This window comes from Scleropages formosus, chromosome 3 (assembly GCF_900964775.1).
Source record: "Scleropages formosus chromosome 3, fSclFor1.1, whole genome shotgun sequence".
Classification (NCBI taxonomy): domain Eukaryota; kingdom Metazoa; phylum Chordata; class Actinopteri; order Osteoglossiformes; family Osteoglossidae; genus Scleropages; species Scleropages formosus.
In genome coordinates, this window is record NC_041808.1 from 23,640,487 (window position 1) to 23,744,152 (window position 103,666).

Sequence of the window (103,666 nt, forward strand, 5' to 3'; positions counted from 1 at the left end):
TTGCAGTGTTTTCTTTTGGGGGTTCGGATAGAGAGGCTTTTATGAATAACAGTAAATGCCGACGCACAGCCTGTTGCCATGCGGAACCGAGGACGCCGGAACGCCTGGACCCAAGCGCGGGATCGTTCGTCGGGAACCAAGGGGTCAGGCGACTTCTCGTTGTCGGGCACGGGTGAAGTCGGTCGATCGGCGGTCAGGGTGAGAGCGAGAATCCACGGACGCGGTCGGGGGACGACGCGAAGGGTCGAAAGCCGGAGAACGAATACAGGAAGCAAGGGATGAGGAAGAGCAGGAGGACGGTTGTCTCAAATGAGATTCCGCGAGTGTACGGGAGCTGAGGAGGGTCTTTTAAAGGCGAGCGCTCAGTCGGGTTCTGTTGATTGTAGTGCGGGCGTGGACATGATGCCTGTAATACGTTTACTAAATCATAAAGACAGCTTATTCATATGTCCTGGTTAAGTATTAAGTTCCTTTTACTGTCACGGCACACTGGAACAGTTTGTTTTTCCATAACCTGTAAGCCCTGTAGATGCCGGGCTCGTTAACAATCTATCACTGTAACATTCAATGACTTAGTAACATTCTCATTACTCATTGTTACTGTGTAATGATACAAGGTCCTGCAGGGTCCAGATCATGTACTCTTATAGTTATAAGTCATTAGTTGAAAGAAAAAGCTTGTGTACCCATCAGAATTACCTGGATTTCTGCATTGCTCATAAAATGTGCTCTGATCTTCAACTAAGCTACAATAATAGACTGCTTAAACTAATAACATTCAAATAATTGTACAGTACTTCTTGAAAATACGAAATTCATCATGTAATATTAATTAAATCATTTAATTATTTTTCAGGCTGGAAAAAGGATGCGAGCCTTGTATTTAGTAACTGGTACAACCTCCTTTAGCAGCAATGACTTCCAAAGAATGTTTCCTGTAGCTCATGATCAGATTTTCAGTTTGGAGGAATGTTAGATCTTTCCTCCCTACAAAACTGTTTCAGTTCATTGATATTTCTGGGATACGTCGTGTGAGCAGCTGTTTTCAGGCCAAGGGGGGCGCGGTGGTGCAGTGGGTTTGGCCGGGTCCTGCTCTCCGGCGGGTCTGGGGTTTGAGTCCTGCTTGAGGTGCCTTGCGATGGACTGGCGTCCTGTCCTGCGTGCGTCCCCTTCTCTTCCAGCCCTGTGTTGCCAGATTAGGCTCCGGTTCACCGCAACCCCACTCGGAACAAGCGGTTTCAGGCCATTTGTGTCATGCCGCATCATGTCAATTGGATTGAGGTGTAGACTCTAACTTGGCCATTCCAGAACAGAAATTTTCTTAGTTTTTAAGCCAGTCTGTTGTTTATTTATTCCTGCATTTTGGTCACTGTCCTATAGGCTCACCCAGCTTTTCTGAAGCTTCAGGTGACAGACCGCTACTCTGACATTCTCCCGAAAAATCACTTGACACAATTTTGAACTAATTGTTCCCTGTACGATAGCAAGCTGTCCGATGCCCGAGGCAGCAAAGCAGCCCCAAATCATGACGCTCCCTCCACCATGTTTCACAGCTGGGATGAGGTTTTTTTTTTGTTGGTCTGCAGTGCTTTCTTCCTCCAAACACAGTGTTGTGTCTCTGCGAAAGACTTCAACATCTATCTCGTCTGCCCACAGAACCTCGTCTCAGAAGCATTATGGAACCGCCAGATGATATTTTGTAAACTTCAAACATGCTGCAATGTTTTTTTTGAAAACATTGGTTTCCTCACTGGTGAACACACAACACTTTGGAAAGTTCAAGAGATTTCTACAGGTCCTCTGCTCTTAGCTTAGGGTTCTTTTTCTCCTTCAGGTTTGCATACTCTACTCTTACTGTGATTTTTTTCAGGGCATCCACTGCTCAGGAGAACACCAATGGTTCTGAATTTCCTCCATTTCAAGACAGTTTGTCTTACTGAATTGATGAACACCCAGGCCTTTAGAAATGCTTTATAGCCTTTTCTAGCTTTACGTATCTCTACAGTTCTTCTAAGGTTCTCTGAAATGTCTTTTGATCAGTGCGTGGCGCCTTTTTTTTTCATTTATATGACAGGGTACTTCCAACCCACACCTCCTTTCTCACTGACTCCAAAGAGCTTTTGAAGAAGTAATAAGTATAGAGGTTCACATACTTTTTCCAACCTGAACTGTGAATGTTTAAATGATTTATTCAATATTGGTAAATACAATTTTGACTTAGCTGAAAATCAGACCACATCTTACAAGTAATTGATGCAGAAATCCAAGTAAATCTGAAGGGTTAGCAAACTTTTTCCTGAAACTGACTGATTAATGACATACAAGTATAACAGAGTCCAGCTGGAGCAGTGCGGGACCTTGTGTGGCTCTCTGCTCTAATGAGACTCACCTACACAGTTTGCCCATCTACGCACTTATTTAATAAAGACTGGTAGATGAAAAGAGAGGCAGACATACAGATAGCAAATACATAAACAAATTTAAAAATCTACGCAAGATGGTATAAAAATAGCTGATGCTGTTCCTCGGCCAACACCTTCTTGTCCGCAGAGCTGAGAATTTGGAGCAGCCGTTCGATCCGCTTACTGAAGTGAGAATTAACGGCGTCCTCGTTTTTTGCGGAATATTAGCCGCGGAAAAGGTGTCGACCAGCTCAGACTGCAAATTTAGGCCTAGTTATAAAACTGTCTTTATAACAGTCTGGGGTAAATTTTGATTAGTCTAATAGGCTTTGAAATGTTGGGATTGTGCACCTTGTTTTGTGTTGCTTTTCAGGAAACATTTAGAAGGATCTGAAGAACAGAAAAAAAAAACAGGAACACATCCTGAGATTAATAATGGACTTCCGTGGACCAAGCGTGTCAATTATTTCTGTTGTTTCAGATAAAATGAACTAAGCTGCCAGGATTTATAAAGCATTAAGATAATTTGCTATGATGATTTGCTCACATTTTTTCCTGATTTCCTGTTTTGCTGTGTTTGGTGCCCTTTGTGTGAGATCATGACCCAGTAACCCCCAGAGTCAGACCAGTTAACATGCCGGTGCGCTGTGTGTGGATGGCTGTGTCTCAGACCAGCTTAGTCTTCTTCTCAATGTTTTACGCAATGTGACTTTTTTGCTAAGGTGTTATGAGCCGCATGGGGGCTGCGGTGGCCCGGCGTGTTTGACTGGGTTCTGCTCTTCAGCGGGTCTGGGGTTTGAGCCCCGCCTGGGGTGCCTTGCAATGGACTGGCGTTCGGTCCTGGGTGCGTCCCCTCCCCCCTCCAGCGTTATGCCCTGTGTTGCCAGGTTAGGCTCTGGCTCCCTGTGACCCTGTATGGGACGAGCGGTTCAGACCGTGTGTGTGTGTGTGTGTGTGTGTGTGTGTGTGTCGTGAGCCACATTTATTATTATAAAATGTTAAGATTTTCTGTGATAAAGACGTCATTTAAAATGCAAAAGTGTTCCGCACGCGTTCGCGGCGTTCACCGCATCTAACCCGTGTATCCAGTTCGTACGCGTGATCCGCTCGTCGGCGTGCCGCGTTTAGGCCGCAGTAGTCGGCGATCTCAGAGGTATGCCCGACAAAGCGTGTTGCACTTTGGCGCGCGGTTTTGTATTACGGCGGCCCAGTCAAGAGACAAGATTTCAGCTTTTTATATTTAAAAGAAAAGAAGCTGCGCTGTTCCCATGTTTCACTTCTGCAGTGATGAATAAATTATCCTGTTCTATAGATGCCGTCGGTGTTCTCTCGCTGGGGATGCTGTGTATGCTGTTTTTTTTTTGGAAGTAGCCCAGCGCTAAAGGGAATTCTACATGCACACTTGTTTGTGTCTCCTTTTGTAGGTCAAATCAGGCCATCACCGAAGACGTTCGCTGTGGCAACAGCGAGCTGTACGGCCCCGAGCCTCTGAAGGAGCTACTGAAACTGTTACCGGAGTCTGATGAGGTGAGAGTCCCCGCTGTCGGGTCACATGGCCTTCACCGGTGCGTGGAAAACACTGACCTTTTCTGCAGCTGAACACGATCATCTCTAGCAGTCCAACATTCATCTGTAAAATAGCAGAGTCACACTGCATGGCAGCCCCGAGACGCAGGGCCACTTCGTATCGCGCTGAATAAATAGACCGGCAGCACATAGCACCAGTAGGCTGCTTGTTTAAATTGCAGGTGGGTCCCAGTAGCACCATGGCCGGTGCCAGTGCATCACGGATCCGGGGCTTTGCAGCTGCACGAGCGCTTGAATCCTTCTCGGTCTGTGTGCGCTTTGCATGTGCTCTGGAGCACCAGGTGTTGATGGTGAAGGCTGTATCGGTACTACCGACAAATTATCGAGCTGCGATCAGTCGGTTAGCGTTCCCTCTGGTTCAAGGGACTCGGTTCCACTCCGGCTCTGCCGCCCCACAGGTGAAGAAGCTAAGAGCGTTCAAGGGAGACGCCGGCAAGCTCGCCTTAGCCGACTCCTTCATGTACCTGTTAATTCAAGTGCCAAGGTAGGACCGCAGTCCCTCCGCAGTGTCCTCTTTGATGAACTGTTGATCTCATGCTGACCGCATGCTGGCGTCCCTTCAGCTTTGATGTGCGCATCGAGGCCATGGTGCTCAAGGAGGAGTTCTCCCCGCTGTGCTCTGGGCTCAGCCATGACGTCGGCATCGTTCGTACTGCTACGAAAGGTAACTTGGCCCCTGTCCCGGAGTCGGCGGTCACCCCCGGGTCCCAGACCTGCCTGGAACAGTGTTGTTGTAATCTCTCCGAATGATTGTGTATCATATGCATGATAAGCAGCAAAACATCGTAATTTATTCGGAAATATAATGCGGTCTGGAATAAAAGAAAAACTGGATTTTCTACCAGGTACTTTTCTTTCTTATGGCTGAATTACAGAAAAAGCTGAAGCCTTGTTGTCTTGATTGGACTGTATTTCGTGACTTGAAGGGCACATAGAAGTTTTGCACCGATGCGCTAAAATTTGATATGATTATATTTGCCAGACAGGCCTTTGCACTCACTGGTCAACGTTACGTGCAGAAAGCGCTTCTCCGGCTGCTGCTGTAAAACTGAATTTCTGCGATGCACCGTAGAGTCGCGAGCATGTACTTTTTTAGGATATTCTCTGGAGCGCAGGTCCCCGATCACCTCACCGAGCCTCGTGTTTCCCTGAGCAAGAACGTGTGTCTCACGCTGGAGATGTCTTTAGCGCTCCTGAGTCTTCGCACCCGGCTTCGTGCTTCTCAGTTCACACGTTGTCAGTGCCTCTATATTTACATTTATTCATGTAACAAATTCTTCTCCAAAGCGACACGCAACTCGGTGAACAAAAGTGCATCAGAAAGCGAAGACGAGTTTTGTATGCAGGCGCTTTAACACCTGTTGAAGGACAGACGGTTTGTCCGGTACAACTGTTTTACATTATTACCTGCCTAGAGAGTGGTAAGAAATACAAAGGTGACTGTGACAGAGGGTGTGCTGCAGGCAGTTCACAAAGCAGTTAGCAGATCAGGAGAGAAGTGGCTCTGAAAGAGATGGGTTTGAGACCAAGCTCGAACGTTAAAAAGGATTCAGCAGTTCCGAAGAACAGTGGCACCGTCTTCCAACACCTTGGGCCAAAACTGAGAACCTGCAAGCTTTTGACTTTGCATCAACAAATAATTAAACGACTTCCTGAATTCCAAAGACTCCTAAAGCAGTGCCAATGTCCCGAATGATCCCCGTGCCATAATTGCGAGGTGATGATGAGGATGGTACCGCTCCACGCAGCGGAGGCAGAATACACCGATTTCCTGCTCCTGTGAACAACTCTGTCTGCTTGCAGAGCTGATGTCCTGTGAGGAGCTGCATGCGGTCCTGCACCTTGTTCTGCAGGCAGGGAACATTATGAACGCGGTAAGTTCCCCTTCCGTCGTCAGATGCGTTCATGGTGCGGGATGGAGAGAATGATAGTGTTCTCCTGTATTCCACATCGCCCCAGGGTGGCTACGCCGGCAATGCCGTGGGCTTCAAGCTGTCCTCTCTGCTGTCGATGGCCGACACCAGAGCCAACAGGCCGGGCATGAATCTGCTACACTTCGTGGCTCTGGTGAGGCCGTGAAGCTGTCACGGGGGTGATGAGTGGACGCGTGTGAAAATGCAAGGATGCGCGGTGCATAAATGTGACCGAATGAACAAAGCTGTCCGAATTTCTCGAAGCCCCGTTATGGAGCGTTCGCTGCAAATTTCTATACGTTGCAAGCAATTTTTGAAAAATCTGAATATGAAGCGTGCGTGTGCGGTTCAACGCCGGATGACAGCTGTAAGCTGTCGCAGAATTTCACTAAATGGCGTAGGAGTACTGATCGATTCATCCGAGGAGCAGCCGGCTGGATCCAGCCGATCTCTCACAGATAGGCAGCTTGTGGAGGAGGGAAGGCAGGCGGTTAAAGAGCCTTTCTCACCGGCACGGTATTGCGCTGTGTTCACGCAGGAAGCCCAGAAGAAGGACGCCAGCCTGCTGAAGTTCCCTGAGAGGCTGCAGCACGTGCGCAGCGCCGTCCGGTACGCACCCTATGGCGGATCGGCGCCGGCTTTGCGCCGTTCACCTGTCACACCCCATAAGCAAACACTACCCGACCCTGCCGCGCGGCACCGTGTCGCTGCGGTTTCACCTGCTTCCGATACCTTGGCCGGGCGGGAGTCCCCGTAAGTCCTCCCTGATCGCAGAGTGTTGACCCTGAGGTCACCTCCGCTCCGTGAGGTTTTAATTATGAGATAATTATGGTCCCTCCGAATATATAGCACACCTACCTGTCGACGGGTTTCTTACGACATCTCGACTCACGACAACACCTTCGTTTATTTGCAGGGGTTCTGTAACAGTCTTGGATAACGCTATAATAAATCTCACTGACGACAGACCCTCAGAGACAGCACACACGGGAATGACTTGCACCGTGGGCGGTCCCGCACCTTCGGCTGCTAACTAACGGCTGGATGTGGAAATGCGGCGCCCGCTCAGCAACGGATAGAAATGATACAAAATGCATGAGCGAAGAAAATGCAATCAAAAAATAACGTGGAGAAATGTTCATACTTGGGAAAAAATTTGTATCGAACGTTCACGGCATGGGGAGTCTGCGCACTTGCTTTTGCGAGGGCCCCTTTCCCTCCTTCAGGGTGACTTGCGCAGGGCCAGACTTTCCATCTTGCCTATTCACCCACGTGGTGCAGATGGCGTTTCAACGAGCGTTTTTCCAGCCTTCGGTCCGGCGGCTCCTTAAGTGCCGCACCGCCTGCTGTTTCTCAACAGGATATCTGTGGAGAATATTGAAGCGGAACTGAACTCGTTGCGAAGCAGGATGACATCTGTTGAGGAGAAGGTCCAGAAGGACGCGGAGCTGCTCCAACAGTTGGACCGCTTCCTGGAGGTGAGGTGGTGCACACGGGTTGCTGACGCGCTCCTTGCGCCGTTGCCGCACCTCTCGCTGCAGTTCAGAGTCCCGTGGACCAGTGAGTGTTAGGACTGAGTACCTGCCCTGAATGCATTTTTAAATTCTTTCAACCAGTCTAATTATTTTCGTTTTGTTCTCAGTTAATAGTGGATGTGCGGTTTCGAGGCCCAGAGAGTGTCCTCGAAGTCTGACTGTGGAAGTTTACGTGTGTGTGTGTGTGTCTGTGTGTGTGTGTGGCCCTGTGTCACGTGTCCACCCCCATGTCCCCAGCGCTCGAAGGAAGCGCTGCGGGACGTGAACAGGCGTTGGCTCGAATTGCGGAAGGAGGGGAACGTGCTCATCGACTTCTTCTGCGAAGACAAGGACACGTTCCGGCTCGATGAGTGCTTCAGGATTTTCCAGGATTTCTGCCTCAAATTCGAACATGCCGTTAAGGTAAATGAACTCAATCCAGCAGCACTGCTTCAGTCAAGTACTCGGTACCTATAAATTGCGGGAAAAAGAAAGTTAGAAAAAGTGTTGTTTGCTTTGTGTGTTTTTTATTTGTTATTCATTATGTATATAAAACATCAAGCTGTAGTCTAACGTTCGTTTTCGGAGCATGTTTTACCGTGCTCAAACAGTACCACGTTTGGGGTAATATTGAGGTACAGATGCTGTAGAAGGTATAGGCAGATGGCTGACAGCGCAGATGCCCTCTACAGGACAACGTGGAGCGCAAGCAGAAAGATGCTGTCCGGCGGCTGCGGGAGCTCGAGGAGAAACGCCGCTCGTGGGGAGGCGCTGAGCCGGATGCGCAGAGCTTCGGCCGCAGCAGCAGCGAGACGGACGTGGAGACGCTGAGCCGTGAGGGACGGACGGACCTTCTGCGGGAGCGTGAGGGGTCGCGGGGGCCTCTGAGCGCCAAGCGCTCGTCCAGTGCCAGACGGTCCCGCCGCTCCACGGATCCGGTATCGACTGCCGCGGACCGGGACCTTCACAGCTATTTGGAGCGCACGGGGTTCGGCAGCCTGCCCCGGCCTGGACGCTCTCCCCGCAGGACCAGCCCTGCCTGGCTCGGAGGCCCCAGCCCACTTCCTCGCACCGACAGGGACGATGACGACGACAACAACAACGGCGGCAGCGGTCCACCACCAGGGAGTCTTGATAGCAACAGAGAAGACCACAACGAAAACATCAACCCAAAGATCGAGGTGGGAAACTTAGGGCAAATGAAAATTAGCGTGGAGAGACACGCTCTGGTCCCAGGTTTGCAAGGGTTTGACTTCGTCATGCACGGCAACACGCGGCCGATAAGCCGAGGACATCTCGTCCTCAACGGTCCGGAGACAGACGGAGGATCGCCCGCGGGGCTGGTTTTGGAAACCCCTCCATCCAGTAAGAGTTGGGAGGGGAAAGAGGGACCCAGGAGCGACTGGGACAGGAGCATTGCTGCAAGGGATGAGGAAGACGAGAGCAGCACCTTGTCCTCCACAACCTGCGACACACCTCTGCCTACGGACGACACGACAACACCCCCGAAAGACCCCATTCGAAGCGTCAACGACACGGATGACCTTAAACCCGAGGGCGAAAACAGCCGACCGGCAGGGGACCCCGATAAGGACCAGCAGGCACAGCAGAGCGCAGTGTCTCCCAGCGCCATGTCAGTCTGTAGCAATGCACCATCAGCGTCTCCATCCAGCAGGAAGCACCAAGGAGACAAACCGGCCAACAACCTGTCAGGTTTGAGACCTGCCGGTGAGTCCCCGGGACCCTCCGGCGGCCCCACGTCGAGTCCGAGCCGCCGCACGGTCCAAGGCAAGCGTGCAAACGGGAAGGCGGGACTGATTTCTGACTCTAAGAGTCCGAGTTCAAAACCCAAGTCCACGTCTAGAGGTACTACCCCCCCAAGCACGGGTTCGAACCGGCCGGTGCGAACACTGCACCCTTCGGAGAATCGGAGTCTACGCACGGCAGTCACCGTCTCCAACTTAAGCCGCTCTGCAAGCAGTGCTAGCAGGTCTGAGGAGGGCAATAGTTCAAGGCGGTCACCGCAGGACCGCAGCGCTGCGGGCAGGCGGAGCGAGACAGGAGCCCGGACCTCCTGGCGCTCCGGCCATCCTGCCGAGGACCCCAAGCCCGTTTCACGGTGGGCCCGAGATCAGGTCCCGCGAACGCCTTCCCTCAGGAAGCAGCCGGCCAAAGCCACCAAGGTGGTCCCGCGACCGCCACCTGAGGAAAAGATGTGCCGCTCCACCATGCGTGCTTTGGCACAAGCCCAGGCTGCCGCGGGGGGCGCCGCCGCCCAGGCCGCTCCCTCCAAAGCCGCTCTTCCCGGCTTTGCCCGCAGCACAGTAGCCTCATCATCGCGGCTGATAAAGGACTCGGCGCCTGCTTCCGCTCCCGCCACCCCGTCCAAGAGCGGTCCCCTTGCCCGCAGTACCTCCCAAAGGCAGGCGGGGAAGTCAGGGGCCCACGGTGCTCCAGATGACAGGGCCCAGGGACCCCTGAGGAGGGTGCAGAGCATGAGGGCCACAAGAAGGAGCCCACGGAGCAGCGAGATGCCTCCTAACCCCAGCCCGCACAACGGCAGCGGCAGCTTCTCGGACAAGTCCGTCCCCTCGAAAGAGTCCAGCGCGAGCAGAGCGGCCAGGCCGTCGTGGAAGTAAAACACGCCGGATTCTTCCGCTCATCAAAGTTCACCACTTATTTACAGCATCTTTCATTTCGGCCTGTGCAGTTATAATGTACAAATGAATTCAGAACTCTGCGAAAATAACGGTAATTAGTGCTTCCCCGGGCAATATCCTAAGTGAATTTCTGCAAAATCTCCTACACGGCTCTACAAGTTTTGTATAAGGTTTGTTTTTTTTTTGGACCGTGGTGACTGCAAATTTTTCACGCTGTATTGAATTTGAAATATTTGTCCATATATCTGTTTGTTCGGAGACTGTATTGCTCTGATGCCTTTGCGTACATGTCACGTAATATTCCATACGTGGAACGCACACAAACAACAGCTCCTTCCCCAGGAATTCTTTACCTATTTATGCTGTATGGAGCAGAAGGTGGTGCCGCACTTAAGGACATGGACTTACTGGATGGTTCCGGGTTTCGTCCATCCCGTGAGCGCTCCTTCTGTTGAACCGTTGCGAAGGAGCCGAAAACAGGACGTTCCGCTGTATACACGCGTACAGATTTCAGTGATATCGGAGATGTGCCCAGTACGCACCGGAATCACCTCTGGGAGCATGTGTTCCTGTCGGGACTTTATTGCTGTACCGTGGTATATGTAACTCGCACCCAGCGGTGATGTGACTGATAGTGTTTCTCCACAGCTGCCACTAGTGTTCATTGTTTTTGTCAAGTTGAGCAGTTTCTGACAACTTAAAGAACACGTGCTTTTTTATATGAGATTTGTACAGATATTCGAGGATTATTTGAAGATGCTCGCATCCGAAGGCTGAAAGTCCGTAAGTAAAGTGTTGATGTGAACGAAGGCCGCGTTTTCGCGTGTTTTGCCTACGGGTTGTTTCTCTGTCCGTCTTTCTTCTGTACCGTCTTCCGTTGTCCGTTTTTAAACATTGTCCTGTTTTAAAGATACGAAAGGTAAAAAAAAAAAAAAAGTTGCACGCATACATGAGCTGCATCCATTTAGCTTAATTTTAGAGTGAAAATAGACATCCGAAATATGCATATGTGTATGATGTGTATTTTAGAGTGAAAACATACATCATACAAATATATAATATGGAAAAAAATACACAGATTTGCTCACAACCCTCAGCAATGGGAGGAGCGGTGGTTTGAAGACTTAAAGTTGTTTAAGCAACTGGAGGCTTATCTGCTGCTGTCATACCTATCTGACCGATGACCAATTCATTAAATAAATGGCACATTTGCATGCCACGTACCAATTTTACAAGAAGGCTGCTTTCAGCGGTTCCGCTTCGACTTCATCTCCTTGTGCTTTTCGCACACTTCCACGGAGACGGACGTTATTTTTCGCGAGGGTTTCTCCTCAATCTCTCGTGCGCGTTTGCTGCAGAAGCACGCGCAAATAGTTGCTTCGATCCACGGAAGTACATTGAAAATTTATATTCATTTAGCAGACGCTCAAAAGTGCCATACGTTTTGGGGTTCACGGTTTTTCACAGCTGAGAAAAGTAAGAAGGGCACTTGAGCTACAAGGGTAAGGAGGGTTAGGGTGACATAGTGGTTACAGCTGCTGCCTTTCACCTGAAAGACCTCCTGCTGTAGTAATTCTCCTGAACTGATGCAGTAAAAATTACACTGCTGTATAAATAAGTAAATCGCTGGAAGTGGCTAGGAGGGCGTGGCGGCGCAGCGGGTTTGGCTGGGTCCTGCTCTCCGGTGGGTCTAGGGTTCGAGTCCCGCTTGGGGTACCTTGCGATGGACTGGCGTCCCGTCCTGGGTGCGTCCCCTCCCCCTCCAGCCTTGCGCCCTGCGTTGCCGGGTTAGGCTCCGGCTCGCCACGACCCCGTTCGGGACAAGCGGCTTCAGCCCGTGCGTGTGGAAGTGGCTAAATACTAAGCTACTTTGAAGAAAAGTAAAGGATAAACAATTTAAATGAAAAAAAAGTTCAATGTAAGCTCTGTATTTGACGCCTCCGAAGCAGCCGTCATTCCGAGCAGCGTGTGTGTTGCATTGGTGTCTTAAGGCTCCTGAAAAGGGAGTCTTATCGCAGTGCAGATGTTGTGTGCACCGTGGCGGAATTCTCTGGGGGCTTTTTTACCTGTGAGGTTTGTCCGCTATTCCTCGCCGTCTATGAAGAGTCGTACCGTGTCTGTGATGGAAGAAAGCCGAGCTGCTCTTGTGACCCTCGATATTCAGCTATTTCTCGTGACCTCGCCAGATTTCATGCGGCCGAAATGCGAGTTCTGCTCCCCTTGGGGGGGGTCCTGTCTCCGTGACAACACGCACGCTGCGGCACCAAGAGGATCCATCCGATCAGGCCCCTCCCAGCCCAGGCCTTCACAGCGGAACCCGTGCTCAGCCGTAGTCTTATTCCTCTTCATAATTTATAGCAACGAGGCCAAGAAAGGGCCCTGTTTTTTCTTTCACCGGATTCTTCTCAAGCTGACTTTTATAAATAAATTAAACAATTTAAAAAAACCGAAAACACCAAGAGTTCATTTCTAACTTAAAATGAGTTCGAAGCATTAAAAATGAAACGGCGACTTCTTAAAGTTAATCTGACAATATTAACACTTGGTACAAGTCCGCAAACTGCGGCGTCTTTTTCGTTGTCAGCGAAATGTACTGAAAAGCACCAGACCGATGTATACTTATTTATCTGACTCTTTCCTCCAAAGCGACTCGCACAGCTGGGTATTTTTACTTTATACAGGCTTTGTAGAACTGGGTATTTTACTGTATCAATTTAGAGTAAATACCTTGATCGAGGGAAGTACAGCAGGAGGTGCGATTCAAATCTGAGTCCTTGGGGGGGCAAGACGGCAGCTTTTACCACCATGCCGCCTGCCGCAGCTTTTAGACGAATTGCAAAATGTGTGCTTAAGAGAAAATAATCAGCGTGTACTGAGACTCCACATGGAACTGGAGTATAAATTATTTAACACAATGTCTGGAAGTGCTGATCCCGAGTACTCCGAGCTGTCGGTGGCAGGCACAGTTAAAGCAATATTAATATTAATAATATTATTACACCGCAGGTGCGCTTCCCATTAAGACAAGAGTGTCTCCACAGACAGCCGCTGAATCTGCCCCATAATCAACAGTGATGCTGCTGGGAGTATATTTTAATCAGGGGACCAGGAAGCTTGGGCTTGGACAAAGATTACAGCTTCCATAGACTATATCTTAATCTTCTCTGTTTTACTGCTATTTTTTTTGTATTACACGTATCTAGACGGGTACTCTGTCTCCACGGTACTTAGATCCCCCGTGGATTATTCTTCGCCCTTTGGCTGTGATTTGGATTTTTTTTTTTGGTCTCTCTCCACTGCTGCAGGCTGCTTTACTCCATTATTTATTATATGTGTTCTAACTGTAATTGCGGATTATTTTCAGTATCCTTGTTTGCGTCAGTTTGGGGTGAAGAGCACGTGGTGTTTTACACCAAGAGCAAATCATTGAGAGTTCGGTAAAAGAAAGGTTCCTGGCAGCCTGCAGGGGGTAAGTTGGCACACGTCGTTTAATTGTCATTGGTTAATTCTTAATTGAAGCGGGAATTTGTTACAGGATGCTCCGGGTCAAACGCGGGCTTTTCGCACGGGAGCAAAAAGTTCCACGGAGAAAATGTGACACGAGCTCCTCTTCGTAATGAACTCGTTTATTTGTGCGCTCGAAGCGTTCCGGTGCCGTGTTTCCGTAAGACCTCCGAAGAACCGTGTACCTTCCTTTCGGACACCAGAGAGCACTCTGTAAAAACCAGCCGAATTGAACTAAATTGTATCTGTGACGTCTTCTAGCGTCGGCAATAATTCCTTTAGAGACGGTTCGGCTCTGGTATGATCTACGGCACGGTCAGAGGCTGCACGGGGGCCCTGCTGGCCAAGGAGACGCTGCATTTTTTTCTAATACTTGCTTTAGCACTTTAAGTGCAAAACCAGTGTCCCTTAACAGTTTAACGTTAAAGGCAAAACACATTTCTCTGTAAGGTTTTATCTAGAGATAATAAGATTTTCAAACACCGGCCATTTTTTAGAGCTGAATGTGATGTTTTTTTGGAACAACTGAAGAACACTCGCAGCACCTGGAAGCTGAACCAACAAACCGCGGTTAAAAGCCCAGGTGCCATTTACCTTCCCGACTGTGTGTGGGGAAGCCATTCACAGAACGACTGCGCCCCCAACGGGCGAAAATACAGCATTACGGAAACACACACACTGCCTGAAACCGCTTGTCCTAAGAGGGGTCGTGGCAAACCAGAGCCTAATCTTGCAACACAGGGTGCAAGGCTGGAGCGGGAGGGGACACACCCAGGACGGGACGCCAGTCCATCACAAGGCACCCCAAAGGGGACTCGAACCCCAGACCCACCGGAGAGCAGGCACAGGCAAAACCTGCCGCACCACCGCACCCCCCACCTCAAAGGCAGACCCATTCAAATCAAACCGCTCAGATTTCATAGCTTTAGCCTTTATAATGTGCGATTACCATGATGAGAATGGTTCATCCATGTCTTCATTATTCTTATTTCAAAAGTACATGAGCCAGCACTCAGAACAAGCAGAAGCATTTTGAGGGGCAAAGACCAAAATGAACCTGTAAACACGGTGTTGTGATACTAAATATATCCAGAACTTTTGTTCAGTGATTTCTAGGGGCTGCTGGGATGCAGAGGTCACAGAGGGCAGCAGGGGGCAGCAGGGGGCATAGTGCTTGGAGCTTCTGCCTTACAATCCTACGTTCCATTCCCCCTTTTTGCTGTAGCACTTTTGAACAAGGTACTTACCCTGAATTGATACAATAAAAATCACCCTACTTTATAAATGGTAACTTAGTACAGCACATCTAACACTGTAAGAAACTTTGGACAAATAAATGAATGAGTGTGAATGTAGCTGACTGACAGCGGTCTACGTGTGGAAGAGCCTGAGCCATCGGTTCCGGTCACAGCAGGGCTGTGAGCACCTAAAGGACTGAGTCGTATGGCGGCAAGGGGAGGTGGGTTCCTAGTGCAGTGAAACATGGTGAAATGGGATTCTAGACATTAGAGGCTGTATTACTCCAGTTGGAATAACATACTGCATACTGGAATAAACAGTTTCAGCCAGTCGGTGAAAAAAAAAGCCTGTACGTTGCATTTCCATTTTGCTGATTTGCATTTAGTTAATACCACTCAGGATGATGAGTCTATGCATCTTTAAGTATAGATTTTTACGAATCAATAGCAAAACCAGTTCGGCACAGTTAAATAGACTGCGTCAATAAATCAGAGCAGCCAGTTCAGTTTGAACGTTTGACGACAAACTTCCAGTCTATTCGTGGCATTTTTTCCTTTCCATGAGGGTGGAAAATCCCTGTATTACTGCGCCATTAGGTATTATTACACAAATGAATGTTGAATTTTCAACATTATGAGATGATGGAAAAGAAGCAAAAGTTATTACGCAGAAGTGGTATTCTCCTTGGCAACAGCATGCCATTAACGGTTTTGAGACAACGTGGCAGCTGTACCAGGTGGCAACACACAGAGAACTACAATGTTCTACGCTCGCATACAGACGGTGCACTTAACCTAGAGGGCCTCTAGGTGGCGCAGTGTTTGAGATACTGCCCTTGAAAGTTAGCTCGCGAGTCACTTCTTAATTTCTCAAGCGCACATAAGGCGTAATAATTTCGAGGTTTGTGCGTTGGCAAAACAGTTCGCGCTGAATTTATACAGCGTATACCTTAATTACTAACCAATTTTCTATTGTGTTCATAACTTGGAATAGTCCATAAATCCACCCGCTATGTCACAATGTATACACACACACACAGAAACCACCTGTCCCAAGTGGGGTCGCAGCAACACAGAGCATAGGGCTGGAGGGGGAGGGGATACACTCAGGACAGGACGCCAGTCCCTCGCAGGGCACCCCAATCAGGACTCGAACCCCAGACCCCCCAGAGAGCAGGCACAGGCCAAACCCCCCACACCACCGCATCCCACACTTTCTCGCAATGTGTAACGTTTTAAAAATTCAGCTTACCCCATCGATTCATTCATGGGTTACATTCTGTTGAAAACATCAGATAAAGCCATAATGAATTAAACATTTGCTCTAAGACTTTTATTTATTCTATTTGCACCAAAGGTTCCTGCAGCGCTGGGTCTCTGTTCCTCTGTACTGGTAACACGGGGCTTGAGACGGGGACTCCGTGGATGTGGCGTCATCTTTTTATTTTTACCTTTCATTAAGGTTAAAGTTGAGTCTATTTTAAAATGACTGAAAAAATGCCTGCTGTGCCCTATTCATCGTGGTGTTCTGTTTCACACGCGTGTTATTTCGCCATGGGAAAACGGAGCAGAGGAACAGTTGGAGAAAATGTCGACACGTTAAAGGTAAAAGGGGTTTCGCCTTAAACACTCGATGGGATTTTAGTGGCCGCGAGGACAGGACCGATTCTTCTCAAAAACATGACTGGACACTTTAAGAAGCATCATAATAGACATTTACTGCTCTTTATTGGTACGGTGGCTTGTGTACAAGTTTTGGATGTAACTAATGTCTTTCAGAATAAGAAGACAATTCGCAGGAGGCTGGAAATGACCATAACCTCGCACCCCTGCCCGGTTTGCTCCAAGACTCCCTCTGCGCTGGAAACACGGGGCCTCCGGGACTCCGTGCATGCGACTCCAGCTTCTTAATTTTTAATGCTGTTAAAAATAAATAAATAAATAAACTCTGTAATGTCCGCATCTTTGAAAACTCGCAACTGACTCGGCCGTTTGCAGCTCTGTGTCCAGCTGTACCCGTTTTTGACAACGCAATAAATCCTGCGTATAATATTTAACATACAGCTTCCTTGCTACTCTTACGCTGAATTGTTTCGCATCAGTATTTCGCAAATAAAAGTCCGTTCAGTTTTCATAGTCACTTCTCCTCGGTGTACTTCTGCTCAGCAGAGCTGCTCTACTATATGTCTTATATATTGTGAAATGTTTTGATGCTGACTGCAGGGGTTGGACAGTATGGATGTGGCACCAGGCCATGGGAAGACCTGCTGCAGGTTCTGTGCATTTCGCACACGCTCACGATTACACTCCGGGGCACTTTTTCCACTGCCGTAATGTCCATCTCCCGCGGGGGGCGTTCTGGGGTGAAGTGCTGCGTGTGAAAAGATAATTGCAATTGATGTGAGCAGATGAGGAGAGCAGGGTTTCCGTGACACATGACTGAAAGCTTTGGGGTGACGCTTCCTCGCACTTCTGAGTTCCGCAGTGCCGCCCGCACCCGGGCGCAGCATCGACCTCCGAGGATGCCGGAGTGCTCGCGTTCGCTGCGTTTTACTGTGCTTTGTGAGTCGTGTAGGGCAAAATATGTCAGGAGTTCAACACGGTACACTGTGAAAAATGTGGGGATGTCCTGCAAAGATGTTTTTCTTTGTTAAAGTGTTATGCATTTTGCTATTTAAAAAATAAATAGGAGGTCCTGCGGTTTTACAAATATATCACATTCTGTTTTCAAACACCACCATCGCGGCCGAGTTGTTTCTCTTCCATTTACGCTGTACGTTTGTATGTATTTGTTTAGCAGACATACGTCACAGAGACTGAGATTTGTAGAGCCCAGGAGCACCAACAGCAGCCCAGAGATTCAAATGTGACAATAAATAGGAATTTGAAATGGGAGCAGAGCAGAACAAGTGGGGGGAATTTGATTTATGCCCAAGGTAGAAACGCAGAATTTCATAATGAACTGTAATCTGAAGTATGGATATTGGAACATATTTTCTAGTCAAATGGTGTGTTGTTCTCAGGCACACAGCTCATTGTGTGTAAGCGACAGATTGAAATCATTAGACTATGACTTCTGAGATGGGTGAAGATTAGCGTGGATGTGTGGAGAGCCCCAGCGAACGTGTATAGCTGAACGAGAGCGGGAGCATCACAGGGGCCCAACTCCCTCGCTGCTCGCCCCTGGTTTCAATATCACCACGGTAATGGGAACCGCAGATATAGCTTGTCTCACGCAGCTCTTCGACTGTGATCGGGATGGTCAGCACAAACCTGGTCACACAGGACAGCTACCCTGAACCCCAGTCCCGATTGCTGTTTCTTATATCCTCGCTGTTGCTTACCAGTAATTCACATGGACATGGCTTCTCCCCCAAAGGGGATTATTTCATGGAGAGGTTTTGCATTTTGAGAAGACTTGAAAAGAAGCGAATTGAGGCCAGGTGGCCTGCGTTCCTGTGGACTGCCCCTGCCCGTCTCATTAGCAGATTTCCATAGTAGAGCAGCTGCTGAGTTGGAGAACCCCTGTGCTGGATGCTGCTGTCATTGAGGATCGAGAAACCGCTAACCCCCGTCACCTGGATGGCCGCCACAGGGTCCTCGCTCCTATGGCTGACCGCGGAGTCTCTGGACTGGGCCCCAGGTGCCTGACCGCGGTGTTTTCACATCATAGCCCCTGCAGCCCGTTATTCCTGCGTATTTCCCACAGCACCAAGAGCCGGACTCCACAGAACCAAAGGCTTCTTCGTGTCCTTCGCCATCCGTCTCTGTGTAACCGCTGCTTCCAGCATCAGATTCAAAGTGAGCGGCACCGCTCTTTCCCTCAACCACAACCCACCTGTCGCAAGGCCTCCGTGTGTCCGTAGGATCATCAGAGATGAACATCAGGTATGAACTTTTTTTGCTTTCAATTTGGATGGTCATAACTCACTGTAGCTACAGCTGTAGTTTTAACACTCAGAAGAGAAGGACGCTCCATCTGTCACGCCCTCCTCGGCGCAACGAGGATCACCTGCGGCGGATCGGGGGGACGACCGCATAAAAGGGCGGTCCGGAGCACACTCACGCGGAACCGTGTTCAGCCCTGATCATCGCTCTAGTGTGCTCCTTGAATCCTTACCTTTCCTGTTTCCACCCTTGCTCAACCCCGTTCTCCCGTCTCCTTTCCCTTCCTTCTCTCGACCCCACGGCTTCCGCGATCTCCTGCTTGTCTCACGGATTACGGCTTTCGGATCGTCCCTCTGGTTACGTTTGTACATCGGCGATCCTTGGATTGTTTAGTGACTTATGGCTTTTGGATTCCCCTTTTGATCCCCGACCCTCCGCACTTGAGTCCGACGGCTTCCTTCCGGTGCGACAGCGTGACGCCAGTCGACTTTCGACAGTGCGGGAAAAACAAACAGAACTCCAAAAGTGAGGTCCAGGGCAAACCCTGGTCCTAAAGAAGACACATAGCGAACTAGCACAAAATGCTGAAGCGAAAAAATATGTAATGAATTTAAGCTCCAAGCAAAGTCGCCACGCACGTTTGCGCTGCTTGTCAAGGCTCAGATTGCACAGCATGTAGCTACTGCGAACCAGGCCAGAAACACACACACACTTTCCGAACCGCTTGTCCCATACGCGGTTGCGGGGAACCGGAGCCTAACCCGGCAACTCGGGGCGTAAGGCTGGAGGGGACACACCGGGGACGGGATGCCAGTCCGTCGCAAGGCACCCCCAGCCACCGCGCCCCCCTAGGCCAGAAACAAAGCCTCATTTTTCTATTACTTACAACAAAGTATTAATACTTTTAAAAGTGTCGGAGCTGATCACGAAGCAAAGAAGAATCCGTTTGTGAGTATTCTGACACGTAGGCTGCTCTGCTCAGCCCTCGCTCACGAACAGCTCGAACACTGGTTATGGGGTTTCTGTTACGAAACAAAACACATTGTCATTCATCTTTGTATTTGCTTTTCCCCACATTTTCCCCTTGGTTCTGCTGACTTTATGGCACGTGTTTTTGTATCTGCCGTGTTTCCCTGCTGCTTTTTGACAAGGACGGGGGACGGCTGCAGCGTCGGGGGCTCCGAATCGCGGCCCTCCCGCGCTCGGGCCGTTCGCCGAGGTCGCACACAGGAGTCCTCTCTTCTCCTCAAGCAGACAAAGGCGACATTTGCTAGACCGTTCGCCGCGGTTACAGGAGCCCATTGTGTGATCACAGAGGACGCTGCTAAGGAGACGAGGTGCCGGTCTCCAGCAGGGCCCGGACCCCAGCGGCACAGGACCAAGGGCCATCTGCTCTGACTACAGAGTGCGCTTATGCGACACCGTGTGCGTGACACCGTGTGCTTGTTTTCGACACCTTTTTGAAGAAATAAAACGTTCCCACAAGGGAAAAACAGACACTTTGCAGATGCCTTCATAAAACAACATGGTTCCTTTGTAGTTTGGCCATCTTTCAAGAAAAAACAAAATGGCAGAAGTTTCACGTAGAATTTAAGGACAAGTAAACATTACACGCGCTAGAGTGTCGATTATGCGGACCGCCTGGGATCGAGGTTGGTTCGGTCGATCGAATGGTTCGGATAAACAGACACGCACGAGAAGAGCGACCGACGACACGTGGCCGTACGCGCCGTTGCTAACAAAATAGTGCCTTTGTTCACTTGGGTATTTCTGCCGCAGGAGCGAATTTCCTTGCTCTAGGGTAAAGCAGGCCTCCGCATCACTGAGGAATCCCTTGGTTTCTTCCGCCTCAACTCCGATACGGTTGCTGAATCTCATAAGCTCATGTTAATGCACTTTCATTTACACGAGTCAAAGTGACACCTTTAGAGGAAAAAGCAGCAGTTTTAGGGTGATGTGTTACTTGGCACCGTGATGGCCCTAGAGTTGAGCCCAGGGCGCAGTGTGTGTGCGCGTGCGTGTGTGTGTGTGTCTAAGTAAACTGAATGTGTTCTCCTGCCGTCATCTTCCACAGCCTGTTGTGCGTTATGCTTCCAAACAAATAGAAAGCCCCATCATCATTTTTACTGCACTCTTTTCTGCCGCCGTGTCTGCCTTTGTGTCACTGTGCCTCAACCCTTCCGCCTGGCCTCGAACCCCGGTTCATTCTGTCTCCATGCCTCGCCTCCCCTCCCCTCCCCTCCCCTCCCCTCCCTCTCTTTTCTTCTCTTCCTGCTGCTTTCTGCCAGGCCTCATTGACAGGCATATTAGGCAGCCAATGAGCTGTGAGCTGCTCCCCGATTGGCTGCTGCCCTCCCTGACACCGGAGCTCCTCCCCTGGAGCCTGCACTGGTGCTGGTGCGTGCGTGTTGTTGTGACACGGCTCGTGAGCCTCGCACGCTCGGCGGGCCTCGGAGAGACATGGGATTGATCGTCTAACGCTGCAGCCTGACTGCCGGCACGATCCGCCATGGAGACCATGTAAGACACGCCTGTAATTTGCAGGGGAGGCCGGGTGGGAGTGGGAGACGCGCACACGGAGGGGCGTGTGGCCGTGCAGTTGCGGGATGCTCCCTCATGGGGGGGGATGTCAGGGTTGGTTGGGGGCGGGGGGCACAGTGATGCTGGCACACGCTGTTGTCTATGCGACAACAGTGCTCGGCCCTGCATCCCCCCAGAGTACGGAGCGTGTTAAGCGTGTAGGGTGTTTGGAGTGTGTGTTGAGGGCACATGCTGATGCTCAACGCCGCGTGACACGTGTGATGCACATCTGATCGCCGGGGCCCTCCGTGATGTGGCGCACGAAGCGGAAGCCTCGTAGGCGGCGTGTCGTCGCTCTCATGAACGCCGAACTTTTTAATTCGCTCCGTATTGCTGCAGGCCGCTTCATGCAAAACAGTTTGTGGACGAATCTGTATCGTTTTTTTATAAGGTGCTCCATAAAATCTCTGCCAAGAAAGTGGCTGAGAAGGGCAACAGATACACAGTGAGCTTGGAGGTTCTGAAAAGGAGACGACGCTTGAAATGTTTCCTTGTAGGAAAGCCGAAAAGTGAAGAAGGTTCCTGTGCTGACATTGTCAATAAGCACACAGGACCAGGTGTGGACGGCGCCACCTGTGCCAGAACTCATTGATAAACGGACCGATAGTTTACTGTGGGCCGCGTAGCATCGTTTCCGAAATTTCCCAAATCTCCGGCTTTATGTATTATACTATTCTGAGGGGGGTAGCGCTCTCAAACTTAGCAAAATTACTAATTTAATTTGCACACAATTAATTACTTCCGAGGGGGGGCGCGGTGGCGCAGTGGGTTGGATCACGGTCCTGCTCTCCGGTGGGTCTGGGGTTCGAGTCCCGCTTGGGGTGCCTTGCAATGGACTGGCATCCCGTCCTGGGTGTGTCCCCTCCCCCTCCGGCCTTACGCCCTGTGTTGCCGGGTAGGCTCCGGCTCCCCGCGACCCCGTTTGGGACAAGCGGTTCTGAAAATGTGTGTGTGTGTTTAGCACAAATTAATTTTTGCCCTTTCTAAACAGATAAATTACAATTGGGGCTCCAGCAGCCAGGCCCCCTTGTTCTTCAACGCTCATTGAGTTTAGCGGATCTTTCATATCCTTGCTACCGAACTCTCGTTGTAGCAGCTCATTGCGTTTCTGCGCGGAAACATTTCACGCAAAGTGAATTTCTGCTTTACTTTCCCTAGTTTAAACATCTGCGTCACGTATCCGGCCTTTGTGACGCGCCTCCGCGCGGCTGCCGAGATACAGATGAGGGTTTTTCTCAAGCAGCGCTATTGTACTTTATTTTCGTTAATCCTGGAAAAAACAAAGTGCAGCGAGCCTCAAAATGAGCTTATAAATAATTTTTCTTGTTTTTTTTACTCTTTTCGAATCTTGCTAAGGCTCAGAACATCCCGCTGGGCCCGCGTGTGAAATGCGATCACGGTGGAGGAAGAGCCCTAACTGTCACAGGGAAAGAATTTGGTATTGATCCCGGGCGCACGACGCCCACGTTGCTGGGAGACTCCCGTCGTCTTTGCGCCATTCCCGTATTAAGAGCAGCGCCACCGCAGGGCATTTCTTCCCGCTTTTCCGCAAGTACGCAGCCAGCAGGTGTTGCCGCGGCGGGCCTCGGCCGAGTCCCCTCTCCTCTCTCCCCTCCCACGTGATGCGTGCGTGAGGGTGGACCCTACCGAGCGGCGGTGGCCGATCTTCATCGTGAGGCTCCCGTCTGCAAATTTGTGTAATTACTCAGCCAAGGAGAAGCGTAAGCCAGAGCGACCGGATCAGGTAACAGGATGCGTTGACCGCGATCCAGTGTAATGTGATATTGTATAACAATTTTTCTATAACTGGCTGCTCTGCCTTTATGAAACGTGCCGTTTTGCATAGCATGAAGTTACCATGAACCGCGTCTTGCTGATCTGTGGAAGCCCCTTGCATATGTATGTGTCCGAGAGGTTGTTTTTACACAATCACCCGCCGCTTCGTCGCGTTCACCTTTACTTTTACTCGGGTAGCACCGAGTTTATTGCGCAACAGATGAAGAGTTATAAACAGCGACGCGAGACTGTCAGCATAGTCAGCCAACGGATGTTTACAGGAAACTGAACGCAGGTGTATGATGTGCGAAGAGGAAGGAGGTCGGTTGCCGAGGCGTTGAATTTTTTTTCCAAAGATGATGATATCTTGAAAAATTGTACTCAATTAAACCAGCAACTAGAATCATGCATAGCAGAAAATGATGAAACTTAATGGAAAATTGGTAATTTTTGATTTTTTTGTCTTCTAGTGCTAAAAATGATGACAGTTCTTCCCTTGTAGGACCTTCCCGGGCTTCCTCACAGCCGTGTGCCGCTTCGTCCTTTCAGTCAAGGGCCGAGTGTCCCGCTCACTCGATTTAGCGGATACATTTCTAGAAGAGCAGCGTGTTTTGCGGAGCGGTTCTGCTGGAAAGAGTCTCCTCTGTGATTCAGCTGCTCCGTGCTCTTCTCCAGCTGTTCACAGGCTCCCGAACAAGTGAGATTTATTGTGGTGCTCGGAGACGCTGCGTCTGGTCTCACCTCTGGGAGCACGCGAGCATCACGATGAGCGGAGGAGCCGCTGTCATCGCGGTTGTCCTGGGGCCTTTCCCGTCCCTTTGTCGCCGCTCTCACCTGGCCTTCGTTTGCATCGCTCACTCGCTAATTTGCATAGAATCAAGGAGCCATAGAGAAGCACTTTAGCGCTCTGGTGGCTCCTCGGTGGACTTTTGGGCGACTGACTACAAGCGTTGCCGAGCACTTTTTCTCAAGCGGCTGTTCATCAGCTCCACTGCTTCTGAAAACCAGGGCACCAAAAATACAAATAAAACTCATGAGTCCCGCAAGCCTCATCAAAAGGCCTCAACCTGCTGCTCCCGTGGTGTGGGAATCTGAGGCCGGACCTTCGCCGCAAGCTCAGCTTAGAACAAACCACTTAGATTCATTTGCTTAGAACAAATATACAGTGATTTTTATGAAGAGGGGGGCGTGGTGGTGCAGCAGGTTTGGCGGGTCCCGCTCTCTGGCGGGTCTGGGGTTCGAGTCCTGCTTGGGGTGTCTTGCGATGGACTGGCGCCGTGTCCTGGGTGCGTCCCTTGCATCCCGTGTTGCCGGGTTTGGCTCGTCCTGTGTTGCCGGTTTGCCGTGACCCCGCCTGGGACAAGTGCTTTCTGACTCTGTGTGTGTGTGTATTTATGAAGAATGAGCACCAGTGCTCTATTTATTGTCGATGGCTTCACTCTGTGCTGATTCTGCCAGGTTACAAACTGACAGTGGCAGCGGGTTACATAATGGTTAGAACTGTTGCCATGTCCCTGAAAGACCTGGCTTTGAATTTGCCTCCTACTGTAGCCCCCTTGAGCAAAGTCTTTACTCACAAGTGATGAAATGCAATGCACCCTGCCTTATAAATGGGTAAATCACTGTAAGTTCCTCCGGAGGAAAGGGTGCGATGAAAAAACAAATATAAATAATACAAGTCCAAGCTGAGGTATCGGCTGGATTTCTGACAACCTTTACCCCTCAGGTCCTGCATTATTACCCCGCTGAAATGGTCCCAGCTGGGCCATCCGCACTTGAACGCACCGAGGAATACAAACACTAACTAAGGCACAGCGTGCAAAGAGCTTTTCGTTCGGGATTAATTGTTGAACTATTAGGCAGTTGCTTTGGTCATTTTTCGCACAAATATGTTACAGTTGTGAACTGCAGGCTCAGTGGTAGCACACCTCAAAAACCTCTAACAGGGTAAATGATGATGTAAACTGCCCAGCGGATGCTTTTCTCCAGAGCAGCGCAGGGAGCGTGACCCATTTAGACAGCTGGCTCTTCCGCTCGCTCCGGGCTGCGACGGCCGGAGCGCGGGGCCGGAGAGCGGGGCTTTCGGCAGCAACCTCGAGCTCGTCGGTGCGGGTCTTCGAGCGCCCAAAGTGACCCGACGCACCAGGACCTCAGCGTGAAGCTGCGGAGAAGCTAACTGCTACCTTAGCTACGAGCTAGAGGCTACCGCGTGCTAAGACCGGCTAAATGCTGTTTATTTCACGGAGACCCCTGCGCTGTATCAGCAGCCAGAGGTTCGGCTACAAACACCCCGATGACCCACCGCACTCGAGTCATTTTATGCCACGTCTCTTGTCTGCTCTGCTGTTGAACGGACTGCCATCGATGAAGAGTTAAAGATCCGTTGTTCCGAGTAACGGGGCTCCCGTGGATCACGTAGTGGTTCCGCGTCCGAGCCGCTCCGCCGTGACTCCCAGCCCGACCTCAACTGGCATCTTTCACGGTTGCTTTGTCTCTAGTAGCATATTAGCTTTCATATCGTACGTTTCGTTTCAGAGGCCTTCTCCAAGCTGTTACGGAGACGGTCTTAGCATTTTGGCTTTGATATGGAAGACCGGCTCGGGTGCGCGTTGCTCTCGGAACGGGCTGCGCTCCGACGAACACGCCGGACACGCGAAGAAAGCGGAAGGTCGGACCGAAAGGGCCGTCGGACGGAAGAGCAGAACGCGAACCTGAACCGGTTGTGCTCGACGCAAAGTGTAACGGGTGTCTCCGGGCCAAAGCCGCTGTATTACGTCCGTTTTTTTTCCTCTGACCGCGCCAGTCAGGCCCAGAGCCGTTTGCTTTTTCGGCCCAATTCCCATGGTTGCGCGCTGCTGAAATACGCTCTGACCTGGCCCTCCCACTTTCACTATGCAGTCATGATCGCTTTTTCTTTTTCATGCTGGTGCGTTACCGCACTGGGCCGCTCAGGGTTGCAGGTGGCGTGGTGGTCCTAGGCTTGAATCCCACCTGCTGCTCTAGTACCCTTGATCAAGGTATTTATTATGAAGTGACACTCTATAAAATTAGCCTGCGGTATAAATGGCTAGATCGGTGTAAATAAGTTAACGCTGGAAGATGCTTTGGAGAAAAGTGCCAGATAAATGTAGATCTTGGCTATTTTTCTTTCTAAATATAACTGTAGCGTTCTGGAAAAATTAATAGCAAGTAATATTTGGGTATGGATAGGCCGCTCTAATAAACTCGACGGACACGTGCGGATTTGTTGGAGGCGGCCGTGATGCTCTGGCGACCGGTGCGGCCGCAGCGGGGGTCTCCCTGCTGTCGTGCACCCCCCGCCCCCGATCCCACTCGGCAGCAGTGGAACTGCAGCTTTCTGTAAGCAAGCAAACGGAGCTCGTGGCCAAACACCAGGCTGTCTCTCGGCGCTCCGGGCCGCACCTTACATTTAGGATGACTTCTGGATCTCGGACGTGACGTGGTAACAGCTCCTCGGGGCATTTGATTACTGGCGAATTTTGATTTAATTTTGGTCGGGAGAGCTAGGTGTGCTCGTCTGGAGAGATGTGTCTCCGGTCAGAGCTGGTCATCGGCCCATGACTCACACGGTGTAAAGTACACGCAGTTTGCGTCCTCTACGAACCAAAAGTTAATGTGTCACTCTTAAGCCAGAAGTATGTGTGAGCTGTGGTTCAGCTGCTGAAGCGCTGTAGCTGTAAGCATTATTGTAAAACAGGGTTTGGAAGCAGCTTTCACCGTACGCTGAGCCGGCCACCCTGACACATCCCAAAAGGCACATATCGTATTTTCACTGCTGCAATAATAATGCAAAACTCAAGTCAGTGATGATTATGCTTTTTTTTTGTCTCATAAAATCCTACCTCTTCACCAGGATCACACTTCCATTTGTGTCTAAGTCAAGCTCATTTCCACATATATTCCTCCTAGAAGTATGCCTTTATCTTCTCTAACTTGGACTTCACTGCTTGAAGGTGTTCTTATTCTTTATTTCGTAAACCGAGAACCTCATCGATTAATACGGTATGTCGATAACCAAGCTATTATAAACATTTCTATTATAAACATTTAATGAGTTATGTTACTCCTGGTATTTAAATTGTCAAGTGGTACTTTATTTTATTGCTTAGAACTGCAGAAAGTGAGAAATGAGATTTACGGGTATTTAAATTAATAAGACTTTGGTACCACATGACCGCAATCTGAACGCGTGATCCATATATACAGTGTGATTGTGTTGCCATGCGTCCTGTGTTATGTGCACGGTGCACACAGGCATGAGATGCGGGACTCGATCCCCGCTGTGCCGTAGGATTGATATTCTCACGTTAACACTTACACGCACACACACAAACACGGATGCTCCGGACATGACTCCGCGGGATGCTCATCGGGTCAGTGACCCCCAGTGGCGGTTTGTCTGAGCTGCACGAGCTACCGCCGGCCCTTTTGCCGAAACACAGGACTATTCACGGTCGCCTCTTTGCTCGCTGCTGCATCCCAATCCCAGAATGCCTTGCAGAGTTTGCTGCAATGAGCCAGCAGAGGCATGGAGAGCTGAGGGGGAGAGGCATTGAGCTGGGGTGTAACAAATATCACGGCACAGAGGATCTCTTCTTCTGTAAAATCTAATATTTTCCACAGCACTTTGTTGCATTTTTGCTTTCATTCTGAAATCGATGATGACATATTTTCTCAGCGGAGTATCGCTGCGTGACGGTTTGTGTAAGGCAGGGAGCGGAACACAGAGGATTTGCTCGCTCTGCACACGTGACCAGGGATGCGTAAATGCACAATGCTCCTGTTTTCGCTATAATCCTGTTTTCCTGCCGTCAGACTCACGTCGTGTCATTTCGTTTGTCTCGGTGCTGAAAATCATTTTACGGCACCATTTTTTTTGGTGGCTTTTCATATTAAAAGAATAAATTGCACTTTTGCGTTACGTTGCTCGTCTAAAATCTCTGAAGTACTCTGACTGGCCACGTTAGGCAGAAGGGGGCAGAGTGGTTAGGGTGCTGCCTTCCTCTTAAAAGACCCAGGTTTGAATCCCACTTTCTCCTGTAGTTCCCTTGATAAAAATAGTTAGATTTAGGTACTTAAATTGATACTGTTATCCAGCTGTATAAATGGGTAAATCACCGTAAGTATCTTAACATTATAAGTTGGTTTGGCGGAAAGCATCAGATAAAAAACAATTTATTCCAATGCATTAGCATAATATTAGCTGTGTTACAGTGCTGAAAGGGCAGCACACATTCAGGTTCTTGCTGTGACATTTGAACCGTTGGCCCCCTTAGTGTTTTGGTTCACCTGAAAGTGGCCGCTGGAGCAGTTCGGGGCCTGCGTCCATTCGCGGGGTCCGCAACGCAGCCGTTGTGCTGCCGCTTCAGGATGTGCGTCCGTTTCAGTGCGTGCCTATGTATGTGTTTTACCCCTCTCTCTAACACTGGTCTGACCGCGTCTGGCAGGGTGAATGGCGACCACATGCCGGACCCCCACGTCGCAACTGTAGGACGGCCTGCGGAGACCCTGGTGTTGGCAGCACTGGAGCGCACCAAACTGACTGACGGTTCCTGATCTGATCTGTAGCCTGTGTGCGGACAGACACAGGTTCGACGACTCGAAATCCCTCCCATTTCTGCCTGCTGTTGGTGAAAGGTGACAGCTGTTCTTCCTTAGTAGCCGCACATTTACATGTAAGCAGAGAAAATCATTTCATGTCCAGGAGGGGTGGGCGGCCACTGGTACTTGGCCCTTCGGACGTTTATTCTTCTACTCTTCTTTGGGGTGGGAATATTTTGTTTTCCTCTCCTCAGCTGGCAGTTGGGTTACTTTTGTACTGTTTGCAAAGCTTTGTGTTCATCTTTTGGCTTCATCACTTCTGTGTCACTGATGCTCAACTGTTCAGCAGCATTGTTGAGAAAAGCACTTTGTATACATAAATCATGGAGCAGGTAGCATAATCACCACCTTCCACTGAAAGGGTCTGGGAGACATTTTTAAAATGTGGCTAAAAGTCACCAACGATGTAAAGGAATTTCTCAAGATCACCGCTCATGTCTTCCATTCTAAAAGCACACTGTCGGATCCCACATCCTGCTATAGTACCCTCGATCGAGGTACTTACCCGGAATTGATCTAGTGAAAGATTACCCAACCGTAAAAATGGGTAAATCACAATAAATAGTTTAACACTGAGTCAATTTGAAGAAAAGTGATAGATAAATGAAAGAAAGTTGCTTTGGAGAAAAGTATCAGCTAAATGAATAAACATAAAAGATGAACAGAAATGAACTCAGTTCATGAATATATTCTCTGCTTAATAGTTTAAGGGGTTTACAATGGAGTTTTCAAATATGAATTTCTTTTTAGCTCACAATTTCCATAATAACTCGCTTTAGGCGAATGCATAGCATGAAACTGGTCTCCATCAGTTAGGATTTGTCTTCATGGCACATGTTAATGAGGCCATGTTAAAATCCTCCTATTTTCCAGATTGTTTTTGCTATTTTACTCAAAGAGTGAAAAAGGGATATAAAGTAACCACATAATGGCAGATGTCTGTCAGAGGCGGTGCCAAGACACAACACCTCAAACCCCCCCCCAGTGGTGATGTGAGACTACATTCTAAAATTCTGCCGCTGGGATGTTGTACTGTGCAGTTATTATCTCCAGATCAACATGTAACCAAAGAGTCACTCATTCCAATTACCTTTTACATTTATTTATTTAGCTGCTTTATCTGCTTTCTCCAAAGCGATTTAAACTGATTCATAAATTTATGCAGCGGGATAATTTTTATCATTTTTGGGTAAACGCCCCCTCAAGGGTACAACAGCAGGAGGTGGAATTTGAACCTGGATCCTTTCAGATCAAGTTCACAACTCCAACCACTAAGCAACCTATTGCCCATTAACCCTTCGCCAAAAGTCTCTAGATAGTTGTCTTTAAACTGATGACAATTAAGTAGTTTGTCACCAGGTGGCTTCAGAACCGCACCGCCATCCCCAGCCCAAGCACCCGACGTTGCGTGTTGAGTGACGGCAGCCCTGTACTGCCACGCCACGCCACGCCTTGCCCTGTCCTGCGGCTGAGCCTCAGCTCTGCAGAAGAGCATCCCTGTGACTCACCTGATGGAAGAGCAGCAGAGGTCGCCGGACAGCAGCAGCGAGGACTGCACTGTGCTGGAAAACGTTGCTGCAGGGGCTGCCAGACAGGCCCTGTCCTGCCCCAGCCATGGGGATAATGTGAGAAACCCTCTGCCGCAAACAGACGCACACATCTGCCTTATTGCGTGTACACTGTACAGAAATTTCAGTTTTTTTGAAGCTAAATGCATCTGAATTGCCAATCCTTTAATCCTAGAATTACAGTTGAGTTCAGCATGTAAACACAGTGATTGTGTAGAGCAAATAACCAAATAAGTATACGTAAAAATGTATCTTCTGTTAAAATTAGAGCCATAAACAATATTATCACACCGTGTATTTAGGTTTCCTAGAACTTTACCAGAACATTTGGTGATGAGGGCAGGGGGGTTAATTTTTTTTTTTTTTCCTATGGATCACCCACCCACCAGGGGGGTTAATAAAGGTTTTTTTTGTTTTTTTTTTTCACTGATCAGAGTGGATTATAAGACAAACTTGATCCATTAGAAGTGCCTACCTTCCTGTTAATGGTTGGCAAAACTATAAATATCTAAAATTAAATATATAACATAAGACACTCCCAGCACAAAAATACTAAACAATAAACAGTGCAACTACACAAAGAACACTTCCATAAACAATCCATTATTAAAATAATCCCCTCGTAAACCGAAAAGATGTAACCCCCTCCCCATTATGCAAATTAACAGTCCAACTACATACACTTTAGCCCTTAGCAGGGTTGCTAGGTGGGAGGTGCGGTGGCGCAGTGGGTTTGGCTGAGTCCTGCTCTCTGGTGGGTCAGGAGTTCGAGTCCTGCTTGGGGTACCTTGCAACGGGCTGGCGTCCTGTCCTGGGTGTGTCCCCTCCAACCTTGTTCCCTGTGTTGCTGGGTTAGGCTCCGGTTTGCTGTGACCCCACTCGGGAAAAACGGGTTCAGACAGTGTGTGTGTTCCACTAATGTATGGATGAGTGACTCATTGTAAGTAGTGTATTTAGCAGTGTAAGTCACCACGGTGAATAAGGTGTGTGGGCTTGTACCATAGTATCCATTGTAAGTGGCTTTGAAGAAAAGTGTCTGCTAGATAAATAAATGCAAAAATACAGTGACTAATACCACACACACACATACACTTTCAGAACCGCTTGTCCCATACAGGGTCACAGGGAACCGGAGCCTAACCTGGCAACACAGGGCGTAAGGCCAGAGGGGGAGGGGACACACCCAGGACGGGACGCCAGTCCGCCGCAAGGCACCCCAAGCGGGATTCGAACCCCAGACCCACTGGAGAGTAGGACTGTGGTCCAACCCAGTGCGCCACCGCACCCCCCCCTCTCTGACTAATACCAATGTGTATAAAATTTGTGTGCAATGCAGCGCACAGATATTCTTGTGTTCCAAAACATCCAAATATATTAGAAAAATCACGAATAGACAATGCATTAGCTTTGAAACTGCAATTACACTCTGTCCTGATGTGTACGTGCCTGTATGTGTCAGTACAGTAGCTGAAGGTGGGTGCTTTGCGTAGGTGCACACCTTATGTGACATGTGCCCCGAAGGAACCCAGCTCCCAGAGTGACTGTTCTTATGTTGCTAGGCGATGGAGCTGTACTGCTCTCCGTGTGACACGGCTGTGTGTAAGGAGTGCACCAAAGGAGAGCACGCAGAGCACGCTGCAGTTCCACTCAGAGATGCCGTGGAGCAGCACAGGGTCCGTCTACAGGACCAGCTGGAGACCACCAAGAAGAGGTGATCCACCACGTCAGCTTTCACGTGTCCTTCCTCTCCTGTCAATCATTTCAATTGTATCCTTCAACATGGACGTAATTTGGCACTTTCGACTGGTCAGTAATCTTTAGCTGTTGCCAAGACAACAAGCCACTCTGTAAATGATGAAAACCAAGGCAGGAAGCCCTGATCCATAGGAGAGTTCATGATTAAAGGCCGCATGTTGAGGTTCAGTATGTGTATGTGTATTTCCCCAGGTTGCCGGAAATCAACTCTGCAATGCGAAGCCTCACTGAGTTCCAGCAGCAGCTCAGCAGCCAGAAAGCCTCCATTGAGGAAGACATCCACAGCACCTTCGAGGACCTCCAGAAGACGCTCAACGTGCGCAAGAGTGTTCTGCTCATGGAGCTGGAGGTCACATACGGGCTCAAGCAGAAGGTGAGAGAGGGAGAAGGCACAATTGTACTGTGTCTGATGTCCTATGCTTCCAGGGACAGGCTCCAGACCTCCATGACCCTACGGTGGACAAGAAGTTGTATTTTTTTCGTTTCTGCATTATCAATAACATCGAAAGACAAGGTAGAAACAATTTTTGTTACGTACGTAAAATATGTCGGTGTTATTTTATGTATTATCATGCGTAAAAATACTCTTATTTTGATGGTTTAGTTTTAGGTCTCATATTTTTTGTGCAGGATAACCAATGCATGCAAACATTTAAAAGCTCACCCTGGGTCGGAGGTGAGATGCTATGTTGCAGCAGGCTGTGCGGTGTCTCTAGACACTGGGCTGTAGGCTGAGCGCGTGTGGAAGTGCAGGAGCTGATCCTGGGTGTGACGTTCTGACCCTGTGTGTGCGTCAGGTGCTGCAGTCCCAGCTGGACACCCTGCTGCAGGGCCAGGAGGAAATCCACGACTGCTGCAGTGTGACAGAGCAAGGACTGAGCTGCAGCTCGGAGGCGGAGGTGCTGTTGCTCAAGAAGCAGATGAGTGAGCGCCTAGCTGAGCTGGCCAGCCACCAGTATCCACTGCAGCCTCAGGAGAATGACCAGCTAGACTTCCTGGTGGAGACTGAGGGTCTGAAGAAGTCAGTCCACAACCTGGGCACTATTGTTACCACCAGCGCCGTAGCCTATGAGACGGAAGCGAGTGGAGAGGGCCTGCGGCAGTGTGTCGTGGGCCACCCCACCTCTGTGATCATCACGACCAAGGACAAAGACGGGGAGCCGTGCAAGACGGGAAGCGCCAGCGTGACAGCAGAGATCTTTACCCCAGATGGCAGCGTGGCTGATGGCGAGATCCTAGACAACAAAAATGGAACTTATGAGTTCCTGTACACGGTGCCCAAGGAGGGCAGCTTCACGCTCTCCCTGCGGCTCTACGACCAACACATAAAGGGCAGCCCCTTCAAGCTGAAAGTGACTAAGTCCGCGGACGTGTCCCCATCGACCGATGGCGCAAAGAAGCGGGTAAAGTCCCCCGGCAGTGGCCACGTCAAACAAAGGCTGGCCAAGCGGCCGGCCAGCATGTTCAGCACCAGCAAGAGGAAGGAGAATCCCATCGAAGACGACATGATCTTCAGAGTGGGTCGGTGCTGGGCATCGCTGCTAAGTTATTTCGCGTCATAGTTTTATCCTGAATGTGTAAATGTAAAAATATTTTAATAAATTATCTTTGATTACATGGGAATGGGAGACAATTTGCTCCTTTAAAGGGAAGCTAAGCGATAACGGTTCGGTGCACGTGTGTTTCAGGTACGAAGGGCAGAAACAAAGGGGAGTTTACCAATCTGCAAGGTGTGGCTGCATCTTCGGACGGCAATATTTTGATAGCAGACAGTAATAATCAGTGTGTCCAGGTAAGAAGACTTTACATTCAGTGTCATAATGGGGATCCTTCACCTTTACTGTATTTGACAGGGCACAGTAGTCAGTTTCATGCTAAATGATGCAGTTTGTAGCTCAGTGACCGTGTCTCTTCACTAAAGGTCTGTGGAAGATAAAGATAAATTAGATAAAAAGATCCTATGGAACTATTTGCTCCGTTTCATTCATTTCTGAAACCAGATAAATCAAAGGACCCTTTTAGCCTAAGGGAATCAATAGTAATAGAACGATCGCTGTGAGGATGTGTCCTCGGGTTCACGTGCAGATTTTCTCCAATGACGGCCAATTCATAAACCGATTTGGGGTTCGAGGACGGTCACCAGGGCAGCTACAGCGACCCACGGGCGTGGCTGTCCACCCCAACGGAGATATCATCATTGCCGACTACGACAACAAATGGGTCAGCATCTTCTCCAACGACGGCAAGTTCAAGGTGAGAAGGGAAATACTGCAGAGTGTTTCTTCATGTGATCACATGTATTTCCTTTCCAAAATTAAATTCCTTTCATACAGATTTCTTTTCATAAATAATTACAAAACATGTACACAGTCCGATGTAATATGCAAACATTATCTACAAATGCATCATTTTAATTTCACTGGTTTGCCGACCCCTTTTTGTCATGGCGACCACAAGGAATTGGGGAGTCAGACCCAAGTGCTGGAGCCGTTCATTTAGTGCAGGTGATACAGGGGCAGGCAGAGTCGTGGTCCAAGACAAGCGATGGGGTCGGCGAGGTGCATACGTCGATAACCAGGAAGATCCAAAGACAGGGTCTGAGAAGCGAGGCAGAAGGTCAGAAGCCGGGAGAGCGAAACAAGGGGTGGACAGGGTAAGCACGGGAAAGGGAAGCAGGAAGGCAAGGAGGCACGGTTGTGGTTCTCGAGGCTGTTGCGGTTGCTCAACGAGTTTCCTCGGAGCAGTCCTGGTGTAGCCCTTCCCTTGATCGGCAGCAGGCGCGGTCTTCTGGTGTGGACTTGACACTTTTGAACCAAAGCAACCTCATATAGGTTTATCCTTTTATACAGATTAATTATAATGCAACTCAGGCTATTAAAGCTGTTCTTAGCCACCTTGCACAATGCTGTTTTTAACATCAACAGAGCAAAATCGGTGCAGGGAAGCTGATGGGGCCCAAGGGTGTATCGGTGGACAAGAACGGCAACCTCATTGTAGTGGACAACAAGGCCTGCTCTGTCCTCATCTTCCAGCTCAGTGGCAAGCTGCTCACCAGGTTTGGAAGTCGTGGAAACGGGGACAAGCAGTTTGCAGGTACGCGTTGTGCGTGCGCCATCTGTTTTTACCTAACTGAAGGGTCACATGGTGCTCCATGGGGCATGTGGGGTCGCGTGAACAGAGTTCACGGTGTTCTCCAGGTCTGCTTAAAGTGTTCTTCCTTTTTGGACGGGCTGGACATGAAGTTTTAAGGCAGGTCAGAAGAGGATTTCTTTAAAAGCTGCGTCAAAAAGCTCATGTCACGTCACGAAGACTAAATGGAGTGACATTATGCAAGATAAAGATTTAACTGTTTTATGTCCAGTGAACTGAGGGCTGATTCAGCTGACAATATTCAAGAGAAATCCTATTTAACTTGCATATCTATTTATTTTTATGTGAGAGACGTAGACATTACTGAAAGAATTTATAAAACACAGTTAACTGTCCCAAATGTAAGCAACCCGGTCAACAAAGGATCCCTTCAGAATCAAAGAATTTTGTATGTTCTACGTATTGACATGTCCTTTCTCACAGGTCCTCACTTTGCTGCAGTGAACAACGATAATGAAATAATCATTACAGATTTTCATAATCACTCAGTAAAGGTAAGGCTCCTTCCCTTTAATGCTGGGAAGTATTTCTTACAGTCGACACTTTAAAATACTCATGGGTAGTACTTGTTACAAACAACAGGCGTACAATTTAATCTATGCAACTTAATTTGCATATATTTTCATAAATGAACTGTGTCATTTAGAAAATAATATGATTTTGCTTTGTACTCTATGAACATAGGTCTTCAATTCAGAAGGAGAATTCCTTCTGAAATTCGGCTCGAATGGGGAAGGGAACGGGCAGTTCAATGCCCCAACAGGAGTTGCCGTTGATGCCAGCGGCAATATCATCGTGGCAGACTGGGGTAACAGCCGGATTCAGGTGAGGAATGATAATATTCAAAACAGAATGCAAACGAATGGCAAACGATTAGTTGAAATGGCTGTTGTATGTGATCATGGTTTACCCTGATTTATTATTATATCAAAACCATGATTTAGTAATGTTTCATTGTGATTTGCTCAGTAGGGCTCCTTCTTCACATGCAGGTGTTTGACGGCAGCGGCTCTTTCTTGTCCTACATCAACACATCTGTGGAACCCCTGTATGGACCCCAGGGCCTCGCGCTCACTTCTGACGGCCACGTCGTGGTGGCCGATTCCGGAAACCACTGCTTCAAAGTGTATCGCTACCTGCAGTGACCACAGTCTCTTTCCCCGCTGCCACCCGTCCTTCGCCTTGAGGGACGTACACGTTTGCACTTGTGCTTAGTCACCATTGCCATTGTGACCCTCCAGAGGAGACTCCTAACTGCGGCCTTGCCTCTGTTCCCTGACCTCTGCCCTCGAAGAGTTTCTCCTCACTGCTGTTCACCTTCTCCTCTCTGTTGTCAGTGTTGGTCTTCTCCACTTTGGACATGAGTCACATTCAAACAGCGTGCCGAGAACCGGATGTGATCTTCTGAGGGGAATCGGCACCATCAGCTTGTTGTCCGAACTTGTCTTCTGCGGTTTGATGGAAATCCATTACGTCTGCAGCTGGTCCTATCTGCCTCCGAATGCCTGTTTGCCTGGGAGATTTTTTTTTTTTAATTACTCTTCTTAGTCAATAAAATAATCCTTGACATCGAATTAAAATCAGCTTAATTTCATCGCTCTCTGTGCTTTCTGTTTGTAGCCCAGGCAGGTAACAGCACTGAAGTGTGTAAGTGGAACGTGAAATCACAGCGCAGCAGTTAGACGCACGGCTGTGACACTATGTCAGGAACCACGAACTTTAATGGCAGAATGGCAGCTTTTAACACTTTGGTTAAAAAAAAACTGTTTATTTTCATCACAAAATTACTACGAAGAAATGTGAAACGTTTATATTTGTGAAACTGTATTTGTCAACTAAAAACTGACTGAAGAAAACACTTCTCCCTGGAGCGTCGCTAACGGCAGTTTTGTTTTTGCTGCTAACGGTGACGTCGTTTTCCTTTCCCTACTGCTTAAAGATGCATAGAAATAACAATCGAACGTGCAAATTTCTCACACCTTGTGAAAACACCCTACTGTATCAAGGAGCGTTTCAGGGCATTCGCCAGGGTACTGCATGACACTGCACTGGCGTGACAAGTACACTCAATGACGGTCATGTACACTGTAGGAAAGTTAACACCGCTGTGGAGCGGCTCAGCGCAGGGAACGCTGCTGCCCTTGTCCCAGTGGTTTTGCCAAGGAAATAAACCATACGACAATGTTGATGGCTCCAGAACAGTTTGCTGTACAGTACAAATCACCGCACAGCACAATACAGTAGATAAAAGCTCTTTTTAAGTTGGTAATATCATTTTGCATAACAATGCAGCATCTGCTCAAAACGTAAGAAAAAATCACGTACTTGATACTGACATTGCTTGACATAGATATGATTTCTTTTATATATTTCCTGTCACTGGAAAACAAAGTTGTGGTACATACTTAAATATTATTTAGCAGAACTAAGATGTGTGAACTGATCTCGGTTTTAACCAGAGCTATCAATCATTATAATGCTTTTCAGTATTTACTTATTGGTTTAGTGCTGAGCAAAGTATTTTCTTGTTCTTGCAGCTGTCAGGAATACATCACATATAGGGAAATAAATTTGTATAATGTAATTCTTAAAATATTTGGTTAATATATTATATTATTGGTTGCTAATTCACATTTTACACGTGAGAATATGGGTTCTGTGCCTCTGTATGTGGTTGATTTCACTGGTCGAATATAATGTGAATTAGCATTGTTTTTTTTTCTTTTTTGTTTTTAACCTTCATTATTACCAAAATGAACTGTTGTGTCTTTTTTATTATTTATTTAATTTATTATTTAAATCCTGTATATGATGCCAAAAGAATTAGTGTGCCCTTGTAATTATATTTTTATTTGGTTTTTGAATTTTGTGTTTTTATTCTTCTTTTGACAACGTTGAAAGCAATGTAAACTGATGTGGGAATGTACTGTACAGGTGCTTATTTGGAATTATTTTTCTGAGCTGCGTTTCATTTGAAATATCTGCATAAAATTAAGAGTTAGAAATAGCCTCGTGAATCATATTTGTATTTCCTCGCCTATCATTTCCCCCCAAACATCTTCTTTGCTTTCTGTTGCAATCTTATGTGAAACTTAATTTTATGCAATCCGCTACTGTTGATAAAATAATACCCATTCCAGAAATAAAGTAATGTGTTTTTTCACAATGCTTATTTTAAGCAAGTTAAAAAGAACTAAATGTTCCATGTTTTAATTCTTGAGCTGCGTGGGCACTCTTTTTGAGTTTCACTGGCCGTGCTTTAAAAACAGTATATATGTATGTATTCTTATCTTTCTTACGCTCATCACTGACACACTGACACTACTGCCAGGAGTTGCTATCATATACTGCTGGACCTGTCCACCACAACGTATTGGAGATGTTAAATTTGAAAACAGCTAATGTTTGTCTGAATTGTCAGAGCAGCATAAATGGAATATTATGGAACATAACAAAGCATATACTTGATATTTTGGCACTGATTTATGTATTACTGTATTTTCAGGTCACTGGGCAGTACATTGTGCGGTAAGACAGGCTGCCTGCTGCTTACACACACACACACACACACACACACACACAAACACACACACACTTCTTGGTGTGAAGTCCATTTGAGGGATCGCGATGGGAATACAGCTGCTGGGAATAGAGTGGGTGTTGTGAATAGAGGCTCATGAGTGGGTGCTGGAGACTCTCAGCTGCAGCACAGAACTAAAAGGCTTCTAGGATATTTATAATTTTTCCATATGTTATTTCAGTCAGGCTTCATTAGATGCACAATGATGATCTAATAAATTATGTGTAAAAGCTTTGCTTGTTTAAAAAGCCTTTCTGCACAGGACTCAGGCTCTACTGATCTCTCTTCTGCACTGCATTTCATGCATTATAACTGATTTAATTGTGACTAATTGTTTTGCTAAAGATTAAATAACCTGACTTTGTGTTCCATAGTCATTGGTCAGCAAACCCACATGCCCCCCCAGATTTTCTCCTGGTTGAAGCAATTTTTAAAACTTATTTCTTGATATAAAAAAATGAACACAGCATCAGTCATACAGAACAGATTCTGCATCTTTGCCTTGATGATCTCACACCAGAGTGGAGGATTTCATATTTCATAATGAAACGGATTAGTTAATCATTAATTTTTTTCTTGATTCAGCTTTGATCTTTTATATCCACCGAAGTCCCCCCAAAATAATGCTTAATGAGAAATACCGTGTTTCTGGAGTCATTTTACTCCGTAAGAATAAAATATCTGAACAGAAATGAGCTTGAAATAAACTGTCATAAATTTAACATTTACCCTATAAAGCAAGCAGCGCCTGTGTTGCAGTGTAACTGTTCAAGCGCTATTTTTGCAAGATCTTCTATACCAATAAGGGACGTCTGATGGCATCTCCTTCTAACAGCAATTTTCACATCTTGTTCTAAGTGACTTCTGTTAAAAAAAAAACAAAAGACATGAAACAGACATGTTTATTTCTGTTAAAAGTGATGCCAACAAAGGCATGATTAGATCCTGGTACATGAGCCTGCAGCTATTTTTTCTTCAGTCCGGTCACAAGGTCTTTCACATGCTGTGAATTCATACTCAGCGGCTCGGTTTAGGTCCCGCTTTCTCCCACTTTGACCAAAATTTTGCCACTTTGCAGTTACAGCTGTTTCCCGTTGTGATTTCACACCTAGTGCCTATTTCTACCAATGTCTTCAACAATATTTTGACATATCTAATAAATGTAAAATAATATTTTCTTTACAAAATAGCTTCATCTCATTGTGCCAAGTAAACTATGTGTTTAGTGTATATACTGTATATGGGAGGGGGGCGGTGGTGCAGTGGTGCAGTGGGTTGGACTGGGTCCTGCTCTCCAGTGGGTCTGGGGTTCGAGGCCCACTTGGGGTACCTCGCAACAGAATGGCATCCTGTCCTGGGTGTGTCCCTTCCTCCTCCAGCCTTTTACCCTGTGTTGCCGGGTTAGGCTCCGGCTCTCTGCGACCCCGAATGGGACAAGTGGTTCTGAAAATGTGTGTGTGTATATGTATACAGTATATGTATATAAATGTGCTGAATAAGTCATGATAAAATATTGTATTAGTTAATGAACTTTCTGACAACTAATGCCATTATAAAATATACCATAATAGCTCTGAAAATACGTAATGACATGTTACATTTGATTTAAACTGGTGAGATGCAGAAACACAAGTGAAGTTCTCTCCACAAAAAAATTAAAATATAAATGTCTCAAAGTGTCTGCTAAACAGTACATAGTCATCACTGTGCGTTGCTTTGGAGAAGAGCATCTGATAAATGGGCACACTTGTACCTCAACTTAGAAATGCATTCGGGACCAGAAGTCAGTTTCTAGTTTCTAACTCAGAATTGTTCATAACTCCAACTGCTACACCAAAATCAAAAAAAGCTTTAAAATCAAGAAAAATAATACTGCTTAATCCCCATTTTTATTTCTGGGTTAGGTTCTATTAAAGATGTGCAAAAAGGATAAAAATGAATTGATGTCACAACCACGCCCGCACTTCAGTCAGAAGCACCAGGCCGCAATCACAGCATCCAGGTATAAGGAGCATCACTCCACCACTTCCCAGCAGCAGAATCTCACTAGAGACAACTGGCCCCTCTGTGCATATCAGCATTCTGAACCTTGTTGTTCCCGCGTTCCCCCCCCCCCAGCTCCAGGACTCCCAAGGTTTCCGACCCATCACTTTGTCCTTGTAGGCCACGTCTCTGGATTCAAGTCTCGGAACAATGTATGCCAATCACACTGACCCTTGGCCCATCCTGGACCACGATACTTGTCTCCTCTCTTTGGCTCGCAACAAAGACCCTGCGCTTAGGTCCGCCATCCTGTGTGTCGGCGCTCTGACTGTAACAATTGAAAAACTGCTAATAATACTTTGATTTCTTTGTTGCGTTATTGTTCTGTGATAGAAGATCACAAAGGGAGAATAATGTAAGAAGTGTCTTATGTTAAACTAACAAAAGTGGCCAGAAGGAAGGGACCAATGCATTAAATAAACATCTGGCTATGTTTGCAGTCAAATAAGCATAAAAAGAGAAATGTACCTCTAATCATTTGCTGGGAAGTTTCTGTAAAGGTCTAGGATGTAGCTGTGATAAATAAAAAATGCACTGAGTGACTCATATCCAGGTAGCCGCCCGCTCTAACTCCATTTGAGTCTCCGTTTCCATCTAGTGGTGGAAAATGCAGAATTAAACTGTCGAAAATGTGTAGCTTGAATGTTTGCAGCACAAATGTAAACAGGAAAAAATGTTTGCATCTTTCAAATCCTGACCTTTGTAACATGAGGAACTGTACTTGCAGGGACTACTTGCAGCGCCGTGATTGCTGTAGAGCGTCTCGACATCACCATCGAAGCACCGCACCAACACCACTATCTCACCCCCATCAACAAAACAACATCATCTCATCACCACTAACCCAACACCACCATTAAAACGCTGTCGTGGCACTACGTCTGTCTCAGTTGCAGGGCAGAAGTAAGCTCTCTGAGTGTCGCCTTTGCAGAACGCGGGCGTTTGGCGGAAAGCTTGGATAAGGCAGCATCCTGGAGGGAGATGCAAGCTCCAGTAGAGGGCATTGCTGCTCCATGGCAGCCTGGGAAAGTGGCTCTTCGCACTGTTTTTAATAGGTTAATGAGTTAAGGAGCAACGTACTGTATTGTATGAAATTGGTGGCAGAGGGTTTAGAGCCGCCTATATGCACTCAAAGGACCTGAGTTTGAATCCCACCTCCTGCTGTGATGCCCTTGATCAAGGCACTTACCCTGAACTGATACAGTAAAAACTAACATGCAGTATAAATGGGTAAATCAGTGTATCTTAAAACTGTAAGTCACTCTGGAGAAAGCTGTCACAGAAATGAATAAAAACATACATATAAAACTCACCCAAAGGAAGATAAAAAAAAAGATTATAAGATGAGACGCCTTTTCTTTAGGTGTACATCAGCGACATGCTCACTTAACGAGTTTATTGTGGCCTTTTATTACCGACCAGGAGGGACAACGGGCCCATTTGTTGCTGTTAGAAAGCAGATGTGTAGGGTTTCACCGCACAGGGCTCCACACTAACACTAGTGTTCGTACTGCAGACAGGACATTGACAGCAGATTAATGAGGTGCTAAAATTAGAGAACAGACGTCTGGGGACGTTCCAGTGGGACGACACACGCTGAGAGCAGGAGGCGCTGAGAGAAGCTGCAGAGGCCGGGGGACCGACCGGAGTGGCCGTAGGGTTAGTGTAGCACAGCAGGGTCCTGCAGCGGATGGCCAGGTGAGCACCAAACCCACACTGACACACTCTTTACGGCTGTGCGTCTCTCCTGTGTAACTATGCAATTTTATTACTGCGTTATGAAATTAAAGAAATTTTGTAAAATGTTCTATATAATAAATGTTTTGTGCCTTAGTGTGATGTGTTGCGATGTGTTATGAATTATACTGCGGTTTACTTTAAGCTGTTTCTGTTCGTCCAAAGAGTGTTTACATCAGCAGTGATGTTTTTCTACATAGAAAAACACAAACAGTACAGTAGGATTTTTTTTTTTTTTTAATAAAACTCTCCTTCTGGCAATTCTGTGATGCGGCTCATCTAAATGAGATGTCAGACTTCGTGCCTCAAGTCTGTAACACAGATCTTTAATAACCCATGAAGTTAATGTTGTTATTAAAGATGGAAGAGTTTTTTATCCCCAGAGAAAATTCTGAAAATAGAAGGAACAGTGGAGCCTGGTAACAAAAAAAAAAAAAACATTGTCTTCAATGTGAAAAAGAAAAAAAAAAAAAAAAAGCACACACACACAATACAAAAAGGTCAAAGGTTATTTTACAGCACAAAAATTCGGAATGTTCATGGTAGCAGATTAAGTCAAATGGAATGCAGTAAAACAAAGTATTTGAAAATGACAAAATCTATGAAAATATTACTGAAATGAAGTAGAACTTGAAATTCTAGCACTGATCTACACTGTAAAACATCTGGAATTAAATAACAGCATAACACTTTAATACTGAACAATTCATGTATTCACCCCTTTTCAGTATGAAACCAAAAAAAAAAAAATCTGGAATGAAGAATCTCCATTCTAATGTGAATAATATACAGTGTGGACTTAAAAATCCCAACAAGTATGTCTTAATAAATAAAGGGCCTCCAAAATGAATGATGGATTATAAAAGCAATTTCATGTTTTACAAAAAGTAAATAGATTACTTAAATTTTATTCTACACATTATAAATGAATGAAAAATATGTGCAAATGTGAAACGGAGCAAACGGGAGCCACCGTAAAATGTTATTCAAGGCCTAATGTGAAATTGATACCATGGACAATGCCTATTATAATAGGCTGCCAGGCAACAAGGTAGCGCAGCCAGTCCAGCAGCCGACCATACAACACGTGGGTCCTCTCCCAGCTGGCCAGACAAGTCAAAGAGCAGTACAAAAGCCACACTTTTCAAGAAAAGTAGTAATAATATTTGGGGGGGGGGGGGGGGGGGGGAGAAAAGCAAAAAAAAAAAAAAAAAAAAGCCAAAAAGAGAGAAAAAACAGGAATCCCATGGTAACGTGTTCCTTATTTTCACTCTAACTGTAATAAAAGAACTGCCCTATTGACACAGCAGTGATACTATTGACACAAAAGCAACCATAAGAGATCAAGGTATTTGAAAATTTTGCCACCACGACTATAAAATCTTTTATTTGGTACCCACTTTTAAACCAGTGTTCCTCTATGCCAAAGTGAATTCTGTTGCCAACTGAGCTCCAGAAAATCATTTAAAAAAAAGGGGGGGCAGTTTTTCATAGAAGTTCCTCTTTTGAACTTTATACTACAAAGGTGTTTAATTTTTAAGATTTCACAAGAAAAAAAAGGATACGGGTTCTTCATCATTCTCTTGAGGTCAACCTTCTCGTTGCAGTAAGGACACGTCTGCTTCTTTCCCACAATGCACCACCCTCGAATACAGAATTCGTGGAATCTGTTGATAACAATGGCTAAGGAACATCTGCGTAACATGAGAAAATTTAATAATGACAGAAGTACATTCAGTTGAGTGAACATTTCTTAGTTTGTTTACAACCTAGATGTCACACGTACTATAATTTTCATTATTCTTACCAGCCCTTTCCAGCTTTGCGGTAACTGGGTGACACTTTCATGTTGCCAAATACACACACACACACACACACACACACACACACACACACTTTCAGAACCGCTTGTCCCATACGGGGTCACGGGGAACCGGAGCCTACCCGGCAACACAGGGCGTAAGGCCGGAGGGGGAAGGGGACACACCCAGGACGGGACGCCAGTCCGCCGCAAGGCACCCCAAGCGGGACTCGAACCCCAGACCCACCGGAGAGCAGGACTGTGGTCCAACCCACTGCGCCACCGCACCCCCTGTTGCCAAATAATTTAGGTCATTTGTTCCATGGGATTGAAAAATGCACAAGCAGTTATGGATGAGGGATAGATGAATTCACACAGACACACACTTGCTGAAACCGCTTGTCCCAAGCGGGGTCGCGGCGAACCGGAGCCTAACCCGGCAACACAGAACTCAGGTTTGGAGGGGGAGGGGACACACCCAGGATGGGGTCAGAAGGCAACCCAAGTGGGACTCGAACCCCAGACCCACCGGAGAGCAGGACCTGGCCAAACCCGCTGCGCTACCGTGCCCCCGAGATAGATGAATTGCTTTTAAAAATTCTTCCAACCAGCAAACCAGTTTGGCTTTCCACCGAAGAAGATTTTTTTTGAAGCAAAGCAAAGACGTCCACAGAAACTGTCAAACCGGTGCTATCAAATGACACAACCGGCCAGGGTGGCTGTGCTGAAAGGATACATATGACTGCACGACAGCTGAAATGTGTCTTCAATGATTCCTTCTTCATCTACATCCACAAAGATCTTCTGGCCGCAAACTGCGCAGATGTTATCGCGGAGGCTCTTTGACGGCATACCTCCGACATTGTAGTACTGTTGTGGAAAAAAAAGCACGATCACCACTTTGCAACACGTGAAACGTCTTGCAATGGCGGAGGTTCAAACAGGGAATGGTACACTCACTCCTATGGTCGAAGCCATGTAGTCGGAACAGATTTCGGCGAAGTCGCGACCCATGACCCCATAGTACAAGCCGTAAAACAACATAATCACGCCCACATCCATTGAGTCTTCCGCTTTAATCCTGTGGATAAACAAACTGCTCTGTGTAAAATATCTAAACGTTATATTGCTTGCGGATTTAACTGAATATGTGAGTGTGCAAGTCACATATGTGTTCAGTAACACAGATGACTGTCCATGTAGCACTGTGTGAACTGCTCAGAAGAAGGGAGAAGCGCTCCCGAGCGGCAAGACGACACGCACCTTAAAAACACGTTAAACCCGAACATGGTGAACATAATAGCGAGGTACCCGACCGCACCAACAGCATAGCTCAGCTTGTATATGAGAAGAAACCACTTGTACACCAGCCTGTAATGAGACAAAAGCAGAAACATGGCATACAGAGAATATGGATGTTCTCAAAAGGACCCTTAATGGTTCCACTCAAACAAATCACAGTTCTGCAGAGAGCTGGATATTGTACTGATTACTCCTGTCTCATATCTCTGGAAGACCCAGTACTGCAACAATAATAACTGATGACATCAACAACTACAATAATAATAATTAACCACAGATAGCCTTGCGTAAAATAGTTTCTTCCTGTGGAGGATACCAACCGAGGAGTCCGGCAGGAGAGCGGCTTCCGAGTGGCCCTGAAGGTGACGTAACTCGTGATGACAGAGAACATGCCCCACGTGGACAGGAAGCGCCACCAGTACAGCTTTACGGTGAAGTAGAGAGGAACGACCCACATCTGGAGCAGGGTCACCAGCTGTCAAAGACAATTTACCACACAGAACGGGTACTGTAAGAGGGGGAAGCCACACTGGGAACGCGCAACCCAGCGTCAACTTACATTGTAGGACCTGCAGTGCCGCTGCTTCCACTGCACCAGCAAGAGCTGAGCGACCAGCAGGGTGGCGATGAGGATGAGCACCATCTCGGCATGCATCGCTTCATGACCCCGGTGCTTCACATGCAGCTTCTCGTGCTGCACCCTGTGAAGAGCGGAGACAGACGCACACCGAGTGACCCAGGGACTCTTATACTACTGAGCTCGAATTTAGGGACCACATGCGAGTGGCCCAACTCCTGTAGATGAGGACCACTGTAAAAGTGCATTTTAGCCTGGTAAATTCTGCTTTCTGGTCTCTGTGTCTGTAACCTGTCATGTAGAATGCACTGATAGCTCAGGGAGGGAAGACTAAAACCTAAAAATTACATAACTCTTACATGCCTGACTTAAAACTGGTTATTGATTAATGTAACAGTGCTATGTAAAGAGGACAGAGGATAAAACAAACACCGTGGGTTATATCAGTATTAGTGAAATATAGTGAAACTTACTTCCAGTTTTCTCTGTGTATCATTTTCAAAATTTCACCCTGCGATGAAAGCAAAATTTTACATTATCATTAGTAGTATTATCAGTATCAAATTATGCTCATGCACCTCAGTGCTGTCAGTGTTACTATTATGATTATTATACGCAGATGCATCACAGTATAAAAGCACTACAGCAATCAATGCACCTCCTTAGTGAAGGATACTGGTTAATAATTACACTGATTTCACCAGTGTTACTACTACTAGTACCAAATGTTTCACACATCATGCACTACAGCACATATATATATATATATATATATATATATATATATACACATACATACATATATATATGTGTGTATGTGTGTGCGTGTATCTATTATGACCAGTAACACTGCTGCTATGAAATCATGCGGATACATTAGCACGTGGGCATTACTATAATCACAGACATTAAATTAATGATTAATTATCAGCAAAACCTGCTGGTATGAAATGCGAAGAAGAAACACTCTGTAGCACATACATGATGATAATATTATTTTAAAATCAGGTACATCACCACATCATGAATGATCATGTACAACACACAAAAAAAAAAAATCTGCATCTCGCATCATCATATAATGATCACACGATGAACGTACACTGCTACTATTAGCGAGCAGTAGTGACAAATGATGTAATTTGGGAGTGTCAGTTACCTCGATTTGCCCAAAACGCTGGAAGAAAACCTCGCACTAGTTCCCCAAGTTTCGACTCCGAGTCCGAGTGACGACGATGATGATGACGAGAGCAGCGCGCGCGCACACACACCTGTCCTGTCAGCGTCAGTGTCAGTGTCAGAGCGTGGCGACCCGCGGAACACACGGGGCGAAGGGGGACACGCACACACGCGCAGTTCACGGAGGCAACGCTGCTGCTCTACAAGCGCGGCACCGCGTTTTACCGCATCCACGCCGCCAGTACCTGTGCCGGAGCCGCGGCCATCCCTACGCACCGGGTCCCGCACGGCGGAGCGCTCCGTCCATTCTCCAATCGGCGTCGCGCACTCTGCGTACAGCTCCGACCATCCGGGCACCGCAACGGATACGTCAACTGCGTCATATACGTAATATGCGTAAACAGGCGGGGGGAGGGGGGGAGTGAAATGCAGGTGAAAAGACGGGGGCCAGTAATTGGCGGTTAAATGGTTCTCGCTTGTGTTTCACTCATGTCTTCTGAAAACTTAGCATTGTGTGACAGACGCGGGCAACAAATTCAAACCGTTGTGCTCATCAGGCTGTTTTATTGTCAGAAAAGAAGCATTTGGTATAAAAAGCAGAAAACAGCGAGCAGAAGAAGAATGTTAGGAAGTGAAAGAAGCTGAAGTGAATTAATGATGGAAGGAAGGGAGCGATGAGAGTAGTCTGTCTTTTCAGTCCATCGATTAATGGGGTCCTCAAAACAGCCATACACATTTATACAGGTTACAGCAGTTATGTACAGCAAGTATATGTCTGTAAAATATATACAAAGTGATACTTTACAAGGCATGTTGTGGTATAAACGGATAGGCCGATCCCAAACGTGTTAAACCTTCCAGGAGCTTAAAAAAGGTTTTTATGTATAACTGATATTTTCCTATTTTCATGACATAATCCGTGCTATAAAATGACCCGAGAAAGCATAACATCTTCCTCTTCGTGTTTTATTAAAACATTTCCGAATAAAAGAAAAAGCAGTCGACATGAATAAAACACAGTTGATAATCTATCATTTGTACAAGTTAAATGGAAAGGCTGGAAATTGATGACAAGGACACGGCTCCAGAAAACTGTCGGGACTCTAATTTGTTGTTTTGTTGTAGCGGTACAAATGCAGGCACATATTTCTCTCTAAGTATTGCTGACTTGGGGTTTTTATGTATTTATTTCTTTATTTTTGCAGATGTGAACGGAACGTGAAGCTCTTGTGCAGGCTGAACGCAGGATGGTTCACCGCTTCTCCCGCAAGCAGAGTTCAGAGGTTGGCTGGCAGCTACATGCCCTGAGGGCCAAACACACACTAAGCCAAACACAGTCAGCACTGCAGCTTGCGCATGCTCCGCGAGATCCTCTTAAACTCCCTGTGGCCGCGCTGCCACCTCTTGACGGACGTGATGACGAGGTGTCCGTCCAGATTCTGGCCCATCACCAGGTAGGCGGCGTTGATGTTGTTCATCTCGTCGCAGGTGCACTGCAGGCCGTCCCTCAGCCAGAGCGCTGTCTTCCGCAGGTCCCGCTCGGTGAGCCCCTTCAGCTTGTAGATGGTCCTGCTCTTGCTCTCAGGGATGATTCTGGTGTCGCCATTCATGTAGGAGATCTCTTTCACTCTGATCTTCAGCGCTGTTTTGCACACAGTGTGATGAAGCATGGAGATGTCAGACATAGAACTTGAGGTGTGGCAGTTCACTAAAAGGTCTCTTACTGAAGATGGAGCCAAAGACTAGAAACCAAAGCACTAGCAGCAGCAGAAAGACACCATTTCCCAGGTACAGTAAATCTTAGCAGTAAGAAGCTTCAATGCATCCTATACTGTAAGCTGACTTCATACCAATGAGTATGAGTTAGGGCGAATCAGGAGATATCCTGCATTTTTCTTTTCAAAATAAATCATTCATCAAATAGGGCATAAACTAGGAATACAATTCACAATATTCAAAAATAAATAAGCCCATCTTACCAAAGTCATTCTTGCAAAGGCTGTGAACAATTTCATTTTCATTCTCCACTTTTTCTTTGCAAGCATCACACACTTTAGGAACTGAAATGAGAAGATACAATAATAGATTCATTAACAATTTTTCTGCATAAAAGTTGTGATCCCGAAATTGTGTTATAGTTTTACCGGCGGTGTGACTGAGTTCAGCCAACACAGCTTTCTGAATCAGTTGCATGTTTTCTTTTGTTTAATTCAGTTGATACATTGTCAAATATTTTATAAAACATATTTCAAAATAAATAATTTTAAGAATGTATCCTGCAATAAAAAAAGAGAAAAGCTACTAAATCTATTTAATATTTTAAAGGCACACTTTTTAACCTAAACCTCTTAGAATCATTAATAAAGGTTATACACATATTATCTCTATTTTTTAATAAAACATGTAAATGCAAGAAAAAAGGCAAAGAAAAGTAACTGTGTTGACATATTGAATAAATTGTGTGCGTGCTGAGTTCATTTAAATAAAGTCATTGTAAATCAATAATAGGGGTTACAGTTAGGCTGCGCTACAAGATGTCAAGCATAGATGAACACAATAAAATGGTGCATATGCAGTGAGCACACAAAAAGGTGTTGTTTCACCCTCTCTGGCAGCTGGTACAAGGTGTGGCCCACTGGCCGGAGGGATGCACAGCTCGGTGTCCGCAGGGAAGCGGCTGCAGTCCAGCATATCCGGCCAGGGGAAGCCAAAGGCAGACATGAGAGGAGCACAGCCCTTCTTCACACCCTCACACAGGGATCTGCATGGTTCAATCGGCTCGTCTAGCTCATCCAAGCACACGGGCGCAAACAGCGAGCACAGCAGCTTCCTGGTGTCTGGGTGGCACTGCTTGTGCACCAGTGGGAGCCAGGAGGCTGCCTGCTGCAGCACCTCGTCCATGGTTTCGTGACCCAGCAGGTTGGGTAGTCTCATGGCCGAGTATTCCATGTGGCTGCAGAGCTGCATTGAGGCCGGGATGGCCTTGCACTTGCTCTTCTTGTACAGCAACTCCTGCTGACCGAGAGGGTACATCCCATGGAAGGCTTCCACACAAGTAGCCGAAGCCAGGATCCAGAGCATGACGAGCTTGAAGGGCATCATGAGCCTCCAGGTGGACCACATGTGGAGATAAGTTGTATATCTATCTGATCGTTTGCATTTGCATGAGGTATTTCAGCAATATTTATGAATTTAATAAATAGCTCCTTGGAGAGACCAGCTGGATTCAGAGGAGAGATGACATGTGAAGACAGTTTGAGCCCTGATCTTGGTTGTTATTGTGGTGGGAATGGAGCAGGGAGGAGTGAAACTGGAGAAGCTGGCTAGTGATTGGCCACTTCTGCTGTGCTCAAGTTCACTCACGACATTCAGAGTTCTATCTATCTATCTATCTATCTATCTATCTAGCTATCTATCTATCTATCTATCTCTGTCTGTCTGTCTGTCTGTCTGTCTTTAAATAGACTGTCATCATACCTCTTATTATAAATAATAGCATACGTTCAACATATTTTACACCTGACAAAGCTGTTCAGCAGCTGTAATCTTTGTGGTCTGTTTTTGCTGCTAGATAAACCCAGAGATGAACATATGCCATGCAGATACTAAATATAGATCTATGAATGTGTGTATGTATGTCTCTGTATGGTAATCTACATCTGTATTACTGTGACTTGTGTTTTCTCACTTTCCAACTTTGCTACAGCATATGAAAACCAAGAAACATAAGTATGATCACATTTTCTGCTATACATTGCAGGGATGTTGTTGTGTTAATATATCGGATGTGAACATTTCCTCGAAATAGTTAACATTTAAAAGTCAGTTTTCCAAACCTCAAACACTGTGGTTTTGCACAAATCCACATAGTAAAGTGCTACCCAGGGTAACTTGAGAAATTAAATATTATTGTAATAATCTCATATGTATCTGGTATTTTTCTTTGCCCTGATGTTAGTTTGTAATATAGTCAGAGATAATTCTTAAACATATACACATATGAACCTTTGTGCTTGTAACAAAAACAGCAGAGCACATAAACCTGACTCCTGACACTGAAAAGCCTTTGTTTTGTTTGGTAAAAAGTTGTTGAGGTTCTGGAATATGAATCCCCAGGAGGTATTTTATCAGCCACAGCCTTTTGCTTTGGCCTTGGTCAACATTTCTAAATTGTAAATTAATTTTCTCCATTTCTGCCTTTCACACTGGTGAGTAATTCTTTTTCCATAGAGTGGTATTTCCCTGGAAAGCTGTCCCATTTATTAATCAATTCCATCTTTAACAGGTGACAACTCGGTCTTTGCGTATTGCTAAGTTTAACTTGCTGTACCTCTGTATTATCACACATTTTATTGGTTACTGGACACTTAATGGCTTGCGAGCCTGCGGGCCCCCTGGGTTTCCTGAGTTTAAATTTCCAAACATAAACAACAGTAATGCACCGTTAATGTACAAGGAATGTCTCGTACCTCCTGTCGACGGTGCACAAGGAGCTGCTGGGTAAGCACTGGCGACTGGCAGGCTGAAGTTTTCACTCATGTGTCCATTAATCAACATTAGTGCCGTCTGTCTTTCAGCGAGAGCCGTTCCTCGAGGAACTGCCCAAAGCACGGCCCCGCTGGACGAGTCAAGGAAATAAACAGCTGTGCCGCCGTCCACAAACCCTTTCGCTCCTCTGGCTTGGGCCCAGGGACTCAGAGCAGACCCGCGGCTCTTGTCACACTTGTTGATTTGTCCCTTTCTCCTGTGAATAGAATGTTTAAAGTATCATTTATTCAGAGTATTTGGTTTTACACAGATGTTTTTCTTTCTTGCAAAACTGATAAAGAGACCGTTGACGCAGATTTGACCTTGACATCGACAGGGGTGGAGGTGCGTGCTCACGTTGACAGACGATCTGCAGCTCACGGTCGAGACTCGTCTTACTGGTCTTTGATGCCACAAGATCGGAATTCTTCCTCCACACTACACACTTTATTAGAGCCTTGGCTAACCAAGAAGATATCTCTACTTCCAAACATCATGATTTGAGGTCACAGGGTTCATGGACTCATGTGAAACAATCTAGTCCTGTGTTACATGTGAAGACAGAACTGGACAGCATATCCAGCCCATCAGCATGGCAGTTACACACATATACACTGAAAAACACATAAATATATATGAAGCCGTCTGGCTCTCGGCGCTCTAACTGAGGGCAATGGGGTCACGTTGTAGATGGTGGAGGAGAATGAAAGTGAATGCCACCACGTATGGTTTCTCTCACTCTTACAAAGTGAGCTCAGAAAAGACAATCGTAAGACTCAAGACACGAGTTTCTGTAACACGGTGTGACAGGAAGCTTGACACCTTACATACATACTATTGGGTCCATATGTTCAGGGCGCTCTGTTGCCATATGTGCACGTATGTATGTATTCTCTGCCGAGCTGTTCCTGTCCAGTACTGCACTTCCCGCAATGCCATGCAAGTGATTTAGCAATGACTGGAAGAGTGCCCAGCTGCTCACTGCCAGCAAATATGACAACATTCTGGACATTTTATTCTGTAGCAAATTATGAAAGAACGTTGACTGACAAACACTGACATGAATTTTGACAAGAAGTAAAAAAAGCATTGTTGAATAACATAATAAAGTGATACATACTTGCAGCTGGTTTTTATTAGCATTGTCTGTGAAATGGGATGCAGCTTGTGGAAAATGCTTGAATCTCTGGGCAGAAACTTTCTGTTTTTACCTCCTTCCCGCAATTTCATTGAAATTTTGAGGCTGAGCATTTCCGGAACCAGCCGGAAAAGATATGTTAACTCAAAATTGAGGACAAGATGGTAACTGGTTGTGAACAATAAATAAAGTGAATACTTCTGAAGGCCTCTAAATGTGAGGAATAGTGGCATGCTGTCTCACAGCGCCTGCGTGGTGCGAAGGGCATGGGTTCGATCGTTGCTCAGTCTGTGTGAAGTTTGCATGTTCTCCCTGTGTCTGTGTGGGCTTCCTCTGGGTGCTCTGGTTTCCTCCCACAGTTCAAAGACATGCTGTTCAGGTTCCCCATTGTATGTGAGTGACAGAGAGAGTGTGTATGTTCCACTGATGTATGGATGAGTGACCCAGTGTAAGTAGTGTATCTAGCAGTGTAAGTCACCACGGTGAATAAGGTGTGTGGACTGGTAAGACTACATGGAGTTCATTGGGAGTTGCTTTGGAGAAAAGCATCTGCTAAATAAATAAATGTAATGTAGGAATAAACACATTTACTCATCTACGAGATGCTCATAACTCAGAGTAAACAAAAGGGCATCAACAGCAGATGAAGAGCTTTAGACAAGCTATTCCTAGAGACCTATGTTGCTATTCTTAAGCGGTGTTAGCTGCAGGATACTATGAATACAGAGACTCAACAGGCACATCACTTGTAAACGAATGTAATTTCTGGCTTTCAGCCTGGAGGAAAAAGCCCTTGCAGATGGACACAGCAGATCCTGAGAGGAGCAGTGATACTCAACTTGAGAAGAAGCAGAAACAACAGCCCTAATGAACTTGTCTTAAATTGGTCTACACTTTGGCATTTTTATGGAAACTCATACCATCTAGAAGTCATTAATATAATTACGATTCAGACCAAGTCAGATTTTGCTTAGTCGGTTGTATGTATGAAAGACCCTAATGGTTATGGTGTAATGCCCTCTGTGTGGGGTACGAGACAGCAGTGCCACCAGTGTCTCTGCCCCACAGAGCACCATGAGCAGCACTTCCCACTTTTTTGTCATCTGGTTGACCAGCTTACCGACCCACCCTTCTGTTACATCGCAGCATGAAGGATTTAAAAACTGGTTTAAAATGAAGGGGACAAAGAGTAAAAGTGAATTATCAGTCTTTAATCATCTAGTACAATTAAAGAAAAAACTTCATGTGTTGACTCAACACCGATGGGACATTTCAGAAAGCAAACGATCCCCAAACTCTAGAATTTGCACTGCTAATTTGAAATTCCACAACTGCTTTTTAAACAAACTCATTGGCTTAGCTGGCTTTGGGGTCATTCAGGAATGAGCAAGTGTAAGCACTTCTTGACATATTTTCACTGTATAGTCACAATGAAGGTCATAAATACAGTATAAGTATAATAAGTATAAATACAATATAATGGCAGGCAGCATTTTATAGTAACAATATACTAGATCATATTGTATTCTGTAGATTTTATATTCTATTCTGAATACAATTTTTTTTTTACAAATTGTTACAGTTACCAGATAAAATCCACTATGCTGCCCACTATAAAAGTATATACTGTATATTTTCCCATAGTTGCACCACAGCAAAATGGCACAAAACACCTAACGCATAAAAGTGCCAGATTAAGGAGAAGTGGTCTTGTTTTGAATTAATGCATGTTTAACAAGAAACCACTACAGGCGAAGGGCTCTTTTCCCCTGATGAAAAGGGGGGTAGAAAATGATTCATGATAGGCCCATGCACCCTAATGTGGTTACAGTGCTGCTCCTGGCAAAAAGTATTACAGGATATTAACATGAAGAAGGTCATAACTTTACTATACAGCATCAGTATAAGCACAGAAAAAAAAAAAAAAACAATATCATTATTTAATTTTGCAAAACCAAAAGCTATAAACAACGACAAAACAAAAATCACATGAGCGACCACTGTTAAGCGGAACCAACTCTCTAGTTTCACCTCGACCCCTGCAGTCGTCTGCTAAATTGATTTCCATAACCCACCTGATCTGTGGACAGGGTTGTTACGGAATCCCACCTCCACTCTGCATGCTGCAGAAATGGGGACACAGTTCACATGAGAGTCTTCAGTCAGTCTTAGCTCAATGGGAGCTGCTTAATGACCCAGGATGACTAGGATGTATATGTAATGTATATTCAGATGACTACACATACATACATACATGCATACAAACATATAGATAGATAGATAGATAGATAGATAGATAGATAGATTGATTGGTATCTAGTATATAGATAGATAGATAGATAGATAGATAGATAGATAGATAGATAGGTTGGTATCTAGTAGGTTGGTATCTAGTAGATAGATAGATAGATTAATTGATTGGTATCTAGTAGATAGATAGATAGATAGATAGATAGATAGATAGATTCATTGATTGGTATCTAGTAGATAGATAGATAGATAGATAGATAGATAGATTGGTATCTAGTATATAGATAGATAGATAGATAGATAGATAGATAGATAGATAGATAGATAGATAGATAGATAGATAGATTCATTGATTGGTATCTAGTAGATAGATAGATAGATAGATAGATAGATCCTTTAACTGTGGTAGATGTATGTTCACTATTTCACTTTTAAAAGCCCAGATACAGAATTCTGTGCCCGTAGCCAAGTTCCACAGTGCTGTAATAGACATGGATATGAGGAACATTTAACGGCCTCCTAAAATTGTCCGAAGCCGTCTAACAGGACGGGGGGCGTAGAGTAATTTACAACTGCTAAAGAAAATTTTTTACAGCCTAGTGTACACTGCGGTGAGTGTGTGCCATGTAACCGAATACTACAATCCTCTGGAAGCAGCACTGTAAATCTCTGGGATTTTATTTGTTTCAGTTCAACATGCTGAAGCTTTCCCAGAAATCTCAATGTATGTGTCATAAATTTATAGGGGGAAATTAGTGTTAGAGGAATTCCAAATGGTTTTGCACACTCATATTTCAAAGGAGCGCACTGAAAGTATCTAATTTTTTGACGCCAGCAGAAATCCACTCTTTATCCTGTGTAAGCATGTACTGTAAATGTACTCCACATTCACAAATCACTGTTATGTTGCTCATTTTAATGTTTTTAACTGGAAAGTTTTTTCAGCGTGGCATTCACATTCTCTAATTCCAACTGCTGCGATGAACGCGAGAAATACAGGTAGTTACAGTTCTTATTTAAAATTACTGAATTGCAAATAAAACTATTGATGTAGTGTATCATTTTTGCAAAGCAGCATATTCATTTTTTTGTGTGTGGTAATTACACCACAGCAAATTACCCCACATATCTGAGGATAATAAGTCATATCACATCATATTATGGTATGACAAAAAAGGTTAAATATGCAAATGAGGTATATATCCTCTCTTATATGTGCAATATACTACAAAGACCTGGGAACTACTACAGTGTACACTACTGCATACTATATAATAAACATCTAATCAACATCTCTTATTGAGCTCTCCTAAAATTAAAATGAATTTGTAGATCTTAGCTACAATGAATGTCACGATATCTATAGTTTTAACTGATTTTTCCCCAAAGCAATGCACAATGACTATTAACTAGTATTTATCTGATACCTGTATCCATGGCGACAGTAAACTCCCTACAGTGTTTCACCCACTTATACAGCAAAGCAATATAACACACACACAATCTGGAGTCACTAATCCACTTGAACCACTTGCCTTGGGACTGTGGGAGGAAACACAGGGAGAACATGCAGCATGCAGAACGCCACGCACACTGGACCAGATTCGAACCCAACATCTGAACTCACAGCCCACGAGCTGTGATGTACCAGGGCTGCCTGCTGCGCCGTTGTGTCTCCGCAAATACATCAAGCAAAAAAAATCTTGCCCACGAGGGATACAGTTTTATTCTGACCATTGCAAAAACAAATGCTGCCGCCCTGGATAATGTTTTCTCACGTGAAGAGTGTGAGCGCACGCTGGCAGGAGCTGTAGGCATTCCACGCGAGTCTGACTCGGACGGCTTCCGCACGGCAGCACCAGCTGCTTCGCCGTCGACGGCCCCCTTACTAAAGGGAGGAGGTGTTTGTGAGTTCGAGGTCCGCTGAGAAAGAACTCTGCTGCCCTGCGCTTTTTCCGCCTCCCAGCACAGGGTTCAGGGATGCGGGGGAAATGTGCTGTGTTCCCCCGTTGTTTCTGCACTCAGCCAGGCGCCGACGCGTTCCCATCGGGTGCTGGGGGCGACTCTCTCGGTCACGTCCAGGTCACCCCGGCCCCAACGGGAGGGGGGCTTTCTAGGGAGCCCAGCCTCTCGGCCCCTGCCGTCCCTCTCCGTGTGCCAGCGTTCCGCCAGGTCTATAGGGCCTCCTACGGTGTGGTGCTGGCTGCCAAGCCCACATTGCCTTCCAGCCACGACATGATCTTCCATCTGGTCTCAGACTTCATAAACAAGGACTGCGAAAGTTCCGTCCGGTCCTGCGTTCCACACGTTCGCTTCTCTCACATAGAGTTTCACGGTCCATATCCTACGGACGCGCTAACTGTTGCATATACGTTACAGAGGCACAACACGCCTATTGTGTCACCCAGTAATTTACTGTCATGTATGTCCACAACGCACAAAATGTGCGTCCCAGTAGGATACGTCTTTACGTTACGTTTACTCATTTAGCAGACACTTTTCTCCAAGGCGACTGCCAATGAACACTTTTCAGGAGTATCAGCCCACTCATTTTCACCCAAGGTGACTTACACTGCTAGATACACTACAGTACGCTACTTACAGGGAGTCGCTCATCTATACACCAGTGAAACACACTCACTACGGCCAGTGTAGAGTCGCCGATTCACTTGGAAGCATGTCTTTGAACTGCAGGAGGAAACCCATGGAAACACGGGGAGATCATGCAAACTCCACATAGGTTGAATGGGGATGGAACCCATGTCCTCTGGAACCACTCAGACCCTGTGAGGAAACCGCTATTTGTTTTATTTCACTAGTTAGACCGACGGTACCCAAAAGCACAATTTTTCGTACATCATCACAAGCTTTTGTATTTACTATTCATTTGGAAGCACACACACACACACATTTTCAGAACCGCTTGTCCCTTACGGGGTCACGGGGAACCAGAGCCTACCCGGCAACACAGGGCATAAGGCCAGAGGGGGAAGGGGACACACCCAGGACGGGACGCCAGTCCGTCACAAGGCACCCCAAGCGGGACTCGAACCCCAGACCCACGGGAGAGTAGGACTGCGGTCCAACCCACTGCGCCACCGCACCCCCTTCATTTGGAAGCAATTTAATTAAAATTAATTCTTAAAATCTTATTTGTAAGACCAATTAGACGTTGTGTTGAAGCAACATTTAAAGCACATGGATCTCCTCTGGTTGGAAGTCCACGACTGTATGACGGAACATGCTGACTCGGACTTATAACAATACACCTCAAAAATAAACCCGTCTTAGCTCTCACAGTTTTATCCGATGGGGCGCTGGTGGCCTCAAAGGACAGGATATGCCATATTCACATTAATAATTAATGCAGGCCATATGCACTAGCTGCCTGTTGATACAGAGAGGGTTGAAATGAAGTCCACATGGAGACTGGGCCCATTAGACCCATTAACTGGGACCAACATCTGGGCTGGAAGCCTAATTGTTTGATACCTCCCTCTCAAACCTCCCTGAGAAGCAAGAACTAATGGGGCCATCAAAGGCTCGAGGCTCCTGAACCCGATTAGCCTCAATGAGCCAAATAAACCTCACGGGTCACATACTGGGGGTGGAAACTGTCCCCGGCATTCAATGGAGATACTTGTGTGACTTTCCCAAGGTTGGCTCATGGTGGGCAGCTGCTCCAATGTGATCAGGTGCTGCGTGAGGAACCAGGTCCTGCTTCCCTCTGTCTGACACACACACACACACACAAAGTCTGAAACTGCTTGGGGCGGGGGGGAACACCCAGGACGGGACACCAGTCCGTTGCGAGGCACCCCAAGCGGGACTCAAACCCCAGACCCACCAGAGAGCAGGACCCGGCCAAACCCCCTGCACCACCCCACCACCCCACTCCCCTCTGTCTGATACCTTAAGAGAAAACTATTCTTCACGTCACTTGTCCAGTGCAGCATCGCAGGGGTGCAGAGTCTATCCCGGAAGCACAGGTGGGAGAGTGGGTTCTTCAGTGGGCGTCTTAACTGTGCTGAACAGAGGCAGAGCTCTGGGGTCACTATGGTGGAATAACAAATGAGTGGTGGACCGGAGGGGGTGCGGTGGCGCAGTGGGTTGGACCACAGTCCTCCTCTCCGGTGGGTCTGGGGTTCGTGTCCCGCTTGGGGTGCCTTGCGACGGACTGGCGTCCTGTCCTGGGTGTGTCCCCTTCCCCCTCCGGCCTTACGCCCTGTGTTACCGGGTAGGCTCCGGTTCCCCGTGACCCCGTATGGGACAAGCGGTTCTGAAAATGTGTGTGTGTGTGTGTGTGTGTGTGTGGTGGACCGGAGTGACCTCTGTGTGTAAATCACGGTGCGCCACACTGCCCGTGACAGCGCTTTGATCCTGGGAGCTGCGTTTTACACACACACACAGACAGGGACCGTCAGTCATTGGAGCAGCCCCCGGGCTCTCAGCCGACTCCCAGAGGGTCCGGTGCTAGGGAGCAGCCTCAAGGAGAAGCGTATCGCTAAGGACGCAATCTGCTGTCATAAATTATGATTGCAGATTCCTGTGGAGATGAAGAAAACAGGAGCGCAGATGCGTGTCCCGGGGCCCGTTCCACCGCTCTGGCCCTTTGCCTGGATACACCACACAGCTGTGATGGATGCCATTATGTGCGACGGGAGAGCGCCAATGAAGAGCCGAGCGGGTTCTTCGGTCGAGACGATGAGCGTGTGATTGAGCGGGAACGTGATGACCGTTCCCAAGGGCACATGGGGGACTTGGTGCAGTACCCCCCACGAAGCCAGCCTCAGGACCCCACCAGGCGCACGGTAACAATTGGACACGTTTTATTAGCACAAGAAGGAAATGTCATCATCTATCTGCACACGTACAAACACACACACACAAGTAAAATGCCCATTTGGACTCAACGATCCTTTGCCATAAAGGCACTGGTAATAGCAGGAAGGGAAGCTTGAGCACAGAACCCCTTTAACTTCATTAACGTGTTATTTAGACGTTTCCTAAGCAACTAACAGTTTGGACTCGTTTCACCAGTTTCATATTTCCCTGGAGAGGCTCAGATGGAGGGAAAACGACGGCCGGACAGGACGGCGACGAGCCGGAGCGGTTTGGCGTGAGTAACGCGACATCGCGGATGAAGACAAACGGCTGAAGACACAGCACGTGAGGTCAGGCCCGGAGGCGGGCAGCTCGCTCGCAGACTTGACTCCCAACTGTCCGACCAAGAGGAAAAGGCTCATTTCCTTGAGGTCATACACAGAGCTACCAGGGATCCTTGAGCGTAGATCCATCCTCAGCTCAGAACCCCTCGCAGTGTTTACTTTCTGAGCGCTTTCTGTGCTGCCACGAGCCCATCTGACTGCAGCGACAAGTGCATCCCACCCCACGCGCCACACGGGCCCGTATAAACCTCCGAACTAAAGCTCCAGAACGAAACATAAATGGAAAAGAACCAGTTTGGCTTAATGCCGCGTAAGAGGTAGCGCGATCTTCTTCGATGCAGCCTGCCGAGCCACCGAAATACCTCAACAATACTATAATATTTACATAGCCGCTCATTTCTCAGGCGTTTTTTGCCGAGTGTTATTTTCCGAAGGCACACATAATATGCGAGCACACGCTCAGTGAAACGGTTGACTCCTGTCCAATAAATACACCACGAGATGTGGAGCAGCGGGGAACTGCTGCGAACGGAGACGTCAAATAAACGATGGACTGTAGTTCATGGAAATGGAACGTAATTAAAATAAAGTCCGTCTACTTTGCAGGGCATCTGAGCTGGCGATCTTCCAGAAATTCGAGTTCGTCGAGCGCGCTTTTTCGGTTGTGTACGTTGACCGAACACAGGGGTCGCATGCGGAAGGTGACGGCGGCATGGCGAGCGCTGCCCTCGTGGCTCACCTCTCTAGAACCTTCTATGAGCATTACCCCAACGGAGCGTAAGGGAAACTGCTTCGTATAGGACGGAGCACGCACTTCCTTCTCAAAGGGTACGTACCATTATGGATGACTAAAGTGTCCAAAGACATGTTTTGGTTTAATTGTGACTCAAAATTACACTTACTCATTTAGCTGACACTTTTCTCTAAAGTGACTTACAATGTTGAGGTTACAATTATTTACCTATTTATACAGCTGGGTGATTTTAGTGGAGCAATTTAGGGTAAGTACCTTGCTCAAGGGTACTACAGCCAGAGGTGAGGCTCAAACCTGCAACCTTTGGGTCTAAAGGCAGTAGCTTGAAGCACTATGCTACCAGCTGTTTCACTACCCATTGTATGTGTGTTACATTGCTTTGGTGTACAGCCGGGTCAACGTGAGTTCAGCATAGCGTTCGTAACACTGTTAGACTCACCTTGGACGAAGGCGTCAGCTAAATATTAGCTAATAATCATTGTATGTCGCTTTGGAGAAAAGTGTGCAAATGCGAAACCAGAGCACATTCAACATGATTCAAGGCCTCCGCATTCGTTTTTCATAGAGGGCAAAACCATCGCAGCCCTCCGTAAAAGTTTATCAGGATGGTATTACTTAGGACTTAAAGGCTGTAATAAAATCAATATTAATATTTTTCTTTCTCTGAGCGCACACGGCTAAGCTTTGGCACATTTATCTGAAGTAATGGGGCTTATTGTGTCCTATAAGAGACAGGCTATGAATCATCCCACTCTTTTAAAATACTCTTGATATAGCAAACATATCTGCAGTATAAGTGCAGAGAAAAAGAAACTAGCAAACACCACCCAAATGTCCTCCGTCCCCCTTATTCAACTCCATAACTACACTGTCCTCAATTCTTAACGCTGGACTAGGAGATCGTGCCCCCTTGTACCAGCACTGCACTCCTCGTTACGGCTGAAGGTGAAAAGGGCAGTAAATCCCATGACGGCCCAGCTCCGAGCTGGGAGGCACACACGTATACAAAGACGGCCATCTACTCGTACCTCAACCCCCGCGGAGGTCACGCGCACTATAAACCAAATCATCAAAAATAACAACCTGAACCCTCCAGCGGACACACACATGTGGTTCACATCATCGCCTGCCTTTCCATTCATCGCTGAACCCGCGGTTTTTCACTGACACCAGCTGTCAGGTACAAACCGATCCTGACCTATATAGTGCGGTTGGCGGGGGTTCGATTCCTTTAGCGCTGGATGGATGAATGCAATGCCTGCAATAATTACGTGGAACACGGCAACGTGCCAAAAAGACCTCCGCACGTAAACAAAGAGCCGTTTACCTGGCCGGCGACTCACCCCCACGCGTTCCTCTCATTTGAACATCACTACGAGTGATGCGGTGACACATGTAATATGAATTCACTGTCACCTGAGAATTTGCAGTGATGGAGGTTTGAGGGCCATGATATATCTCAGTGTGGACATTTCTCATACATCATTCATCCAGGCACTTCATTCATTTTACTTCTATTCATTGTTTCTGTGTTCACTGTCATTTGGAAAGTGACGTTTAAAATTGCCACGCTGACAACACACAGCCCACGAGAAGAACCGTGCGGAAGATGGAATGCCCTCCTCGGACCGTGTACGAGAACCGATGAAAGCAAAAAAAGTGAGCACAGATGGTCTGAATTAGTCATTACTGAAGAACTCACAAAAGCTGAACAGGCAATTTCTGTCTGAAAATTTTAAATTGAAGGATGTTGCTTGCTCTAAAGATGTGTTAAAAATGCTCCTAATATCTTGAGGGTGTAAGCAGAAACTAAGCTGTAAGTACAGCTTATTTTAGACAACCACAGTTTTTGATGAAAATGTATTGAATGAAAAAATTTAAATTATATACGATATTAAAGATTGTGGGGGTGCAGTGGGTTGGACCAGGTCCTGCTCTCCTGTGGATCTGGGGTTCGAGTCCCTCTCAGGGTACCTTGCAATGAACTAACGTCCCGTCCTTGGTGTGTCCCCTCCCCCTCCAGCCTTAGGCCCTGTGCTGCCGGCTTGGGATCCGGTTCCCCGCATGGGACAAGCGGTTTCAGATGATGTGTGTGATGCGTGTATGGGCAAAATTAAAGAATTTTACTAAGAAACCCAGTATCAACAGAAGTTACCAAATTAGCATAGTCTAATTGTTGAACTGTGTATTGCAGTTTAGAGTACATAATATTTAATGACAAAACCCAACTTTTCCAGCTGTTTCTCTGAACTGCACTCCACACAACACTGGCGAAAGTGTTATAGGTAACATCAGGTATATGTTAGTGCTGCCACCTGGAGGTTGGAGTGTTCAATATACCCTTGTTTCCCAGTTGAACTCACCTTCAAAAAGCGGGCCATGTTGGTCCAAATATGCATTTCCCAGCAATTACATCACTGGTTGAGGACTCATGCCTTCTTTGCTGCACGGCTGAAGAGATTCACTGGAATGACCATCTCTCTTCAAGAACGACTTCTTTCCACAGAAAATGTTTGTATAGACTAATTCATATCTATATGACATTGTTAGTTTTGACATTCATTATGAGGAAACACTACCAGTAGGGGAACCAGTTTTATTAAAAATGCCTCACATGAACAGCAGTCAAAAATACTAAGCGCGCTTGATAACGAAACCCAAAAACAAAGATTTACTGCTGTGCAAAATGGGAAAACGGCTGTACAGATGCAGTGAAAACAGAGCACAATCTGTGAAACAGATGGTGAAAAAGCCACTCTGTATACAGGGAAATTATAAACAGATATTTACACAGTTTTAAAACTGTTTGGTGAAACTGAAAAGAACAGGTAATTAGAATTTCTTTTACTCAGAGTAATGCACCACTGGCAGTCTTCAATTAATCTTTTAAAAAAATTTTAAAAAAAAAAGGGGGGGGGGGCAACAACTACCAGCCTATTTTAATTTTTTACATTTTAATAAAAAGGGAAAGCTCTTAAAACCTCTTCCTCTTGAGGATCTCAGGCTTCCAGCTGATCGGGTGAGTTTCTTCAGTCTACAAGAAAAAAAAAAAAAAAAAGCAATTAAAATGCCACCAAAATCAACCTTTGCCAGAAGGTACCAAATCCTATGAGCCTCAGAGACATGTAAGCACAAAATATTTGAGCTTGACTTTTCTAAAACGTTACAGAAATTGCTTGACGCAACACAACGTGACCATGAAACAAAGACAAATCAAAGAATGAGAATACAAGTATTACCGCGGTGTCATCCTCTCTGTAGACTTTGATGGTCTTGTCAGCCTCAGCGGTGATCAGCCTGCTCTCAGAGTGGTCAAAAACGCAGGCGAAGATGCCAGACTCACTATCCAGGGAACCTGGCTGCACAGCAGCGTGAATCCTCTGGAAGTTGTAACCAGTTCTCCAGTCCCACATGTGGATGGTTCCGTTGTCAGCTGTAAGGAATTTTAGTGCAAAGTTCAAAAGTCTGAATCCAAAACATCTAATATATTGAGTTAATCTCATCTCCGTGGCCGAAGGACACTTTCTCAGCTTTTGGCAATTATAACAACTCCATCAATCCACTAAAACTTTGTCAAAATTAGCTCTAAAGTTGCTCTTTTTTGCACTTAACATATATTGATATTTCTAGCTTTACATACTTGCTCCTAGTAAATAAAAAATGCATTGCCGATACCTCCTGACACAAGCACCCCATCGGAGTTCACTGCCAAAGTGTTGATGATAGCATTGTGACCAGAGAGGTTCTGAATGAAGCTCCCATCTGGGAACTTCCACTGTTTGATGTTGTCAGGAGAACCAGAGGCGAAAGTGTATCTGAAAAAGGAGAGATAATGGTCATTTTACTAAACTTGCAACAATAAATAAAACAACCATACTTCATCTACGTTAGTTAGTAAGTACAACTATCAGATTATCAAACTAACAACTACTTACTGTCGTGGATGTAATACCAAAGCTCGGACAGACTTCTTGTGATTGGTCAGTGTTGCTCTGGTCTTTCCAGCAATAAGATCCCACAGCCTGATTGTGGTATCATGGCTACCTGTTATGCAAAAAAAGAAAAAAAAACATATGCACTAAAGCACAGATGTAAATGAATGCTATTACTTTCCAACAAAGTCAGATGCAATGAATACACTTAAAGGTACTACGGCGCATCATGCTAGTAGCAATAAGGATCCCTTGCCTGTGATGATCTGGGGCTCTGCGGCCTGGCATTTGACCGTGGCTACAGTGTTTGTGTGTCCAGACAGGGTATGTACGTTTGCCTTGGTCCGGATATCCCACACCTGCAAAACAAGATATTTTAACTAACTGAAATAAGAGTAACGAGTAAACTAAGCCATCCATGGTGCAAAACAACGACCCAAATAGAAGACACCACCAAGATGGATTCCACTGAGTTGGCATGAGAAAACAGCTTAATTTTCAACAGTGGGGGAGGGGGGGGGGGGAGAGAAAAAACTATTAAACAGACAAAGTACCCTGGCAGTGGAGTCTCTGCTGCAGGTGACCAGCACATCAATAGTCGGGTGCAGGTCCAGATCATAGACAGCACTGAGATGGCCGTGGTAGTGCCTGATCACCTGTGAGATGTCCAAAGTAGAAATCAGCAAGAAAATTCTGATGTTGACACCAGCGGAAATATGGTGGTTGGACAACTGTAAACAAACCTTGTTATACTCAAGGTCCCAGCACTTGACTTGCTTGTCTTCTCCGCAGGAGAAGAGATATGGGCTACGACCGCTCACAGCCACGCCACGCACCGTGCTGATGTGGCCTGTGAGGGACAGCTTCAGCTTCCCGCTGGCCAGGTCCCAGATCTGTCAGCAAACCACACAGAGTACTCTCAAACTCTCACAGGATCTAATCACCCATGACTCAGAAAATTTTAACTAATAGGCAGTATCATATATTGACATCCTTACCTTTATGGTTCTGTCAGCTGACCCTGTAACAAACCATTCGTTTCCAGGTTCTACTGCAATGCACCTCACCCAGCCCAGGTGCCCACTGATAACCTTTGGAGGGAAAACTCAGCAAATTAGCTCAGGATTGAATATGACAGACATACTGAAAGACTTTGCTTCAGAACACTTCCTTCCACTGTGACGCAGCTCTAAGTTTCTCACCCGGTACAGCTTCCAAGGAGGGTGCCACTGAGGTTTGGGCATAGTGGGGGCCTTCCTTGGTATTAATGCAGAGTTCTTTGTTCCCCCTGCTTCCATTACAGACTGGAAAACATAACAATGACATCCACTGGAGGCCTTGTACAACTTCACATTTCATAGAGACAAGTTCCTTTGATTTGAAGAAAGAGTGTTGTCATATAAAAGGATGATAATGCAAACGCCCAAATCGTTTCATCTAAGGATAACAACAGCATTGCATTTATATGAGAATGCAGTAAAACAGTGTTTGTACCATGGCGTGCAGTGGAGGCTGCGATCGCTCTGCGTTCCCAGCATGCCTGTGAATGTCTGCTACACCAGCTGCAGTGCGAGTGGCATCTTGCCTGCAGAAACAAAAAAGAAAAGGAAAATGTGAGAGAATGACAACACCATTCCTCCAAAACAAAGGAACTTCATTTTTATTTCACATTTGTGTGACATCAGATCCCAGCATTATCTCCAAACATTTACTCTGGAAAACTTAAGTGCAACTATGAAGCATATATGATAATTATTGTCTGTAACTGGACGCGGGCACCGAGATGATTCTACGAAGCAGAATGGAACAAAATCACAGCATTACTACGGAAGGGCAATAAAGTACCTTGCTTGTGACGGTGGAAGGGCGAGAGCAAGCGACTGGACACCACCCTGAGTGGGCATCTTCTGAATCTGTGTATCAGCAGTCAGCGCTACTCCTGTATGACAGAGAGGGAATGACAGTGTGAATAGTCAAAAAACCTTAAAGGCTTTTTATTATTAGCAAAATTCACAGCCTTAACACAACAACCTTTGCAGAACAAATATTTTGAAGAATAATTACCAGGCCCTGAGGGGTATGGATGAGTGCCAGTAATCAGGTACTCTGGATCTAAACCTAAAAGTTAGAGGAAAGTGTTTAGTACATTAACGAAAAATGCTTAAAAGAACAATTAAAATTTTTCTTCACAGCTAGACATAAATATGATCACTAACATTTGCTTTTACCCAAAACCACTTACAGTACAAATCATTTACTAAGAAGAGCATGTTTACTGGCTCAATTTAGAGTGGACGACTGTATGGGCGTATCTACAGCGATAACCGCAAGACCCGAACCTGCCACCTCCACGAGTTCTCCGCCTTACCCGCTATGCCACCTGCAACAGATTAATGCTAGAGGTCCAGCTTACCAGGAGTTTCTGTGTAACTCTGCTGAGCGTAGGCACTGTCCACATGCTGTGCCACCTTGTCCCTCTCCTCCTTCAGCAGGGGCATGTGCAGCACGGCGCTGTACTCGGCGCGCAGCTTTGCAGTCATCTTCACCTTGTGGCTGGTGGGAGAGAGGCAGAGTCCCAGGGATAGACTAGAGCAACACGAGCTTAACACACCCAGCCAACCCAACCAAGTGACACTGAACACACACGGCCTGGACGGCGACACATCGGCCTCCCGCAGCGTACCGCTTCCTCCATGACCACGCATGCTTGCACACAATCATGATTCCGTCAGAAATACAAGCGCCACTAAGTTAATGTATACAGTAAGTACAGTAACTGCGATCACTCCGTCTGCACACAGTAAGGGCTGAGGCCCACCTCTCCTCGTCCACCGACACAGGCTTGGCGTGATCCGATACGAACATATCGTGCGTCCTCTTCAGGGACCTGAACACCAGGGTGTGCACAGAGTGTTTCTGCACCTCCTGCAGCAGCACAAAACACAGCAATTCCATCAGCAAACATCACATCATCATGCAGTAACAACTACTTGGTGCTGCAGTGCTGGCGCTAGCCTTAGCAGCTAAGTTAGCTGCAGCTACAGCTAGGCTATCTTATGCGCTCAGTCTGAGCCTCGTTCATAAAGCTTACAAGCAACCAAAAATGACACTCATGTAAGCCGCAATACGTCTTACATTCGTCAAAGTCTGATGTGATTAATAATCACGCTACCTCGACCATCGCTGAGTCCCTCTGTTCAAACGCGGCAAAAAGACACCACAGCCGTCGAAGAGCCGACTAGAATAAAACCGGAAACTCAACATGTGACAGTATTGCTTCCGGTTTAGGAATAGTTCCGGGTTATACGTTGCTGTATATCGCCCTCTGACGACTGAACTCTTTGACAAGGAGTACATGTATCATGAAAATCTTCCTGAATGCTTCTCCACAGACTGTGGACAAAGAAAATAGAAATACTGCACAAACAAAACAATGACAATGACAGAATAGTGCAATAGCAATAAATAATGGTAAGAGTAGTAACAATAATGATAACAGTCAGAGAACTCGGAACGAGAGAATGAGAATGAGAATGCTTAAAGTGACTGTGTAATTTACCAATGTGCTTGGGTGGAGCAGGCCAACTCTAGTTACTAAAGGTGGCACATTGGTTAGTGTTGTATCCTCTTACAGCAGTGGGGTAAAAGCTGTTCCTGTACCTAGCAGTGCGGGTTCGAATAGACCTGAGCCATTTTGCAGACGGCAGGGAAGAGAAAAGTGCCTGTGCGGGGTGACTATGATCTTTCATGATGCGCATCGCCTTTCTGAGGCAGCGTGTGGTGTAAGTGTCCTCGACTGCTGGTAGCTGTGTGCCCATGATTTCCTGAGCCGTTTTGACCACCCTCTGTAGGGTTTTTTTGTTCTGTATGGAGCAGCTGCCACCCCAGGATGGGATACACCCCGTGAGGACGGACTCCACAGCACACCTGTAGAAAGTGGCGAGGACTGTAGTGGACATCCGGGCTTTCTTCAGACGCCCGAGGAAGTGAAGATGTTGCCTTTTTGATGGTTGATGCTGTTTGCTCAGTCCATGTGAGTTTGGCAGTGAGGGTGACCCTGAGGAATTTGAAGCTGTTGACCCTCTCTACCATGTCCCCTCCTACGTAGATGGGTGCCTGAACTGTATCCTGTTTCCTGAAGTCAATCACCAACTCCTTAGTTTTACTGACATTGAGAGACAGGTTGCTGTCCTGGTACCACTCTGCCAGGAGCCTCACCTCCTCTCTGTAGGCCATCTCATCTTTGCTGGTGATCAGACCCACAATGCTGGTATCGTCAGCAAATTTTATGATGGTGTTGGAGCTGTGACTGGCCACACAGTCATGTGTGAACAGGGAGTATAGCACTGGGCTCAGGATGCTTCCCTGTGGAGTGCCATTGTTGAGGGTCAGTGTGGAGGAGATATTTCTGCCAATCCTCACAAACTGGGGTCTGTTGGTGAGGAACTCCAGTATCCAATTGCACAATGTGGCACTCAGTCGCAGCCCGAGTAGTTTCTGTAGTTTCTGGGTCAGCTTGGTTGGGATGACAGTGTTAAATGCTGAGCTATAGTCTACAAACAATAGCCTTGCATAGCAGTTTTCATTATCCAGGTGAGACAGAATGGTGCGAAGTGTGTGTGATATTGCGTCTTCAGTGGATCTGTTGTGGCAGCAGGCAAACTGCAGTGGGTCCAAAGTGTCTGGGATGGTTTCCTTAATATGTCCGAGCACCAGCCTCTCAAAGCATTTCATTGCAATGGGGGTCAGTGCCACTGGGCGATAGTCATTAAGGCAGCTCACTTTGTTTTTCTTAGGAATGGGGATAATGGTGGTATTTTTTAAACAGGTGGGTACAGTTGAGCTTTTTAAGGAGGTGTTAAATATGTCCGTAAATACAGCAGCCAGTTGCTCACTACATGTTTTTTAAACTCGCCCTGAAATTCCGTCGGGTCCAGCAGCTTTGCGGATGTTGACTCGGCTAAAAGTTCTTCTCACCTGTGCCACAGAGACAGTGAAACCGGCATTATCATGTACTGTGGGGATGCGCAGTGGGGGGGTCTTTGTTCTCGAACTCGACGCGGCCATAAAACGCATTCAGTTCGTCAGGGAGAGACGCAGTAGCAACTGTCAATGACCGCCTCTGTGGTTTATAATTAATGTTTGGATTCCCTGCCACAGCCTACGTGCATCTTGAGTGCAGTGAGTGATATTTCATCAATCTGATTAAAATATTAACCACATTTCAGTTTCACAAATGCAAATTCTCTAATAAAAACCTGACTTCGTAGTGCTCTCGAATGAAGTCAAACCATACAGTACTGCTGTCCTCTCCAGAACCACACAGCGCCTTCTGGTGGCCACAATCACACTCCATCTGTGAGTTTGGCAATTGTTTGTCTATAAGGCTCTAGGCCATACTGAAAGCGCATAGCGCCCTCTGGCAAACAGAAACACATATCTGTTAGTGACAGTCCCACGTTGTACAGGACTCCACACCACCTCCTGGAGGATTCTGGGTCTGTGCGTGCTGAACTGCACAGCGGCCCCTGGCGACCAGGAGGACTGTCTACACGTTGCATGAGCGGCGGTGATCTGAACTTAATATGCCCGTCACACACACAACCGACAGGTTCCAGTACATCTACATTTATTTATTTAGCAGATTTCCAATGAACACTATGTAGTGTTATGAGCCCACACACCTTATTCACCGTGGTGACTTACACTACTAGATACACTACTTACACTGGCTCACCCATCCATACATCAGTGGAACACACTCTCTCTGTCACTCACACACTATGGGGGAACCTGAACAGCATGTCTTTGGAGTGTGGGAGGAGACCAGAGCACCTGGAGGAAACCCACATAGAGAACATGCAAACTCCACACAGACTGAGCAGGGATTGAACCCACGTCCTCTCACACCACTCACTACTACTAGCTGTGCCACCAAGCCGCCGGTAAATGTTGATAAACAAAACGATGCGAGTGGTAATAATGACTAGATAGAAGCCTTCTAAGAAGGAGAAGCCCGTAAAGTGCAGAAACTACAATGTATTTTGTTGGCAAATGTTATATTTTTTATAAATTCAAATCACAGTTTAAACAGCAGAAGCCACATGTGACATATTATGTACGGACAATTTCGCAGCTAACGTTTCACATGTTTAAGAAAATGCATCCGTTTTGTCTTGGACTGGTAACATCGACGAACTTAATACAATGTAAGCATGGACTACTGGTTTCCATACAGTTATGTGCACTAATGCTGTGTCTGTGTACATTTGGTATTATTTCATCTCTTCACATTTTAAGTTGAATTACTCAGTTGATGCTCTATACCATATAATAATGAATGAAATTTTATTGTGGCGCACAGCTCTCTGGGTCCAGATGCAGCGGACAAGGACGCACGGATAGCGCTCACCATGAAGATCTAGCAAGACAACAACACAGAGCGAAATAATACGTTGGGTCTAAGGTCCCATTTCCTCCAGGACCAGCACCTCAAACCACACTGCTTACTGTTCCCCCAGGTTTTCTCCTTGTCTAACTCCCAGTCACCCCCTTATTTTCCCCTTAATCCCCCCAGCAGTTGGGCACTTTATTCGCATCGTACCCACAATCCAACTACTTACAATAGACCAATTTTCCCGCCAAAATTCTCTGTTGTAATACCGGTCGTTACAATATTATGACATAAACTGACCCCAAAGAACAAGGTGCTAAATGGTTGTACAGCAATCATACAGCGAGGGACACGTTTCCGCTGAGTGACAAGTGGCCGACAGATGGTGCTGTTGTTCACCACTTGACAGCCCTTAGCTAGCTAGCTAGCTAGATAGATAGATAGATAGATAGATAGATAGATAGATTGATTGATTGATTGATTGATTGATTTACACTGTCAACATCTGACCATCATCAGACCATTAAATCTTATTCTGAATTTTTTCCTTGTTTGCAGCAACTTTTTTGTGTTTGAGTAGTTTCTTTTGAGGAATGGATGTAGAACTCTCTGTCGAGATCTATCTCTGGCTTCCGTCTCAGTCTGAAAGTCGAAGTCCCTCTCCTGTATCGTCGTGCAAAGTATTTGTGCTGAATAACTCGATGTTAGGTTAACCTTCTGTATGAATGGATATATCAGTGTAAAGTGGATAATAAAACAGTAAATTACCTTGGAAAAAGCCAACAGCTATATGAAGGCCATTACTAATTTCAGAAGCCCTTCTAGAGACCCCTTAATGACTGTGCGAGTTTTCTTCCGAAAAAGTGGTTATTGAGAGTTACAAAATCTAGCGATTCCCTGTGATGGACAGGTGTTCTGTATGGTGTGTACTCTGCCCTGTATGCCGATTGTGAAAATGTGTTTATGAACACTAATTAAGGAAACTGCTCTCTCCAAGCAAAACTTAACCTAGTAAACTCTGAGCCTAGTAAAGTCATCTAACTTAGATGTACTATTACTTAACTGGTCCACTTTCGGGTGAAATAATTACTGAAATTATCTCACCAAAAAAGCCTAAAATATATATGCCTCAAGACAGTCATATGTTCATACTTTTGATATTTTGCTTTGTCTGCAGAACCAACAGATGGAATACCAAAGCACAAAGGTTTTCCCCTTATTTTTGTGTAAGAATGTATTTGTTTGGGCGCGGTGGCGCAGTGGGTTGGACTGGGTCCTGTTCTTCAGTGGGTCTGCGGTTCAAGTCCTGCTTGGGGTGCCTTGCGACGGACTGGCGTCCTGTCCTGGGTGTGTCCCCTCCCCCTCTGGCCTTACGCCCTGTGTTACCGGGTTGGCTCCGGTTCCCCGTGACCCCGTATGGGACGAGCGGTTCTGAAAATGTGTGTGTGTGTGTATTTGTTTGATAAATTGTTGCTTCAGAACATTTATCACAAGTTGTCACAAGTTGGTCAAACAGTACAAAGTGTCTGTTTGCCTTTCAACATGTTGGACCAGTTGAAGAGCACGATGCAGGAACGGAAATAAAATATGCTTAAGTGAAGGACACTGGGTCATGCTTTTCCCATTTAGAAAGACCTTCAGTACTGAAGAATACTATTATTTAAAAAAAAGAAACTATGTAATTAGCACAGCCTTTCTGCTTGGGAAATTAATCACATTTCTCATAATGTAATGCACCGCACATACGGGTCCACAGAGCAGCAGCAGCATGTATACGTATGCATATTCATACGTATACATATATATGTATACATTAAAAATTATCTGTAGGAATAGAAATGTGCAGCACATTTCTATTCCTACAGATCATTTTTAAATGGACTAACCCCAAAAGAAGTCTGCAGAGTTCACTTGCCTGAGAAATGACTGCAGATTACAAAGCTTTATATAATAGAAGCGCTAGAGAGATAAAGATCTGATTTCTCTACAGGAAAATTGTTCTTCTCTTGTGCATTTCTTTATTAGAAACACTTAGTTTTACAGTGATAAATAATTGTCTTTCTTTCTGTAAAGCACCATGTCTGAGTGACTGCAGAGTTTTCGTACATTGAATAGATTATTCATAAATTGAATCTGGATGCTTGTGATGATCATTATGATATTTTGATTTGAAAGCACAGACAAATTGACTTAGCGTGGCTGCAGGGTTTGAAAGGTGACTGTTTACTCTGCAGCTTGGTCAACAGACATGGGCCACCGATCGTCGTTGCTTCCCAGAAGTCGCACTTATTCGTTGTTTTTTTTCCAGTTATGGATGTCTGAGCAATGCAAGTTAAATATTATCTGCTGTGTCATGCTGCCCATCCAGGTTCAGAGGCAGGTGATATGAGGAGAGGATGCTGTATAAATACAGAGCAGCTCTCGGCCGAGGAGACATTTCTCCGGACATTTTGCTGCAGAAGCGTCACCTTTTCCCCGTCCAGCATGAAGCGGCTGCTTCTCCTCTGTCTCTGCCTTCATGCTGTGCTCTGTGACATCGAATATGATGATTATGAGGTAATTTTGGTCACTTTATCACAAGCTTTATCTTGTCTTTCTGTACGTTATACTGCATACTCCTGCTATGTTTTATTTATGCCGTGTGCCATGACAACTTGCGGTAACTGCTGTTTTTCTTTTCATTTCCACCTCTTGTAGAACGAGAAAGCAGAGGTATGTTTTAAGTTTTTCTAATTTCAGTAAAATTATTCGCAACTTGTCAATTTGGAAAAAAAAAAAAAAAAACTGAAATAATCTAATTTCATTTCTATCAACATTTGATGGTTGCATGAGTTTACTGTCCGTCCAGGCAATGGGATTTAAATAATGCCTAGTTACAGTTATCTAGGTAAACGATGCGGTGTTCCTCTGTTTCAGAGCAAGAAGGTGTTGGACCCGAGGGGCCACAGGCCATTGACAGGAGGTAATGAGCGTTACATCGCACCCGTTGTTGTCCCGCCTCCCATCAGTGGGAGCGGGTCCTACCGAGGCCGGCCCACCATCGCGCCATTACGTATCCCACAGCGACAGGAGAAGGAGGAGCAGCCTGATGCAGGGGGCTGCACCCATGCCTCCGAGCAGATGGTCAGTAACCGTTCCCACCTCAGTTAATAAGGCTGAGCGCCCCTCCCTCTTTAAAGGCCTGTGTCAGAGCTTCGGCTGTGTGTTGCATGGAAAAGTAGCTTTGGACCCACAAAAGAAAACACAAACTCCCTTGGACATTAATAATTGGATGAATCAGTGTTGCTAAAAGACTTTCAAATACCACCTATTTAAATAAGCAAACAAGCTATGTTAACTCAACACACCAATGATTTGACATGTAATACTGAAACGCAGTACAGCTTTAGATGATCACAGATTTTTCATAATAAAATACCTATTTGTTTCTGCGCATTTTACAGGGTGTTTTGTGCCCAACTGGATGCGAGCTGAAGACAACCCTATTGAAGCAGGAAAGGAATGTGAAGGCTGTGATTACGGACATACGGCGGGATGTGAATGACCTGTCCAGGTCGTCAAACACAGTCTACAGCTATGTGGATGGACTCTCCTCCCATCTTAGGGACCGGCAGCGTCTTGTGGATGGTGAGTTGCCTTTGAGTTTCCTCAGTTTGTTGCAGTCATCCTGCATCTTTCTCCACTCCATGTTACACTTTGGGAGATGTTCTCCTGGTCCCACAAGGATCAGCCAGTGTTGCAGGCTTTCCCTTACAGCACATGTGTCTCGTTGCAGATAATGGCAACATCATCACTACGTACACATCTGATATGGAGGAGCAGCATGTCTTCATCAAGGAGACTATCGATACGTCCTTCCCCTCCACCATCCGTCACCTCCAGCAGATCCTGGACACCGTCCGCAACAAGATTCAGAAGATTGAGACAGCCATCATGAGCCAGCGGGACAAGTGCAACAAGCCATGCACTGTCTCATGCCCCATCCCCGTGGTCTCAGGCAAGGAGTGCGAGGACATTTTCCGTAAGGGAGGCACCACGTCTGAGATGTATCTCATCCAGCCCGACTCATTCTTCAGGTCCTACAAGGTGTACTGTGACATGACCACTATGAATGGAGGTGGGTTGTGCTGCCAGAACATATGTGCACTTGGAACACTTGGAACTTGAATGACCTTTCTAGGCTTTGTCTCCATGGTGATACCATGTGTTTGCTTGGACTTTCCTCTCCAGGCTGGGCTGTCATTCAAAACAGGCAGGACGGCAGCGTGGACTTTGGCCGGAGATGGGATGACTACCGAACTGGCTTTGGAAACATCGCTCTTCCAAATGAGAAGGGCTTCTGCCACAAGCCAGGTGAGGACAAGTCCAAATGAAAATGTGGTTGAGGACACAATATCCTTTACATTCCAGTCCATCTTGCCCCATTTCCCATTCGCCGTGGTTCCCGGGTGGTTTCTGTGAGCTGACAGCTGCCGCTCATCCTTTGGTTGCTCCATGTCCTCCACCTGTAGGGGAATACTGGCTGGGTAATGACCGCATCAGCCAGCTCAGCAAGATGGGCCCCACAGAGATCCTGTTTGAAATGACCGACTGGACTGGCAGTCGTGTGCAGGCCAAGTACAACCAGTTCACGGTGCAGGGCGAGAATTCCAACTACGTCTTGTCCGTGGCCGGCTACTCGGGCACTGCAGGCGATGGCCTCCTCATAGGCGCCAAGGAGCTCAGTGGGGAGAACCGCACCATGACCATCCACAACGGCATGATGTTCAGCACGTATGACAGAGACAATGACAACTGGTGGGTGCCGCTCATTCAAGGGACATCTGTCCTCTCACCTCAGCTCTTCACCCGTAGTGTAGTGCCTGCTCAGACAGATATGGTGCAGTGCAGTTGCAGTGGTCTCAGCCCCGACCGCAGGAATTTCGTTTCTAATCCTGAAATTATGCTGGTTTTCCTTCAACAGGCTACCAGGGGACCCATCTAAGCAGTGCTCCAGGGAGGATGGGGGTGGCTGGTGGTACAACCGCTGCCACTCGTCAAACCCCAACGGGCGCTACTATTGGGGTGGTCTGTACACCAAGCACATGGCCAAACATGGCACGGATGATGGCATCGTATGGATGAACTGGAAGGGCTCTTGGTACTCACTGAAGGCCATCAGCATGAAGATCAGACCTTTCTTTCCATCCCGATAGACGCAGAGCAACCAGGGCCACTGCATCACAGTTCTTGCACTTTAGCCAGTATAATAACAGCGCAGTAACAGCAAGTAAGAATTAAAATAAAAAAAAACAGCCACTGATCTGTAAACTGTAAAGGAATTTTTACAGCTGCTGAGATTTAGACATTAACTTGTCCTGCACTTAACCCTGAAAAGCATTGTATGGAAAAATAGCTTGGGAAGGAAAGAAATATGTATAAAGCTTGACTGTTGAAATACAATGAATAAGGTGAGAACAGGAGCTGCACGTTTTGAAAAATTAAGCTGAAAAGATTCTTCATTTCAAGTGCCGAAGTGTATGTTGTATACATAACATTTCACTACAAACGTCAGCGATGGCAGCGTACCACTGTTCCAACATCTCTATCCCTCATCATTTCACACCCAAATGCTTACCACAGTAACAAGTGGCTACTGGTAACTTCAGAGGATGCAGTTTTGGTTTCCTGCTCAATAAAGTCTGTTGAAGAATATTTAAGTGATGTTTATTGTTTGAATGTTTGAATCTAATAGTTGCTGTTGTGTCACCAAAGCACATGCAGCTCAGTGAGTAATGCTGCGGTGCCTTGTAACGTGGAATTGTAGGTTTGAAAACTACCGCCTACGTGTGTGTGTGTGTGTGTGTGATGACTGACCTCCAATTGGCCCTTTCTCTCATCTGCAACAATTAGAGATGAGCAATGTGTTTTGATATCAATAGTATGTCAGTGTTGGAACAGCCAGGGCAGCTGGTGGTGAAGTGCTTAGTGTTGCTGCTGTTGGGCCCAAAGGTTGCTGGTTTGAATCTCACCTCTAGCTGTAGTATTCTTGAGTAAGATACTTACCCTAAATTACTGTGTTGAAATTACCCTGCTGTATAAACAATAGTAAATGGCTTGATGCTGATAAAGCGTCAGCTGGGTGAAAAAATGTTTCTTTTCAGAACGCTGCTGTGGTATCCGCAACCACATTCTTGCAGTGTTCTCATCAATGAAGGAAAGCAAAACTAGTACAAACAGCGAGCAGAAGGACAATCCTTGAGCCATTAATGCATTTGGCATGGTGACACAGTGAGTAGTGCTTCTGTCTCACAGCACCTGGGAGGTGTGAGAGGATGTGGGTTCGATTTCTGCTCAGTTTGTGTGGAGTTTGCATGTTGCCCCTGTGTCCGCATGGGTTTCCTCCAGGTGCTCTGGTTTCCTCCCACAGTCCAAAAACATGCTGTTCAGGTTCCCCCATAGTGTGTGAGTGACAGAGAGAGTGTGTGTGTTCCACTGATGTATGGATGAGTGACCCAGTGTAAGTAGCGTATTTAGCAGTGTAAGTCACCACAGTGAATAAGGTGTGTGAGCTGGTAATACTAGAGTTCATTGGAAGTCGCTCTGGAGAAAAGCATCCGCTAAATGAATAAATGTAAATAATTTTGAAACTGAACATGTTACACTAGGTCCTCAGTTTTTGGACGCAGGCGGTAATTGGTAACTAAATTTGTTTGTAAGTCAAATTGGTACTTGACAATCAATAAAAGCTACAGTACAGACCTCCCTCAAGTTATTCACAGGTTAGGATTTGTAAAAACCCCAGACTATGTGGTAGTGCATTAAAAATTTGTCGCAACACTTCATTTATTCCATTTTCATGAACTGCTCATCCTATGCAGGGTTGAAATATAAAAGAAACAAATGAATGGAAAAATGTATGTTTGAAAATTTGGAACTTGAGCATTTGTGACACACATACCCAGTGCACAGCCAGTTTTTGTGAAGTTACCCTGAGCGCAGAAGCAGAGACACATTTCAAAGGCAGATCTTAACATGTTTCTCCGACAATATCATGGAGCAACAGTTTATGAGAGGGTAGCGTAATTCAGCTCACATAAGGTGAACTGTGTTTTTTCACAAGTACAGTAATCTCTCACTGTCTTCATTTACTTTGAAGAGTTTGCAATACTTTCTTTATCTGGGAGTTTTACTGACTTACAATGTGAAGTTTGTACTGTAATACCTTGAGCAGCACTCCTACAGCAGGAGTGGGGATTTGAACATGGGCCACTGGATTGCATGTAACACCATGTGTTAATGTATTGTTATGTATATTTTACAATTTTGTGTTTGTCTGTAATTGAGTGCATGATGCCCACAATAGTGTGGAGACAGAATGGACTGATTTGCTGTAATTGTATGATTTTTATGTCCACATACACACCCTGACTGAAACCGCTTGTCCTGAGCAGGGTCGTGGCGAGCTGCACCCTAACCCAGCAACATGGGGGAAGGACACACCCAGGATGGGACGCCAGTCCTTCACAAGGCACCCCAAGCAGGACTCGAACCCCAGACCCACCAGAGAGCAGGAACAGGCCAAAGCCATTGCGCCACTGCACCCCTAATTTTTCTGGGGGTCTCGGGTTCAAGTCCCGCTGGGTGTATCCCCTCCCCCTTTGGCCGTGCGCCCTGTGTTGCCGGGTCAGGCTCTTGCTCACTTGTTCACTGTGACCCCGCTTGGGGCAAGTGGTTGTTGACGATGAGTGGATTTCAGCTGTTGTTCAGCTAACAGCATCTAGGGGCGAGCGACAGGGAGGTTATCACACAACACTGCTAAGTTCTTCTCATTATTAAAGAGAAGCTCCAGCGACGCCTGGCACGGTGTCATTTTGTCACGTTTCTCCCCTTAAATACAGGTTTACACACAATCTGTGTGCAATGACTAATGCCCGAGACCTACTGTGTAACAATTGTACGGAGGTCTTCTGGCATAAGATGAATTATGACAGGGTGGCGATATTTTAACATTTTTATTAAAATATTACATATGTTTAACAATGCTCTCGTCAAAATAACGCCTAGTACAGCTTTGGACAAAAGGCATAACTAGAGGTATGTAAAAAGGTTTCGTAAAGATGGCTGGTGTGAATGTGTGGGAGTGTAACGGGGACAAACATGACTTTTTTACTGCAACATTAGTTTACCGTAATGGCTGCAGGGGAATGTTCGCAGCCAGAACGTGTGTGTTTTACGTACATCTGACATTCTGCAGCGTTACACCGCTAAGTTTTTGCACGGTCGGCACCGGTGCTCCTCAGGGATGTGTGCTCCCCCCACTACTCTTCTCCCTGTACGCAAATGACTGCACCTCCAAAGACCCCTCTGTGAAGCTCCTGAAGTTTGCAGATGACACCACAGTTATCGGCCTCATCCAGGACGGTGACGAGTCTGCATACGGGAGGGAGGTCGAGCAGCTGGTTGGCTGGTGCAGCGAAAACAACCTGGAACTGAACACACTCAAAACAGTGGAGATGATTGTGGACTTCAGGAGGAACCCCCCACCATTCCCAACGGCTCCGTGTCAGCCGTGGAGTCCTTCAGGCTCCTGGGTCCTACAGTCTTCTGGGACATGAAGTGGGACACCTATATCGGCTCCATCGTGAAAAAGACCCAACAGTGGATGTACTTCCTTCGCCAACTGAAGAAGCTCAACCTGCCGCAGGAACTGCTGATCTGGATCTACTCAGATGTCATTGAGTCTGTCCTGTGCACTGCTATAACTGTGTGGTTTGGCTCGGCTACCAAATCGGACAGAAATAGGCTACAAAGGACAGTCAAGACGGTTGAGAGGATCATCGGTGCACCCCTGCCTACTCTTCAGATCCCGTACAAGCTCAGAATGAGGAAAATCGTCACTGATCCCACACACCTCGGGCACAAATCCTTACACTTCTTCCCTCTGGCAGGCGTTATAGAGCACCCTCCACCAGAACGACCACATACAAGAACAGTTTTTCCCCTCAGGGCATCCCTCTCACGAACAGTTAACAATCCCTCATAGGTCTCCTGTCAGTGCAACATTATCCAACCACTTTTTGTAATTTAATTCTTATTTATTTACTTTTTTGTATCTATACTACTATTTATACTCTCGTGTTTGTATACTCGGTAGATATGTTATTTATTTATTCTGTAATTCTGTGTCTGCTGTTTGTTTGTTTGTCTGTAAATACTGGAGACACCTAGAGCCACAACAAATTCCTTATGTGCGTCAGCATACTGGCCAATAAAACTCATCTGATTCTGATTCTAATTCTTCTTTTTCTGTGCAGATTTTTCTGCTGAAACTCGATATTCTGGCATGTCTTCAAACTGGGAGAGAAACTCCTCTCTGATAAATGGGTGATCTCTGTATGATGGGAGTGATGCGCTGTTTCTATCCAGCGATTCCATTTGAATCTTTCCTGCATTTATGGTCAACCTCCACATCTGCCCAGAGGTTTGACCAGCCTTGGAAAGCTCATCCTCCAGTGACTCGTAGTCCTGTGGGTTTATGTGATAGATGAAGGCACTTCTGCAGGACCCTTGGCAAGCCCGCATCTTTATGTCAACGTCCACCTGCAAAAAAGGACAAACAAAGGCTATCAAAAAGTCCATCCGAAGTTTAACGTTTAACTCCTGAACAAAGTCAGAGATTATTGACTGAGTGCACTTTTTGAAGTTGGGCTGGACTTTGGAACACTTCATCGCTCGCCCCGTTCAACTGAACTCTGGCATTAAATTCACCGAACTAAGGAGCTATTTTGGCTTTATGACACAAACACCCTGAATGCTACTTGAAGAATAAATGTCTCCTCACCTCAGTTTGATGCATTGCCATGATTTGCTGTCTGATGAGACTGCGTTTGGCCTCAAGCATCTTCGCCAGGTCTGCTGAACGCTTTTGCAAGGTGGAGAGTTTCAGCTGCAACTCCTCTTGAAGCTCCAGCTGTCTGGTCTCAGCAACTGCATTCAACATATAAAACATTTTGTGATGTAATGATATTCTCATATGAACCGTAGAGGGATTAGACATGAATGCGCCAGCTTTCCTGGGATCTTTTGGAGGACTCTGACTTCACGGGGAGAAAGCTCCAGTTACCTTATGGCGCATGTGATGCTTACTTACTGTAATGTTTGACAATAGTTCTCCTCTGATCATAGTAGAGCTCTTTGGTCAGAAGCAGGGTTCTATTTAGTGCATTTTCATCTTCTATGATCCTTTCACATATTTTGCTTATACGCTGCGAGACACTCCTTTCTGCTGCATCAAGAAGCCCCTGTACCGTGCATCCCGATGGGCACCTGCTCTTCTGTGAAGGCATTACACACGATTGAAATAACCAATTGCAACGTTTTAAAATCTTTCAGTTAATTAATTCCCTTGAGAAACTGATTCTTCTCCAAGGAAAACATGAGAAATAACATTTTATATGGCTTAATGGCTTTTGAGGAGCTGAATATACCAATTCGTCACTGGAGCACAGGGGCAATGCTGCACCCAAAGAGCACTGTTCTGGACTCCTGCTGGACTTGGTGGTTCTCGGGGGCTGAGCTTTTGGTTTGTGCACACTGCAGACTGCAGAAGGAAAAAGACAGGATCCTGGTTAAAGCTGAACAATGGTACATTTCTGAAACAAAGCTTACCACCATCCATTTATGACTCTAAATTAAACTGAATTTAACACTGTTTGTGTGTTAAATATTTCACCATCACTTGACATTGTATATTGGAATGGAAGATTCTGTAGCTGATTTTTAAATCTTTTGAAAAATTGTAAAATCTACAGAGTTTGAAAGGATTGCATTCAACCCCCACACAATGTCATGATGTGGCGCTCTGACTGCTGTGTCCAGGTTCAGAAGGGCAAGTACCTGTTGACAACAAGCAAAACAGAGCAAAAGTGCAAGAAACCAGAGGTTGAGAATCACTGTTTCAAAATAGTGGCATTGCCCCTTGCGTTGGACTCGCTTCTCAGTGCCCCCAGGGGTCCAAACGACACGCTTGAATGGTCCACAAAGTGAAATATGTGATTCATCATACAAATCCTGGCTCGTGCTCAGGTGCACATTTTTTTGCAGAACACTTTACATAATTGTTAGTCATGTTTGTAGAATATACTGAACATATGGAAATGTGAATTAAACTCAAGTTTCCTTTTTAGTTAAAAGCCTCACTGGATAAGAGAGTTGATGTGGTGATATGATGCTGTCATTCAGTTCGCCTTTGTGCACTCAAAAACGCAATGTCATTTCCACTATACTTCAATATCTATTTTGTGTATTGATAATTCTCACATTATGCAAATACCACATTAAATATAAAATGTAGGAACAACTGATGATTGTACTTTGACTTTAGAGACTGACTCCTAAATACATGAATGTTCTCATCAAGCTTTAAAAAAATGAATGTGTCCTACATTATGAAACTTATATATGTTGCGTAGCATGAATTTATTTAGTCATTTTTTTCCATGTGGAAGAAGGAATCCATTATGTGTTCTTCACCTGTGCCTACTTTCTAAATTTGTGATCACTTAAGCCACTTATGAAGTCACCCTTCAAATAATGGACTGACTCATAACTCATAAAAAGAACACATATGAATATATCTAAAGTATTAATTAGTGTTTAATATGGTCTTTTCTGCTGAGGAGGTATGTAGTGAGGGGTCACACTCACTGCTTCCCTGAGAAAGCCTGCTGTGGGACTTTTTCATTGCTCTCAGTGGAAACACTGCACTCGCGTTACTTCTAGAAAACAAAAATGAAGTGCTTACAGGAAAAATGAAAAAAAAAGAACAGTAAAAAAGCACAGTACAGCAAATGAGGTGAACACATTTCTTTATTGAGCTCTTGCCTGAAGTTACATGATTGCTTAGGAATATTTTGCATATTTATCCCATAATCCAGAAGAAGGAGGTCTATTTCTCACATGGAGTCAAGAGGTCTAATTTTCATACTGACAGCTTTCAGTGAGTAGTCAGCTGGCTTTAGTGTCAGCCACACGATGCCGTTCTCAATCTCGTAGGGGACGTTGCTACTTGGGTCGTACGGGCCCCCTTTGTAATAAATTCCATTTAGGTTGGCTGACTGGCAGTTGTTGTACCACCAGCCACCACCATACATCTCAGCGCAGTTCTCCTCCCACCGGTCGTGGTCTTTGTCAAACGTGCTGAACTTCATGCTAGCATGAGAGAGGAACGCTCCCAAATTGGGCTGCCCTGCGATGAGGGCATCCCCAGCATTGCCCGAGTACGCGGACACTGTCAGGGTGTAGCCCTCCGATTCCGGCCCTACTCTAACTGTGTACTCAGCGTAGAAAGCCTGGCCTTCCCAGTCCTCCAGCTCGACCCTGAGCACGCTGTCGGCCTGCGTGAGGGAGTTCAGGTGCTTGTTCCCGAGCCAAAGCTCTCCCTTGCCCTGCTGGTCTACACTGCCAAAGCCTTCCTTGTAGTCCTCCCAGGTCCGGTTGAAGTTAACGGACCCATCCATTCTTTGCTGCACCAGGACCCAGCCGCCAAGCACAGTGTCCTGGTCGCAGTAAACCTCTACCACTTCCTCCATGCCCTCGGGCTTAATTTTGAACAGGTTGCTTTTATGTCCTGACGCATGGTTCTGGAGGATATCAACACAATCTGAAACGATACCACACCTGCAGATTAGGGCTCCAAGTTCCATACAGAAACACTCCTGAAAGAAACTGTCTCTAGTGTTTAAGAGCGATCCTTGTGGCTATGACCTAAAAGTGGGAGGACAGATTATGTTTCATTTGCGCTCTTTCCTGTTCTTAATATGACGACATACAGCTAGGCTCCTCTGATAAAAAATGGCACATTCATAACTTTCAATTTGTTTTTGTGCTGACAATAAGCAATAGCCGATTACGGAATTGCTTGTGTGATGTTCCTGTGACATCTCTCCTTCATGTTTATGGGTAAGTATGCAGTCTGTGGTTTTCTCATCTTTTTTTGCAGTAGAATCATTGTCATGGGGCAGATAAAGCAAAGTTGTGGTTCACAACATGAAGGATCTGCAGCCTGGCTGTCTAAGCTCTGGTTCTTGTACCTTTTCCAATGTAATCCCTCTTCTTTCTCTTCGTTGTGCTCTTGAAGCTGCGGGCTTGGATATCGGGCAGGTCATCATCCACGTCACTGTGAGCAAAGCCCCCTAGGTCGTCGCCAGCGAAGGTCTTACTCGTGATTGAGTGGCTGGTCTTGCTTGACCCGCTAGTGATGGTCTTCGAGGATGAGCTGGAGCTACTAAATTCCCTGAAGAAGTCGCTGTCAAGCAAGGCTGCCTCACCTGGTGGTCCGTCTCCACGGCTCAGCTGCGTGATGGACTTTCCACTGTCTGGCTGGGGGTGTCTCATGTCAGGGAAAAGGCTGCTGAAGTCACCCGAGGTCATGCTAGTGCCCTTCACTGTGTAGCTGCCCCCGGAGATCTCTTTCCCAGCTTTTGCGTTACTGAGCAGCGTGGCTTCATCGATGCCCATACTCTCGCACTCAGGCCCACCCTTAACCACCTCAACTTTCTCCACCGGGCCATCTTTTGTGTGCGAGACCTGCTTAATGATGGTTTTGGTGCACTTTACCGTATGCGTGGTGACACGTGTGGTAGACTTGGAGGATGCATCGGAACCCAGCTGCTCAGCCGTACCTGAGGTCTTACTGATGGTGGCTGGTGTAGATGGACTTGAACCTTCGCTCTCCAGGAACAGCTTCACTTGTTGGACATTGGGGAAGAACTCCTGCTTCTGAGCCTCTCTGTCAGGGCCTGCAGACTTGAAGATGTTGGACACCAGGACGTCTTTCATGGGCCTACTCTTCATCACCTTGAGGGAGCTTATTGTCTCCACATTCTGCAACTTCATCTCATCTAAGCTGTTGAGCTGCTTTTCCAGGGTGACGTAGCTGTCCTTGTCCACTGAGTACTCGGAGTAGTCAGCACAGGAGCCCTTGCAGGCACGCAGCTTAATGTCAATGTCCACCTGGGAGGGTGATCGAACAAAGCGAGTGAGAAGCGATGCACATTTTCCTCCATGACACACACGTTTATGGATTCACCAAGAGACCTGTGTACTTACCTCAAGCCTCTGCATTTCTTTAACCTGGTCTTGGACCCTTTTCTTCAGGGCTTCCAGAAGTCTCAGCTGCCGATCAATCTTGACCTTCATGGTGATGATCCTTTGGCGCAGCTGATCAGCCAGTGACATGTACTTGTTATCATTACCTGTAACGACAAAGGAAAGCAAAATTACTGCTGGCCAATGTGCTTTTAATATCATTGTGCAGTTTTCCCCATTTACAAAGATACCCTGCAGTGGGGAGTATGGTGCTTAGAGCTGTGGCCTTGCACTCAAAAAACTCGGCTTGAATTCCACCTCCTGCTGCAGTACCCTTGGCCAAGGTAATTGGCCTGAATAGATGCAGGAAAAATGATCCTGCTGTATAAATGGGTAGTTCAGTGTAATAACACTTAGTGTAACATATTTAGCTTTGTGAGTTGCCTAGGACAAAGGTACCAGCTGAAGGACGGTTAGTCACAGCATAATAGAAAATTTTTGCTAAGATGTTGCTCACCGGTGTCAGACACCAGCTTTTCACGGATGTAGTCATAGGTCTGCTTGGCAAACTGATCTGTGTTCTTGTAATGCTTCCGGTTATCCTCCAGGAACTTGCGGATCCTGTCGATCTTTATAGTGAGCTGCTGGTCGGCCTTGTCCAGCAGGCCCTGAATCCTGCAGCCAGAGGGACATTTGGGACCCTGCGTGGTGTTACACAGAAAGTTGAGATGAGATGGTGTTTCTGTGCTGCCTGATAGAAAATACTCTGGCATAGATATTATTTCTGATCGGAGATGCAATAACTATACACAGGAAGCTTGTGTGTAACTCCACTGTGAACCATTGCTGACAGATTCTGTTCCCAGTCAGAACCTGATAAATTATGTCACTGCTTTACATGCAGTTATTTACAGAGTTACATACCCGAACACCAAAATATGACCACGTCCAAACATCTGCTTCTCACCAATCAGTGAACACTGTGATGCAAACTGACTTTCACTTTAAACAAGTGGATTATACAGGAAAGACTGATGGACCAAGCTAACGATGACCAGAGCTGTTCCTTTTCCTAAAGTCTTTCCACAGCAAATTAACATCCAACTTTCAGACTATGTCGGGTTATATCTTACGTACTTGAAGAAGAACTTGATTAGAACATTGATTAGATGCTATGGTCCATTTTGATGGGATCAAGGTAGAATTTTGCTGTAGCTCAAGAGTGTCACCTGCAGAATTTTTGTTATATACTCTGATGGTTTCACCTTCACAAAGCCTGACTCTTCGCACAACGGGCACATCCTGGCTCCGATGCTTTCGCGTCCGTAAGAAAGGCCTTACGGAACGGATGGTGAGAGAAAGGAAAATAAGGAATGAAGAAAACTGCACTTGTATCTCACCCAGTCCTCATCCGAGCAGAAAGGCCACTGCTTCTCCTTTGCGCAAGTTTCCGATTTGTAGCCATGCTCCACGGGCCGGTTCCCCCTCGGTCCCACCGTGGGACTGGGCTCCAGCTGTGTGTGAGAAAACATCAGGAATCAACAATGAACAATTCTGAACACATTGCTCTGCTTTGAACAGTGTAAACACTGACAAATTAATTCCTTCTACTGAAGCACAGATTTTTTAAAAATTATTTGGACAAAATTAAATAGTAAAACTACACATTTCAAAGAAAGCGTCCTGAAATCTTGCTAGGTATGTAACCTCACTGCAATATTACTTTAGTACTTTATAAAAATAGATAACTTAAAAAATGTACTCAATTTTTTTTTAGTTTTTCAATATTCTGCTATTATAGAAAAACAGATGAACAAATTTAATGAACACTGAATATTTAAAATTATTTTAATCTTTTATATTCATAAACCTCGTATTTGTGGCGTATTTGCTGATTGTTGAAACACATTTTTGTCACCAATGCTATTGCTGTGATATTAATCGGTGTAATACACGCTCTCGGTTCTATCTAGACACAGAACAAAGCTGACGTACCTGAGCTGAGGAGACGAGCAAAAGCAGGAGGCAGAGAGACCGCTGGAGTCCCATCTTTCTTCTTCTTGTGGGCACTTTGGGGAATACAGAGCTCCTCTGCTGTTGCTTCCAATTTGAACCCACAGATGACACGTCTGGGGTTAGTCATTGTTTACTCTCCCAAATAATCCAAAGCTCACCGGTGATTGACAAACACACACACACACACACACACACACAGGACATTTGGTCTGGTGATTCTGGATGACCCTGAGATATGCAGATACACGACGGGGTGCTGGCACTGGGTTGCGGTTCACGTTGGACTTCAGAGCGGGCCGTTTGTTCCCAGATTTGAGTTTGTTTTCCACTAAGACAAACACACCCACACGATCTTGCGCAAAAACAACACTGGTGAAGACACACTTTCACGCACTGGCCCTCGAAGGACAGAGCTGTTTCCTGTAAGTGACCATTCTGCATGTCCCTTCGGTGGGAATGCGCTGTATTTGTCCTCCTGGCTAAGGCAATCACTTTAACAGAGGTACAGAAGTGGATGTTTACCATGTTATATGGTGAAATGTATTTACTGTTTGGGACATGAGTGATTCTGGTGAAACAAATTTCTTTAAATGATGGGGCAATGATGGGAAGCATGCTGCGCAAATGCTGACAGCTGCCTGATGTAATATTAGAAGAATGAGTAGAACCGTGTTCATCAGAAGGCACACAGACAGTCTGAAACTGCTTGTCCCAATCGGAGCATAACCCCGCAACGCAGGGTGCAGGGCTGGAGGGGGAGGGGGCACACCCAGGATGGGATGCCAGTCCATCGCAAGGCACCCCAAGCGGGACTTGAACCCCAAACCCACCAGAAAGCAGGACCCTGTCAAACCCACTGCATCACCACACCCCGCTTCGACAGAAAAGATATACTTTTTTATTTTTAAAATGCTTCCCTAATTTTATTCCGTTTTCTCTTCTAAGATAACTTCCTTGAAAACTTGTGCATTACCAAAAAACAAAAACGCTTCTGTGATAACAAAGATTACAGACCTAATAAACACGTTCAATTTAAAGTATTACAAGTGTTTGAACATTAGCAAACTTTAGACAAATAAGTTCACATTTATTCCTTTAGCTGATGCTTTTTTCAAAGGGACTCATAATTATACATCCATTCATACAGGTGGGTAATTTTACTAGAACAATTCTAGGGTAAGTACCTTCCTCAGGAATGCTGTAGTTAGAAAGAGGATTTGAAGCTGGAGCCTTTAGGCCCAAAAGGAGCAGCTTTAATCACTCCAGTAGTAGCTGTCCAAGGTTCTAGAGTGCATTGACAAGACTGCCATGTGGTACATTATTCTTGTAATTTAATCAAACAATATACTCAGAGTTCTAAATACGATGAATGGAGTATACATGAAACGCTCTAAGGAAAGCCAGTTTAGGCCTTTGTAACCCATTATGAGAGTGTTTTTGGATACATCTGCTGTATTTTGAGGATTAAGTTGCAGTTCATTGCAGTGCTGTAGCGAGTCTGGGGTTCGAGTCCCACTTGGGGTGCCTTGTGAAGGACTGGCGTCCCGTCCTGGTTGTGTCCCCTCCCCCCCAAACTTTGCACCCTGTGTTGCCGGGTTAGGCTCTGGCACACTACGACCCTGCTTGGGAGAGCGGATTCAGCCAATTTGTGTGTGTGTGTGTGTGTGTGTGTGTGTGTGTGCAGTGCTGTAACTGCCCATCAGGGAACATTCTGAAAATGGCCTGCATAACATTTTCCCTCTGTATCCATGTCTATAGCACAGAGCCGGTCTGTGGTCATTTTTCTGCACCGGCCTTCAGAGGGATTATGCAAGCAATGCGTCTGAACCTTGAGCTGTTGACAGATCGACGATGAACAGGGAGCTGCTCAATAACATAGGTGCAGTTATTTCTACATACTGCTGACTCATCCTCTGGCTCTCAGATGCACTGGGTCAGAGCAAAAGGTTTAGTCAACACTAACCTACATTTTATCACTGGGTTTATGATTTGCATAGCATATTGATCACTCTTATGACTTTGCTCAGATGGCTGTTTCTTATTGAGAGAGGATTACAGGTTAACTCATTAATACTGGTGGATACGGTTACTGGAGTAAGTTCGCAGAGTCTCTACGGGAAGCTGAACAAGAAACCTTGGGGTCACAAGTCTGCTGTCATATGATTGTGTTTTAGGCTGAGCTGCCAGCTTTCAAGTTGCAAATATGTCTTTAATTCAGCGTCACTCTTGTATTGCTGGGTGTAGTCACTGAAGCATCATACTGAAGTCTTGTTTAAATAGGGAGAGAAAAGTCAAAACTTATGTGATATATTATTGTGCTTACATGGTGAATGGTTATGGAGGATATTGGGAAGGAAAGCTTTATATTTTAAATATCTCTGTTCATAACTGCCAGGGAGCGTGGCAGGTGCCTGCTGTGTGGTGGGTATGAGGTTCGAGCCCTGCTCGGGGTGCCTTGCGGCGAACTGGTGTCCTGTCCTGGGTGTGTGTGTCCCCTCCTCATTTGGCCTTGTGCCCCGTGTTGCCAGATAGGCTCCGGCTTGCCTTGGCGCAAGAAGGTTGCAGACTTTGGTTGGTTGTTCATAACTGTCATGTGAACAAGTCTATAGCATATTTCATTTTTACCTTTCATTGTAAATACATGTTCCCTGTTGGATCAATCATTACTTGCCAGTACGGATGCCAATCCTGCATGCATTTCTTTCTCCCGGAGGGTTTCAATATTTCCATTCTCTGTACATGCAGATAAGGAGCAGCTATGTGGATGAGGTATAGAACTGGTACAAGTTCATACAGCCATCTGTAATACTTGTAAGTCATTGTCAAACGAAACTGAGAAAGTTTGTTTGGACTCTCTTCTGTGGGACTTAATGCAGTTCTGACTTCATTATATACTTCACTGGGTCACTTTGATGCACACCTACCTTCAGTAACAACACTCAAAATATGGCTTAAATAATAAGTGCTTTCATGTTTATTCATTTGTTTGTGAAAGGAACAGAGTATCTTGTACCTGTAGAGTTTTCACACAGAACGGTATGAAAGTAGCTGTGTTGCCAAGGAATAAACCAACAAGGTATAAGTTATGTTCCAAAAAAGACTGCTGCTTTCCTTCCACAGTACTGAACCTCAACTCCTTCAGCAATGCATCTAGTTCTGCAAATTAATAAAAAGACTTTGGCATGCTGGTTCCAGTTTTATTTATCTATCTATTTATTTGGTTATAGTCCGAATAACAGCTCAGTAATTAAACAACTGAACACTAAGTGAAAAAATACCTTCTAAGACCAACAGCCTAGAAAGAAAAGGGGAGAAAATCTCTTTAAGGGAACCGAAAAAGCAAAACCGAGGACTGAATATAAACCACATAGCCTCATGAAACTATCTTCCCCATTACTCTTTCCTGTAAAGAGTCCTTGCCCACCTCTACAGGTCCATCTAGAAACTTGGGGAGTGACATAGGGTGCCACCTGGCGCACTTTTAATAAAACTATACATACGTGTAAAATTAATGCAATTAATAATGACCTGTATTTACTGACCGTTCTCCAAACAAGCTCAGAGACAACCTGCTTAGTGAATGATTAAATACATAACAGTAAAGTATGAAACTGAAAACAATCTTTATAATAAATGCTATTTTTAAAATTTTGTACAATGACACTAACATTAAGAATTGGTGCTTGAAAAATCTTTTTAAAAAACGTTGCTTTCTGAGTTTCTTCTTTATAACAAGTTTGGATGACGCTTTAATTCCAGCTCATTATTTCAATTTGCGTGCTCTCCCCATGTTTGCGTGGGCTTCCTTCCACAGTACAAAGGCGTGTGTTTTAAGTGAACTGGTGACTCTAAATTGCCCTTAGTGTGTGTGATTGCCCTGCTTTGGACTGGAATTCCATCCAGGGAGTACCCTGCCTCAAGCTCTGTGCTTCCAGGTTAGTCTCTGACCACCACAACCCTCTACTGGACAAATGGCTATTGATGATGGATGGATGCATTCTTTATTACACAATAGAAACATTTAAATGATCACACACACACACACACACACACACACACACACACACAATTTCTACAACCGCTTGTCCCAAGCAGGGTCGCGGCGAACAGGAGCCTAACCCGGCAACACAGGGCGCGAGGCTGGAGGGGGAGGGGACACACCTAGGACGGGATGCCAGTTCGCCGCAAGGACTCGAACCCCAGACCCACCTTTAAATATCACAGAACTCTCATTTCAGTTTCATGCAGACATTTATTAGACATAATTACAGACATGACATAATCAGTCAACTGGAAAATCCCTTTCATCCCAAACACACTATAAAACACAGGAGACATATAAGAAAAAAATTCAAGTCCATCACATATCTAGCCCCCAAACTGTTTGGTGCCTGCATGCTGACTGCCTCCCATGTTCAGCCTGTTGACAGGGATGATCTTCATGGTGGTTTCTTTCAGCGAGTACCAGCGGCTGTGCCACGTTGCCCAGATGATGCCATTGTCGAAGTCAAATCCATCAGTGTTTTTCACAGTGTACCTGCCACCTTGGGTATCAAAGAGTAAAGGAAACACAGTGACGCTTTCACGCATCTTGTAATTTCATGTCTACTTTATCTCATTTGATTAGTTAAATTGTAAAATGACCTAAAAAGTAAAAAACTCAGACCATGATCAGGGTTGGTTTTATGCCAGAGGGTTTGCCGCACACTAGACATCACCCATGATGCACATGGTGGCCACACCAATGCTATAGACACACAGCAAACCTCTCATGTCTAGCTGATGTTCAGTTGTCTTATCAGGACCATCACTCAGGTGCCTTACCCCTGTAATACCTCCCGTTGAGGTGTGCGGCGTGGCAGCGGTTCATCCACCATCCAGAACCATCCTGCTGGGCGCAGTTACCGTGGTACTTGTCATTGTCCTGGTCTCTTGTACTAAACTGCATGCCGTTGTGAGACGTGTAAAACTTGTCGGTGGGGTCATCTCCAAAGTCATAGCCATCAAAGGCATCCCCAGCATCCCCGCCGTAGTAGTGTGCGTAAGTCAGCCGATACTGGTCAGCCTCTGGAGCCAACTTGAACATGGCATAGTCTGCATGTCTGTAGTGCACAGAGCAGGAATACACCAAAAAATGGTTAGTCAGTCATCTGTTAGTTGGCCAAGATTTCTTAACACTTACACAAATCAGGTGTGGAAATGTGCATCTTGTGGAATATCATCATGTGACACAGTTTTTTTTATCATATCCATAACACGGTAAAATTGTTCTCTCTCATCTGTGAATTCAGCAGCTCTGTTTTGAAAAGAGGACAAAGCACTAATTCTTTTCATAGTCACAGCAGGGATTATCTCATAATTGGGGTTATATCCTTGCGTAATGTACGTTTTATTTCCCTCCCAGTCCTTCAGTTCAATCCGTAGAATGTATGTGACGGGGGACTGTGTCGACAGCAGGTGGATCTTCTCATTCCCCAGCCAGAATTCGCTGGTGTCGTCTGGGGACAGGTAGCCGAAACCTTCTTTATACTGGACCCAGTTCTTATAGAAGTCAACGCTGCCGTCACGTCTCTGTGAAGAACATCATTCACCCGGAATGGCTGTAATCTGTGCTCTTCTGAGGAAACATAACATTTCAGGGAATATTTTGATTTCCAATTAAAACCTCGTACCCTCTGGAGCACAGTCCAGCCACTTCCGGTGCTGTCTATCTCACAGTAAACCAGGAAGGACTCCTTGGCCTTCAGGGGCTTCACCATGTACAGGCCACTAGTTCTGGCACCTTTGTTGGCAATTTCTTGACAATCTGATGCAGCGAAAAAAAAAAAAAAAGGGAAAATAAATTTCCTAAGCACTTTCTCTCTCTCTCTCTTTGTCTTTTCATTAAAAACACGTTTGTTTTCCTAATGAAAATGAACTTTCATTTCTTTTCAGAAAAAAAAAACAGTTTGAGAGGAAAGATAACATGACTTCCATTAAAACCATTTTAAAGACAATCTTCCACTTGCCTTTCCCCGTAATCGTCTGAATCTCAACAGTGTCTTTGCACGGCAAGTTGCATCTCCGCTGTAGCTGAAGAGACATCTCTTTCAGCCGAATCATTCTTTTCTCATTAGACTCGAACATCTCTTGAAGTTGACTGAGAGAAACAGATTTATTCAGTCTTTAAACCTTAAAGATGAACATTGAAGATGACCATTAACAAGACTTAAATGTCGGCCATATGTTCATACAAAAGAGACATAATTAATGAAAATAAAGTGGTGCTGCATAGCATGCACAGCATGTCATATAAAGAATATCTGGAAAGATATATGTTGGTGATTTACAGAAATATTTAATGTATAAATGTTACTTGAAGAAAGGCTGAGACACAGCGGGCAGTGAAGCGCAGCGACGGAACACCTGAACAAATTCAAGCAGCAACAGCGGAAGAGCTGAGAGTCACTCACTATATTTGAGCCTCCTGCGCAATGATGCTCTTTTCAAATCTCAGAATATCATCCAGCATTTTGGACGACTTTCTGATGTACGCTTCTGCAAAACAAGCGTCAGTGAACGGTGCACTGATTAAGGGCGTACTTTGCGTGGTACAGGACAGGCATTTGTTGGTAAAGTTTAAGGTAAAGCAGGGCTGCACCTGGCGAGCTGGACTTCTGGGCTTGTGTGGTAGAGTCCCGCATGTAGACCACCCTGTCCTGTGCTCCTTTAGTCAAATTCCGCATGTCGACTAAGGAGACCTCTATCTCGCTCAGGTCCCTGTCCACGCTCGGCTGGTATCTGCTTAGGTATTCCGCAATTCCGCATGTTGTTGGACAGTGCGTTCCCTGCAGTCGTACAGACAGTTCTTGAACATTACAGCTAATAGCAAGGGCATAACTAATGAAATAAATCCTCGCGTTCTACTTTCTCCATTCAAGGGAAAGTTTAGCAAAATATAACACGTAAGAACATTCAACAAAATTTAGTTCAAGCCTTTAAATGTATTTCTACAGACAAACAGAAGTATACTCACAAAGTCATCCTTGGTGAAACACATGTCTGGACTGTGCATCTGCTGAAAAAGACGAAAAGGAAGAAACATGAAGGTCAACGGGCCGTCACGAGCAGAAAAGGAACTGTGTTTTGTTCGGGACATCTGTACCACTTACTGCGGACGAGAACGAACAAAGAAAAAGGAGGAAAGTGCTTTTGTGTATGATAGAAGGAGCCATATTTCTGACAGTCCTGAGTAAAAGGAGATTTGCTGGTTGAGAGAGCTGCTGTATTTGGCCAAGCAACAGGTCAGATAAATGGGCATGCGTGGGAAGGGGAGGTTCAGTATGATGAACCTGCCCATTTTATGCTCGTCACACCCCCTGAGTCAGTGTTCCATGTTCTCAAGTTACGAAACGGCAGAAAACAGAAATCCATCTCTCTAAATTATCATAATTATTGTGGGGATCGGGATTTGTCTTTCAGATCAAGTATATGTGCTACAGAGATTATTGTAAAAAATGCATGTCCCCTGTTCTGTTGTTTGGTGTACTCTGGCTGAATTGTATGTTGAGGCACTCTCATAAACTTAGTGAGATTGCAATAAAAATAAATGTATCGCCAGCGAGTATCAACGCTCTCAGTATCATTCACTGGTGGAAAAATGTCATTTGTTGTGCAGTGAATAAAATGAAAACGAATAAGCAGACAGCAACGAGGTGGTGGGATCAGGACGATCAGCCTCCGCTCTTTCATATGATATGAAATGATATGTTTCATATATAGAAATCGGACCACCTACACACTGACAATACATTAAGCTATCACAGTATTAATGCAGTGAAATGCAAGGCCATAACTAACACATTGGCACCCAAGCTTACAGGCTCCCCAGTTTAACCCTGGCATGGAAAGACATTTAAATTTTTCCAATATGAGCAATGCCATGTGTATCCAATTCCACACTCAGAACTGTCATTATATGATCAGGTAATACAGGGTAAAAGATGGATAAACGGTGCAGAAAGATTTGATTTACATGCAAGTATGAAAACAGCCCAGTCGCACCTAAGGGATACACAAATAGGAGAATTCTTTCATATGGAATACAACCTTAGATGTGATGCAACAGGAATTTGAATGAATGAATAAATACTTGTGTGACGCCCCTGGGAACGAGCGGAGTGGCAGCACCTGCGGCGACTTGATGACAGCCGGGATATGAGAAGCTCCGGGAACAAGTTATGATGTGGATTCTTGCAATTACCCCTGTGGTCTTGCAGTCTCAGTGGCTTCATTGTGGTCTTTGTGGCCTGTTTGGTTTCCCTGTTTCTGGGTATTGACCCTCGCCTGTATTCTACGACCACTGAGTTTGCCTTGCCTGCGTATTGATGTCTGTACCTTGTATGACCTTCGCCTGATCCTGATCATGTCCTGCCCTTTGGACCTTCAGAGAAGGAATAAAACTAACCCTCGACTGGGTCCACTACTTGCCGGTCTGCAGCATGACAACTTGCATGGCTGTATGTGTCTATCGCTATGCAATTATCAGCAAATAAAAACATGATTTGTTTCATTTTGATTTTGTGTGGCTTACCTAAGTTGATAATCACCTGAATTAAGAATAAATGATGATGATTTCTGCCTCGTTCTGTAGCCTTTGGGCCTATATGAAAGAAGTCCTGCAGAGATAAATATAGCAGCCCTGAGAAGTATGAGGCATCTGGCCTCCCTGGGAAATGGACAAAGCATGGCAAGAGTGATGGAGATGTGAGAAGCAGGATAAATGATAAGTAGGAGGACTAGTAGGAGGAAATGAAAAGACATGCACAGATATATCTACGGTTATGTCAGTTGATTTTTATCATTGCGGCTGCAAGGACACATGAAACGGCCCGTCGACGGCATCCTCAAATTATAATTATTACATTACTGAAAGATCCTAACAGCTGCTGTAAGTTTACTGTAGTTTTCCACCTCTGGAAGCCCTTATATACTGTCTTAGGATGGCGGACTCAAGTAAAATTTTAACACATCTATATACGTCTCTCTCGGTACACACACACACATTTTCAGAACCGCTTGTCCCTTACGGGGTCACGGAGCCTACCCGGTAACACAGGGCGTAAGGCCGGAGGGGGAAGGGGACACACCCAGGACGGGACGCCAGTCCGTCACAAGGCACCCCAAGCGGGACTCGAACCCCAGACCCACCGGAGAGTAGGACTGCGGTCCAACCCACTGCGCCACCGCACCCCCTCTCTCGGTACAACTGCAAGAAATAAAAAACACTGGAGTCCTTGAACATGGCGTTCTTAAACTTATTTAGCCGTCCTAGTGCTTTTTACGTAGAATTCCCTGGAGAATGTAGCTTTGCAGGAGGGGCTGATGTCTAGATTAGCTCTCTACACAAGAAAGGGGACTGTTTTGAAGGTCTTTCAATTCTGAATATTCATCTGAAAGCTGTTTATAATGATTCCTACGGCATTATTCTTCCAAGGTCTCTTGAAGGAGGTCCTCCATGCTGCCCATTCTAAGTTGCATTTTGTATTTTAATTTTCTGTTGAGATAAATCAGGGAACAGGGGACATGTAGTACAAAATGCTGTCTGTACAGCAACCGATCCTTTCTGATGCGAGCAAAATGTGATTACTATCTTTTCCCATTTTGTTATATGCTTCGACCCGACACAAAAAATAATAGTTATAACTCAAAAGAAAAGACCTGCTAAACATTGCACAAGGACAAGGACAAGGACATGCATTTCTACAGGCTTTATAAACAAATATAAAGTAAATGACCATAAATTGGTATGTACTACTGAACAACTATTACAGGAGCAAAGTAAATAAGCATGAAGTTGCAAGATTGTTCATATTGATTCTCAGACATGCAAGGACTTCTTCTCCACGACCTTTGTGAGGCTCATCTCATAAAGCAAGTTTCCTCTCTGGAGGAGGTGTGTCAAACTAATTAAAATGGGCTAAAAGTCCGTGCAAACTGCAGCTTAAAAAATCAGTCCAGCTACCTTACCAGATACAGATATTTGGTTCGACGTGCTACATTTTCTCGATGTTTCCATAAGCATACAGCCTTTTTTATTAAATGACATCTTGTTATCAAAGGCCACTTTTCTCCTCCTCAGAGTGAATTAAAACAGCAAAGTTGAATGTAAAATACTTCATTTTTGATTATGGACTGATGACAAATCCTCTTTTTCATAAAACTTAGGAGGGGCAAACATACCCCAAAGGGTCTGAGATGTATTGTTGTGACCCAGCAGCTGATCATTATGTATAGAATATCAGATCTCAGTTTGCCAAGAAAAGTGAGGCGTTCAGTACAATGTGCCCCGGTCATTAAATCTGTTCACATTTACAAATGCAGTTTCTTGCATAGGGGGTGTGGTGGGTTGAAGTGGGTCTAGGGTTCGAGTCCTGCTTGAGATGCCTTGCGACAGACTGGCGTCCTGTCCTGGGTGTGTCCCCTCCCCTTCCAGCCTTACGCCCTGTGTTGCCGGGTTAGGCTCCTGCTCCCTGCGACCCCAAATGCGACAAGCGGTTCAGACGGTCTGTGTCTGTTTCTTGTATAAACATAGAAAAAATCAGTTGACAGCTGGATATAAAAATGTGTAGACCCTGTAACTAGCAGGGAATTGCAAACACACCCCTGTCAATGACCTGGTCTTGGACATTGACATTTCTTTCCTGCATTCTTCATAAACCCCATAAAGTTTCTCCATGCCTCACGGGAAGCGGTTTTATACCGTAGGTGCCTCATTTTATCTGATAATGTTTCCAGAAAGTGGAGCAGCATGATGGATCAGGGTTTCAAGAAAAACTCAATGAAAAGCACAAAATGTCAGCAAGTTATGAATTCTTCAGTGGCTTAAAGGGGAGACAAACATATCAATACACAGTTCAATCAGTCAATCTATGAAAAAACTTTCATTCTCTGACCAGAAATAAACTAAAAGAACTTTAACTAACACACACACCATCTGAAGCTGCTTGTCCTGAGAAGGGTCGGGGTGAGCCGGAGCCTAACCCGGCAATACAGGGCGTAAGGCTGGAAGGGGAGGGGACAGACCCAGATGGGACACCAGTCCGTCGCAGGGCACCTCAAGAAGGACTCGAACCCCAGACCCACCGGAGAGAAGGGCCCAGCAAAGCCTGCTGTGCCACCGCACCCTCTTCTAAAAGAACTTTATGTATTCCAGTTTTCCAGATTAATTAAATTGCCTGATGTGGGCATACATACATTACGGTATTCTTTGTGTCATATACATACAATCTGACATTTAAATTTTTTGTAGCACTGACACCGTGATAAAATGTCTCTTCAATAAAAGTCCATTAACAATCTACTCCAGAACCATTGAGTGATAATCAAGTCACAGTCCACATCTGGTTACTCTACAAAAAAGAAAATCTTGGTTTCTTTAATGGTTTTGTTCTGTTATCCTGCAAGACACAGGACAGCTGGCAGTGTAGTGGTTAGCTCTACTGCCTTTACACCCAAAGCTTACAGGTTTGAGCCCTCTCTCTGGCTGTAGTACCCTTGAGCAAGGTACTTACTCTAAAATTGCTCCAGTACAGTAACCCAGCTGTACAAATGGGTAAATTATTGTAGGTAGACTAACACTGCAAGTTGTTTTGGAGAAAAGCATTCAGCTAAATGAAAAAAAAAATGTAAAAAGGATAAGTGCACAGTTGCATCTCTCTGTGCAAAACAAGGAGGAGCGGATCTATGGAGACACATGCCCTTCTGCAATGATCACAACGTAGAATGATATGCAGACAGTGTTTCTCTTAGGCATAATGGTTGAGAAAGAACAAGGCTGTAAGATGGTTGTGAAACTGCTCTGTCTTGTAGGTGACTGTGATCTGACATATAACAAGTTTGGATGTAAGAAACCACTACATTAATATAGCATCTCCTTGACATGTTGCCCAGAAATGCAATGAGTGAAGGAAGTTTTATGAGTTCTTCAGAGTTCAGTGAAGTATTGCTATTTATGATCAAAAGAAAAATAATGAACCAAAAATGAAAAATAACAGGAAAAACTGAAATCGCAGCTCTTCCCAGACATAAAGATGCAGAAATAAAGTGTATATTGTCATACAAGTCTGACACCTTAGTCTCAACAGCTTGTTAATTAACCTACCGCCTGTGTCCCTGTTTCAGTGATCATAATAAGTAGACCTTCTGCCATAGATTTGATTCTATTATTATACAGTACTATCAAATTTCCTCAGGCTAAACGAGATGTATTGCAAGAACTAATTTGCAGATAAAGAAGCGGAAAGGTATCATTCCCAAAAGAATAAGTTATGTCGTCTCGCAGGTTCCCCGGGTTTGAATCATAATATTGGAGCAAAAAGAGCGCCACCCCAAATTACCTGAAGAGTTCTGCCAGCTAGGATTCAAACCATTTTGGTGATAGTGCTTTGAGATAAAGCCATTCTAACAAGGTAAGGACGTTCTTGTGGCTGATGTGGTCAGAAGCTACAAAGAAATTGAGGACAGAGTGGCCACTCTGGCTGACTGGAGAGCTTCTGCCACTACCGGGTGCTCTCTGGGGAATGGACCATCTTGATCCAGACTAATAATCATCTAGGAGATCGTTCTGGACAAGGTGTACAGAAAACTGGTTTAAAGGCCGTGTGTTCCAGAGTTTTAATGAGAAAAGGGAGAATAGAGATTTGCCTGCAATTCTGGACTGAGATTGGGCCAGAGATGTTTGGGTCCAGAGATGGTTTCTTTAACTGGGGTGAGATGTGGACTGTTTTGAGCGCAGATAGGAAACACCCAGAAGAGAGTGAGGCATTAAAGATGGAAGAAACAATGGGAATGAGACATGGGCAAATGGCCTGTAAGAGAGGGGAATGGATGGGATCAGTGGAACAGCTTGTGGATCAGTGCAAGAGCAGGAGGTCAGAGATTTCACTTTCCCAAAGAGGTTTCACTTGTCATTCTGAGAGTATTTTCTCAGATGTTCTGTGCACTGTACATACGAAGACCCTTGTCTTTACTGCAAGATCACTCTTCTTTGATTAAGTTAAGTTTTTAAATAGTACAGTTGTGGTTTTTATTAATGGCAGTGTGGTGGTGCAGCAGGTTTGGCCAAGGTATGCTCTGTGGTGGGTCTGGGGTTCGAGTCCTGCTTGGGGTGCCTTGCGGTGGACTGGTGTCCCATCAGGGGTGTGTCCCCTCCTCCTCCAGCCTTGTGTCCTGTGTTGCCAGGCTAGACCCTTGTTTGCTGCAACCCCATTTAGGACAAGCGGTTATATGGCTCTTCTTAATCTTATCCCCTGCTGCCTGAAACCTGTGTTTGTGGCCCCCAAGTTTAAACGTGACTAATAATTGTGACATGTGGCTTCAGCTTAGCGGCGCAGTGTGTATTTGTTTTGGTGAACAGAAATTACGTATAAAAAGCTTTTTAATATAACTGTGTCTGCACAATGTTATGATTTGTGCCACGGTCAGTTTAATGTGTTGTACAGCTCAGGGTGCCAGACTGTAAGTATGCATTTACAAACCTAATGGGATACGAGTAATTTCTGTTTATTAATCAGTCCAACAATTGGCGCTGCCAGCAGCATGAAATAATGATGTTGACATAATAACATTGCAGGACTTCTAAAATGTAACCGAAATATATGGATATTCCATGAAATATTGGTTTCCCCGCTTACTGGAACTAATTTATTTTTGAGATAACCCCTTTAGGTTGATTACTTTTCTAAAGGAGTGTAATGGGAAAAATATAATGCATTCATGGATACTAAAGTTCCACCTAAAGCTTGGTAAAACTGCAATATTTACTGCAAGAAATACATGACTGTCTTCTGTTCTCTTTGTCACTCTCCTTTTTTTGCATCACCTTAACTCACCATTATTTTGCCTTAAAGAATCAAACAACCAAAAACTGCTGAACACTTTGCATGATTTTCCATTTAAAGCCATTTAAAGAACCACTTCTTTCAGTGTTATTGTCAGTTCATGCCAGTGATTTTCTGCAGCAAAATTTCACGAAGCATCTTCACGTCCGGGTCTTTTACTGTTGCCACATCTACTTCTTTGTTCTCATCAGATTGCCATGACTTCTGAAGATGAAGGGGTCCACCTGGATAATTCTGTGGCCTGGCTTTAGGAAAACATAGCATGAAAGTTCACTGAGGCAGCCAGACCCCTAAGCAACAGCACACACTGGATAAACTGGGCAAAACCCACACTAATGTCACCATCAAAGTCACAGTACAATGTCCCAGAGGGCCTTGCTGTTGGAGTCATTGTTGCAGCCTCAGGAAGGCCTACAAGTCATCATGTCGTATCCCATCTGTTTTACCTGTCCGTGAATATGATGTCTTGCCGATGCACTTGGACATGGTGGTAACTCATCATCAAATGCATGACTCATATGCAATGTGTTGCGACATGTCATTTCAGATGCCAGTAAACGCACTGTGCAAAAAAACGATATCAAAAGGCAGCATTTCAGTGCCACACATGAAACTGCTCTAATAATCCTCACAGCTCTATGTATCATATTGGTACACTGAGGTGGAAATAATGGCTCCTTGAAGTGATTATGCGGTTATCCTGAGAGCACCTTGATTTTCTGCAGGTTTGTCATGAAACAGAAGGAGAAGAATTACAGGCAAAAGCAGAGCTCACATTCGCTGTCACTGTGGCTTTGGCTGGTCTCCATTCTGGCACGTTATTCATACCTTGTGCCAAAGCTCCTCCGTGACTCATAATTATTACTGATACAGTGACACACAAGAGACACACAAGTGACAGCAGCATGTCACAGTCCATCACAGATGGCTAATTCATGAACAGCCACAATACCTCAAATTCATAATCTGCAGTTTATTATTTTTTCCTTATTTTACACATGCACTAAAAAAAGTAATAAGGTCATTTTAAAATGTGTTAGGAAACACTGTCAGCACTAACTGAAGAATGAAATAAAGTGAGACAACTGGGGTTTTTTTAACATCTTTTTCATTTGAAAGAAAATACTGTTTTACTGCATAATGTGATCCAATGTGAGATATATCGCTAGAGCTTTAATGATGGATTTTACTATCTTGATACATTTCAGTATTCATCAGAACTCCTTCTGTTTTCCTTCAGGCATTTCTTTAATTGCCAGAATTTAGTGAGTTTTTATACAGTTAGTTATGCCTTCAGCTACTGCTGTTTAATTATGAAAAGTGCATGTCTCACAATAGCATCCCAAACTGTTTATAATATACTGTGTTTTTGAAAATTTGTATTTTATTGGTGATTGTTTTATTGAGAGAAGATGTTGGCTGAATGAGGCTGTTGATAAAAGGAGCGTTTGCGCTAGTATAATTATCTTTTTTACATGCTTTTTCATTGATACATTTGCCTCTGTTGAGTGAAGCAAATCAACTCCCAAAATACAGCAGCTTGCAATCTGCAGAAACCCGCATGCTGTGAGCTGCATGAGGTTCATGTTAGAGCACAGAAATGTTACTGTAGGTGGCGTAGTGGTTACAGAAACCTACTTGTAGGACCTAGGTTCAAATTCTAGCTCCTACTGTAGTTCCCTTGATCATGGTACTTTGTCTTGAATTGATACAGTAAAAATGACATTGCAGTATAAATAGGTAAATCTCTGTAAGTTTCTTGTCATTGTAAGAAAAATGTCCGATAAATAAATTCAGAAAACCTTGAATAATTAGGAATCACCTAAATTTAGACAGGAAGTGAGACTTTTATGACCACAGCTCGTCAAAATGCTCTTGCAAAATATTCTCGTTTTTAAGATTTTGTTGTTTTCATGAAGCGCATTTTAAAATGGACAGTTTTCTTTTTTTTTTTCAGAAAAAATATCTGATGCAATTTTATATCTTCCCTTCTGATACTGCTTTCGCTGCTGTCTAGGAACCATGAACCATAACTGGTCTAACCTCTTCTGTTTCATATCATATAAAGGGGGTTTTGTTCTTTTCTCCACTTTTAATCACCAGCCTTTTGTTTGGGAGACAACAGCACAGATTGGAGGATTGAAGGCTGCATATCAGGGTT

The 103,666-nt window shown here is 45.6% G+C and overlaps 9 protein-coding genes across 15 annotated transcripts in view; 3 read left to right on the plus strand and 6 right to left on the minus strand.

Moving 5' to 3' along the window:
• Positions 1-10,944, plus strand: part of LOC108936652 (FH2 domain-containing protein 1-like) — a 20,740-nt gene extending 9,796 nt beyond the window's left edge. Inside the window, exons 4-12 of the mRNA XM_018756162.2 lie at positions 3,827-3,929; positions 4,388-4,473; positions 4,553-4,653; positions 5,793-5,863; positions 5,949-6,056; positions 6,441-6,511; positions 7,263-7,380; positions 7,675-7,839; positions 8,109-10,944. Coding sequence (XP_018611678.2) covers positions 3,827-3,929; positions 4,388-4,473; positions 4,553-4,653; positions 5,793-5,863; positions 5,949-6,056; positions 6,441-6,511; positions 7,263-7,380; positions 7,675-7,839; positions 8,109-10,055 — 2,770 coding nt within the window. The 3' untranslated portion in view covers positions 10,056-10,944. The remainder of the gene's footprint in view (positions 1-3,826; positions 3,930-4,387; positions 4,474-4,552; positions 4,654-5,792; positions 5,864-5,948; positions 6,057-6,440; positions 6,512-7,262; positions 7,381-7,674; positions 7,840-8,108) is intronic.
• A 10,156-nt stretch (positions 10,945-21,100) lies between these two features.
• trim2b (tripartite motif containing 2b) lies at positions 21,101-38,399 on the plus strand. Of its 6 annotated transcripts, none has more exons than XM_018756251.2 (12): positions 21,101-21,226; positions 28,531-28,758; positions 30,044-30,309; positions 31,812-31,963; positions 32,200-32,521; positions 32,805-33,528; positions 33,696-33,799; positions 34,093-34,260; positions 34,932-35,100; positions 35,581-35,651; positions 35,842-35,982; positions 36,150-38,399. In XM_018756251.2, exons 3-12 carry the CDS (start codon positions 30,196-30,198, stop codon positions 36,300-36,302), a joined length of 2,118 nt encoding a protein of 705 aa, XP_018611767.2. In that variant the 5' UTR covers positions 21,101-21,226; positions 28,531-28,758; positions 30,044-30,195; the 3' UTR covers positions 36,303-38,399. The 6 variants fall into 6 exon arrangements, with proteins under 6 accessions (XP_018611767.2, XP_018611766.2, XP_018611765.2 ...); XM_018756250.2 differs by having other exon boundaries at positions 28,531-28,720; positions 30,033-30,309; XM_018756249.2 differs by having other exon boundaries at positions 28,531-28,720.
• A 4,602-nt stretch (positions 38,400-43,001) lies between these two features.
• On the minus strand, positions 43,002-47,720 carry rnf175 (ring finger protein 175). The gene is made up of 9 exons (XM_018756202.2): positions 47,622-47,720; positions 46,671-46,708; positions 46,180-46,321; positions 45,941-46,095; positions 45,582-45,689; positions 45,279-45,399; positions 45,055-45,188; positions 44,083-44,184; positions 43,002-43,620 (listed from the first exon to the last, which is right to left on the minus strand). Exons 1-9 carry the CDS (start codon positions 47,640-47,642, stop codon positions 43,500-43,502), a joined length of 942 nt encoding a protein of 313 aa, XP_018611718.1. The 5' UTR covers positions 47,643-47,720; the 3' UTR covers positions 43,002-43,499.
• A 988-nt stretch (positions 47,721-48,708) lies between these two features.
• On the minus strand, positions 48,709-50,705 carry LOC108936687 (secreted frizzled-related protein 2-like). The gene is made up of 3 exons (XM_018756203.1): positions 49,980-50,705; positions 49,356-49,436; positions 48,709-49,018 (listed from the first exon to the last, which is right to left on the minus strand). The coding sequence occupies exons 1-3, from the start codon at positions 50,497-50,499 to the stop codon at positions 48,714-48,716; spliced, it is 906 nt and encodes a 301-aa protein (XP_018611719.1). The 5' UTR covers positions 50,500-50,705; the 3' UTR covers positions 48,709-48,713.
• Positions 50,706-64,165: 13,460 nt separating this feature from the next.
• Positions 64,166-68,401, minus strand: plrg1 (pleiotropic regulator 1). Its single transcript, XM_018756197.2, has 15 exons — positions 68,318-68,401; positions 67,964-68,070; positions 67,559-67,698; positions 67,210-67,263; positions 66,991-67,084; positions 66,640-66,730; positions 66,348-66,449; positions 66,144-66,236; positions 65,889-66,038; positions 65,700-65,801; positions 65,402-65,504; positions 65,149-65,257; positions 64,889-65,028; positions 64,453-64,646; positions 64,166-64,247 (listed from the first exon to the last, which is right to left on the minus strand). Exons 1-15 carry the CDS (start codon positions 68,324-68,326, stop codon positions 64,188-64,190), a joined length of 1,548 nt encoding a protein of 515 aa, XP_018611713.1. The 5' UTR covers positions 68,327-68,401; the 3' UTR covers positions 64,166-64,187.
• Positions 68,402-73,957: 5,556 nt separating this feature from the next.
• fgb (fibrinogen beta chain) lies at positions 73,958-77,013 on the plus strand. Its single transcript, XM_018756152.2, has 8 exons — positions 73,958-74,095; positions 74,237-74,251; positions 74,456-74,662; positions 74,983-75,166; positions 75,315-75,656; positions 75,770-75,892; positions 76,051-76,336; positions 76,503-77,013. The coding sequence occupies exons 1-8, from the start codon at positions 74,024-74,026 to the stop codon at positions 76,732-76,734; spliced, it is 1,461 nt and encodes a 486-aa protein (XP_018611668.2). The 5' UTR covers positions 73,958-74,023; the 3' UTR covers positions 76,735-77,013.
• A 3,668-nt stretch (positions 77,014-80,681) lies between these two features.
• LOC108936731 (fibrinogen alpha chain) lies at positions 80,682-83,337 on the minus strand. The gene is made up of 5 exons (XM_018756274.2): positions 83,228-83,337; positions 82,009-82,121; positions 81,672-81,855; positions 81,363-81,508; positions 80,682-81,121 (listed from the first exon to the last, which is right to left on the minus strand). Exons 1-5 carry the CDS (start codon positions 83,262-83,264, stop codon positions 80,813-80,815), a joined length of 789 nt encoding a protein of 262 aa, XP_018611790.2. The 5' UTR covers positions 83,265-83,337; the 3' UTR covers positions 80,682-80,812.
• Positions 83,338-83,371: 34 nt separating this feature from the next.
• Positions 83,372-87,731, minus strand: fga (fibrinogen alpha chain). Its single transcript, XM_018756275.2, has 6 exons — positions 87,605-87,731; positions 87,010-87,123; positions 86,127-86,310; positions 85,631-85,776; positions 84,613-85,534; positions 83,372-84,182 (listed from the first exon to the last, which is right to left on the minus strand). The coding sequence occupies exons 1-6, from the start codon at positions 87,656-87,658 to the stop codon at positions 83,476-83,478; spliced, it is 2,127 nt and encodes a 708-aa protein (XP_018611791.1). The 5' UTR covers positions 87,659-87,731; the 3' UTR covers positions 83,372-83,475.
• Positions 87,732-91,857: 4,126 nt separating this feature from the next.
• LOC108936684 (fibrinogen gamma chain-like) lies at positions 91,858-94,914 on the minus strand. Of its 2 annotated transcripts, none has more exons than XM_018756200.2 (9): positions 94,777-94,914; positions 94,641-94,679; positions 94,266-94,452; positions 94,078-94,162; positions 93,634-93,764; positions 93,298-93,431; positions 93,012-93,196; positions 92,450-92,727; positions 91,858-92,169 (listed from the first exon to the last, which is right to left on the minus strand). In XM_018756200.2, exons 1-9 carry the CDS (start codon positions 94,837-94,839, stop codon positions 91,994-91,996), a joined length of 1,278 nt encoding a protein of 425 aa, XP_018611716.2. In that variant the 5' UTR covers positions 94,840-94,914; the 3' UTR covers positions 91,858-91,993. The 2 variants fall into 2 exon arrangements, with proteins under 2 accessions (XP_018611716.2, XP_018611714.2); XM_018756198.2 differs by having other exon boundaries at positions 94,641-94,682.
• Positions 94,915-103,666: the final 8,752 nt, after the last annotated feature.

Coding starts and splice junctions, on each gene's coding strand:
- trim2b (XM_018756251.2), top strand. CDS start 30,196: ATGGAAGAGCAGCAGAGGTCGCCGGACAGCAGCAGCGAGGACTGCACT. Junction 32,522..32,804: donor CAATAACATCGAAAGACAAG/GTAGAAACAATT, acceptor TGTGTGCGTCAG/GTGCTGCAGTCCCAGCTGGA. Junction 35,983..36,149: donor GGGGTAACAGCCGGATTCAG/GTGAGGAATGAT, acceptor CTTCACATGCAG/GTGTTTGACGGCAGCGGCTC.
- rnf175 (XM_018756202.2), bottom strand. CDS start 47,642: ATGGCCGCGGCTCCGGCACAG. Junction 45,189..45,278: donor ACATGGCTTCGACCATAGGA/GTGAGTGTACCA, acceptor TTTCCACAACAG/TACTACAATGTCGGAGGTAT. Junction 44,185..45,054: donor CAGCTGTCGTGCAGTCATAT/GTATCCTTTCAG, acceptor TGTTATCAACAG/ATTCCACGAATTCTGTATTC.
- LOC108936687 (XM_018756203.1), bottom strand. CDS start 50,499: ATGTGGTCCACCTGGAGGCTCATGATGCCCTTCAAGCTCGTCATGCTC. Junction 49,437..49,979: donor TGTACCAGCTGCCAGAGAGG/GTGAAACAACAC, acceptor TTCTCATTTCAG/TTCCTAAAGTGTGTGATGCT. Junction 49,019..49,355: donor CCTTTGCAAGAATGACTTTG/GTAAGATGGGCT, acceptor TGTGCAAAACAG/CGCTGAAGATCAGAGTGAAA.
- plrg1 (XM_018756197.2), bottom strand. Junction 67,699..67,963: donor GTGTCGGTGGACGAGGAGAG/GTGGGCCTCAGC, acceptor CTCTCCCACCAG/CCACAAGGTGAAGATGACTG. Junction 64,647..64,888: donor TGGGGTGCTTGTGTCAGGAG/GTATCGGCAATG, acceptor AATTCCTTACAG/CTGACAACGGAACCATCCAC.
- fgb (XM_018756152.2), top strand. CDS start 74,024: ATGAAGCGGCTGCTTCTCCTCTGTCTCTGCCTTCATGCTGTGCTCTGT. Junction 75,167..75,314: donor CCGGCAGCGTCTTGTGGATG/GTGAGTTGCCTT, acceptor GTCTCGTTGCAG/ATAATGGCAACATCATCACT. Junction 75,657..75,769: donor CATGACCACTATGAATGGAG/GTGGGTTGTGCT, acceptor TTTCCTCTCCAG/GCTGGGCTGTCATTCAAAAC.
- LOC108936731 (XM_018756274.2), bottom strand. CDS start 83,264: ATGAAAAAGTCCCACAGCAGGCTTTCTCAGGGAAGCA. Junction 82,122..83,227: donor CAGGCTTTCTCAGGGAAGCA/GTGAGTGTGACC, acceptor TTCCTTCTGCAG/TCTGCAGTGTGCACAAACCA. Junction 81,856..82,008: donor TGTGCTCCAGTGACGAATTG/GTATATTCAGCT, acceptor ATGCCTTCACAG/AAGAGCAGGTGCCCATCGGG.
- fga (XM_018756275.2), bottom strand. CDS start 87,658: ATGGGACTCCAGCGGTCTCTCTGCCTCCTGCTTTTGCTCGTCTCCTCA. Junction 85,777..86,126: donor AAAGCTGGTGTCTGACACCG/GTGAGCAACATC, acceptor TTGTCGTTACAG/GTAATGATAACAAGTACATG. Junction 85,535..85,630: donor AAGAAATGCAGAGGCTTGAG/GTAAGTACACAG, acceptor TCACCCTCCCAG/GTGGACATTGACATTAAGCT.
- LOC108936684 (XM_018756198.2), bottom strand. CDS start 94,839: ATGGCTCCTTCTATCATACACAAAAGCACTTTCCTCCTTTTTCTTTGT. Junction 94,683..94,776: donor TTTGTTCGTTCTCGTCCGCA/GTAAGTGGTACA, acceptor CGTCTTTTTCAG/CAGATGCACAGTCCAGACAT. Junction 92,170..92,449: donor CAACGGGAGGTATTACAGGG/GTAAGGCACCTG, acceptor TTGATACCCAAG/GTGGCAGGTACACTGTGAAA.